The following is a 144,179-nucleotide window of genomic DNA, read 5'->3' as shown; positions in this document are numbered from 1 at the left end:
AAGCCGCCGCATAACACGGCCTTTTGTTAACGTCAAAGCGAAACAACAGCTGTAACTATCGTTGGATATTGTAGCGAATTCGGGGGACAACACAACCACAGGAAGTGCCGCGGCCGGGAAGCGAACCTGTATCGCCCGCAACGCAGGAGACATCGCTAACCGCTTGACTAAACGGTCGGACCCGCCAGCCAGCGGCCAGCGTGTCTACGTATCCATGCACGTTACACTATCAATCTCTACGGCTACAGGAGACGCCGCCAGCTCGGCAATCTTATACAAATGTCGGTGCAGACACTTCATGTAGGCTGTATCTTGATAAAAGAACTTCATAACTACATTAACACCGAGAAACATGACTTCTGTAACCCCAGGATGGCGATATATCGCGTGTCCGCACCCGGCACGGATATCGTCAAAAATAAAAATAAATGTAATGCTACACAGAGGTGCATAATCCATAAACTGACATTAAACTAAGATAATACAGTGGTTTTCGTAATTTTTAGATCTCTATTAACAAAGAAAATACTTACATTTATAGCTCGCCTTCTTGCCGGTGTTCGCCGCCATCTTGCTTTGAATGTTGATACGCAAGGCATTGTGGGATAGCACTTACTGCCGAGGGAGGTGCTGGAAGATCTTAAAATTGAGGGCTGTACAGCCCTCAATCTTGTCCCTCAACGTAACACTCAGCGGAAAGCCGCCGCATAACACGGCCTTTTGTTAACGTCAAAGCGAAACAACAGCTGTAACTATCGTTGGATATTGTAGCGAATTCGGGGGACAACACAACCACAGGAAGTGCCGCGGCCGGGAAGCGAACCTGTTTCACCCGCAACGCAGGAGACATCGCTAACCGCTTGACTAAACGGTCGGACCCGCAAGCAGGCGGCCAGCGTGTCTACGTATCCATGCACGTTACACTATCAATCTCTACGGCTACAGGAGACGCCGCTAGCTCGGCAATCTTATACAAATGTCGGTGCAGACACTTCATGTAGGCTGTATCTTGATAAAACAACTTCATAACTACATTAACACCGAGAAACATGACTTCTGTAACCCCAGGATGGCGATATATCGCGTGTCCGCACCCGGCACGGATATCGTCAAAAATAAAAATAAATGTAATGCTACACAGAGGTACATAATCCATAAAATGACATTAAACTAAGATAATACAGTGGTTTTCGTAATTTTTACATCTCTATTAACAAAGAAAATACTTACATTTATAGCTCGCCTTCTTGCCTGTGTTCGCCGCCATCTTGCTTTGAATGTTGATACGCAAGGCATTGTGGGATAGCACTTACTGCCGAGGGAGGTGCTGGAAAATCTTGTACCTCAACGTAACACTCTGAGAATTGGGACGGCACTAGAACTTCGCGGGAGCGCGCATTGTTGAGACTGAGGGTTAAGAAAGGAATTGGGATTCACCCTAAACTAAGATAATACAGTGGTTTTCGTAATTTTAGCGCTCTATTAACAAAGAAAATACTTACATTTATAGCTCGCCTTCTTGCCGGTGTTCGCCGCCATCTTGCTTTGAATGTTGATACGCAGGGATTGTGGGATAGCATTTACTGCCGAGGGAGGTGCTGGAAGATCTTAAAATTGAGGGCTGTACAGCCCTCAATCTTGTCCCTCAACGTAACACTCAGCGGAAAGCCGCCGCATAACACGGCCTTTTGTTAACGTCAAAACGAAACAACAGCTGTAACTATCGTTGGGTATTGTAGCGAATTCGGGGGACAACACAACCACAGGAAGTGCCGCGGCCGGGAAGCGAACCTGTATCACCCGCAACGCAGGAGACATCGCTAACCGCTTGACTAAACGGTCGGACCCGCCAGCAAGCGGCCAGCGTGTCTACGTATCCATGCACGTTACACTATCAATCTCTACGGCTACAGGAGACGCCGCTAGCTCGGCAATCTTATACAAATGTCGGTGCAGACACTTCATGTAGGCTGTATCTTGATAAAAACAACTTCATAACTACATTAACACCGAGAAACATGACTTCTGTAAGCCCAGGATGGCGATATATCGCGTGTCCGCACCCGGCACGGATATCGTCAAAAATAAAAATAAATGTAATGCTACACAGAGGTATATAATCCATAAAATGACATTAAACTAAGATAATACAGTGGTTTTCGTAATTTTTGGATCTCTATTAACAAAGAAAATACTTACATTTATAGCTCGCCTTCTTGCCGGTGTTCGCCGCCATCTTGCTTTGAATGTTGATACGCAAGGCATTGTGGGATAGCACTTACTGCCGAGGGAGGTGCTGGAAAATCTTGTACCGCAACGTAACACTCTGAGAATTGGGACGTCACTAGAACTTCGCGGGAGCGCGCATTGTTGAGACTGAGGGTTAAGAAAGGAATTGGGATTCACCCTAAACTAAGATAATACAGTGGTTTTCGTAATTTTAGCGCTCTATTAACAAAGAAAATACTTACATTTATAGCTCGCCTTCTTGCCGGTGTTCGCCGCCATCTTGCTTTGAATGTTGATACGCAGGGATTGTGGGATAGCACTTACTGCCGAGGGAGGTGCTGGAAGATCTTAAAATTAAGGGCTGTACAGCCCTCAATCTTGTCCCTCAACGTAACACTCAGCGGAAAGCCGCCGCATAACACGGCCTTTTGTTAAGGTCGAAGCGAAACAACAGCTGTAACTATCGTTGGGTATTGTAGCGAATTCGGGGGACAACACAACCACAGGAAGTGCCGCGGCCGGGAAGCGAACCTGTATCACCCGCAACGCAGGAGACATCGCTAACCGCTTGACTAAACGGTCGGACCCGCCAGCAAGCGGCCAGCGTGTCTACGTATCCATGCACGTTACACTATCAATCTCTACGGCTACAGGAGACGCCGCTAGCTCGGCAATCTTATACAAATGTCGGTGCAGACACTTCATGTAGGCTGTATCTTGATAAAACAACTTCATAAATACATTAACACCGAGAAACATGACTTCTGTAACCCCAGGATGGCGATATATCGCGTGTCCGCACCCGGCACGGATATCGTCAAAAATAAAAATAAATGTAATGCTACACAGAGGTACATAATCCATAAAATGACATTAAACTAAGATAATACAGTGGTTTTCGTAATTTTTACATCTCTATTAACAAAGAAAATACTTACATTTATAGCTCGCCTTCTTGCCGGTGTTCGCCGCCATCTTGCTTTGAATGTTGATACGCAAGGCATTGTGGGATAGCACTTACTGCCGAGGGAGGTGCTGGAAGATCTTAAAATTGAGGGCTGTACAGCCCTCAATCTTGTCACTCAACGTAACACTCAGCGGAAAGCCGCCGCATAACACGGCCTTTTGTTAACGTCAAAGCGAAACAACAGCTGTAACTATCGTTGGATATTGTAGCGAATTCGGGGGACAACACAACCACAGGAAGTGCCGCGGCCGGGAAGCGAACCTGTTTCACCCGCAACGCAGGAGACATCGCTAACCGCTTGACTAAACGGTCGGACCCGCCAGCAGGCGGCCAGCGTGTCTTCGTATCCATGCACGTTACACTATCAATCTCTACGGCTACAGGAGACGCCGCTAGCTCGGCAATCTTATACAAATGTCGGTGCAGACACTTCATGTAGGCTGTATCTTGATAAAAGAACTTCATAACTACATTAACACCGAGAAACATGACTTCTGTAACCCCAGGATGGCGATATATCGCGTGTCCGCACCCGGCACGGATATCGTCAAAAATAAATGTAATGCTACACAGAGGTACATAATCCATAAAATGACATTAAACTAAGATAATACAGTGGTTTTTGTCAGATGTATCGGCGTAGCGGTGGAGATTGATACAACTTGACACTATTAGTATCTTTAGCCTTTGGCATATTTATTTTCCATCAGGCTCATCATGCGACCATGTTGTCGCATGATCTTGAATCAACAAGTCTACCGGAACTGGTAGGCTACCAACAGAAGAAGTGGCAGTGACATCACATCCTGATGCACTGCCTAGTGTAAACATTGCCCTCTGGTGGACAAATAATATTATTGCCCTCTACTGGGCACAGGAGTTATATCCATTACTATGAACACAATAAGTAAGGGCGTACATTATATTATAATAAAACATTCAACACCCCCACTCGCACATAGCTTATTGTGGTATAACAGTGCAATGTAGAAAACAATAACCAAAAATATTCCCGCTATTTGGGGATTAGTTACCAAAATAACAAAAATACAATGAGTCACACCATACATGGCGTTTTAGCAGTTCAAGTACCAAACAAGTGCTGAGCAAACTTTTTAAGTTGTAGCTTTGTGGCTGGTTTGGTCATCAAGTCAGCGATCATGCTGTCAGTAGGACAGTATTCCAGAGATATCTTACCACTACTAACAGTCTCTCGTATGAAGTGATATTTAATATCAATGTGTTTACATCTTTGGCGATTAACTGGATTTCTTGCTAAAGCAATTGCTCCTTGGTTGTCATCATAAACCTTAGTTTGTGCATATTTGTATTTATCCATACCCTTGAGTAGCTGATGTAAATACATACACTCCTGAATAGCTGACGCTAAGGCCATGTATTCTGCCTCGCAGGTAGATAGTGCAACTGTCGGTTGTTTCCTACTCTTCCAAGAAATGAGAGAGCTTCTCTCACTTAGGCTGACACAATATCCCGTGGTGCTACGTCTATCAGAGACCTCTGAGGCCCAGTCAGCATCACTGTGGATTATAAGCCCTAGCTGACTTTTGTAATCCCTTTTAAAACATAAACCACGGTGACTTGTACCCTTGAGATACCTGAACACGTGCTTTACTGTGTTCCAGTGCTCCTCAGTTGGATCAGAGAAATGTTGGGAAAGTTTGCTGACCACAAAACTTAAATCTGGCCTAGTGCAAGTAGCCAAATAAATCAAACTCCCAACTGCCTCTCGATACAACCTTGGATCTTCCATTTTTTCTGCATCCTCTGTGTATTCTAGTTTTGCCTCGCATGGGGTCTCTCTAGACTTACAGTCTTGCATCCCAAACCTGGAGAGGATTTTATTCACATACCTCTCTTGTGACATAGTGACTTGGCTCCCTGACTGGTGAAAATCAATCCCTAGAAAATGATTGAGTTTCCCCAGGTCTTTCATTTTGAACCTAGCGGTGAGCATCATTTTTACAGTTTTCACAACATCCTCATTGTTAGCGGCAATGATTAGATCATCAACCCATACAATAATGATTACCTTTTCATTTTCCTTTTCCCTTGTGTATTGACAGTTATCAGCAGGATTTTGTTTGAAACCATTTTCTGTGAGGTATGCATGTAACAGAGCATACCAGTTCCTGCCGGACTGTTTAAGTCCATAAAGGGACTTCTGTAGTTTGCATACTAGTCGTTCTCCGGTTTTTGATACCTCCTCATAACCTTCTGGTTGTTCTAGGTATATCTCTTTATCTATTTTTGCATGCAGGTATGCAGTTTTTACATCCATCTGATGTAAAACTAAATCGTCCTGCACTGCTTTCTGCATGACAACTCTAACAGTAGTCATGTCAGCTGTCGGCGAGAAGGTTTCTTCGTAGTCAATACCTTCCTTTTGGCTGTAGCCCTTAGCTACATATCTAGCCTTACATTTTTCTGACCCATTAGCGTCACTCTTTAGGGAATACACCCACCTGCCCCCCACTGTCTTTTTGCCTGGTGGCAACTGGGTGATTTTAAAAGTCTCATTCTCTTTCAGTGACTGCATTTCGTCATCCATAGCATTTTTCCACTGTTTTGACTTTGTTGACCTGATAGCTTCCTGAAAAGTTTGTGGTATGTCACAAACAGCTCTGTAACAAGCATCTACACAAATTACCAGTGTGTCTGTTGTATCAGTGTCGTATTCCTGTAAATGCGCTGGCATTCTCCTATTTCTAGGTGGGTTCCTTCTAACTCCCCCACTGCTTGGCTGTTCACTCTCGACCTCAGAAACATCACCACCAACACTTTGACCTGATGCATTTTCATCATCATTTATCTCATTGTCATAGACCATGGGTTCTACCTCCCTGTCCTGACATTCACTGTGTGGTCCCTGTGTCTGTGTTTCTTTCTCTTTAGGGGTCCTATTGTTGAACTTCACCAACCTGTGTCGTGATACCTTCTGTGTGTCAGGAAAATATACAAGATAAGCAGGACTATTCTTATCGTAGCCCACAAAAACACCCTCTTTACATCTGGAGTCCATCTTCCCTTTCTCTTGTGTGTATGTAAAACACACAGACCCGAATTTCTGAAGTCTGGACATGTCTGGTTTCTTGCCTGTAAGCATCTCATATGGTGTTTGCTGGGTGCGTTTACTATAGCACCTATTTCTTACGTGTGCTGCGGTCTGCACAGCATGACTCCACAGTGTATCTGGTAACTTGCTGTCTAGCAGCATACACCTACCCATCTCAAAGAGGGTTCGCCAACCTCTCTCCGCTGTACCGTTCTGGTGAGGTGAATAGGGTGCGGATGTTTCATGTTTTATGCCATTTTTGGTTAGCAGTGCTCTGAACTCTTTACTGGTGAATTCGCTCCCATTATCTGAGCGAATTATTTTGACCTTTCCAAAGGGGGCGGAGTCTGCTAAGTACCTCTCTGTGGCCTGTAAGGCATCACTTTTGGATTTGAGAAAATATACGGTCATCGCACCCGAATAATCGTCTGTAAAAGACTGTGCATACTTGTGACCTTCTAGACTTGGGGTTCTCATGGGACCAGCAAGATCCGTATGGACTAGCTGAAGAGGCTCTGTAGCCTTTTTATCTGCCTCTCTATTCCGTGTTTGTGTGAACTTTCCTTTAGTACATATCTCACACATCTGTGCTGGTCTAACAGCACTACCTCGTATTTCCATACCTCTTACCACACCCATTAGTTTTCTTACATCCTCGTAGTTGCAATGCCCTAAAATCTCATGCCATGTTTGCATGTCATGGCACACACTGCAAGTATCAACATTTTTCACAACAGTGGGTAGGTAGAACAAATTACCACTTTCATGGAAATCAAACCTGGTACCCTTCTTGGTGAGCATGTGACTGTCCCCTCTCTTAAAAGTCACTGTCGCCCCTGCATTGGTTGCTCTTGCCACTGAAAAGATGTCGTGCGGGTACGTCGGCATATACAATGCGTCCTGTAGCTGTGCGGTTTGTTCTCGTCCATCGCTGTCTAGTAGAGAGATCAGCGCCGTCCCTCTGCGTTGCGCTGTCCCCGTGCACTTAGTTCCATCTGCCAGCTCGATTGAATGGGCGTCGGGCTGGAAAGTGTTATCGAAGCTCTCGAACATGGCAATATCAGTCACAATGTGAGATGTCGCCCCAGCGTCCACCATGATCCCTTTCTTTTTCACATTGGCTGGTGGCCTGTCGTTGCTCGTCGTCATGAAGAGGAAGTCCCTGTCGTTCCTGCTCTCCTCCTCTTCGTCCTCTGCAACCTTTCGGGCTCCGTCTCCTTTTCCCTTCTTCCTGCACACTGAGTCAGCGTGCGAGTTGCTCCTGCAGTGACTGCACCACACTTTCTGGGTGCACTTGGTCCTGACATGTCCTTTAACACCACATCGGTAACACGTCAGAGTGGCTTCCCCATCTTTTCTTTGTGTCTTGGTGTCTTGTTTGCTTTGCTTAGTGTTAGTCTTCATCACAGTGTCCGCAGATCCAGACGTCCTCATCTTTTCGGACTCTTCATACACCCTCAATCTTCTCTTAAAGTCTTGGAATGTGACATTGTCCTCATTTTGTGTTACATGGACAGCCAGTGGTCTGAATGAGTCAGGCAGTCCATTCAAGATGGTGGCTACAAGTAGCCCATCACTTATATTCTCTCCTGCATCGCGGAGAGCTGTTATAATATTCTCTGCCCTTATTATGTAATCTGTAACAGCCTCAGTTCCTTCCATACTTATAGTGGTCAAGGATGTGTACAGATTCAGAATCCTTGGCTTGCTTTTACCTGTATAGTGCTCTCTTAATATTTTTAGAGCTTTGCGGCCATCTTCAGCAGCATCGTGTCTTATTAATGACAGACTCTTATCATCAAGTGAATTTACTAATTGTGCATAACAGTCTGCATTTCTTGCTACATCTGTAGCTATAGCGTTAGCATCGGCACCGTCGGCTGGTGCTTGTAAAATAGTGTCTTTTAATTTCAGAATGTGTAACCGGCTAAGAAATCTTGTCTCCCACAGATCGTACTTATCCTCTGCTCCGTCGAACACGGGCCTCATTAACTGCTGCTGTAACAAGGAGACCGTTCCTGCTGCAGCCGCCATTATCACTTTCTTTTCCAAGTTCAATCTCCAAACGTTGAACTGCGGCTTGTAGAAACTCTCGTTGCGCGCTTTTCACTGCATTTTCAGCGGGAGTCTCTCGGCGCCGTCTTCAGAAGCCCTTTTAGCCTAGCTAGTAGCTTCACTTGGCTAACAGACAAAGGTTCGTTTTTCTGTTACCTTTCCTTGCTCTAAACTGGCATGACTGGGCCCATAACCTGTCAGATGTATCGGCGTAGCGGTGGAGATTGATACAACTTGACACTATTAGTATCTTTAGCCTTTGGCATATTTATTTTCCATCAGGCTCATCATGCGACCATGTTGTCGCATGATCTTGAATCAACAAGTCTACCGGAACTGGTAGGCTACCAACAGAAGAAGTGGCAGTGACATCACATCCTGATGCACTGCCTAGTGTAAACATTGCCCTCTGGTGGACAAATAATATTATTGCCCTCTACTGGGCACAGGAGTTATATCGATTACTATGAACACAATAAGTAAGGGCGTACATTATATTATAATAAAACATTCAACAGTTTTCGTAATTTTTACATCTCTATTAACAAAGAAAATACTTACATTTATAGCTCGCCTTCTTGTCGGTGTTCGCCGCCATCTTGCTTTGAATGTTGATACGCAGGGATTGTGGGATAGCACTTACTGCCGAGGGAGGTGCTGGAAGATCTTAAAATTGAGGGCTGTGCAGCCCTCAATCTTGTCCCTCAACGTAACACTCAGCGGAAAGCCGCCGCATAACACGGCCTTTTGTTAAGGTCAAAGCGAAACAACAGCTGTAACTATCGTTGGATATTGTAGCGAATTCGGGGGACAACACAACCACAGGAAGTGCCGCGGCCGGGAAGCGAACCTGTACCGCCCGCAACGCAGGAGACATCGCTAACCGCTTGACTAAACGGTCGGACCCGCCAGCCAGCGGCCAGCGTGTCTACGTATCCATGCACGTTACACTATCAATCTCTACGGCTACAGGAGACGCCGCTAGCTCGGCAATCTTATACAAATGTCGGTGCAGACACTTCATGTAGGCTGTATCTTGATAAAACAACTTCATAACTACATTAACACCGAGAAACATGACTTCTGTAACCCCAGGATGGCGATATATCGCGTGTCCGCACCCGACACGGATATCGTCAAAAATAAAAATAAATGTAATGCTACACAGAGGTACATAATCCATAAAATGACATTAAACTAAGATAATACAGTGGTTTTCGTAATTTTTACATCTCTATTAACAAAGAAAATACTTACATTTATAGCTCGCCTTCTTGCCTGTGTTCGCCGCCATCTTGCTTTGAATGTTGATACGCAAGGCATTGTGGGATAGCACTTACTGCCGAGGGAGGTGCTGGAAAATCTTGTACCTCAACGTAACACTCTGAGAATTGGGACGGCACTAGAACTTCGCGGGAGCGCGCATTGTTGAGACTGAGGGTTAAGAAAGGAATTGGGATTCACCCTAAACTAATACAATACAGTGGTTTTCGTAATTTTAGCGCTCTATTAACAAAGAAAATACTTACATTTATAGCTCGCCTTCTTGCCGGTGTTCGCCGCCATCTTGCTTTGAATGTTGATACGCAGGGATTGTGGGATAGCACTTACTGCCGAGGGAGGTGCTGGAAGATCTTAAAATTGAGGGCTGTACAGCCCTCAATCTTGTCCCTCAACGTAACACTCAGCGGAAAGCCGCCGCATAACACGGCCTTTTGTTAACGTCAAAGCGAAACAACAGCTGTAACTATCGTTGGATATTGTAGCGAATTCGGGGGACAACACAACCACAGGAAGTGCCGCGGCCGGGAAGCGAACCTGTATCACCCGCAACGCAGGAGACATCGCTAACCGCTTGACTAAACGGTCGGACCCGCCAGCAAGCGGCCAGCGTGTCTACGTATCCATGCACGTTACACTATCAATCTCTACGGCTACAGGAGACGCCGCTAGCTCGGCAATCTTATACAAATGTCGGTGCAGACACTTCATGTAGGCTGTATCTTGATAAAAACAACTTCATAACTACATTAACACCGAGAAACATGACTTCTGTAACCCCAGGATGGCGATATATCGCGTGTCCGCACCCGGCACGGATATCTGTCAGATGTATCGGCGTAGCGGTGGAGATTGATACAACTTGACACTATTAGTATCTTTAGCCTTTGGCATATTTATTTTCCATCAGGCTCATCATGCGACCATGTTGTCGCATGATCTTGAATCAACAAGTCTACCGGAACTGGTAGGCTACCAACAGAAGAAGTGGCAGTGACATCACATCCTGATGCACTGCCTAGTGTAAACATTGCCCTCTGGTGGACAAATAATATTATTGCCCTCTACTGGGCACAGGAGTTATATCCATTACTATGAACACAATAAGTAAGGGCGTACATTATATTATAATAAAACATTCAACACCCCCACTCGCACATAGCTTATTGTGGTATAACAGTGCAATGTAGAAAACAATAACCAAAAATATTCCCGCTATTTGGGGATTAGTTACCAAAATAACAAAAATACAATGAGTCACACCATACATGGCGTTTTAGCAGTTCAAGTACCAAACAAGTGCTGAGCAAACTTTTTAAGTTGTAGCTTTGTGGCTGGTTTGGTCATCAAGTCAGCGATCATGCTGTCAGTAGGACAGTATTCCAGAGATATCTTACCACTACTAACAGTCTCTCGTATGAAGTGATATTTAATATCAATGTGTTTACATCTTTGGCGATTAACTGGATTTCTTGCTAAAGCAATTGCTCCTTGGTTGTCATCATAAACCTTAGTTTGTGCATATTTGTATTTATCCATACCCTTGAGTAGCTGATGTAAATACATACACTCCTGAATAGCTGACGCTAAGGCCATGTATTCTGCCTCGCAGGTAGATAGTGCAACTGTCGGTTGTTTCCTACTCTTCCAAGAAATGAGAGAGCTTCTCTCACTTAGGCTGACACAATATCCCGTGGTGCTACGTCTATCAGAGACCTCTGAGGCCCAGTCAGCATCACTGTGGATTATAAGCCCTAGCTGACTTTTGTAATCCCTTTTAAAACATAAACCACGGTGACTTGTACCCTTGAGATACCTGAACACGTGCTTTACTGTGTTCCAGTGCTCCTCAGTTGGATCAGAGAAATGTTGGGAAAGTTTGCTGACCACAAAACTTAAATCTGGCCTAGTGCAAGTAGCCAAATAAATCAAACTCCCAACTGCCTCTCGATACAACCTTGGATCTTCCATTTTTTCTGCATCCTCTGTGTATTCTAGTTTTGCCTCGCATGGGGTCTCTCTAGACTTACAGTCTTGCATCCCAAACCTGGAGAGGATTTTATTCACATACCTCTCTTGTGACATAGTGACTTGGCTCCCTGACTGGTGAAAATCAATCCCTAGAAAATGATTGAGTTTCCCCAGGTCTTTCATTTTGAACCTAGCGGTGAGCATCATTTTTACAGTTTTCACAACATCCTCATTGTTAGCAGCAATGATTAGATCATCAACCCATACAATAATGATTACTTTTTCATTTTCATTTTCCCTTGTGTATTGACAGTTATCAGCAGGATTTTGTTTGAAACCATTTTCTGTGAGGTATGCATGTAACAGAGCATACCAGTTCCTGCCGGACTGTTTAAGTCCATAAAGGGACTTCTGTAGTTTGCATACTAGTCGTTCTCCGGTTTTTGATACCTCCTCATAACCTTCTGGTTGTTCTAGGTATATCTCTTTATCTATTTTTGCATGCAGGTATGCAGTTTTTACATCCATCTGATGTAAAACTAAATCGTCCTGCACTGCTTTCTGCATGACAACTCTAACAGTAGTCATGTCAGCTGTCGGCGAGAAGGTTTCTTCGTAGTCAATACCTTCCTTTTGGCTGTAGCCCTTAGCTACATATCTAGCCTTACATTTTTCTGACCCATTAGCGTCACTCTTTAGGGAATACACCCACCTGCCCCCCACTGTCTTTTTGCCTGGTGGCAACTGGGTGATTTTAAAAGTCTCATTCTCTTTCAGTGACTGCATTTCGTCATCCATAGCATTTTTCCACTGTTTTGACTTTGTTGACCTGATAGCTTCCTGAAAAGTTTGTGGTATGTCACAAACAGCTCTGTAACAAGCATCTACACAAATTACCAGTGTGTCTGTTGTATCAGTGTCGTATTCCTGTAAATGCGCTGGCATTCTCCTATTTCTAGGTGGGTTCCTTCTAACTCCCCCACTGCTTGGCTGTTCACTCTCGACCTCAGAAACATCACCACCAACACTTTGACCTGATGCATTTTCATCATCATTTATCTCATTGTCATAGACCATGGGTTCTACCTCCCTGTCCTGACATTCACTGTGTGGTCCCTGTGTCTGTGTTTCTTTCTCTTTAGGGGTCCTATTGTTGAACTTCACCAACCTGTGTCGTGATACCTTCTGTGTGTCAGGAAAATATACAAGATAAGCAGGACTATTCTTATCGTAGCCCACAAAAACACCCTCTTTACATCTGGAGTCCATCTTCCCTTTCTCTTGTGTGTATGTAAAACACACAGACCCGAATTTCTGAAGTCTGGACATGTCTGGTTTCTTGCCTGTAAGCATCTCATATGGTGTTTGCTGGGTGCGTTTACTATAGCACCTATTTCTTACGTGTGCTGCGGTCTGCACAGCATGACTCCACAGTGTATCTGGTAACTTGCTGTCTAGCAGCATACACCTACCCATCTCAAAGAGGGTTCGCCAACCTCTCTCCGCTGTACCGTTCTGGTGAGGTGAATAGGGTGCGGATGTTTCATGTTTTATGCCATTTTTGGTTAGCAGTGCTCTGAACTCTTTACTGGTGAATTCGCTCCCATTATCTGAGCGAATTATTTTGACCTTTCCAAAGGGGGCGGAGTCTGCTAAGTACCTCTCTGTGGCCTGTAAGGCATCACTTTTGGATTTGAGAAAATATACGGTCATCGCACCCGAATAATCGTCTGTAAAAGACTGTGCATACTTGTGACCTTCTAGACTTGGGGTTCTCATGGGACCAGCAAGATCCGTATGGACTAGCTGAAGAGGCTCTGTAGCCTTTTTATCTGCCTCTCTATTCCGTGTTTGTGTGAACTTTCCTTTAGTACATATCTCACACATCTGTGCTGGTCTAACAGCACTACCTCGTATTTCCATACCTCTTACCACACCCATTAGTTTGCTTACATCCTCGTAGTTGCAATGCCCTAAAATCTCATGCCATGTTTGCATGTCATGGCACACACTGCAAGTATCAACATTTTTCACAACAGTGGGTAGGTAGAACAAATTACCACTTTCATGGAAATCAAACCTGGTACCCTTCTTGGTGAGCATGTGACTGTCCCCTCTCTTAAAAGTCACTGTCGCCCCTGCATTGGTTGCTCTTGCCACTGAAAAGATGTCGTGCGGGTACGTCGGCATATACAATGCGTCCTGTAGCTGTGCGGTTTGTTCTCGTCCATCGCTGTCTAGTAGAGAGATCAGCGCCGTCCCTCTGCGTTGCGCTGTCCCCGTGCACTTAGTTCCATCTGCCAGCTCGATTGAATGGGCGTCGGGCTGGAAAGTGTTATCGAAGCTCTCGAACATGGCAATATCAGTCACAATGTGAGATGTCGCCCCAGCGTCCACCATGATCCCTTTCTTTTTCACATTGACTGGTGGCCTGTCGTTGCTCGTCGTCACGAAGAGGAAGTCCCTGTCGTTCCTGCTCTCCTCCTCTTCGTCCTCTGCAACCTTTCGGGCTCCGTCTCCTTTTCCCTTCTTCCTGCACACTGAGTCAGCGTGCGAGTTGCTCCTGCAGTGACTGCACCACACTTTCTGGGTGCACTTGGTCCTGACATGTCCTTTAACACCACATCGGTAACACGTCAGAGTGGCTTCCCCATCTTTTCTTTGTGTCTTGGTGCCTTGTTTGCTTTGCTTAGTGTTAGTCTTCATCACAGTGTCCGCAGATCCAGACGTCCTCATCTTTTCGGACTCTTCATACACCCTCAATCTTCTCTTAAAGTCTTGGAATGTGACATTGTCCTCATTTTGTGTTACATGGACAGCCAGTGGTCTGAATGAGTCAGGCAGTCCATTCAAGATGGTGGCTACAAGTAGCCCATCACTTATATTCTCTCCTGCATCGCGGAGAGCTGTTATAATATTCTCTGCCCTTATTATGTAATCTGTAACAGTCTCAGTTCCTTCCATACTTATAGTGGTCAAGGATGTGTACAGATTCAGAATCCTTGGCTTGCTTTTACCTGTATAGTGCTCTCTTAATATTTTTAGAGCTTTGCGGCCATCTTCAGCAGCATCGTGTCTTATTAATGACAGACTCTTATCATCAAGTGAATTTACTAATTGTGCATAACAGTCTGCATTTCTTGCTACATCTGTAGCTATAGCGTTAGCATCGGCACCGTCGGCTGGTGCTTGTAAAATAGTGTCTTTTAATTTCAGAATGTGTAACCGGCTAAGAAATCTTGTCTCCCACAGATCGTACTTATCCTCTGCTCCGTCGAACACGGGCCTCATTAACTGCTGCTGTAACAAGGAGACCGTTCCTGCTGCAGCCGCCATTATCACTTTCTTTTCCAAGTTCAATCTCCAAACGTTGAACTGCGGCTTGTAGAAACTCTCGTTGCGCGCTTTTCACTGCATTTTCAGCGGGAGTCTCTCGGCGCCGTCTTCAGAAGCCCTTTTAGCCTAGCTAGTAGCTTCACTTGGCTAACAGACAAAAGTTCGTTTTTCTGTTACCTTTCCTTGCTCTAAACTGGCATGACTGGGCCCATAACCTGTCAGATGTATCGGCGTAGCGGTGGAGATTGATACAACTTGACACTATTAGTATCTTTAGCCTTTGGCATATTTATTTTCCATCAGGCTCATCATGCGACCATGATGTCGCATGATCTTGAATCAACAAGTCTACCGGAACTGGTAGGCTACCAACAGAAGAAGTGGCAGTGACATCACATCCTGATGCACTGCCTAGTGTAAACATTGCCCTCTGGTGGACAAATAATATTATTGCCCTCTACTGGGCACAGGAGTTATATCCATTACTATGAACACAATAAGTAAGGGCGTACATTATATTATAATAAAACATTCAACAATAATACAGTGGTTTTCGTAATTTTAGCGCTCTATTAACAAAGAAAATACTTACATTTATAGCTCGCCTTCTTGCCGGTGTTCGCCGCCATCTTGCTTTGAATGTTGATACGCAGGGATTGTGGGATAGCACTTACTGCCGAGGGAGGTGCTGGAAGATCTTAAAATTGAGGGCTGTACAGCCCTCAATCTTGTCCCTCAACGTAACACTCAGCGGAAAGCCGCCGCATAACACGGCCTTTTGTTAACGTCAAAACGAAACAACAGCTGTAACTATCGTTGGGTATTGTAGCGAATTCGGGGGACAACACAACCACAGGAAGTGCCGCGGCCGGGAAGCGAACCTGTATCACCCGCAACGCAGGAGACATCGCTAACCGCTTGACTAAACGGTCGGACCCGCCAGCAAGCGGCCAGCGTGTCTACGTATCCATGCACGTTACACTATCAATCTCTACGGCTACAGGAGACGCCGCTAGCTCGGCAATCTTATACAAATGTCGGTGCAGACACTTCATGTAGGCTGTATCTTGATAAAAACAACTTCATAACTACATTAACACCGAGAAACATGACTTCTGTAACCCCAGGATGGCGATATATCGCGTGTCCGCACCCGGCACGGATATCGTCAAAAATAAAAATAAATGTAATGCTACACAGAGGTATATAATCCATAAAATGACATTAAACTAAGATAATACAGTGGTTTTCGTAATTTTTGGATCTCTATTAACAAAGAAAATACTTACATTTATAGCTCGCCTTCTTGCCGGTGTTCGCCGCCATCTTGCTTTGAATGTTGATACGCAAGGCATTGTGGGATAGCACTTACTGCCGAGGGAGGTGCTGGAAAATCTTGTACCTCAACGTAACACTCTGAGAATTGGGACGGCACTAGAACTTCGCGGGAGCGCGCATTGTTGAGACTGAGGGTTAAGAAAGGAATTGGGATTCACCCTAAACTAAGATAATACAGTGGTTTTCGTAATTTTAGCGCTCTATTAACAAAGAAAATACTTACATTTATAGCTCGCCTTCTTGCCGGTGTTCGCCGCCATCTTGCTTTGAATGTTGATACGCAGGGATTGTGGGATAGCACTTACTGCCGAGGGAGGTGCTGGAAGATCTTAAAATTGAGGGCTGTACAGCCCTCAATCTTGTCCCTCAACGTAACACTCAGCGGAAAGCCGCCGCATAACACGGCCTTTTGTTAACGTCAAAACGAAACAACAGCTGTAACTATCGTTGGGTATTGTAGCGAATTCGGGGGACAACACAACCACAGGAAGTGCCGCGGCCGGGAAGCGAACCTGTATCACCCGCAACGCAGGAGACATCGCTAACCGCTTGACTAAACGGTCGGACCCGCCAGCAAGCGGCCAGCGTGTCTACGTATCCATGCACGTTACACTATCAATCTCTACGGCTACAGGAGACGCCGCTAGCTCGGCAATCTTATACAAATGTCGGTGCAGACACTTCATGTAGGCTGTATCTTGATAAAAACAACTTCATAACTACATTAACACCGAGAAACATGACTTCTGTAACCCCAGGATGGCGATATATCGCGTGTCCGCACCCGGCACGGATATCGTCAAAAATAAAAATAAATGTAATGCTACACAGAGGTATATAATCCATAAAATGACATTAAACTAAGATAATACAGTGGTTTTCGTAATTTTTGGATCTCTATTAACAAAGAAAATACTTACATTTATAGCTCGCCTTCTTGCCGGTGTTCGCCGCCATCTTGCTTTGAATGTTGATACGCAAGGCATTGTGGGATAGCACTTACTGCCGAGGGAGGTGCTGGAAAATCTTGTACCTCAACGTAACACTCTGAGAATTGGGACGGCACTAGAACTTCGCGGGAGCGCGCATTGTTGAGACTGAGGGTTAAGAAAGGAATTGGGATTCACCCTAAACTAAGATAATACAGTGGTTTTCGTAATTTTAGCGCTCTATTAACAAAGAAAATACTTACATTTATAGCTCGCCTTCTTGCCGGTGTTCGCCGCCATCTTGCTTTGAATGTTGATACGCAGGGATTGTGGGATAGCACTTACTGCCGAGGGAGGTGCTGGAAGATCTTAAAATTAAGGGCTGTACAGCCCTCAATCTTGTCCCTCAACGTAACACTCAGCGGAAAGCCGCCGCATAACACGGCCTTTTGTTAAGGTCAAAGCGAAACAACAGCTGTAACTATCGTTGGGTATTGTAGCGAATTCGGGGGACAACACAACCACAGGAAGTGCCGCGGCCGGGAAGCGAACCTGTATCACCCGCAACGCAGGAGACATCGCTAACCGCTTGACTAAACGGTCGGACCCGCCAGCCAGCGGCCAGCGTGTCTACGTATCCATGCACGTTACACTATCAATCTCTACGGCTACAGGAGACGCCGCTAGCTCGGCAATCTTATACAAATGTCGGTGCAGACACTTCATGTAGGCTGTATCTTGATAAAACAACTTCATAACTACATTAACACCGAGAAACATGACTTCTGTAACCCCAGGATGGCGATATATCGCGTGTCCGCACCCGACACGGATATCGTCAAAAATAAAAATAAATGTAATGCTACACAGAGGTACATAATCCATAAAATGACATTAAACTAAGATAATACAGTGGTTTTCGTAATTTTTACATCTCTATTAACAAAGAAAATACTTACATTTATAGCTCGCCTTCTTGCCGGTGTTCGCCGCCATCTTGCTTTGAATGTTGATACGCAAGGCATTGTGGGATAGCACTTACTGCCGAGGGAGGTGCTGGAAGATCTTAAAATTGAGGGCTGTACAGCCCTCAATCTTGTCACTCAACGTAACACTCAGCGGAAAGCCGCCGCATAACACGGCCTTTTGTTAACGTCAAAGCGAAACAACAGCTGTAACTATCGTTGGATATTGTAGCGAATTCGGGGGACAACACAACCACAGGAAGTGCCGCGGCCGGGAAGCGAACCTGTTTCACCCGCAACGCAGGAGACATCGCTAACCGCTTGACTAAACGGTCGGACCCGCCAGCAGGCGGCCAGCGTGTCTACGTATCCATGCACGTTACACTATCAATCTCTACGGCTACAGGAGACGCCGCTAGCTCGGCAATCTTATACAAATGTCGGTGCAGACACTTCATGTAGGCTGTATCTTGATAAAAGAACTTCATAACTACATTAACACCGAGAAACATGACTTCTGTAACCCCAGGATGGCGATATATCGCGTGTCTGCACCCGGCACGGATATCGTCAAAAATAAATGTAATGCTACACAGAGGTACATAATCCATAAAATGACATTAAACTAAGATAATACAGTGGTTTTCGTAATTTTTACATCTCTATTAACAAAGAAAATACTTACATTTATAGCTCGCCTTCTTGTCGGTGTTCGCCGCCATCTTGCTTTGAATGTTGATACGCAGGGATTGTGGGATAGCACTTACTGCCGAGGGAGGTGCTGGAAGATCTTAAAATTGAGGGCTGTGCAGCCCTCAATCTTGTCCCTCAACGTAACACTCAGCGGAAAGCCGCCGCATAACACGGCCTTTTGTTAACGTCAAAGCGAAACAACAGCTGTAACTATCGTTGGATATTGTAGCGAATTCGGGGGACAACACAACCACAGGAAGTGCCGCGGCCGGGAAGCGAACCTGTACCGCCCGCAACGCAGGAGACATCGCTAACCGCTTGACTAAACGGTCGGACCCGCCAGCCAGCGGCCAGCGTGTCTACGTATCCATGCACGTTACACTATCAATCTCTACGGCTACAGGAGACGCCGCTAGCTCGGCAATCTTATACAAATGTCGGTGCAGACACTTCATGTAGGCTGTATCTTGATAAAACAACTTCATAACTACATTAACACCGAGAAACATGACTTCTGTAACCCCAGGATGGCGATATATCGCGTGTCCGCACCCGACACGGATATCGTCAAAAATAAAAATAAATGTAATGCTACACAGAGGTACATAATCCATAAAATGACATTAAACTAAGATAATACAGTGGTTTTCGTAATTTTTACATCTCTATTAACAAAGAAAATACTTACATTTATAGCTCGCCTTCTTGCCTGTGTTCGCCGCCATCTTGCTTTGAATGTTGATACGCAAGGCATTGTGGGATAGCACTTACTGCCGAGGGAGGTGCTGGAAAATCTTGTACCTCAACGTAACACTCTGAGAATTGGGACGGCACTAGAACTTCGCGGGAGCGCGCATTGTTGAGGCTGAGGGTTAAGAAAGGAATTGGGATTCACCCTAAACTAATACAATACAGTGGTTTTCGTAATTTTAGCGCTCTATTAACAAAGAAAATACTTACATTTATAGCTCGCCTTCTTGCCGGTGTTCGCCGCCATCTTGCTTTGAATGTTGATACGCAGGGATTGTGGGATAGCACTTACTGCCGAGGGAGGTGCTGGAAGATCTTAAAATTGAGGGCTGTACAGCCCTCAATCTTGTCCCTCAACGTAACACTCAGCGGAAAGCCGCCGCATAACACGGCCTTTTGTTAACGTCAAAGCGAAACAACAGCTGTAACTATCGTTGGATATTGTAGCGAATTCGGGGGACAACACAACCACAGGAAGTGCCGCGGCCGGGAAGCGAACCTGTATCACCCGCAACGCAGGAGACATCGCTAACCGCTTGACTAAACGGTCGGACCCGCCAGCAAGCGGCCAGCGTGTCTACGTATCCATGCACGTTACACTATCAATCTCTACGGCTACAGGAGACGCCGCTAGCTCGGCAATCTTATACAAATGTCGGTGCAGACACTTCATGTAGGCTGTATCTTGATAAAAACAACTTCATAACTACATTAACACCGAGAAACATGACTTCTGTAACCCCAGGATGGCGATATATCGCGTGTCCGCACCCGGCACGGATATCTGTCAGATGTATCGGCGTAGCGGTGGAGATTGATACAACTTGACACTATTAGTATCTTTAGCCTTTGGCATATTTATTTTCCATCAGGCTCATCATGCGACCATGTTGTCGCATGATCTTGAATCAACAAGTCTACCGGAACTGGTAGGCTACCAACAGAAGAAGTGGCAGTGACATCACATCCTGATGCACTGCCTAGTGTAAACATTGCCCTCTGGTGGACAAATAATATTATTGCCCTCTACTGGGCACAGGAGTTATATCCATTACTATGAACACAATAAGTAAGGGCGTACATTATATTATAATAAAACATTCAACACCCCCACTCGCACATAGCTTATTGTGGTATAACAGTGCAATGTAGAAAACAATAACCAAAAATATTCCCGCTATTTGGGGATTAGTTACCAAAATAACAAAAATACAATGAGTCACACCATACATGGCGTTTTAGCAGTTCAAGTACCAAACAAGTGCTGAGCAAACTTTTTAAGTTGTAGCTTTGTGGCTGGTTTGGTCATCAAGTCAGCGATCATGCTGTCAGTAGGACAGTATTCCAGAGATATCTTACCACTACTAACAGTCTCTCGTATGAAGTGATATTTAATATCAATGTGTTTACATCTTTGGCGATTAACTGGATTTCTTGCTAAAGCAATTGCTCCTTGGTTGTCATCATAAACCTTAGTTTGTGCATATTTGTATTTATCCATACCCTTGAGTAGCTGATGTAAATACATACACTCCTGAATAGCTGACGCTAAGGCCATGTATTCTGCCTCGCAGGTAGATAGTGCAACTGTCGGTTGTTTCCTACTCTTCCAAGAAATGAGAGAGCTTCTCTCACTTAGGCTGACACAATATCCCGTGGTGCTACGTCTATCAGAGACCTCTGAGGCCCAGTCAGCATCACTGTGGATTATAAGCCCTAGCTGACTTTTGTAATCCCTTTTAAAACATAAACCACGGTGACTTGTACCCTTGAGATACCTGAACACGTGCTTTACTGTGTTCCAGTGCTCCTCAGTTGGATCAGAGAAATGTTGGGAAAGTTTGCTGACCACAAAACTTAAATCTGGCCTAGTGCAAGTAGCCAAATAAATCAAACTCCCAACTGCCTCTCGATACAACCTTGGATCTTCCATTTTTTCTGCATCCTCTGTGTATTCTAGTTTTGCCTCGCATGGGGTCTCTCTAGACTTACAGTCTTGCATCCCAAACCTGGAGAGGATTTTATTCACATACCTCTCTTGTGACATAGTGACTTGGCTCCCTGACTGGTGAAAATCAATCCCTAGAAAATGATTGAGTTTCCCCAGGTCTTTCATTTTGAACCTAGCGGTGAGCATCATTTTTACAGTTTTCACAACATCCTCATTGTTAGCAGCAATGATTAGATCATCAACCCATACAATAATGATTACTTTTTCATTTTCATTTTCCCTTGTGTATTGACAGTTATCAGCAGGATTTTGTTTGAAACCATTTTCTGTGAGGTATGCATGTAACAGAGCATACCAGTTCCTGCCGGACTGTTTAAGTCCATAAAGGGACTTCTGTAGTTTGCATACTAGTCGTTCTCCGGTTTTTGATACCTCCTCATAACCTTCTGGTTGTTCTAGGTATATCTCTTTATCTATTTTTGCATGCAGGTATGCAGTTTTTACATCCATCTGATGTAAAACTAAATCGTCCTGCACTGCTTTCTGCATGACAACTCTAACAGTAGTCATGTCAGCTGTCGGCGAGAAGGTTTCTTCGTAGTCAATACCTTCCTTTTGGCTGTAGCCCTTAGCTACATATCTAGCCTTACATTTTTCTGACCCATTAGCGTCACTCTTTAGGGAATACACCCACCTGCCCCCCACTGTCTTTTTGCCTGGTGGCAACTGGGTGATTTTAAAAGTCTCATTCTCTTTCAGTGACTGCATTTCGTCATCCATAGCATTTTTCCACTGTTTTGACTTTGTTGACCTGATAGCTTCCTGAAAAGTTTGTGGTATGTCACAAACAGCTCTGTAACAAGCATCTACACAAATTACCAGTGTGTCTGTTGTATCAGTGTCGTATTCCTGTAAATGCGCTGGCATTCTCCTATTTCTAGGTGGGTTCCTTCTAACTCCCCCACTGCTTGGCTGTTCACTCTCGACCTCAGAAACATCACCACCAACACTTTGACCTGATGCATTTTCATCATCATTTATCTCATTGTCATAGACCATGGGTTCTACCTCCCTGTCCTGACATTCACTGTGTGGTCCCTGTGTCTGTGTTTCTTTCTCTTTAGGGGTCCTATTGTTGAACTTCACCAACCTGTGTCGTGATACCTTCTGTGTGTCAGGAAAATATACAAGATAAGCAGGACTATTCTTATCGTAGCCCACAAAAACACCCTCTTTACATCTGGAGTCCATCTTCCCTTTCTCTTGTGTGTATGTAAAACACACAGACCCGAATTTCTGAAGTCTGGACATGTCTGGTTTCTTGCCTGTAAGCATCTCATATGGTGTTTGCTGGGTGCGTTTACTATAGCACCTATTTCTTACGTGTGCTGCGGTCTGCACAGCATGACTCCACAGTGTATCTGGTAACTTGCTGTCTAGCAGCATACACCTACCCATCTCAAAGAGGGTTCGCCAACCTCTCTCCGCTGTACCGTTCTGGTGAGGTGAATAGGGTGCGGATGTTTCATGTTTTATGCCATTTTTGGTTAGCAGTGCTCTGAACTCTTTACTGGTGAATTCGCTCCCATTATCTGAGCGAATTATTTTGACCTTTCCAAAGGGGGCGGAGTCTGCTAAGTACCTCTCTGTGGCCTGTAAGGCATCACTTTTGGATTTGAGAAAATATACGGTCATCGCACCCGAATAATCGTCTGTAAAAGACTGTGCATACTTGTGACCTTCTAGACTTGGGGTTCTCATGGGACCAGCAAGATCCGTATGGACTAGCTGAAGAGGCTCTGTAGCCTTTTTATCTGCCTCTCTATTCCGTGTTTGTGTGAACTTTCCTTTAGTACATATCTCACACATCTGTGCTGGTCTAACAGCACTACCTCGTATTTCCATACCTCTTACCACACCCATTAGTTTGCTTACATCCTCGTAGTTGCAATGCCCTAAAATCTCATGCCATGTTTGCATGTCATGGCACACACTGCAAGTATCAACATTTTTCACAACAGTGGGTAGGTAGAACAAATTACCACTTTCATGGAAATCAAACCTGGTACCCTTCTTGGTGAGCATGTGACTGTCCCCTCTCTTAAAAGTCACTGTCGCCCCTGCATTGGTTGCTCTTGCCACTGAAAAGATGTCGTGCGGGTACGTCGGCATATACAATGCGTCCTGTAGCTGTGCGGTTTGTTCTCGTCCATCGCTGTCTAGTAGAGAGATCAGCGCCGTCCCTCTGCGTTGCGCTGTCCCCGTGCACTTAGTTCCATCTGCCAGCTCGATTGAATGGGCGTCGGGCTGGAAAGTGTTATCGAAGCTCTCGAACATGGCAATATCAGTCACAATGTGAGATGTCGCCCCAGCGTCCACCATGATCCCTTTCTTTTTCACATTGACTGGTGGCCTGTCGTTGCTCGTCGTCACGAAGAGGAAGTCCCTGTCGTTCCTGCTCTCCTCCTCTTCGTCCTCTGCAACCTTTCGGGCTCCGTCTCCTTTTCCCTTCTTCCTGCACACTGAGTCAGCGTGCGAGTTGCTCCTGCAGTGACTGCACCACACTTTCTGGGTGCACTTGGTCCTGACATGTCCTTTAACACCACATCGGTAACACGTCAGAGTGGCTTCCCCATCTTTTCTTTGTGTCTTGGTGCCTTGTTTGCTTTGCTTAGTGTTAGTCTTCATCACAGTGTCCGCAGATCCAGACGTCCTCATCTTTTCGGACTCTTCATACACCCTCAATCTTCTCTTAAAGTCTTGGAATGTGACATTGTCCTCATTTTGTGTTACATGGACAGCCAGTGGTCTGAATGAGTCAGGCAGTCCATTCAAGATGGTGGCTACAAGTAGCCCATCACTTATATTCTCTCCTGCATCGCGGAGAGCTGTTATAATATTCTCTGCCCTTATTATGTAATCTGTAACAGTCTCAGTTCCTTCCATACTTATAGTGGTCAAGGATGTGTACAGATTCAGAATCCTTGGCTTGCTTTTACCTGTATAGTGCTCTCTTAATATTTTTAGAGCTTTGCGGCCATCTTCAGCAGCATCGTGTCTTATTAATGACAGACTCTTATCATCAAGTGAATTTACTAATTGTGCATAACAGTCTGCATTTCTTGCTACATCTGTAGCTATAGCGTTAGCATCGGCACCGTCGGCTGGTGCTTGTAAAATAGTGTCTTTTAATTTCAGAATGTGTAACCGGCTAAGAAATCTTGTCTCCCACAGATCGTACTTATCCTCTGCTCCGTCGAACACGGGCCTCATTAACTGCTGCTGTAACAAGGAGACCGTTCCTGCTGCAGCCGCCATTATCACTTTCTTTTCCAAGTTCAATCTCCAAACGTTGAACTGCGGCTTGTAGAAACTCTCGTTGCGCGCTTTTCACTGCATTTTCAGCGGGAGTCTCTCGGCGCCGTCTTCAGAAGCCCTTTTAGCCTAGCTAGTAGCTTCACTTGGCTAACAGACAAAAGTTCGTTTTTCTGTTACCTTTCCTTGCTCTAAACTGGCATGACTGGGCCCATAACCTGTCAGATGTATCGGCGTAGCGGTGGAGATTGATACAACTTGACACTATTAGTATCTTTAGCCTTTGGCATATTTATTTTCCATCAGGCTCATCATGCGACCATGATGTCGCATGATCTTGAATCAACAAGTCTACCGGAACTGGTAGGCTACCAACAGAAGAAGTGGCAGTGACATCACATCCTGATGCACTGCCTAGTGTAAACATTGCCCTCTGGTGGACAAATAATATTATTGCCCTCTACTGGGCACAGGAGTTATATCCATTACTATGAACACAATAAGTAAGGGCGTACATTATATTATAATAAAACATTCAACAATAATACAGTGGTTTTCGTAATTTTAGCGCTCTATTAACAAAGAAAATACTTACATTTATAGCTCGCCTTCTTGCCGGTGTTCGCCGCCATCTTGCTTTGAATGTTGATACGCAGGGATTGTGGGATAGCACTTACTGCCGAGGGAGGTGCTGGAAGATCTTAAAATTGAGGGCTGTACAGCCCTCAATCTTGTCCCTCAACGTAACACTCAGCGGAAAGCCGCCGCATAACACGGCCTTTTGTTAACGTCAAAACGAAACAACAGCTGTAACTATCGTTGGGTATTGTAGCGAATTCGGGGGACAACACAACCACAGGAAGTGCCGCGGCCGGGAAGCGAACCTGTATCACCCGCAACGCAGGAGACATCGCTAACCGCTTGACTAAACGGTCGGACCCGCCAGCAAGCGGCCAGCGTGTCTACGTATCCATGCACGTTACACTATCAATCTCTACGGCTACAGGAGACGCCGCTAGCTCGGCAATCTTATACAAATGTCGGTGCAGACACTTCATGTAGGCTGTATCTTGATAAAAACAACTTCATAACTACATTAACACCGAGAAACATGACTTCTGTAACCCCAGGATGGCGATATATCGCGTGTCCGCACCCGGCACGGATATCGTCAAAAATAAAAATAAATGTAATGCTACACAGAGGTATATAATCCATAAAATGACATTAAACTAAGATAATACAGTGGTTTTCGTAATTTTTGGATCTCTATTAACAAAGAAAATACTTACATTTATAGCTCGCCTTCTTGCCGGTGTTCGCCGCCATCTTGCTTTGAATGTTGATACGCAAGGCATTGTGGGATAGCACTTACTGCCGAGGGAGGTGCTGGAAAATCTTGTACCTCAACGTAACACTCTGAGAATTGGGACGGCACTAGAACTTCGCGGGAGCGCGCATTGTTGAGACTGAGGGTTAAGAAAGGAATTGGGATTCACCCTAAACTAAGATAATACAGTGGTTTTCGTAATTTTAGCGCTCTATTAACAAAGAAAATACTTACATTTATAGCTCGCCTTCTTGCCGGTGTTCGCCGCCATCTTGCTTTGAATGTTGATACGCAGGGATTGTGGGATAGCACTTACTGCCGAGGGAGGTGCTGGAAGATCTTAAAATTGAGGGCTGTACAGCCCTCAATCTTGTCCCTCAACGTAACACTCAGCGGAAAGCCGCCGCATAACACGGCCTTTTGTTAACGTCAAAACGAAACAACAGCTGTAACTATCGTTGGGTATTGTAGCGAATTCGGGGGACAACACAACCACAGGAAGTGCCGCGGCCGGGAGGCGAACCTGTATCACCCGCAACGCAGGAGACATCGCTAACCGCTTGACTAAACGGTCGGACCCGCCAGCAAGCGGCCAGCGTGTCTACGTATCCATGCACGTTACACTATCAATCTCTACGGCTACAGGAGACGCCGCTAGCTCGGCAATCTTATACAAATGTCGGTGCAGACACTTCATGTAGGCTGTATCTTGATAAAAACAACTTCATAACTACATTAACACCGAGAAACATGACTTCTGTAACCCCAGGATGGCGATATATCGCGTGTCCGCACCCGGCACGGATATCGTCAAAAATAAAAATAAATGTAATGCTAGACAGAGGTATATAATCCATAAAATGACATTAAACTAAGATAATACAGTGGTTTTCGTAATTTTTGGATCTCTATTAACAAAGAAAATACTTACATTTATAGCTCGCCTTCTTGCCGGTGTTCGCCGCCATCTTGCTTTGAATGTTGATACGCAAGGCATTGTGGGATAGCACTTACTGCCGAGGGAGGTGCTGGAAAATCTTGTACCTCAACGTAACACTCTGAGAATTGGGACGGCACTAGAACTTCGCGGGAGCGCGCATTGTTGAGACTGAGGGTTAAGAAAGGAATTGGGATTCACCCTAAACTAAGATAATACAGTGGTTTTCGTAATTTTAGCGCTCTATTAACAAAGAAAATACTTACATTTATAGCTCGCCTTCTTGCCGGTGTTCGCCGCCATCTTGCTTTGAATGTTGATACGCAGGGATTGTGGGATAGCACTTACTGCCGAGGGAGGTGCTGGAAGATCTTAAAATTAAGGGCTGTACAGCCCTCAATCTTGTCCCTCAACGTAACACTCAGCGGAAAGCCGCCGCATAACACGGCCTTTTGTTAAGGTCAAAGCGAAACAACAGCTGTAACTATCGTTGGGTATTGTAGCGAATTCGGGGGACAACACAACCACAGGAAGTGCCGCGGCCGGGAAGCGAACCTGTATCACCCGCAACGCAGGAGACATCGCTAACCGCTTGACTAAACGGTCGGACCCGCCAGCCAGCGGCCAGCGTGTCTACGTATCCATGCACGTTACACTATCAATCTCTACGGCTACAGGAGACGCCGCTAGCTCGGCAATCTTATACAAATGTCGGTGCAGACACTTCATGTAGGCTGTATCTTGATAAAACAACTTCATAACTACATTAACACCGAGAAACATGACTTCTGTAACCCCAGGATGGCGATATATCGCGTGTCCGCACCCGGCACGGATATCGTCAAAAATAAAAATAAATGTAATGCTACACAGAGGTACATAATCCATAAAATGACATTAAACTAAGATAATACAGTGGTTTTCGTAATTTTTACATCTCTATTAACAAAGAAAATACTTACATTTATAGCTCGCCTTCTTGTCGGTGTTCGCCGCCATCTTGCTTTGAATGTTGATACGCAGGGATTGTGGGATAGCACTTACTGCCGAGGGAGGTGCTGGAAGATCTTAAAATTGAGGGCTGTACAGCCCTCAATCTTGTCCCTCAACGTAACACTCAGCGGAAAGCCGCCGCATAACACGGCCTTTTGTTAACGTCAAAGCGAAACAACAGCTGTAACTATCGTTGGATATTGTAGCGAATTCGGGGGACAACACAACCACAGGAAGTGCCGCGGCCGGGAAGCGAACCTGTATCGCCCGCAACGCAGGAGACATCGCTAACCGCTTGACTAAACGGTCGGACCCGCCAGCCAGCGGCCAGCGTGTCTACGTATCCATGCACGTTACACTATCAATCTCTACGGCTACAGGAGACGCCGCTAGCTCGGCAATCTTATACAAATGTCGGTGCAGACACTTCATGTAGGCTGTATCTTGATAAAACAACTTCATAACTACATTAACACCGAGAAACATGACTTCTGTAACCCCAGGATGGCGATATATCGCGTGTCCGCACCCGGCACGGATATCGTCAAAAATAAAAATAAAAGTAATGCTACAAAGAGGTACATAATCCATAAAATGACATTAAACTAAGATAATACAGTGGTTTTCGTAATTTTTACATCTCTATTAACAAAGAAAATACTTACATTTATAGCTCGCCTTCTTGCCGGTGTTCGCCGCCATCTTGCTTTGAATGTTGATACGCAAGGCATTGTGGGATAGCACTTACTGCCGAGGGAGGTGCTGGAAGATCTTAAAATTGAGGGCTGTACAGCCCTCAATCTTGTCCCTCAACGTAACACTCAGCGGAAAGCCGCCGCATAACACGGCCTTTTGTTAACGTCAAAGCGAAACAACAGCTGTAACTATCGTTGGATATTGTAGCGAATTCGGGGGACAACACAACCACAGGAAGTGCCGCGGCCGGGAAGCGAACCTGTTTCACCCGCAACGCAGGAGACATCGCTAACCGCTTGACTAAACGGTCGGACCCGCCAGCAGGCGGCCAGCGTGTCTACGTATCCATGCACGTTACACTATCAATCTCTACGGCTACAGGAGACGCCGCTAGCTCGGCAATCTTATACAAATGTCGGTGCAGACACTTCATGTAGGCTGTATCTTGATAAAACAACTTCATAACTACATTAACACCGAGAAACATGACTTCTGTAACCCCAGGATGGCGATATATCGCGTGTCCGCACCCGGCACGGATATCGTCAAAAATAAAAATAAATGTAATGCTACACAGAGGTACATAATCCATAAAATGACATTAAACTAAGATAATACAGTGGTTTTCGTAATTTTTACATCTCTATTAACAAAGAAAATACTTACATTTATAGCTCGCCTTCTTGTCGGTGTTCGCCGCCATCTTGCTTTGAATGTTGATACGCAAGGCATTGTGGGATAGCACTTACTGCCGAGGGAGGTGCTGGAAAATCTTGTACCTCAACGTAACACTCTGAGAATTGGGACGGCACTAGAACTTCGCGGGCGCGCGCATTGTTGAGACTGAGGGTTAAGAAAGGAATTGGGATTCACCCTAAACTAAGATAATACAGTGGTTTTCGTAATTTTAGCGCTCTATTAACAAAGAAAATACTTACATTTATAGCTCGCCTTCTTGCCGGTGTTCGCCGCCATCTTGCTTTGAATGTTGATACGCAGGGATTGTGGGATAGCACTTACTGCCGAGGGAGGTGCTGGAAGATCTTAAAATTGAGGGCTGTACAGCCCTCAATCTTGTCCCTCAACGTAACACTCAGCGGAAAGCCACCGCATAACACGGCCTTTTGTTAACGTCAAAGCGAAAAAATAGCTGTAACTATCGTTGGGTATTGTAGCGAATTCGGGGGACAACACAACCACAGGAAGTGCCGCGGCCGGGAAGCGAACCTGTATCGCCCGCAACGCAGGAGACATCGCTAACCGCTTGACTAAACGGTCGGACCCGCCAGCCAGCGGCCAGCGTGTCTACGTATCCATGCACGTTACACTATCAATCTCTACGGCTACAGGAGACGCCGCTAGCTCGGCAATCTTATACAAATGTCGGTGCAGACACTTCATGTAGGCTGTATCTTGATAAAACAACTTCATAACCACATTAACACCGAGAAACATGACTTCTGTAACCCCAGGATGGCGATATATCGCATGTCCGCACCCGGCACGGATATCGTCAAAAATAAAAATAAATGTAATGCTACACAGAGGTACATAATCCATAAAGTGACATTAAACTAAGATAATACAGTGGTTTTCGTAATTTTTACATCTCTATTAACAAAGAAAATACTTACATTTATAGCTCGCCTTCTTGTCGGTGTTCGCCGCCATCTTGCTTTGAATGTTGATACGCAGGGATTGTGGGATAGCACTTACTGCCGAGGGAGGTGCTGGAAGATCTTAAAATTGAGGGCTGTACAGCCCTCAATCTTGTCCCTCAACGTAACACTCAGCGGAAAGCCGCCGCATAACACGGCCTTTTGTTAACGTCAAAGCGAAACAACAGCTGTAACTATCGTTGGATATTGTAGCGAATTCGGGGGACAACACAACCACAGGAAGTGCCGCGGCCGGGAAGCGAACCTGTATCGCCCGCAACGCAGGAGACATCGCTAACCGCTTGACTAAACGGTCGGACCCGCCAGCCAGCGGCCAGCGTGTCTACGTATCCATGCACGTTACACTATCAATCTCTACGGCTACAGGAGACGCCGCTAGCTCGGCAATCTTATACAAATGTCGGTGCAGACACTTCATGTAGGCTGTATCTTGATAAAACAACTTCATAACTACATTAACACCGAGAAACATGACTTCTGTAACCCCAGGATGGCGATATATCGCGTGTCCGCACCCGGCACGGATATCGTCAAAAATAAAAATAAAAGTAATGCTACAAAGAGGTACATAATCCATAAAATGACATTAAACTAAGATAATACAGTGGTTTTCGTAATTTTTACATCTCTATTAACAAAGAAAATACTTACATTTATAGCTCGCCTTCTTGCCGGTGTTCGCCGCCATCTTGCTTTGAATGTTGATACGCAAGGCATTGTGGGATAGCACTTACTGCCGAGGGAGGTGCTGGAAGATCTTAAAATTGAGGGCTATACAGCCCTCAATCTTGTCGCTCAACGTAACTCTCTGAAAATTGGCACGGCAGTAGTACTTCGCGGGAGCGCGCATTTTGAGACTGAGGGTTAAGAAAGGAATTGGGATTCACCCTAAACTAAGATAATACAGTGGTTTCGTAATTTTTAGATCTCTGTTAACAAAGAAAATACTTACATTTATAGCTCGCCTTCTTAACACTGAGAATTGGGACGGCACTAGCACTTCGCGGGAGTGCGCATTTTTGAGACTGAGGGTTAAGATTGAGGGTTAAGATAGGAATTGGTATTCACCCGCCATTTTTATTGCTAAATTCCCATTTAGTGTTTCCCCATATTGTGCCTTGGTGGAGTGACTTTGTGGATTTTAAGAAAGCATATGACAGGGTGCCGAGGGAGGAGGTGTGGCATTGTATGAGGAACTTGGGAGTTGCAGAGAAGTATGTAGGAGTGGTGCAGGATATGTATGAGGGAAGTGTGACAATGGTGAGGTGTGCTATTCGAATGACAGATGGGTTCAAGGTGGAGGATGAATTACACCAAGGATCGGCTCTGAGCCCTTTCTTGTGTGCAATGGTGATGGACAGGTTGACAGACGAGATCAGGCAGGAGTCTGCGTGGAATATGATGCTTGTAGATGACATTGTGGTCTGTAGCGAGTGTAGGGTGCAGGTTGAGGAGAGCCTGGAGAGGTGGAGGTATGAACTGGAGAGAAGAGGAATGAAAGTCAGTAGGCGCAAGACGGAATACATATGCCTGAATGAGAGGGAGGAGAATGGAATGGTGAGGATGCAAGGAGTAGAGGTGATGAAGGCATATGAGTGTAAATACACTGCTCAAAAAAATAAAGGGAACACATAAGCAATGCAATGTAGCTCCAAGTCAATCACACTTTTGAGATATCAACCTGTCCAGTTAGGAAGCAACACTGATTTGTGACTCAATTTCACCTGTTGGTAAATTGTCTAATTTCCACCAGGTGGAAATTAGACAATTTGCAAGACAACCCCTATAAAAGGAATGGATTTGCAGGTGGTGGCCACAGACCATTTGCCTGTCCTCATCTTTTTTGGCCGATCTTTGGTTAGTTTTTCATTTTGCTAGTGCCCTCACCACTAGAGGTGGCATGAGGCGGTATCTGCAACCTACAGAAGTTGCTCAGGTAGTGCAGCTCATCCAGGATGGCACATCAATGCGTGCTGTGGCAAGAAGATTTGATGTGTCTCCCAGCACAGTGTCCAGAGCATGGAGGAGGTACCAGGAGACAGGCCAGTACACCAGGAGACGTGGAGGGGGCTGCAGGAGGACAACAACCCCGCAGCAGGACCGCTATCTGGTCCTTTGTGCAAGGAGGAACAGGAGGAGCACTGCCGGAGCCCTACAAAACGACCTTCAACAGGCCACTAATGTGCAGGTTTCTGCTCAAACAGTGAGAATTAGAATGCATGAGGATGGTATGAGGGCCCGACGTCCACAATTGGGGCCTGTGCTCACAGCCCAACACCGTGCAGCCCGATTGACCTTTGTCAGAGAACATCTTGGTTGGCAGATTCGCCATTGGCGCCCTGTGCTCTTCACAGATGAGAGCAGGTTCACACTGAACACATGTGACAGATGTGAGAGAGTCTGGAGACGCTGTGGAGAACGTTCTGCTGCCTGCAACATCCTCCAGCATGACCAGTTTGGCGGTGGGTCAGTGATGGTCTGGGGAGGCATATCCTTGGAGGGCCGCACAGACCTCTATGTGCTAGCCAGAGGTACCATGACTGCCATTAGGTACCAGGATGAGATCCTCAGACCCATTGTCAGACCATATGCTGGTGCAGTGGGCCCTGGGTTCCTGCTCATGCATGACAATGCTCGTCCTCATGTGGCCAGAGTGTGTCAGCAGTTCCTGTATGTCGAGGGCATTGATGCTATGGACTGGCCTGCACGTTCCCCAGACCTGAATCCAATCGAGCACCTCTGGGACATCATGTCTCGTACCATCCGCCAACGCGATGTCGCACCACAGACTGTCCAGGAGTTGACCGATGCCCTGATCCAGGTCTGGGAGGAGATCCCTCAGGAGACCATCCGTCGTCTCATCAGGAGCATGCCCAGACGTTGTAGGGAGTGCATACAGGCACGTGGAGGCCACACACACTACTGAGCCTCATTTTGAATCGTCTTGAAGAATTTCCACAGAAGTTGGATCAGCCTATGTTCTCATTTTCCACTTTGATTTTGAGTATGATTCTGAATCCAGACCTTAATGGGCTAATGATTTTGATTTCCATTGATCATTCTTAGGTTATTTTGCTCTAAACACATTCCTCTGTCTAATAAATAAAGATTTTCAGCTGAAATATTTCATTCATCGAGGTCTATATTGTGTTTTTAGGTGTTCCCTTTATTTTTTTGAGCAGTATACTTGGGGTCAATTGTCCGAAGTAACGGGGAGTGCCAAAGAGAGGTGAAGAAGAGAGTGCAGGCAGGGTGAAGTGGGTGGAGAAGAGTGTCAGGAGTAATTTGCGACAGAAGGGTACCAGCAAAAGGAAGGTTTACGAGATGGTAGTGAGACCAGCTATGTTGTATGACGAAAAGACAGGAAGCGGAGCTGGAGGTGGCAGAGCTGAAGATGTTCAGATTTTCATTGGGAATGACGAAGAAGGACAGGATTAGGAACGAGTATATTAGAGGGAGAGCTCAGGTTGGACGGTTTGGAGACAAAGCAAGAGAGGCAAGATTGGGATGGTTAGGACATGTGTGGAGGAGAGATGCAGGGTATATTGGGAGAAGGAAGCTGAATATGGAACTGCCAGGGAAGAGGAAAAGAGGAAGGCCAAAAAGGAGGTTTATGGATGTGGTGAGCCACATGCAGGCGGCTGGTGTGACAGAGAAAGATGCAGAGGACAGGAAGAGATGGAAAAGGATGATTCGCTGTGGCGCCCCCTAACGGGAGCAGCCGAAAGCAGTAGTAGATAAAATGGACACACGAATTGAAAGGACTCTTCCAGAAAAAAAGGACATTGACATTATCTGACACCAATTCAAGAAACCTCCAGGAGCATTAGCAGTTATTTCACCATGGGCTGGTTTCACCGGACTCATATAAAGCCTTGTCCTTGACTAAATTGACTATTGCATGGAGAGTCTAAAATCCACATTAAATTTAATCCAGGACACGGCTGAATATGTCTCTGGGAAACCGACACCATGCGTTTAAATCCACTTAAACGTATTGTAGCGAATTCCAGGGGGGGGGGCACGGGAACTGCCGCGGCCGGGACCCCGAATTCGTTACAGTATCAATAATGTAACAAAGTATTTCTGATTCTGGTTTATTTTTAATGAAATGCATCCTTCTCCATTGTCTGGTATGGGTTTATATGTGCGTTTTTGTGATCTTGACTGCTGTCTAATGTGAATGTGTTGATGATTTTCTGCAATCATCCTTAAACTCTTAATATCTTCTCCGACACTTAACAGTCGTCAGCGTGTTTTATTTTTGAAGAAGAAGAAAGAGGCATACAATTTCAGACCGGAAATGGTCATTTACTTTGCGCTGGCTTGATCTGCACTAGGCTCCCGTAGCAACAAACTGACTGGGTTTGAAGGTGTGATGCGTCTGGTCGGCAGCATTACGAAACCAGAGACAGACAACACAATCTAGAAAGATGCTTTGGTCTGAGGGTTCGATTCCCGCTGCCATCGCCTCCGCTAAGCAACAGAACTTCGTCTTTGTCGTTGTCATTACAGGTATTTGGGTAGATTAGCTAATGTCAGCTAGCGCGATTAGCGTGATAAGCTTGAACGGCGACTAGCGCGTTGCTAGCCGTTTGCCCGTGTTAGACAATGGTGTTAGCTGCTAGCCAGCTAGCAGGTTGCTAGCCGTCTGCCCATGTTAGCCAACGGTGTTAGCCGCTAGCCTGGCGAAACTAGTTGGAGGTGGTCTGCCGAGTTTCGTGACACCAACAAAATCGAAAATGTAGACACCTCGAGATAAAAGTGTTCTCAGCGCGGTTAGGAATATGGTTTGGTACTATTACATGTTAAATTAACAAAAGTCCCCCGTATGTTTGCCAGTCAGCTAGCTAATTCAGTTATCCTGTTACGCTCCAGTAACCGTCGTTAAACTGAGATCCGAAAGTACCAGAATAACATCAGGTGCATGGAGACAGACAGCAACAGCAACCCATCTGTCTGTTAGTGCAACATTTATTTAAGATCAGGGTCAGCTGGCTGGAACTGTGTTTACTCCTGTCAAGCTGCTGGCGGGGACAGCAGCACACGGACTCGGATGGGATTGGACACTCACTGTTGCGTAACAGAGACTGATATCAGTAACGCCAACGTAGCTGTGACTTAGCTGGTTCTTGTGATTGAATGTTAGCCATTCTATAGTTGTCTAGACTTGTACAATACCTGACATGATGATCAAGGGTGGGACATGGGCAGTGGGATGTCAAAATGACTCAATGTTGTCAAATCCCCCCACCCACCCACCCAGGCGAAGATGAGCAGTCTGCACAGCTGATGTCCAGCTGGGAGGACGAAAAAGTCTCTGAAGCAGCACAGACATGTTGTGTGGCGATCAAAGTGGATGCCAAGAGGTAGGGATGCTCACATTTAAAGGGAATTGCCATTTGTTTAAGCAGTATATATAAGTTAATATTAGGTCCTTCATTACAAAACTCTGTTTAGGAGAGCAGAAACAAAATGTTGCCCGTGTCACGAATACAGAAAGCAAAGAAACCGCATGATACATGATGTAATGAAGACTTACACCTCATCTGATACTGAGTAGATATCCATCCATCCATCCATCCATCCATTATCTTAACCACTTATCCTGCTCTCAGGGTCGCGGGGATGCTGGAGCCTATTCCAGCAGTCATTGGGTCTTGTCATACCGTCACAGTAAAGCAGCTATGCATCTTGATGACATCAGTGATTCATTGATTTCATAAAATTGTTGCTTGCTTGGGTTCAGATTTTGGGGAGTTTCATTTACTGATAAGCAATATATTTGGCAGTATCTGGACGTGAACGTGTAATAAGTGGAATTTGAAATAGGCCAGGCTATTGAGTCAAGATGCCAATTGACTCTGATGTCTGTTTTTTTTCTGCAGCGAGACATGTGTTCAGTTCTCCCAGATCTGTATCCTTTTTTGTATGCTGAGTGGTTTTGATTTCTCAATTTGTTGTCATGATGTTTGTTTTCCACTCTTACAAAGTGGTCCTTGTGGATTTGTTGTGAGATTTATTAGCATTTTTAACTATCAGTCAGTTGTTTACCCTTGTGGGCTTTGTAATGTCCGTAGACGCCTTGTCTTACTGACATAAGAATAATTCAAGAACGAGCCGACTTCGTAGGTTCTTAACTGTGTAGCTTTTACTAGCGTTCATCCGACATACAACCTTCATAACATGCCCTTCTAACTTCCTGTATACGTCACCCGCACTGCACGTACACCCGTGAGTAGGTCAAGTTAAACACGTGACCTTTCATTCATTACATCTCCCCCTCTAAGATGATTTTCTAACCTGTACATCACCCCCCTTTTCACAAAAAAAATAAAAAATCCCCCACAGTACACAAGTCCATACGCCTCACAAATCCAGCCGGATTGCTGGCTTGCTCACCCTGCCAGAGCGAGTAACATATGGTGTGGAAGTTGGCCTTTCTGCTGCTCGGGACTCATCCATGTTTCCATTCTCCCCTGGAGTGACATGGTCAGGATCCCTGCTGACAAAGGTGAGTGTTTTAGGTGTAGCCAACAGGTGGCGCCTGTTCCTTCTGTAATGTTCACCTTGAGCTGTCTCCACTATGTAGGATCTGGGAGTGGAGCTCTGACTGTGAACAACTGCTGGCATTGTCCATGTTTTCTGTCCATCAAGTTTGGTGAGTACTGCGTCACCCGAGTTCAGTGGGCGCAGTGTCCGCACGCCGTTCCTGCGGTTGTAGTAGAAAGCCTGCCTCGACTTGGCTGCGGCGTCAGCGGTTTTGATCAGTTCCTCTTTAGGCCAGGCCGGTTTCAGGTTATGCTGCAATGTGGGTAAGGTGGTTCTGAGTCTCCTACCCATGAGCAATTCCGCTGGACTGGCTCCAGTGGAAGAAGAGGGTGTAGCTCTGTATGTCAACAGGGCGAGGAGAGGGTCTTCCTGCCTTAATATGCTTTTGACTATCTGAACAGCCCTCTCTGCCTGTCCATTACTCTGGGGGTAGTGTGGGCTTGAAGTCACATGGATGAAATCATAATCCTCACTGAACCTCCTCATCTCTTCTGAAACTAGCTGTGGCCCATTATCGCTAACTACAATTTCAGGGATACCAAAACGTGCAAATGTAGCCTTCAGCCTAGCTACAACCTGACTGCTAGTAGTTGTTGGTAGATTTAGGTTCTCCAAAAACCTGGAATAATAGTCAGACACTATCAAGTAGTTTTGCTTTTTGTACTCACACAGGTCTATGACAACTTTCTGCCATGGTCTGGATGGGAGCTCACTTGACATTAAAGGCTCTTTTCTCTGTGTGTTCTTGTGTTCGCTGCAGAATTGACATTGCTGTATCTTTGTTGTAATGTGCTCTGTCATTTTGGGCCACCACACTGACTGGCTAGCTCTCTCTCTGCACTTAACTATCCCCTGGTGCCCGTCGTGTATTCTGTCTAAGATCACCTCCCTCATCTCTGTGGGAATGACGATACGACTGCCTCTGATGACTAAACCATCTACCGCAGATAACTCCCCTCTCACCTGATAAAAGTCTCTGACTGTCTCCGGCACTTTATCGACATACCCAGGCCAGCCGTGTCTGATGAAGCCCAACACTGTCTGGAGCTGCAGATCCCCATCCGTGCTCTGTTTTATCTCCTGCATCCTTTGAGGTGTGGCAGGCACCTGGCACACGATGGCATCAATGTGCGCTGCAACATCGTCATGAGAAGCACCATCTCCGTAGCGCTGCTCTGGGCCTCTGGAGAGTGCATCAGCCACAGCTAAAGTTTTTCCTGGTGCGTATTCAGCCACTGCATTGAAACGCATCAGCCTCATTAACAGTCTCTGGCACCTAATGGGCACATTATCCAAGTCTTTGCTGTTCATGAGAGGCACTAGTGGTTTATGATCGGTGACAAGTCTGAAATTGTCAAGCTCAAACAAGTACTTCTCGAACCTTTCACATGCCCAGACGCTGGCTAAACACTCTTTCTCGATCTGTGCGTACCTTGTCTCTGCGTCACTCAGCCGTCGGGAGCAGTAGGCCACGGGCTTCCAGTGTTCCCCGTGCTGCTGGAGCAGAACGCCTCCCAGCCCGTAGCTGCTGGCATCTGCTGACACCACCGTAGCCTTAGTGACGTCATAAAAGGTGAGTACCGGGGCGGTGGCGAGTGCTGCTTTAAGGTCTTGGAATGCTGTGTTCTGTGCAGGTCCCCACAGCCACTCTGTCGTTGCTTTAAGCAGTCCATAAAGCGGCTGACCTACAGTGGACAGCTCTGGGACGTATTTTGCCAAATAGTTCACCATCCCGAGGAACCTCTTGAGTTCCGTCACGTTCTGGGGCTGAGGAAAGTTCTCTATTCCGGCCACTTTGTCCAGGTCAGGTCTGATGCCTGCCTCGTTGATGATATGACCAAGGAAGCGGACTTGTTTCTGTTTGAACTTGCATTTCGCTTGGTTCAGTTTGAGACCTGCTGTTTCAATGACCCCCAGCGCCTCTGCTAGGCGCCGGTCATGGATTTCCTCAGTCTCTCCATGTATAAGGATGTCATCCATGTACACCTCTGTGCCCTCTAGCCCGGTCAGTTTCCGCCATCTTTCTCTGGAAAATCTCTGGAGCACTCGTTATACCAAATGGAAGGCGGCAGAAAGCATACCTCCCAAATGGGGTGATGAAAGTGGTGAGCCCCCTGCTGTCTTCATGCAAGGGGATCTGGTAAAACCCACTTGCTGCATCCAACGTTGTGAAGAACTTTGACCCTGCGAGCCTTGGCATTATTTCCTCCATAGTGGGCAGCACGTATTTCTCACGTTTCACCGCTCGATTCAGCCTCCTGAGGTCAGCGCAGCAGCGAACCTCTTTCTTGTTCGGTTTCAGCACCGGCACCATAGCGGCGCACCATTCTGTGGGCTGAGTCACTTTTTCAATAATGCCCTCATTTTCCATGCGCTGCAGTTCTTTCTTAACCAGTGGTACAAGTGGCAGCGGTATCCGTCTGGCTGTATGCACCGCGTATGGCTGGGCACCCTCCACCAGAGCTATTTTCACTGGGTCTGTTTTCAGCGGTCCACTTGAACCGAAAACTCCACTGACCTCATTCATCCGCTTCACTAGACCCATCTCCACTGCCTCTGGACGACTCAGCAGACAGCTGCCTCTCCCCTTGATCACATACACTGGAAAGGAGTATTGTTTCTCCTTGTAGTTGGTTGTGGCTTGAAACTGTCCTATGCAGCTGATGTTTCCACCTGGGCTTATGAAGCATGTGTCAGGAGGTCCCAGTTTTATGTTTGGCTTCAGCTTTTTAAATGTCCCTTGGTTGATAACAGTAGCGTCAGCCCCCGTGTCAATTTTAAAGGTTATTGGTACATCACTTATTGTTAAACTAACAGTCCAATCTTCCTGACTGCTCTCTTTGCCAACTTCTCCCAGAAAGTACAGCTGTTTAACCTCTTCAGTGACTTCTCTCACCGCTTTAGAGTGACATACACGCTCCCAATGTCCCTTTTTATGACACTTGTTGCACTTACTGTTCGTTGCAGGACACTTCCGCTCATCGGTGTGCTGCGTCTTGCCGCACCTCCCGCATTCATCTACTTTGTTGGTTGCAGGTCTGCTGCCACCATGACGCTGTCCGCCCTTTTTGTTTTGGCGTCCGTCCCGCCGTCGGACAACATTGACGTTAGCCAGCTGGGCCTCTGGTTGGTTAGCTTGGAGGCTGAGCTGCTTTGTTATTGCCTCCGCCTGGCGCACTTGTTCAATGACTTTCACCAGAGTAAGGTCCGCTGTGAGCTGGAACTGACGGGAGAGCACCTTATCTTTTATGCCCACTACCAGACGATCTCTGATATGTTCATCCCTCTTGTCCCCAAACTCACAGTGTTCAGACAGCTCATACAATGTCCGGATGTACATCTCCGCTGTCTCTCCTGGCTGCTGGCTACGTTGATAGAAGCACGCCCTCTCATGTATGATGTTACGGCGGGGAATAAAGTAGTCATCGAACTTTTTCAGTACGATATCATAGTCCACTTTATCACCCTCCGCCGCGAAGTCAAACGAGCTGAATATCTTTTCAGCCTCGCTGCCCATTGCATAAATCAGCGAACTCACTTGAATCTCCCCGTCGTCTTTATCCAGCTTTGTCGCGAGCCTGAAGCGCGAAAACCGTTGTTTCCACTCCGGCCATTCAACGGGGCAGTCAAACTTGAATTCACTCGGCGGATTAAACTTCGGCATGACCGCTCGTGTTCCGATACACAGACTATTCTGACACCATGTAATGTCCGTAGACGCCTTGTCTTACTGACATAAGAATAATTCAAGAACGAGCCGACTTCGTAGGTTCTTAACTGTGTAGCTTTTACTAGCGTTCATCCGACATACAACCTTCATAACATGCCCTTCTAACTTCCTGTATACGTCACCCGCACTGCACGTACACCCGTGAGTAGGTCAAGTTCAACACGTGACCTTTCATTCATTACAGGCTTCATTTTCTGGTTTTCATTCATGATTCATTAATCCGGGTATTGGCAATAAGAAGCTCCTACTTGATATTGGTTAAAGACACAGGGGCCATTAATGAATACATGAGGTGATTAAAACGGAAATGGCTTATTCAATCCAAAGGGGACAGGACTTTGATTTTAAGTCGCGAAATGTCAGTATCTGTACAATTTTTTTCTCTTAATTTGTCAGATTAAATTAGATTACCCAATTTCCCCACAGGGATGAATGAAGTATTCTGATTCTGAATGGCCAAAGTTAACAATGTCAACTAAAATACTAATGTTGACTTTCTTCATCTTTATTTACTACAGGTTCAGCACTCATTATGTGTATTTGGTCAAAAGATAATATCTTGGAGCTCTAGTTTAAATCCTGTTTAAGGGGCATTGTTGTGAGATTATCCCTTAACTTCCTCCTACACAAAAAGACCCAGTAGTGTGCATTCCATCCAGTTTTTTCATTGGAGGGGATGGAACTCCCCTTGAGGTCATTGCCGGAAGCATGTCTGCTGAGGAACTCACGAAAAGAATCAGCAAAGTGAAACAGGTAGGGACAAAAGAGGTGGGATTGCGAGTTTTAATGACCGGGACACCACTCTTGTTTAATGACAAATAACATTACTGGCACAGTGGGATAACTGTTGATTTTCTGAAATGTTTAAAGCAGGAGTTCCTGCCAGGCATTGCTTATCTCCTGGCCAAGACATTTTTTCTGGTGACGACATGATGTTTCAATATTTTCTCACTATATTTCTCTTCTGACAGATGCAAGCTGAGCAGGTTCGTGGCAGGATCATAGTATCACCAGAACCAGAAGCTCCAGCGGCGGCCAACCCGTCTGTCAGCATACCCACAGAGCCAGCCCTGGGCACAACAGTGCTGCCCGCCTCTAACCCCGAGCCCACTCTGGCACTACCAGCAACCACAGAAGCTGCCCCAGTACCAGGCACATCAAAAGGTAAGTGACAAAGGAATGCAAAACCGCTAGACCTCCATTATGTACAGCCAGACTTTCCTGGGAGACGGGCCTAGCCAAAGCAAATGACTTCAACTAAGCTACGTATTGAGCTTGCTGGTTTGCTGTGTTCATGATGGAGAGAGAGAGAATATGATGGTCTTGTTGCCCATATGTAATACCAGAACAGATAACAGGTTTTGAAAAGGGTTTTTTTTTTCAATATGCAATTATTGTATGCTCAGTCACTGCTGTTGATCTATTCTGTTACTTCTAGAATCCCTCTCCAGACCACTAGATGAAAGTGGCCTTTTGGGGACTGAGAGCCCTGGGAAGGACAGAAGTGCATCATCAGATGACACCTTTCATAGTTCTCACCCTGATGAAACCCTGGATGCCAAGGTGGACAGGTGAAGACATGTAGACATTCACAAACGTATGCACGTGCTTGCACACACACACTTTTACATTTGGATAAAACTGAGATGCTGGTAGTTGGCTCTGCTAGACAGACACCAATTTGATCAAGTAACAATAACAATCGACAGCTGTAACTTCACAAAGTGTGGCAGCCAAAAATCTTAGTATTACCTTTGATAAGCACATTGAAGAAATTACCAAGACTTCCTTTTTTCACTTGCATAACATAGCTAAAATTCGGTCTTTCCTGTCTATGGCTGACGCAGAGACTCTAATACATGCATTTGTTTCATCCAGACTTGATTACTGTAAAGTTCTGTTTTCAGGTTTGATACATGCTAGTACTAAAAGTTTTCAGATGGTTCAAAATGCTGCAGCTAGAATCCTAACTAAAACTAGAAAATTTGACCATATTATACCAATTCCTGCCTCCCTTCATTGGCTTCCTATTCTTGTTAGATCAGAATACAGGGTGCTTCTGCTGACTTATAAAATCCTAACTGGGCTTGCCCCATCTTACCTGTCTGATCTCCTTAAACCGTACATTCCATCTCAAGATCTCCACTCTCATCAGATCGGTGGTTTGAATCCCCGCGTTACTGCCGGCTTGGCTGGCTGTCCCTACAGACACAATTGCCCATGTCTGCGGGAGGGAAGCCAGATGTGGGTATGTTTCCTGGTCGCTGCACTAGCGCCTCCTCTTGTCGTTCAAAGTGACTGTTCGGGGTGAGGGGGAACTGTGGAGAATAGCGCAATCCTTCCACACACTACATCCCCCTGGCGAAACTCCTCACTGTCAGGTGAAAAGAAGCAGCTGGTGACTCCACGTGTATTGGAGGAGGCATGTGGTAGTCTGCAGCCCTTCCCGGATCGGCAGAGGGGTTGGAGCAGCGACTGAGATGGCTCGGCAGAGTGGGGTAATTGGCCGGGTACAATTGGGGAGAAAAATGGGGGGGGACAGGGAGTGCAGAAGAGAGTGCAGGCAGGGTGGAGTGGGTGGAGAAGAGTGTTATTTGCGACAGAAGGATACCAGCAAGAGTTAAAGGGAAGGTTTACACGATGGTAGTGAGACCAGCTATGTTGTATGGTTTGGATACTGTGACAGTGACTAAAAGACACGGAGGACATGCAGGCGGCTGGTGTGAAAGAGGAAACTGCAGAGGACAGGAAGAGATGGAAACGGATGATCCTCTGTGGTGAACCCTAACGGGAGCAGCCGAAGGTAGTAGTAGTATTAGATATAATGACAGCAAAGCAAAAAAGCTAAAGTGGCTTCAGATATTTTGAAATGCTGAAGCAAGACATGCTGTCAGTTGTCTGTTCACCATGAAAATGTTACAGATGATAATGCTCCCATTTTTAAGCAGACCATTATGGTTGTTTGGCCATTAGCTGATGGATTTGCATGCATCCCAATGATATCCTATGCTTTCGTCTTCAGGTAGCATGAAATATCACCAGCAGACACAAAAAAGAATTTCAAGTCACCTACTTTCGGAGGACGTGTTTTCTAATGCATTTCTACCTTTAGGAAGCTAAATGATTTTCTTTAACTATCAAAGTTAATGCATTAACACATGTGACTAATTTGAAACTGTTAACGTGGTAAAAATGCTAATAGTTGAAAGATATAGGTGTTTGAAACGGTAAAACTCGGTATAAAAAACTTGAATGGAACTTTGGATAAAACAAATAGTATGTACATATTGCTAGAGCTAGGAAATATAGCAATACAATGAGTGAAAAGAATGACATACAAATGAAAGCCACTTTATTCAACATTGTAATCGTACAACGGATTGTATTATTACAATGAATTTGTTCTCTGCATTTAACCCATCCTATTGTATAGGAGCAGTGGGCAGCTGCAGCGTCCGGGGACCAACTCCAGATCTTTTTTTGATAGCCTTTGTCAGGGGCACAGACAGGAGTATTAACCCTAACATGCATGACTTTTTGATGGTGGGAGGAAACCGGAGTACCCGGAGGAAACCCATACAGACACAGGGAGAACATGCAAACTCCACACGGAAAGGACCTTGGACGGCCTGGGGTTCAAACCCAGGACCTTCTTGCTGTGAGGCAACAGTGCTAACCAATTGGCCACAGTGCAGCACAATATAATATTGATATTGTGATATCAGCAAGCTATTGTCTGGGATTTTGATTTTAATAATACTGAGATGTACCTTAAATGTTGTTCTTCCAGGGTCTTAAAGGCTGCATTACAGTAAAATGATACAATTTTCTGAACTTATAGGACGGTTTTAGCAGAGTGAAATAAACAGTGAATGTCTCTACCTGCTTGGTCATCATACCCTCATTACTAATGATTTCTCATTTCTTCTTCTGTGTAAATAATATCTAATGAAAGCACCCGTAGTCATCCCCAAAATATTGTCATATTATCAGTAGAGGTATTTAATCAAAAATATTGTGACATCTGATTTTGTCAGCATCGCCCAGCCCAACATATTGCAATGTGAAGTTGTCTTTACATCAGAGCATAAGTCCAAAGTACCACCCGAGTGCCGTGGCACGCCGGTGTTAGTACTGATACAACAGCAGACTGTTAGTCAAACTGCACTTGCTGAGTGAAGCCAGAACTACATCAGATAAACTGACAAATGCAATAATAAAATGGATCACCATAGACTGCAGGGCCGTCAACATGGCATAAGCTATGTGGAGTCATGTCACATAAATACATTTAAGTATATACTGACGTATATAAGTGTGAGAACATGGACACTTCAGGCCATCTGTTTAGATTTACAAGTCAAAAAGGTTGGGATGATGATGTTCATAAAACTCCATTTGATTGATTCCTGCAACCATTTTCCTGGTCTTCATGACCACAAATGTCTTTGGTCTTTTATGAAAATAACTAGTAATAAATTTTAACGTAATTTAGATACGTGATTAAGTATGATTAATTACAACCTATCATGTGATTAACTCAATTAAAATTTTAATCAATTGACAGCCCTTTTAATTTGTAATATTTAAACATTTTCTAAATTCTCTTGAAAAATGGATGGAAATAAATCTTTGAAAATGCCAACCTTACTGCTGTTTGCTGATTGTTGTTGTAGGTGAACACTTACCAGCCGCTATTGGCAAGAGCGATGGAAATGGAGCTGAGAAGCAGGTTGCACTTGGACTCACTAATGATGGCCTCGCAATTAGCTCCAGGCGAGATGACGACAAACTCCCGTATGCCATACATATCACCACAGACAGACAGCGTTGTTGCAGAAGAGATGTTTGTGTAACACGTAAGGCCACAGTTCCACATAGATTCACTCAGTGAGTTCTAACACTTTCCTTTAAATGACACGAATGTTTGTCAGACATGAGACTATTCACTTTTATATGGTTATGGTAGTGTAACCGGTTATTTTCTTGCCCGGTGCGGGATTCGACACGGGGTGTTGTGCACCACAAGGCGACATCGCTAACCGCTCGGCTAAAGACTCAGACTCGTTAGCTAGGGGCTAACATGTCTTATTAGTAGTTTACAGTCGTCACCCTCCCCGGAAGCGCGCCCTCGCGCTTTGTCATTCCGCGCTCCGAAGAGACTCCTGAGGATTGCACACTTCCGGATCCCACCGCTCGACCAAAGGGTCAGACCCACCAGCCAGCGTGTCTTCTTATCCATGCACGTTACACTACCCCCCTCCTTCGGGAAGCAACCACAGGAACTGCCGCGGCCGGGACGCGAACCCGTATCGCCCGGACCGCGGGAGACATCACTAACCGCTCGACTAAAGGTTTAGACCCACTAGCCAACCGCCAACGTGTCTACTTATCCATGCACGTTACAACATACACTCACTGGCCACTTTATTAGGCACACCTGTCCAAATGCTCGTTAACGCAAATTTCTAATCAGCCAATCACATGGCAGCAACGCAATGCATTTAGGCATGTAGACATGGTCAAGACGATCTGCTGCAGTTCAAACCGAGCATCAGAATGGGGAAGAAAGGTGATTTAAGTGACTTTGAACGTGGCATGGTTGTTGGTGCCAGATGGGCTGGTCTGAGTATTTCAGAAACTGCTGATCTACTGGGATTTTCACGCACAACCATCTCTAGGGTTTACAGAGAATGGTCCGAAAAAGAGAAAATATCCAGTGAGCGGCAGTTCTGTGGGCGAAAATGCCTTGTTGATGCCAGAGGTCAGAGGAGAATGGCCAGACTGGTTCGAGCTGATAGAAAGGCAACAGTAACTCAAATAACCACTCATTACAACCGAGGTATGCAGAAGAGCATCTCTGAACGCACAACACGTCGAACCTTGAGGCAGATGGGCTACAGCAGCAGAAGACCACACTGGGTGCCACTCCTGTCAGCTAAGAACAGGAAACTGAGGCTACAATTCGCACAGGCTCACCAAAATTGGACAATAGAAGATTGGAAAAACGTTGCCTGGTCTGATGAGTCTCGATTTCTGCTGCGACATTCGGATGGTAGGGTCAGAATTTGGCGTCAACAACATGAAAGCATGGATCCATCCTGCCTTGTATCAACGGTTCAGGCTGGTGGTGGTGGTGTAATGGTGTGGGGGATATTTTCTTGGCACACTTTGGGCCCCTTAGTACCAACTGAGCATCGTGTCAACGCCACAGCCTACCTGATTATTGTTGCTGACCATGTCCATCCCTTTATGACCACAGTGTTCCCATCTTCTGATGGCTACTTCCAGCAGGATAACGCGCCATGTCATAAAGCTCGAATCATCTCAGACTGGTTTCTTGAACATGACAATGAGTTCACTGTACTCAAATGGCCTCCACAGTCACCAGATCTCAATCCAATAGAGCACCTTTGGGATGTGGTGGACCGGGAGATTCGCATCATGGATGTGCAGCCGACAAATCTGCAGCAACTGCGTGATGCTATCATGTCAATATGGACCAAACTCTCTGAGGAATGTTTCCAGTACCTTGTTGAATCTATGCCACGAAGGATTAAGGCAGTTCTGAAGGCAAAAGGGGGTCCAACCCGGTACTAGCAAGGTGTACCTAATAAAGTGGCCAGTGAGTGTGTATATATATATATATATATATATGTGTGTGTGTGTGTGTGTTTCAAAATGTCGTAACGGTATGAATTCATTTTTTTCAGTTGCTTTGATTTTCTTAGCTTGCCTGCTTTGATAAGTATGGATTAGTATGACGCGAAAATAAGGAGAAGGAAATAAAAGAAATAAAACAGTTGAGAAACTGTTGAGAATTGCAAACAGAACTACAAATCCCATCACAGAGCAAAACGCCACGTTTCTCTGTAAACGCGGATGTACAAATGTATAGCTGTCATTTACGCGAAGTTAATGTATTAAAACTTGCTTACCTTGCGCGCGTCTCCTCAGGCTATCTTGACAAGCGCGAGCGACACAACGTCACCGGCCAGGCAGCGCTTCTGCCCGCGCCACTCACTGGCCAACCAGGCAGCGCTTCTTTATGAATATTAATGAACCTTCCCCTGCCAGCCTACATTTCGGAAATTCGAGTCATTTACAGGCGTTTGTAGAAGCACAGCTTCCGGTTTATTTCGCCTTTAAAATAAAAGCATTACATCTTCTGAAAAAGTATATATATACCAAAACAGTGCCCAACTGTTCAACCAATCAATCAATCAATCAAGTTACATTTTATGTAGCGCTTTTCTGCTGAAGACATTTTACATTGAAGGCGGGGGTTACAGTATAGAAGTAGAAAAAATATTGGATTGCATTTTATTGAAAAGGATATTTCATTCGTTTAAATACATTTAAACGTATTAATAATTTAACAATAAAGCATTTCTGATTTTAATTTATTTTTAATGAAATGCACTCTTCTGCATTGTCTTGTATTGGTTTCATATTTGAATTTTTGTGATCTTGACTGCTGCCTAATGTGGATGTGTTGATGATTTTCCACAATCATCCTTAAACGCTTACTATCTTCTCCGACACTTAACAGTCGTCAGCGTGTTTTATTTTTGAAGAAGAAGAAAAAAGCATACAATTTCAGACCGGAAATGGTCATTTTACTTTGCGCTGACTTTATCCGCACTGGGCTCCAGTAGCAACAAACTGACTGGGTTTGAAGGTGTGATGCAGCTGGTCGGCAGCAATACGAAACCAGAGACAGACAACACAATCTAGAAAGATGGTTTGGTTTGAGAGCTCGATTCCCGCTGCCATCGCCTCCGCTCAGCAACAGAACTTCATCTTTGTCGTTGTCATTACAGGTATTTGGGTAGATTAGCTAATGTCAGCTAGCGCGATTAGCATGATATGCTTGAACGGCGACTAGCGCGTTGCTAGCCGTTTGCCCGTGTTAGACAATGGTGTTAGCTGCTAGCCAGCTAGCAGGTTGTTAGCCGTCTGCCCATGTTAGCCAATGGTGTTAGCCGTTAGCCCGGCTAGCGGCTAACACCATTGGTCTGTGGAGTTTCGTGACACCAACAAAATCGAAAATGTAGACACCTCGAGATAAAAGTGTTCTCAGCGCGGTTAGGAATATGGTTTGGTACTATTACTTGTTGAATTAACAAAAGTCCCCCGTATGTTTGCCACTCAGCTGGCTAATTCAGTTATCCTGTTACGCTCCAGTAACCGTCATTAAACGGAGATCCGAAAGTACCAGAATAACATCAGTTGCTTGGAGACAGACAGCAACAGCAACCCATCTGTCTGTTAGTGCAACATTTATTTAAGATCGGGGTCAGCTGGCTGGAACTGTTTACTCCTGTCAAGCTGCTGGCGGGGACAGCAGCACACGGACTCGGATGGGATTGGACACTCACTCTTGGTTCATGTTATTAAATGTTAGTGGATGTTAGCCATTCTATAGTTGTCTAGACTTGTACAATACCTGACATGATGATCAGGGGTGGGACATAGGCAGTGGGATGTCAAAATTACCTAATGTTGTCAAATCCCCCCACCCACCCAGGCGAAGATGGGCAGTCTGCACAGCTGATGTCCAGCTGGGAGGACGAAAAAGTCTCTGAAGCAGCACAGACTTGTTGTGTGGCGATCAAAGTGGATGCCAAGAGGTATGGACGCTCACATTTAAAGGGAATTGCCATTTGTTTAAGCAGTATATAAGTTAATATTAGGTTCTTTATTATAAAACTATGTTTAGGAGAGCAGAAACAAAATGTTGCCCGTGTCACAAATACAGAAAGCAAAGAAACCGCTTGATACATGATGTAATGAAGAGTTACACCTCATCTGATACTGAGTAGATATCTATCCATTATCTTAACCACTTATCCTGCTCTCATGGTCGCAGGGATGCTCCTATTACAGCAGTCATTGGGTCTTGTCACAGTAAAGCAGCTCTACATCTTGATTACATCAGTGATTCATTGATTTCATAAAATTGTTGCTTGCTTGGGTTCACATTTTGGGGAGTTTCATTTACTGATAATAAGCAATATATTTGACAGTATCTGGACGTGAACATGTAATAAGTGGAATTTGAAACAGGCCAGGCTATTGAGTCAAGTTGCCAATTGACCCTCTGATGTCCACTTTTTTTCTGCAGCGAGACATGTGTTCAGTTCACCCAGATCTGTATCCTTTTTTGTATGCTGAGTGGTTTTAATTTCTCAATTTGTTGTCATGATGTTTCTGTTTTCCACTCTTACAAAGTAGTCCTTGTGGATTTGTTGTAAGATTTATTAGCATTTTTAACTATCAGTCAGTTGTTAACCCTTGTGGGCTTCATTTTCTGGTTTGAATTAATGATTCATCAATCTGGGTATTGGCAATAAGAAGCTCCTACTTGACATTGGTTAAAGGGGGCCATTAATGAATACAATAGGTGATTAAAACGGAAATGGCTTATTCAATCCGAAGGGGACAGGACTTAGATTTTTTTTTTTTAAATTTCTGATTTCTCCAAATTTAGTGGCCAATCTCTCTATTCTAGTTCAAACACCCACCCTCGTACTGTATGCGTTCGCCAACTGTATCTCTCCGGCTGGCGGTCTCGAAGGAGACGCCTCGCCACTTCCGTGGCAAGGCAAATCCAGGCCGAATCATTGCTTTTTCGACACACACAGACGCATTCATGTGACGAACACAAGCTGACCCCCCCCTCCCGAAGATAGCGTTGCCAATTATTGCTGCTTCATCGAATCCGGCCATAGTCTGATCTCACGAGACCGGGGCGCAAACCCCGGTCCCCAGTAGGCAACTGTATCAACACAAAGCCGATGTTTAGACCGCTACACCACCGTGGACCCAGGACTTCGATTTTAAGTCTCAAAATTTCAGTATCTGTACAATTTTTTTCTCTTAATTTGTCAGATTAAATTAGATTACCCAATTTCCCCTCAGGGATGAATAAAGGATTCTGATTCTGAATGGCCAAAGTTGACAGTGTCAACTAAAATACTAGTGTTGACTTTCTTTATCTATATTTATTGCAGGTTCAGCATTCATGATATGTATTTGGTCAAAAAATTATATCTTGGAGCGCTAGTTTAAATCCAGTTAAAGGTAGTCCGCGGTGGTGAAGCAGTCTAAGCATCGGCTTTGTGTCGATGCAGTTGCACACTGGGGACCGGGGTTCGCGCCTCAGTCTTGTCAGGTCCGACTATGGCCGGACTCAATGAAGCAGCAATCATTGGCAACGTTGTCTGAAGGAGGGGGGCGGAGTTGGCTTGTGTTCGTCACATGAATGCGTCTCTGTGTGTGTTGGAAAAAGCAGTGGTTCGGCCTGGATTCGCCTTGTCACGAAAGTGGCGAGGCGTCTCTTTCGAGACTGCCTGCTGGAGAGATGCAGTTGGTGAACGCATGCAGTACGATGGTGGGTATTTGAATTAAAATAGGGAGCAATTGGCCACTAAATTGGGAGAAATCAAGAATAAATTTAAGAAAAAAAAGATAAATCCTGTTTAAGGGCCATTGTTGTGAGATTGTCCCTTAACTTCCTCCTGCGCAAAAAGACCCAGTAGTGTACATTCCATCCAGTTTCTTCATTGGAGAGAATGGAATTCCCCTTGAGGTCATTGCCGGAAGCGTGTCTGCTGACGAACTCACGAAAAGAATCAGTAAAGTCAAACAGGTAGGAACAAAAGAGGTCGGATTGCGAGTTTTAATGACCGGGACACCACTCTTCTTTAATGACAAATAACATCACTGGCACAGTGGGATAACTGTTGATTTTTTTGAAATGTTTAAAGCAGGAGTTCCTGCCAGGCATTGCATCTCTCCTGGCCAAGACATTTTTCAGGTGACTACATGATGTTTCAATATTTTCTCACTATATTTCTCTTCTGACAGATGCAAGGTCAGCAGGTTTGTGGTGGGATCGTAGCATCAACAGAACCAGAAGCTCTAGCAACCACAGAAGCTGTCCCAGTACCAGGCACATCAAAAGGTAAGTGACAAAGGAATGAAAAACTGCTAGACCTCCATTATGTACAGCCAGACTTTCCTGGGAGACGGGCCTAGCCAAAGCAAATGATTTCAACTAAGCTATTGAGCTTGCTGGTTTGCTGTATTCATGATGGAGAGAGAGAGAATGTGATGGTCTTGTTGCCCATATGTAATACCAGAACAGATAACAGGTTTTGAAAAGGGTTTTTTTTTCAATATGCAATTATTGTATGCTCAGTCACTGCTGTTGATCTATTCTGTTGCTTCTAGAATCCCTCTCCAGACCAGCAGATGAAAGTGGCCTTTTGGGGGCTGAGGGCCCTGGGGAGGACAGAAGTGCATCATCAGATGACACCTCTCACAGTTCTCAGTGTGATGGAACCCTGAATGCCAATGTAGACAGGTGAGGACATGTAGACATTCACAAACGTATGCACGCGTGCGCACACGCGCACACACACTTTTAAATTTGGATAAAACTGAGTAGTTGGCTCTGCTAGACAGACACGAATTTGATCAAGTAACAATAACAATCGACAGTTCTGTGACTTCACAAAGTGTGGCAGCCAAAAATCTTAGTATTACCTTTGATAAGCACATTGAAGAAATTACCAAGACTGCCTTTTTTCACTTGCATAACATAGCTAAAATTCGGTCTTTCCTGTCTATGGCTGACGCAGAGACTCTAATACATGCATTTGTTTCATCCAGACTTGATTACTGTAATGTTCTGTTTTCAGGTCTGACACATGCTATTACTGAAAGTCTTCAGATGGTTCAAAATGCTGCAGCTAGAATCCTAACTAAAACTAGAAAATTTGACCATATTATACCAATTCCTGCCTCCCTTCATTGGCTTCCTATCCATGTTAGATCAGAATACAAGGTGCTTCTGCTGACTTACAAAATTCTAACTGGGCTTGCCCCATTTTACCTGTCTGATCTCCTTAAACCGTACATTCCATCTCAAGATCTCCACTCATCAGATCGGTGGTTTGAATCCCCGCGTTACCACCGGGTTGGCCAGGTGTCTGTGCAGACATAATTGGCCGTGTCTGCGGGAGGGAAGCCAGATATGGGTATGTGTCCTGGTCGCTGCACTAGCGCCTCCTCTTGTCATTCAAGGTGCCTGTTCGGGGGGAGGGGGAACTGGGGAGAATAGCGCGATCCTCCCACACACTACGTCCCCCTGGCGAAACTCCTCACTGTCAGGTGAAAAGAAGCAGCTGGCGAGTCCACATGTATTGGAGGAGGCATGTGGTAGTCTGCAGCCCTCCCCGGATCGGCAGAGGGGTTGGAGCAGCGACTGAGACGGCTCGGAAGAGTGGGGTAATTGGCCAGGTACAGTTGGGGAGAAAAGGAGGGGGGCGGAGTACAGAAGAGAGTGCAGGCAGGGTGGAGTGGGTGGAGAAGAGCGTTATTTGTGACAGAAGGGTACCAATAAGAGTTAAAGGGAAGGTTTACAAGATGGTAGTGAGACCAGCTATGTTGTGTGGTTTGGATACTGTGATAGTGACTAAAAGACAGCGGTGACAAGAGCCGGAGGTGGCACAGTTTAAGATGCTCAGATTTTTGTTGAGAGTGAGAGGGACAGCTCAGGTTGGACAGTTTGGAGACAAAGCAAGAGAGGCACAATTGAGATGGTTTGGACATGTTTGGAGGAGAGATACTGGGTATATATGGAGGAGGATGCTGAATATGGAGCTGCCAAGGGAGAGGAAAAGAAGAAGGCCAAAGAGGAGGTTTATGGATGTGGTCAGGGAGGACATGCAGGCGGCTGGTGTGAAAGAGGAAACTGCAGAGGACAGGAAGAAATGGAAACGGATGATCCTTTGTGGTGAACCCTAACGGGAGCAGCCGAAGGTAGTAGTAGTATTAGATATAATGACAGCAAAGCAAAAAAGCTAAAGTGACTTCAGATATTTCGAAATGCTGAAGCAAGACATGCTATCAGTTGTCTGTTCACCATGAAAATGTTGCAGATGATAATGCTCCCATTTTTAAGCAGACCGTTATGGTTGTTTGGCCATTAGCTGATGGATTTGCGTGCGCCCCAGTGATATCCTATGCTTTCGTCTTCAGGTAGCATGAACCATCGCCAGCAGACACAAAAAAGAATGTCAAGTCACCTACTTCGGGAGGAGGTGTTTTCTAATGCATTTCTGCCTTTAGGAAGCGAAATGATTTAACTATCAAAGTTAATGCATTAACACATGTGACTAATTTGAAAATGTTAACGTGATAAAAAACGCTAATAGTTGAAAGATATTGGTGTGTGAAATGGTTAAACTTGGTATGCAAAACTTTTGACTGGAACTTCAGATAAAACAAATAGCAGTATGTACATGTTGCTAGAGCTAGGAAATATAGCAATATAATATGAATGAAAAGAATGAAGAATGAATGAAAGCCATTTTATTCAACATTGTATTCTTACAACGATGGATTGTATTCTTACAATGAATTTGTTCTCTGCATTTAACCCATCCTATTGTATAGGAGCAGTGGGCAGCTGCAGCATCTGGGGACCAACTCCAGTCCTTTTTACCATTGCCTTTGTCACCTCCGGAGGAAACCCATATAGACAGGGGGAGAACGTGCAAACTCCACACGGAAAGGACTTGGGACGGCCTGGGGTTCGAACCTAGGACCTTCTTGCTGTGAGGAAACATTGCTAACCAATGGGCCACCGTGCAGCACAATATAATATCGATATTGTGATTCGAGCAAGATATTGTCTGGGGTTTTGGTTTTCATAATACTGAGATGTACCTTAAATGTTGTCCTTCCCTGGTCTTAAAGGCTGCATTACAGTAAAATGATACAATTTTCTGAACTTATAGGACGGTTTTAGCAGAGTGAAATAAACAATGAATGTCTCTACCTGCTTGGTCATCATACACTCATTACTAATGATTTCTCATTTCTTCTTCTGTGTAAATAACATCTAATGAAAGCACCCATAGTCATCCCCAAAATATTGTCACATTATCAATAGAGGTATTTAATCAAAAATATTGTGACATCTGATTTTGTCAGCATTGCCCAGCCCAACATATTGCAATGTGAAGTTGTCTTTACACCAAAGCATAAGTCCAAAGTACCACCTGAGCGTCGTGGTATGCTGGTGTTATTACTGATACAACAGCAGACTGTGTTAGTCAAACTGCACTTGCTGAATGAAGCCAGAACAAAACTACATTAGATAAACTGACAAATAAAATGAATCGCCATAGACTGCAGGGCTGTCAACATGGCATTAGCTACATGGCGTCATGTCACATAAATACATTTAAGTATATACTGACGTATACATAAGTATATAAGTGTGAGAACATAGACACTTCAGGCCATCTGTTTAGATTTACAAGTAAAAAAGGTTGGGATGATGTTCATAAAACTCCCATTTGATTGATTCCTCCAACCACTTTGCTGTTCTTCATTATAATATGACCACAAATGTCTTTGGCCTTTTATAAAAATAACTAGCAATAAATTTTAATGTAATTAAGATACGTGATTAAATATGATTAATTACAACCTGTTGTGATTAACTCAATTAACAATTTTAATCAATCGACAGCCCTTTGAATTGGTAATATATTTTAAACATTTTCTAAATTCTCTTGAAAAATGGATGGAAACAAATCTTTGAAAATGCCAACCTGATTGTTGTTGTAGGTGAACACTTACCAGCCGCTATTGGCAAGAGCGATGGAAATGGAGCTGAGAAGCAGGTTGCACTTGGACTCACTAATGATGGCCTCGCAATTAGCTCCAGGCGAGATGACGACAAACTCCCGTATGCCATACCTATCACCACAGACAGACAGCGTTGTTGCAGAAGAGATGTTTGTGTAACACATAAGGCCACAGTTCCACATAGATTCACCTCAGTGAGTTCTAACACTTTCCTTTTAATTTCATGAATGTTTGTCAGACATGAGACTATTCACTTTTATATGGTTATGGTAGTATCAAACGTCAGGGTTTGCAGGAGCTAATTACAGGAAGTGCCTATTCTAAATGTAAAAATTAAACCTTAGACATGACTCCTCACACTCAGTGGTGAGTTTTCAAAATTCCCACACGCCTCTTCGCTAAAGAACAACATCACATCAACATCTCAGGAAAAAACTCCTCATTATATATGCATTTATTCATTCATTTCTATAGTTATTCATTCATTATTCAATCTGTCATATTGATACATATTGTAAGAGATACATACCATATCTACCCAATATTATTAGCTGGTATCATTTTATCACAATTTACTCAATTTACAACACTGTTTAACAAGGTGTAGCAGGTTGTAACCACAAACCCACCATTGGACTTTACAGTGTCTTTACATTGTCTATTTGCTATTCAAATGTTATCATTTATTGATAAATAGCACATTATCATTATCTGATATTTGTCAGCTTCTATGTTCAAAAATTTCATTTTACATTAGTAGCGGATTTAAAAATCCCCACTCTTGTTTTAGCTAGCTGGAACATTGGGTAGGTCTTTCCGGAGCAGTCCTTCAATGGTTCAGGTCTTATTTATAAGACTGGAGTTAGTTGGCAATTATGAATCTGATAGAGTGGCTATGACATGTGGAATCCCTCAGGGATGAGTTCTCGGACCTCTCCCGTTTAATCTCTACATGCTGCCTTTAGGCCAAATTCTTTCGAGCAACGACATGGATTACCATAGTTATGCAGATGATAATTGGATATACCTGGCTCACTCACCTGATGATCTCAGCCCAATAGACTCACTGTGTCACTGTTCAGAGCATATAAATAATTGGTTGAGCCAAAACTTTCTTCAATTAAATAAGGAAAAAACAGAGATTATCGTGTTTGGCAACAAAGAGAACTATGATAAATGAACAACTCAAGTCTTAAGCTCTAAAAACCAGACCAAGTCCGAAATCTTGGCATTTTAATAGACTCCGATCTCACGTTCACCAGCCATATCAAAGCAATCACTAAAACAGCCTTCTATCATCTTAAAAATATAGCCAGAATCAAGGGTCTGGTATCCCAAAATGGCCAAGAGAAGCTCATCCATGCTTTTATTTCCAATAGAATTGATTACTGTAACAGTCTCTTAACTGGTCTTCCCAAAAAAAACTATTAAACAGCTGCAGCTTATTCAGAATGCTGCTGCTAGAGTTTTAACCAGGATTAAGAGAACAGAGCACATTACTCCAGTCCTGAAATCTTTACACTGGCTTCCAGTTAGTTACAGAATAGATTTTAAAGTGCTGCTACTTGTCTACAAATCACTGAATGGTGTAGGCCCAGAAAACATCACTGACATGCTTGAAGAGTATCAGCTGGGTAGGGCTCCAAGATCCATGGACTCAGGTCAGTTAGTTCAGCCCAGAGTCCAAAAAGCAGCATTCAGCTGTTATGCTGCATGCAACTGGAACAAACTACCAGAAGATCTTAGATGTACCCTAAATATAGCCATTTTTAAATCTAGGATAAAAACATTTCTTTTTTCTTGTGCCTATGATTGAGTATTAAAACGTGCACCTTATTCTTGCTGCACTTTAATTCTGGAAGTAGCTCTCTAGTCACTTCTGTTGGGGAAGTGACTATGTATTTATTCTATTTTTTTTTTTACTTTGTATTTTCTTTTTAATAGTACCTGTCTTTTAATTATAGCACTCTTTTTAATTACTAATTCAAAGTACATTTTATGTAGTTTGTACTCTTAATTATATTTTATATATGATTGTTCCTATTTGTTTTTATTTACTCTTTTAATTATATTTCATATGGTTGTTCCTTTTCTGTTTTTATTTGTGTAAAGCACACTGAATTGCCCTGTGTACAAAATGTGTTGTATAAATAAACTTGCTTGCTTTAGTTAGCTATCAAATCTCAACACTGTAAAACATTAAAACTTCAAAGCTTTCCCAACGGGTTTTTTTTTATACGTCATATCATGTGTTTCAAACAATGCAGAAACTGAGCAGTTTAACATATCAAAAGAACAATGTTGTTTTCTGTGAGAGGTAAAAAGGCTTCTAAAAAAGCATTTAGACAAAGAGACCCTGAAATTATCCATTTATATCAAAACTGATTAATTCATTTTAGGTGAGATGGCAGGTCCTCTGCTCAAGGCAGCATTCTGTATCAAAGTGCTAAAATAATACTGACCCTGATCACAACCAAAAAAAAAAAAATCACAGGGCACTGGTGACAGCATGCAACTAGAAGAGTGCACTCAGTAGAGTGCAGATCCCCACGAGGTGTATCTCCCCTTCTCCGGTGCTTGGACTTGGGAAAAAAACCAGCTGAGTAGTTAGCACTCAATTGTGGTATAAAACAGGTTCTTCAAAGGTGTTGAATCACTGCATCCAGAAGAGGTCCTTATCATACAGTCATAACTACACAAAAATGATTAGGCTGACAGGCCCAGTAGTATGCGGGATTTGCAGCAGACAGATGCATGCACACATGGACAGAAAAACCAGTGCTTTTCCTGCCATTATAAGACTTTTGTGCAGCACCCAAGTCGACTGAATGGGAAATATGGAAAAAAAAAGTTTTCAATATGCTACGTTCAAGCTAAAAAAAACAACTACCTAATAAAAATGGTTTGCCTGTCAGTCTGTTGAGACACAGTCTCCTAGGTGGACCCTCACACAAATGCAACCAAATCTAATATGAACTTGCACTTCCCAAAAAGAAAAGGTTTTCTATGCGACCACTTTGATCTAATCCTAACCCTAGGAAAATAAAGACAGAGGTTATTATGTTTGGTTCCTCCGGTTGTCCTGTGCTGAAAATCAGCAGTGAATGATTTGCTGACTTACAAAATACCATCAGCAACAGAGCGCAGCGTCGGTTGAGTGAGCTAGAGTAAATGAAGTGCTAAAATAATACTGACCCTGATCACAACCAAAATAATATTAAAAAAAAAATCACAGTGCCCTGTGGTGAAATGGTGGAATGGTGGAAAAACATGTCAACCAGGTGGCGATAGCATAGCTTGACACTGCAGAGTGCAGATTCATTACCTGTATGATGAATAACAATAAAGGATATTGAGGATCAATGAGGGATAGCACTGTTAACGCAAGTACGACTCATTCAAATGCAGATAAATACACAAACACACAAAGCTGGCTAAAGCAAATAGATACAGTACCTCCTGTGTGATGGCTACGCAGACCTCATGAACTCTGGGCCTCAGTATCTGCATGTGGTATTTTGCCAGGGCCCTAATTAGTCTGAGCCCATCCATCTTCTCCCTGTGCTGTATTAACAACAATTCTCGAATTGTACTTAGTTTAAAGAATTAGCTCGGAGTTTTTGAAATCTACCCCTAATTTATATATATTCTTTGCTCATGTTGTACATAGGTAGGTTACATTTTCACAGTCATCCATCCTTTTCTTCATACTGCGCACGCCCATCTAGAACTTCATGCAACTAATGGGGGGCAACTCCACAATCCTCTTAGTGCAAAAAAAAGAAAAAAAAAAGCAGTTGAGCCAAAGCTAACATGATTGTACAGCAATTTCAAGTAGTCATTTTAGAAATTCACTGCCATTTTTATTGCTAAAGTCACATTTAGTGTTTCCCCATATTATGGCTTGGTGGAGTGACTTTGTGGATTTAGAGAAAGCATATGACAGGGTGCTGAGAGAGGAGGTGTGGTATTGTATGAGGAACTTGGGAGTTGCAGAGAAGTATGTAGGGAAGTGTGACATTGGTGAAGTGTGATATGTGTGAGGGAAGTGTGACAGTGGTGAGGTGTGCAGTTGGAATGACAGATGGGTTCAAGGTGGAGGTGGGATTACATCAAGGATGGGCTCTGATCCCTCTCTTATTTGCAATGGTGATGGACAGGTTGATGAATGAGATCAGGCAGTAGAGCAGGCAGGAGTCTCCATGGACTATGAAGTTTGCGGATGACATTGTGTTCTGTAGCGAGAGTAGGGTGCAGGTTGAGGAGAGCCTGGAGAGGTGGAGGTATGCACTGGAGAGAAGAGGAATGAAAGTCAGCAGGAGCAAGAAGGAATACATATGCATGAATGAGAGGGGGGCAGTGGAATGGTCAGGATGCAAGGAGTGGAGGTGACGAAGGCATATGAGTTTAAATACTTGGGGTCAACTGTCCAAAGTAACGGGGAGTGCAGAAGAGAGGTGAGGAAGAGAGTGCAGGCAGGGTGGGGTGGGTGGAGAAAAGTGTCAGGAGTGATTTGCAACAGAAGGGTACCAGCAAGAGTTAAAGGGAAGGTTTACAAAATGGTTGTGAGACCAGCTATGTTATATGGTTTGGAGACAGTGGGACTGATGAAAAGACAGTAGACAGAGCTGGAGGTGGCAGAGCTGAAGATTTTAAGATTTTCATTGGGAGTGACGAAGAAGGACAGGATTACGAACGATTATATTAGAGGGACAGCTCAGGTTGGACGGTTTGGAGACAAAGCAAGAGAGGCAAGATTGGGATGGTTTGGACATGTGTGGAGGAGAGATACTGGGTATATTGGGAGAAGGGTGCTGAATATGGAGATGCCAGGGAAGAGGAAAAGAGGAAGGCCAAAGAGGAGGTTTATGGATGGTTGATGCTAGATCCAACGGGGTGTAGGCACGGAAGTAGACATGATTGGCTGTTGCGTCAGCCAATAGACAGCGCGGAACTTCGAAGCGCACTGACTTGAAACAAATGATGTGCACTAAAACATTTAGCTAGCTAGCTTACAACTGACCTTAATATTGCCAGATCGTACTGTAACGATAGCTAACGATAACGCTTGCTAACAAGGGAAATTCAGAAAGAATTTAAACCCTAAACCTAACCCTAACCAACAACCAATCACGTCCACTTCTGTGCCTGCACCCCGCTGGAGCTAGCATTAACCTTTATGGATGTGGTGAGCCACGTGCAGGTGGCTGGTGTGACAGAGGAAGATGCAGAGGACAGGAAGAGATGGAAACAGATGATCTACTGTGGCGACCCCTAGCGGGCGCAGGCGAAGGTAGTAGTAGTAGTAGTAGTCGTATTAGTAGTAGTAGTAGTAGTAGATGCCTTGGTGGAGTGACACCTGCTGGTTATTGGTTTGTAGGCTGGCTGTGTTGCAGGAAGCACTTGTACAGTAAAGCAAACACTAAGAGGGAATTTAGCAATAAAAGAGACTTCTTTTTTTTTAATTGACCTCTCAAATTTGCCATGATTGACTGCTGTAGCATCATATGAACTGTGGTGTTTTGTTTTTTTGTTTGTTTGTTTTATTTTGTTTTGTTTTTTGTTTGCTGAACAAGGATTGTGGATTTGTCCCCTATTAATTGCGTTGAACTGTTGATAGCAAGAGGGCGGCACGGTGGTTAGCGCGGTCGCCTCACAGCAAGAAGGTCCTGGGTTCGAGCCCGGAGGTAGTCCAACCTTGGTGGGTCATCCCGGGTTGTCCTGTGTGGAGTTTGCATGTTCTCCCCGTGTCTATGTGTGTTTCCTCCAGGGGCTCCGGTTTCCTCCCACAGTCCAAAGACATGTTAGTCAGGTGAACTGACTGTATGTACTAAATTGTCCCTAGGTACGAATGTGTATGTGTGTGTGTGTGTGTGTGTGTGTGTGTGTGTGTGTGTGTGTGTGTGTGTGTGTGTGTGTGTGTGTGTGTTGGCTCTGTGATGACCTGGCGGCCTGTCCAGGGTGTCTCCCCGCCCGCCTGCTGCCCAATGCCTGCTGGAATAGGCTCCAGCATCCCTGAGAGCAGGATAAGCGGTTCAGATAATGGATGGATGTTGATAGCAATTTGGAGCTTATTGTCTATTATGAAGAAAAGGATGGATGACAGTAAAAATATAACCTACCCATGCACTACATCAGTAGTGAGTAGAAAATAGGCATATCAATCAAATCTTTCTTTATTCAGACGTGTGTGTGTGTGTGTGTGTGTGTGTGTGTGTGTGTGTGTGTGTGTGTGTGTGTGTTCAAAAATTCGTAACGGTATGAATTAATTTTTTTTACAATGCTTTGATTTTTTTAGCTTGCCTGCTTTGACTAGTATGGATTAGTATGAAGTGAAAATAAGGAGAAGAACGTAAAAGAAATAAAATAGTTGAAAAACTGTTGCGAAATGCAAATAAAACTACAAATCCCATCACAGAGCAAAACGCTACGTTTCTCTGTAAACACGGATGTACAAATGTATAGCTGTCATTTACAGGCGTTTGTAGAAGCACAGCTTCCGGTTTGTTTTGCCTTTAAAAGCATTACATTTCATGAAGAATACATGTACCAAAACAGTACCTAACTGTTCAATCAATCAATCAATCAATCAATCAATCAATCAAGTTACATTTTATGTAGCGCTTTTCTGTTGAAGAAATTTTACATTGAAGGTGGGGGTTAAAGTATAGAAGTAGAAAAAATATTGGATAGCATTTTATTGAAAAGTATATTTCATTACACCTTATGACCAAAACAGTCATCAGCAGACAGTTAAGTAACTTTATTTGTAGAAACAACTGAGTGTAACTGAGACAAATTATTTTCCTCTGAATTTCAACTGCTGCGGGTATTATTTTGCTAAAGGAATTGCAAAGGACTGACGAAAAAAAAAAGAGAAAAGAAAATATAAAATGGACACATGTCAATTGAAAGGACTCTTCCAGAAAAAAAGGACATTGACATTATCTGGCACCAATGCAAGAAACCTCCAGGAGCATAAGCAGTTGTTATTTCACCATGGGCTGGTTTCACCCTGACTCATATAAAGCCTTGTCCTTGACTAAATTGACTATTGTATGGAGAATCTAAAGTCGACATTAAATTCAATCCAGGACACGACTAAATATGTTTCTGGGAAACCGACACCATGCGTTTAAATCCATTTAAACGTATTAATAATGTAACCGAGGGTTTGTAGATGTCGCCTATACTGTATGTATGAAACTATAAAATAACAAATACGGAGGTTCCACTTTCACACGAGGACCACTTTATTTGGATTCTTCCCCCAACAGAACGCCACAGCAACGACACTGCGTACAGCACTTCCGCTCTCTCTTCAGCCTTCAAAATAAGAGCTCAAGGCATATACCGTGGCAACAGCTTATAACAGGAACTTAAAATCACTAACAGGCTAAGTCCAGAAAAATAGGTTACAATAATTTAACAATAAATTATTTTTGATTTTGATTTATTTTTTAATGAAATGCATCCTTCTCCATTGTCTTGTATGGGTTTTATATGTGCGTTTTTGTGATCTTGACTGCTGCCTAATGTGGATGTGTTGATGATTTTCCACAATCATCCTTAAACTCTTAATATCTTCTCCGACACTTAACAGTCGTCGGCGTGTTTTATTTTTGAAGAAGAAGAAAAAAAGCATACAATTTCAGACCGGAAATGGTCATTTTACTTTGCGCTGGCTTGATCTGCACTGGGCTCCCGTAGCAACAAACTGGCTGGGTTTGAAGGTTTGATGCGTCTGGTCGGCAGCATTACGAAACCAGAGAAAGACAACACAATCTAGAAAGATGCTTTGGTTTGAGGGCTCGATTCCCGCTGCCATCGCCTCCGCTAAGCAAGAGAACTTCATCTTTGTCGTTGTCATTACAGGTATTTGGGTAGATTAGCTAATGTCAGCTAGCGCGATTAGCATGATATGCTTGAACTGCGACTAGCGCGTTGCTAGCCGTTTGCCCGTGTTAGACAATGGTGTTAGCTGCTAGCCAGCTAGCAGGTTGCTAGCCGTCTGCCCATGTTAGCCAATGGTGTTAGCCGCTAGCCTGGCGAAACTAGTTGGAGGTGGTCTGCCGAGTTTCGTGACACCAACAAAATCGAAAATGTTGACACCTCGAGATAAAAGTGTTCTCAGCGCGGTTAGGAATATGGTTTGGTACTATTACCTGTTAAATTAACAAAAGTCCCCCGTATGTTTGCCAGTCAGCTAGCTAATTCAGTTATCCTGTTACGCTCCAGTAACCGTCGTTAAACTGAGATCCGAAAGTACCAGAATAACATCAGGTGCATGGAGACAGACAGCAACAGCAACCCATCTGTCTGTTAGTGCAACATTTATTTAAGATCGGGGTCAGCTGGCTGGAACTGTGTTTACTCCTGTCAAGCTGCTGGTGGGGACAGCAGCACACAGACTCGGATGGGATTGGACACTCATTGTTGCATAACAGACTGATATCAGTAACGCCAACGTAGCTGTGACTTAGCTAGTTCTTGTGATTGAATGTTAGTGGATGTTAGCCATTCTATAGTTGTCTAGACTTGTACAATACCTGACATGATGATCAAGGGTGGGACATGGGCAGTGGGATGTCAAAATGACTCAATGTTGTCAAATCCCCCCACCCACCCACCCAGGCGAAGATGAGCAGTCTGCACAGCTGATGTCCAGCTGGGAGGACGAAAAAGTCTCTGAAGCAGCACAGACATGTTGTGTGGCGATCAAAGTGGATGCCAAGAGGTATGGATGCTCACATTTAAAGGGAATTGCCATTTGTTTAAGCAGTATATATAAGTTAATATTAGGTCCTTCATTATACAGCTTTGTTTAGGAGAGCAGAAACAAAATGTTGCACATGTCACGAATACAGAAAGCAAAGAAACCGCATGATACATGATGTAATGAAGAGTTACACCTCATCTGATATTGAGTAGCTATCCATTCAGCCATCCATTATCTTAAACGCTTATCCTGCTCTCAGGGTTGCGGGGATGCTGGAGCCTATTCCAGCAGTCATTGGGTCTTGTCACACCGTCACAGTAAAGCAGTTCTACATCTTGACATCAGTGATTCATTGATTTCATAAAATTGTTGCTTGACACCGTCACAGTAAAGCAGCTCTACATCTTGATGACATCAGTGATTCATTGATTTCATAAAATTGTTGCTTGCTTGGGTTCAGATTTTGGGGAGTTTCATTTACTGATAAGTAATATATTTGACAGTATCTGGATGTGAACGTGTAATAAGTGGAATTTGAAACAGGCCAGGCTATTGAGTCAAGTTGCCAATTGACACTCTGATGTCCACTTTTTTCTGCAGCAAGACATGCGTTCAGTTCTCCCAGATCTGTATCCTTTTTTGTATGCTGAGTGGTTTTGATTTCTCAATTTGATGTCATGATGTTTCTGTTTTTCACTCTTACAAAGTGATCCCTGTGGATTTGTTGTAAGCTTTATTAGCATTTTTAACTATCAGTCAGTTGTTAACCCTTGTGGGCTTTATTTTCTGGTTTGAATTAATGATTCATCAATCTGGGTATTGGCAATAAGAAGGTCCTACTTGACATTGGTTAAAGACAGGGGCCATTAATGAATACATTAGGTGATTAAAACAGAAATGGCTTATTCAGTCCGAAGGGGACCGGACTTAGATTTTAAGTCTCGAAATGTCAGTATCTGTACAGTTTTTTTCTCTTAATTTGTCAGATTAAATTAGATTACCTAATTTCCCCTCGGGGATGAATAAATAATAATAATAATAATAAATCAATTTATATAGCGCTTTTCTAGTACTCAAAGTTGCGTTACAATAAATGGAGTGAAACAAGATGACAGATGAACATAACACAGACATACAGGGGTGGATGGTAAGGGGGGCTACGAGAGGGAGAAGAGGCAGCCACAGATGATGCCAACAGTACTCTCCAACTTGGACAGATATAAAGGGAAAGGAAAAACAAACATCATAAATCACATAAATCATAGATGCAGGTCAAGCACTCAGTCCCCAGCCTGGCCCAGACCAGGGGTGTATGAGCGGACGGGGGGGGGGGGGGGCACGAGAAGGCAATGGAGAAAAGGTGTGTCTTGAGATGGGATTGGAAGAGTGGGAGGGATTCTGAGTCTCTAATGATTTGGGGAAGTGAGTTCCAGAGCCTGGGAGCTGCTCGGTCTCCAAAGCCGCGGAGGTTGGACCTGGGGGTAGAGAGAAGGGAGGCTGAGGTGGATCTGAGGGACCGAGAGGGTTGGTAGGGGGAGGAGATCGGTGAGGTATGGGGGGGCCAGTTTGTGAAGGGCTTTATAAGTAAGAACCAGGAGTTTGTAATTGATTCGGTGGGAGATGGGTAGCCAGTGGAGGTCTTTTAGGACTGGGGTGATGTGGTGCCAGGATTTGGTGAAAGTTAAAAGTCGGGCGGATGCGTTCTGGACTAATTGGAGTCTCTTGATAGAGCTAGCACTGATGCCATAGAGGAGTGAGTTGCAGTAATCAAGGCGGGAGGAGATGAAGGCATGGATCAGTATCTCAGCAGTAGGGCGTGTGAGAGAGGATCTTACTTTTGCAATGTTGCTAAGGTGGTAGAAGGAGGATTTGACCATTTGGCGGATATCTGGCTCAAGGGAGAGGGTGGGATCAAGGATCACACCAAGGTTGTGTGCCTGGGGGGAAGGGGAGACAGTAGTGCCATCAATGGTGAGTGCAAGGTTGTTGATTTGGCTGAGAGTGGACTTGGAGCCAATGAATAAAGTATTCTGATTCTGAATGGCCAAAGTTGACAATATCAACTAAAATACTAATGTTGACTTTCTTCATCTATATTTACTACAGGTTCAGCACTCATTATGTGTATTTGGTCAAAAGATAATATCTTGGAGCTCTAGTTTAAATCCTGTTTAAGGGGCATTGTTGTGAGATTGTCCCTTAACTTCCTCCTACACAAAAAGACCCAGTAGTGTGCATTCCATCCAGTTTTTTCATTGGAGGGGATGGAACTCCCCTTGAGGTCATTGCCGGAAGCATGTCTGCTGAGGAACTCACGAAAAGAATCAGCAAAGTGAAACAGGTAGGGACAAAAGAGGTGGGATTGCGAGTTTTAATGATCGGGACACCACTCTTGTTTAATGACAAATAACATCACTGGCACAGTGGGATAACTGTTGATTTTCTGAAATGTTTAAAGCAGGAGTGCCTGCCAGGCATTGCATCTCTCCTGGCCAAGACATTTTTCTGGTGACTACATGATGTTTCAGTATTTTCTCACTATATTTCTCTCTGACAGATGCAAGCTGAGCAGGTTCGTGGCGGGATCGTGGTGTCACCAGAATCAGAAGCTCCAGCGGCGGCCAACCCGTCTGTCAGCGTACCCATAGAGCCAACCGCGGGCGCAACAGTGCTGCCCGCCTCTCCCCCTGAGCCCACTCTGGCACTACCAGCAACCACAGAAGCTGCCCCAGTACCAGGCACATCAAAAGGTAAGTGACAAAAGAATGCAAGACTTTCCTGGGAGACGGGCCTAGCCAAAGCAAAATCCCTTTTCACTGATTGTCACAAAGTAATATTGCTCTGTGCTTGGTAAGCTAGATCAATAGCTGCGGGCACACCAAGGGTCTGCAGATGTTTTTGTCACTTCTCTGTGTCCTCCATTTTTCATTTAATTTCTCTAGGTTTCACTTCCTGCATTTTCTGAGTAGTTCAATGACAAAGATGTTTCTCCTGCAATGATTTCAGCTAAGCTATTGAGCTTGCTGGTTTGCTGTGTTCATAACAGAGAGAGAGAATATGTTGGTGTTGTTGCCCATATGTAATAACAGAATGCATAACAGTAGGTTTTGAAAAGTTTTTTTTTTAATATGCAATTATTCTTAAGAGACATTGTATAGTCAGTCACTGAGTCACTGCTGTTGATCTGTTCTGTTGTTTCTAGAATCCCTCTCCAGACCAGCAGATGAAAGTGGCCTTTTGGGGGCTGAGACCCCTGGGGAGGACAGAAGTGCATCATCAGATGACACCTCTCACAATTCTCAGCCTGATGAAACCCTGGATGCCAAGGTGGACAGGTGAGGACATGTAGACATTCACAAACGTATCGACGTGCACGCACGCACGCACGCACGCACGCACGCACGCACGCACGCACGCACACACACACACACACACACACACACACAAAAACTGTACATTCCGTCTCGAGCTCACTGCTTTCAAGATACAGGGCTGCTGTGTGTACCCAAAGTTAAAAAGAAGTCAGCTGGTGGCAGGGCCTTCTCCTATCGGGTCCCGTTCTTGGAATAACCTGCCTGCTGCCATCAGACAGTCAGAGTCTGTTGAGTCCTTTAAATCCAAACTTAAACGAATCTTTATGCCTTAACCTACAATTAGTTGCCTTAAGTTAAGTATTTCACAACCTGTATTGCACGGCGGGTCAGTTTCTTTCTCATTGAATTTACCAAGCACTGTTCTGCCGGCGAGATTATAGCATCTTCAGGGATGGGCAGTGTGATCCAGAAAGGGCCGGTGTGGGTGCAGGTCTTTGTTCCAACCAAACAGTTACACACCTGAGTCTACAAATCAACGTCCTTAGCAAAGACTATTTGGTTGGCTAATAGAATCAGGTGTGTAACTGCTTGGTTGGAACAAAGACCTGCACCCACACCAGCCCTTTCTGGATAATGTTGCCCATCCAGGGATAGATTATCGACAATTGCAAACTGTTCTCTCACACGTGTTTTCTCTCTCTCTCTCTCTCTCTCTCTCTCTCTCTCTCTCTGAATGATGTATTCTCCTTTCTCTTCTTCTGTGTATATGAATGGTGTGATGTGAGTCTCCCCTGTGTGCAAGTGCAGTCTTGTCCTCCTCCCAGGTCGTCATGGTGATGGTGGTCACCACCTGGACACTGCTTGGCATCCCCCTCATCACATTTTCTTTTTAGATATCTTATAAATCCATATAATTTTGTTATCCTGTTTCAATGTTATATCCTTCTCTCACTCCAATGTGTGACTAATGTCTTTTCTTGTCTCCTCTCACTCATATGTGAGTGGTGTGATCTGAGTCTCCCCTGTGTGCATGTGTAGTCTGTTCTCTTGTCAGGTCTACATGGTGATGGTGGTCGAGTGGCTCAGGTCCTTGGCTGTTCTGGTGGCATCTGGACACTGCTTGGCATCCTCATCATGTTCTTCATATATCTTATAATTCTGTTATCCTCTTTCAATGTTGTATTCTGTAAATTGTGTACACACAACATCCATTGCACTTCTGTCCGTCTCGGGAAAGAGATCCCTCCTCTGTTGCTCTCCCTGACATTTCTTAGGGAGTTGTTCCAAGGACAGGATGTTGTGTTGCTGTAAAGCCCACTGAGGCAAATTTGTAATTTGTGTTAATGGGCTATACAAATAAAATTGACTTGACAAATACAATTGACCACACACACACACACACACACACAGCTTAACAAATGTTTGCATGTCGATACATTAGGGCAACTTTTTGATGCATGAATGTTAAAGCTTAAATGCACTATCAGATACACACTATTATCCCTTCTGCAAGTTTTGTACCTCAAGATAAGCAGAACGAAGATCATCTGATAAAGCTTGAATATATCCCTGAAATTAAAGTGGACAGTCTTCGCTTATCTTCTATGATGATCTTGTCACTTGACAATCAGAATGTTAAGCTGAGAGCCAAAACATTACTATCTGAAATAGTCCCTGCACACATATACTTCTGAGAGTTATGGAACATCTATCTGTCATTCCACTGTTCAGGTTGACAAAGAAACTAGAAGAGAGACGGGAACAGAAGAAAAAAGGAGAGGAAGAGGTAAGGGAACTGCTGCCGGATGTTTTCCTTTTCCCTGCCCTCCTTTGCATTCATCAAATTATTATTGAGGCTGATGTGAATTTCAGTACACCATACCAGGTGTGAAAAGACAAAATTAGATGTAACCCTAGTCAGTGATGAGGAGTAAGTAATAACATGTAATGAGAGTTCAGCAATGTTATTAGAGAATAGGTAGCTGTTATCCATTACAGTTGCTGATCAGGTCATTAAGACATTTTGAAGTAATGGCTGTAGGTGTGGAGTTTGCATGTTTTCCGCCGTGTGTCTGCATGGGTTTTCTCTGGGTGCTCTGGTTTCCTCCCACAGTCCAAAGACATGTAGGACAGGCGAATTGGCCATACTAAATTCAATTCAATTCAATTTATTGTCATTAAAAACAATGTGCAGGCGCATGTTAAAAATGAAATGAGGGCTGCGACTTCGCCAGACAGTGCAAGACAAACAGACAAACACAGTATGATATACACAGATGAAGACCAAAAGCTAAAAATAAGTCAAGAAAGAGCACGAGTACAAAATGTTTAAAAATATCCACAGTCATTCAGTGGGTAGCCAGGTTCAGGTGGGCAACAGCTTGGGAAAAGAAACTGTTTTTGAGCCTGGTAGTGCGGGCTCTGAGGCTCCTGTAGCGCCTCCCAGAGCGCAGGGGGGAGAACAGTCCATGGTTAGAGTGAGTGGGATCTCTGCTGATGCTGAGACCCCTTCGAAGGCAGTGTTTGTGATAAATGTCTTTTGTGGCTGGGTACCGGTGATATGCTGGGCCGCCTTGATGACCCGCTGCAGAGCTTTCTGGTCTACTGATGTGCAGTTGCCATACCACACTGAGATGCAGCTGGTCAGGATGCTCTCTATGGTGCAGTGATAGAAGTCGGTGAGAATTTTGGGTGATAGACGGGCGGTCTTCAGCCTCCTCAGGAAATGCAGGCATTGTTGGGCCTTTTTCATAAGGGCCTGGGTGTCTGATGTCCAGGAAAGTAACTCACTGATGTGGACTCCAAGGAATTGTCCCTAGGTGTGAATGTGTGTGTGTCGGCCCTGTGATGGACTGGTGGTCTGTACAGGGTGTCTCCCCGCCTGCCGCCCAATGACTGCTGGGATAAGCTCCAGCATCCTCGTGACCCCGGCTGGGATAAGCGGCTTGGGTAATGGATGGAATGGCTGTAGATGATAAAGTACTGTTCGTATTAATACTCCTACCTGTGCCCCTGACCAAGGCAATGGAAAGAAGAACTGGAGTTGGTCCCCGGGTGCTGCAGCTGCTCACTGCTCCTATACAATGGGATGGGTTAAATGCAGAGAACAAACTGATTGTAAGAATACAATGTCAAATAAAGTGGCTTCTCAGTATAATTTTGGTGTGGAATTTAACTTAGATATTACGATGCCCCCTGGGTGCCGTCCTTTTGAGGTTTTTCGGGCACATCCAACTGGGAGGAGACCCCGGGGTAGACCCAGAACTCGCTGGAGGGACTATATGCCCAATCTGGACTGGGAACGTTTTGGGATCCCCCAGGAGGAGCTGGAGGGCATTTCTGGGGAGAGGGACGTCTCGAGTGCCCTACTTAGCTTGCTGCCACCGCGACCCAACCCCAGAGAAGCGGCTGATGATGACATGAGATGATGAACTTTCCTTGACTGATGAGTAGCAACAATTACTTCTCTGACATCATTGCAGATTTTGTCCATGGCGTGATGTTAAACACGGGGGCACAGCAGCGCAGTGGTTAGCGCGGTCGCCTCACAACAGGAAGGTCCTGTGTTCAAGCCCTGGGGTTTTCCAACCTTGGGGGTCCTCCCGGGTCATCCTCTGTGTAGAGTTTGCATGTTCTCCCCGTGTCTGCATGGGTTTCCTCCAGGTGCTCCCACTTCCTCCTGCAGTCCAAAGACATAGGTCACGTGAATCGGCCGTACTAAATTGTCCCTAGGTGTGGGTGTGGGTGGGTGTGTGGTGGGTGTGTGGTGGGCGGGCCCTTGATGGCCTGTCCAGGGTGTCTCCCTGCCTGCCACCCAATGACTGCTGGGATAGGCTCCAGCATCCCCGCAACCCTGAGAGCAAGATAAGTGGTTTGGATAGTGGATGGAATGGAATGATGTTAAACACAAACCTGAATGCTCCAGATTAAACTGCCAAAGATTCTGCTTTTATACGGAGATGGTTGCGCTTGCTGATGATCAGCTAATCGAGCGCGCTTAGTTAGCTGCACTTCATTCTAATTACCTTATTAATTGATATGGAAGCAGTAAGGATCTACTTAATTTTTCACACACATGGCTCCTTCATGTTGGCTCTTTTTTCTGTTGAATAAATAATGACAAAGTACAATCTTTTAAGTTGTTAACTACATATATTGTATTAGATATATCTAATTATAGGATTTGGTGAGGATTATATTATGGATTTATCGGGATGTTCTAATATATAAAACCATAGAATTGAAAGCGGGGGAACTTTCCTTTTCACGTCACTGTACCTGTGTATGTGTCTCTTGACCCAGATTGAGATCAAGAAGGAGATGGAGCGGAGGAAGCTCGGGAGGGACATGTCAAGCTTCAAGAGGAAACAGGAGGAGGAGAAGACAAAGCGCATCTTGGAGGAGAGGAACTGGGAGAAGGCTGAGGAGAAGGCCGCCAGGGAGCGGGTCAAGCAGCAGATTGCCTTGGTAAACGCACCTTTCCTACAGTCCTCCTACCTCCTCTCTCTATGTATATCTCTCTCACTCCATTGTTTCCTCTTTCGAAATACTCAGATTTCTTTTTTCTGTCATTTTTCACCTTTTTTTGAACAGACAGTAGGGAAAACTTGGAATTACAGAGTGATGGGAATAGGGGAAGACATGCAGGTCCCGTGGTCTGATTTGAACCCTTGACATTGTATTCAGACCTGAACCTAATTGTTACCACCTAACTGACTGAGCCACCAAGATGGCCCAAAACGGACTTAATTTCTCTCTGGGGTCAACAAAGTATCATCTAATTTCACATGGCTCAAAGTTGACGGGAGAAAATACATTGAGTTACATACATACATACGTTGAGAATGGTTTTGTGTTGTTCGTCCATCGCAGCGACGAGGACCATATAGTCATCCTGTGATGTATGACTGATGACTTGCACAATGATTAAAGTGAGGAAGAGTTGCGCATCATCAGCCCCACTCGCTCGTCCGAGACCACCTACTACCAGTGGCAAGACTAATCAAGACAACTGGCAATGGAGACGGATGCAGATTTTTTCTCAGGGTTTCTTCCCGAAGCCTTTCCCATATACAAGTATACCTGCAAGGCAGCGGCGGTTTAAATTTAGAGTTTTCCTTCTCCTAGATGAACTGCCTGACAAGGCTAACGAGCTTCATCTACCCAGGTTTGAAATCAGAGTTGTCCTTCTCCTAGATTGGCTGCCACCCAAGGCTAACGAGTCCAATCGACCCACCCAGTTATACCGCCCGGAACCCAGTCACCCCCGCTGCAGACTGTGAAAACAGGAGGTACCATGAGAAGGTGCTGCTGCAGACACATTTGCGTAGGAGCGGCCATATACTAAGGTCCTGATGGACCCGCGGCGATCACTACACCAGGAAGCGAAAGGCCACCGCATCGCTTCACATTCCTTTTAGCAGGTAGGACATCTAGCCTAATACTCGCCACCTCCCTGAGAGTTGGCGAGTATTGGGTATCAGAATGGTTTAGTATAATAGTCAACTAGGCAGAGATTATGATTCTAAGGCTCAATATTCTCAAACACAATGCAAAGCTTGAGGAGTCGCTGTTTGCGCAGCAGGACTACTGAATTGTAGAAAACAGGATCAGCAATGGGTCCAGTTTCTGAGGGTTTGAATTGTCTGTGTCAACGGGCAGGTGTGTTTAATCTTAAGGCCAGCAGCTGAAACTAGAGGTGCACCGATCCACATTTTTCAGTTCTGATACCTGAATTTGGTTATCTAACCGATACCGACCAATACCAGAGCTCTTTTTCCTTTATTGTTATTATGATTTATTTCACGTTTCCTGTTTTACATCCTGTAGGGCCGGGTCCAAACTATGGACCTGAGGCACTACAGAGCAATTGTCACTTGACAGTACTCGTTGTAATATGTGGGTAGTTCCGAGTAGGGTGATCTTCTGGATTGTACAGATGTTGATGTTGCCTGGGATACAGTTGATTAACTTGTCCATTCCCTTCTTCATGATTCCTAGAGCTCCAATGACCACTGGTGTTGTTTTGGTCTTCATTCCCCACACCCTGTTGATTTCAATCTCCAGGTCTTTGTACTTGGTCAGCTTCTCTGTAATTTTTCACTGAGGTGTTTTTTTCCCCCCGGATGGTATTGCCATGTTGATGAGCGTGCACCTCTTTTGCTTCCTGTCCCTGATAACGATGTCAGGCTTGTTGGCTTTTATCTCTGTCAGTGTGGCTGGGCATGTCCCAGAGGATGGTGACCTCATTGTTGTCAGTGACTGTTTTTTGGCTGATGTTCGTACCACTTCTCAGTGGTCTTGATCTTGTAACTCCTGCAGATCTTCCAGTGCAGGTATGCTGCTGCCTTGTTGTGCCTGTGTATATGTACTCGGTCTTTGCCAGTTCCGGGCAGCCTGAGACAATGTGGTCGATGGTTTTTTCGTACATTCCACAGATTCTGCATTTTGGGTCTGTTCCATCTTTGATGACGTGATGGTGATAGGCTCTGGTTGCCAGGCTCTGGTCTTGTGCAGCGATTATCAGGCCCTCCGTCTCTGCTTTCAGCTCGGTGCTCCTCAGCCACCTGTGTGTCTTTTGTTGGTCCACGTCTGCGTCTTTCATTCTTTTTGGGTACGTCCCGTGCATTGCTGGCCATGGTGTTTTGCCTTCTGCTTCACTCGTTTGGCGTAGATGGTAGTTGCCTCATTTTCTGTTGGTGGGGCTTCTGGGACATCAAGCTCTTTCTTGAATTGTGCAACTCCTTTATTGAAGGAGTAGATCTGATGTTTTACTTGGAGGAGGAGTGGGTCATCTGTTTTTGTCAGGTATGCATCCAGCCTGATGGTGGTAGTCTTGAAGGTCAGTTCGAGTTGGGCTAGGCCTCGTCCTAGGTACAGCCTGTCGATGTCTGCTTTCGGGTGGTGCATCTTCTCCATGGTCGGCATCTTTCTTGTTTTGGTGTCTAGTCTCTTGATGTCGTTCAGTTTCCAGTTGATGATGTTGAAGCTGTACGTCACTACAGGTATCGCTAGGGTAGAGTAGCAAACAACTACACACATATGCACATTTATTAAGGCAGAGCCTAGATACACACAGCACCTTACATACACCACACACTATTTATTATTACTGCTTTTTTGTTTTGTTTTGTTGTTATTTTATTGCTATTGTAGCTGTAGTGTTGAGGAGCCGAAACACAAGAATTTTACTGTCTTGTACTTAGAGACGTAACAATAAAGAATATTGAGTCAAACTGTGCCCCCCCCCCCGCTTCAGCTGGCTTCTGCATCCTCCGCTTCCTGCTCTTTATGTGCGGTGGCAGCAAGCTAAGCAGGGCACTCCAGACATCCCTTTCCTCAGCAACGCTCTCCAGCTCCTCCTGGGGAATCCCGAGGTGTTCCCAGGCCAGATTGGACATGTAGTCCCTCCAGCGAGTTCTGGGTCTACTCCGGGGTCTCCTCCCAGTTGGCCATGCCCGGTAAACCTCCAAACGAAGACGCCCAGGAGGCATCCTAATCAGATGCCCGAACCACCTCAACTGGTTTGTGTCGGCGCAAAGGATATTACAATACGGGATATTACAAATATTACATATTTGTAATTCATAAAAACATCGGACTATGGAGTCTGGATCAGTTGTGGATTGGTAACGTCAGTCTGATATCCGATGAGTGAATTGGGTCAGTATCAGCACCCGATACTAATATGGGATCGGATTGGTCCCAGCTTAACTGAAACTGGAATGTACAGTTTACAGTGTGCTACATTTGTGTGCTAAACCGTCACCGCCGAGGTGCCTTTTGAGCAAGATGCTGGATTCCCGATCCGTCCAGTGGGCTATCAAGTGAAAGGTGGGCTCTACATCGACAGTACCCCCCCTCATACCTGAATAAAAGCAGCTTTAATTCTGGCTCGTGTGTACCGTAGTTTTCAACTTTTGTGAATTGGCCATTAAAAGTGATGGTTCCACTTTAAACCAAATTAGGGATGTGAAATAGCAATCACTTGAGAGAATTACAAAATGTGATTTTCATACCCCTCCCACACAAACACACACATCTATTTGTGATGAAGTTTTATGTCTGGTGCATGGTTTATATATTTTTCTTTCTCTCCTTTCCCCACAGGACCGAGCAGACAGAGCAGCCCGCTATGCTAAGAACCAGGAGGAGATCCAGGCTGCTAAGCAAGCAGCACTACAGGCCAAGGAAGCAGAGCAGGAAGCCAGGAAGGAGGCCTTGGCCAGGGAGAGGAGGTACACAGCACACAGAGACACGGCTTGGCCTGTGCTGGTAGCTCAGCTTTGGTTTCTCTCTTGTACAAACCACACTGGTGGCGCTAATCATCACTAATTTTGCCAAATGCCCTGCTAAAACTTGTAACATCTAAAAGTGAACTAATAAACTAAAAAATAGTATTTATACAACTTCCCATACTATCAAAACCACAATCACTAATGTTATAAGTACAAAACGTCATATTGCAAATGTAGGGTATCCATGTTTTAACAAAATCATGTATCATAGTGTTCTCTCCACCTTTAAAAAATAAGGTGTAGGCCACTGTATGTAAAAAAAAAAAATTGATCAGTTTGATTTCTGTTTGAGAAGATTTTTATCAACATAATATGCCTTTATGTGTTACCATAGATGATAAGTAGACCGTAAATATCTAAGATCAGGGTTTCGCATATTTAATTTGTTTGCATGCTTCTTGCATTGTTGTGTGTGTGTTTGTGTCCTTGTCTTGTATGTCTGTGTGAACACCCAGTGCCATAGCAAGGATACAGTTTCGCCTCCCAAATGGCTCCTTCTTCACCAGTCAGTTTCCCTCAGAGAGCAGACTGCAGGAGGCACGGCAATTTGCTGTTCAGGTCAGCCACTTCTGCAACATGATAATACTATCCTAACAAGAGCTGCCATGAAATAACGTGCAGCCGTCGTTTCATTTGGGGGGGGGGGTTTCCATTAAAGCTGATGATCAGCAGTCATTTGTAAATTCTTGAAGCCTTTTAATGTTTTGCTGATTTGCCCTGAGGCAAATTTGTAATGTGTGATATTGGGCTATACAAATGAAGTTGACGTGACTTGACTTGATAGAATCAGACAGATTAGATGTAGTGACATACCAGTAAACACACCTAACAATACATCAGATTTTATTAATTGTTCAGGATTATTTCCAATTTTCTGCCTTTTTTGGTTTTGACTGGAGATGGTGAGGTTGAACCTGGAGGGATGAAATGCTATCCAGGGTATAAATGGGTCTGAAGCTCAAATTACTTTGTTGACATTGTGCTTGGTCTTATTTTAACTCCTCTATATAGAGATGCCAGAACAAGATGATAAATGATCATAGGATGATGGGTGTACATTTAAATGTGTACTCATCTATTTATTGAAGTAAAACATTTGCCATCATCTTTTCCTTGGCTATAGTGGTTGGATGATCTTAGCATAAGCAATAAAATAAAAAGTCAAAAGGGTGAAAGACCATCATAGTTCCTTGGGTTCAGTATGCAGCAGCATGATGCTTTATTTGTTTTTTTGTTGTTTTTTGTTTTGTTTTTGATTTTCTAGTTTTTTTTTTTTTTACATCCCGTACAGCATATTTTGTACAGCAGCCACTGTACTTGAACTCTCTTCGGTTTGCTCTTCTTTCAGGAAGTTGGAAACCGCTATGGTAACTTCTCCCTGGCCACCATGTTCCCTCGGCGGGAATTCACAAATGAGGACCTGAACAAGACCTTCCTGGAGCTTGAGTTGGCCCCCAGTGCCTCCATAGTGCTCCTGCCTGTGAGTGGATGGAAAACCCCTTTAGGAATTTATCTCCACTGAGCTGTCAAAAAATAATGTGGTGTGAACCAGTGTCACAGCTAGCGCAAATAATTGCTGTTAAATGTCAGCCTGGTCCTTTTGTCATAATGTCTGAAACTGTTTCCACCCCGTAGCAGTCAAGTCGACCCGCCAACACGGTAGTCCAGTCTTCAGGAGGCGGCATATGGGCCGTGCTCGGAACCATCCTCTACCCTCTGCTGGCTGTATGGAGGTTCCTCAGTGGCTTCCTTTTTGCCAGCCCCCCTCCCCCCGGGGCAGCATCCAGAGGCCCTGCCACCCGGCCCAGCACCTTCCCAAACTCAGCATCGGCCTCTTCTGATGAACCAAAGAGGTGAGGGCCAACTTAAAGTAAACCTGGGAATGATTTCCACATGATATACTATATCACTGTCACATTAGCTGTATGATCGGTCATTGTTGTCAGGCACTTGCAATCACTATATTTAATATGTGCACTTACCTTCAGCTTTTAACTCACTGTCCATTGATTTCCAGAATTGAGGCTTTCCACTTTAGATTAAATGTGAACGCATAAAACAAGCACAGTAGAGCAACTCTACTCATTTATCTGCCGTGCCACCCGAATACCCTAGTTTCAGTTCTTTAACAATTTGTCCTCATGGGTAATTGCCCAGAAATACATAAATAATATATGACAGTCCTATAGGTGTGGTCATCACTGTTAAAGATGGACAGGATAGTAGAGCTCATTATGGCTCTCAATGAATATTCCAAATTCGAATATATATCTGAATTGTATAACAAATAGACATTTTAATGTGAAAATTAATATTCGTTTGTGGAAAAATAAAGCAGCACTACCGCGGCTGTCTGCCTTGCTAATTCTCACGAGAGCCTTGGCAGGAGTCACAGACGTCACTTTCACTGAGTGAAAATGAAATTTAGGTCCAGCTGAAGTTTTCACCCCGAACAATCTAAAAAGTCCCGTTTGGAAATGCTTCGGCCTTTGGTCAGAAAACGGAAAAATTGTGGAACCTCGAGATAAAGTCGTATGTAAGCTACAGTTATCAGAATCAGAAACACTTTGCCATTTAATTTCATGCACTTGCGCACATGAAATAAAATGAAACATCGTTTGCCCCAGCCCAAAGACAAAAACACATATCCAAAAACTACGAGAACACATATATCCAAACTAACCCATTTATCTCAACTAAACAAAAAAAAAATCACTGTCCAGGAGAGCGAATGCCAGCCAGGATGACTGTCAGAACTGCTGGTCTGCATGGGCTAGCAGTTAGCTTAGCCTGCCCCGCTTCCGCGTCCTGTCAGACCGCCCTCGGTGTTACCTCTTCGGGCGCAGCTCCGGTCAGGGCCGTGGTCCTTGGGCCCACAGGATGCAGCAGACCAGGCTCCCTCAGCCAATCCAACGCCAGCTCTCCCAGCCAGACACCTTCGACACACCTCCCCGCACTCCACACAACAACACTAAAAACACAGTTAACTTACCATTCCACCGCAAGTAAGTAACCTGACAGCACATCTCGAAAATAGCACGTCAATTACCAATCATTCATCTCGCTCCGAGAGACAGTGTGTTCTCATTTGTCACTCTAGCACCAACCACAGCGCAGAGAGAGAGAGAGGTCTATGGTCTTTAAATTAAGTTTTACAGTGTAGGACATTATTTTATTTGATAATTTTGTAATATGTAGGTATAGAGATCTTTTAAAAGACGTGTTTACAATGAAATAATATACCTATACAAGTAGTTATGTCTCTCATGTTGGTTTGCACTCTTATGGACATAATGCACAAAAATATTGGGGCAAGCCAGCGTGGAAGAATGAGTTGAGAGGCAGAGATCTCGTTTTAATTGCAACTCCTGTGCCCCATACACCGCACGACCCAGGGAGTGCTCTTTTATTTATACAATGGCCAGAACGGACAACAACTTAACGAGTCCCCCCCATGTCACAACTGGCGACATCAGTCTTAGCCACGTTTCTAAGGTCAGTCAGTTAGTAACAGTCCTCTACCCGGTACGAGTCAGACCCCCAAACAAGGCATCCCAACATGAACACAGCACCTGAACATGCAAAAATATAACACAGTCCCATCAGTCCTTGCGCTCCCCCAGCACAGCTCCGCCGACAGTCGGAGCGACCGCCTCCCCCGGTCGCGACAGTATATTCGAATGGGTTTGAACCTATTTGTTTGGTTTTTTTTAGAAGGAATAATCGAATGTCATTTTTGGCCAATTTTACAGCCCTAGAGCTCATCCACTTCAATGTTTTGGTCTCCTTTCCTACCCAGAGAAAACATCCGCAAGCGCACTTTGGAAAAGCGGCCAGAAGACTTCAAAAAAGATGGTAAAATCTACCGGCTCCGGACTCAGGAGGACAGCGAGGATGACAATAACACCTGGAATGGCAACTCCACCCAGCAAATGTAATGCTGTGTGCAATAACTGTTTTCTCTCCCTGTCTCTTTCACCCTTCTCTCTCACCCCCCCCCCCTGACATGGAGGGAGATAGTTGAGTGTAAAACAGTGTAAAGTGCAGATTATACTGAATTTAGGGCTATGTTCATGCAGGCCTTTTCTGTTTCTCTGTCTGTCTGTCTGTCCATCCGTCGCTCTCTCTCTCTTTCTCTCTCTCTCTCTCTCTCTCTCTGTCTCTCTGTCTCTGTCTCTGTCTCTGTCTCTCTCTCTCTCTCTCTCTCTCTCTCTCTCTCTCTCTCTCTCTCTCTCTCTCTCTCTCTCTCTCTCTCTCTCTCTCTCTCTCTCTCTCTCTCTCTCTCTCTCATCCAAGCCTATGCCCCTACTCCTTGCCTGCATGGGTAGATAATAATGAAGATAACTTCCTTTTGGGCTTGGACCAAGAGGTCCCCTTTGCATTGATAATACTTGATTCTGTCTCCTAGATTTTGGCCGCCAGTCACCGCAATTTCCTTTATGGTTTGTACATTGGTCATATTTGACTTTCAGGAGGATTTGGTTGCCAGTGACTCATCAAGCTGATAATATGTCAATGCAGTTGAAATGAGTTGTTTTTCTTTATTTTATTTAATAGCTGTAACACAAGATCAATGAAGCTCTTTTAATGAAACTGTATGAGCGCCTTGGCAGAAAGGGGTTTGTCTGTACAGCTGTTGGTTACCTAACAAGGAGCTGGCCTGGTGTAAGGCCAGCCTTGGCAGTAGAACGTGTTTCTACCATTTGAAAGTAGGCAACCACTGTACTGCTCATTTAACATGGGAATAAAAGCGACCTGTTTTTCAATAATTCTAACACGAGTTGTGTCTTTCTTTTAACGCTAATGTTCATTCATTCATTCATCATCAGCCGCTTCTCCGGGGTCGGGTCGCGGTGGCAGCAAGCTAAGTAGGGCACCCCAGACGTCCCTCTCCCCAGCAAGGCGTTCCCAGGCCAGATTGGACATGTAGTCCCTCCAGCGAGTTTTGGGTCTACCCCGGGGTCTCCTTCTCCTTTCCTTGGCCGTGCCCGGAAAACCTCAGGAGACATCATAATCAGATGCCCGAACCACCTCAACTGGCTCCTTTCAACGCGAAGGAGCAGCGGCTCTACTCCCAGCTCCCTCTGGACTCTCATGTCATCTCACACAACTCTCATGTTGTGTTCACTATTTGCCGGTTACGTTGACTCAGGCCATTTGTCGATTTTATAGCAATACAACAGTAAAATGTATTTTAAAATGCCTATCTTCATCTCAAGTATTAAAAATATCAATACTGAAGGTTTATTAGAAATGGGTACGAGGGTTAAGCTGTACCCTGTGTAGTTTCTTTCAAAAACTTCTAAAGAAGCTCATTTCATATTTATAAAATTCTTCATGGGCAATCGAAATCATTCTGTAATTCCTCAGTTTGTCAACAAATTCATTTGTCCATTAACACTAAGGTAGCATAGCGTAGCGGTCTACTCCGTTGCCTACCAACACAGCGATCGGCGGTTCGAATCCCCATGTTACCTCCGGCTTGGTCGGGTGTCCCTACAGACACAATTGGCCATGTCTGCGGGTGGGAAGCCGGGTGTGGGTATGTGTCCTAGTCGCTGCACTAGCGCCTCCTCTGGTCGATCGGGGCGCCTGTTCGGGGGGGGGGCTGGGGAATAACGTGATCCTCCCACGCGCTATATCCCCCTGGCGAAACTCCTCACTGTCAGGTGAAAAGAAGCGGCTGGTGACTCCACATGTATGAGAGGAGGCATGTGGTAGTCTGCAGCCCTCTGTGGATCGGCATTGGGGATGGAGCAGCGACCGGGACGGCTCGAAGAGTGGGGGTAATTCGCCAAGTACAATTGTGGGGGGAAAAAGAAAAAAACCCCAACCCAGAACAATAAGCAGCAAAATCAGAATTAACACCAGTCATACTCGTTGCTAAAAATAAATCATTAAGGGCACTTGTGTGTGCAACTTGAGCACCGATTATTACGTGTCATCACATTATCAACATATCAAAGAATATTTAGTATATAAAAAAAAGACTGAGTTGAGAAAGGCAAAGGAGCAGTGTTTCATTTTCTCCTGGCGCCCCGACATCTCTCTCATGAAGTCTTGAAGCTGATGAGGTATTCCGGGTAAGCCCCGGCATCGCAGAACACCACGTAGATGAAGGGGCAGTGCGGGTTGTCTACAGCACAGTCGTGCAGGCCGGCGAGTGGGTCTCTGGGGTCCAGCGGCTTTGGCTCCTTCATCCCGGCAACCCCCTTGCACACTCTGCCCACCAGGACCCGTGCCTGGTACACGTGCTTCAAGCCGCTCGCGTCCGGGTCCGAGTAACTGTCCTGGCAGGAGTACCACGATTCCTTGGCGAAGTAGGTTCCCTCTCCGTACGAACTGGCTGAGAAGAAGAATCCGAAAAGTTTCTTTTTTAACCACATTTGAATGAGACCTTATTAACCAGACCGAGTCAGAAGCTAGTATACGGTCAATGTTTGATATCTCTCTGAATGTTCTCATTCATCCGGGTAATCCAAAGGAACCGAATCGAGCGCAGTTGGACTTGTAGCGAATTCAGGGGTCAGCCCGGGAACCGACGCCACAGCCGGGACGCGAACCCGTATCTCCCACTCCGCAAGCGACAACGTTAACCAGTCGACTAAGGGATCCGACCCATCAGTCAAGGACCAACGTGTCTACTTATCCATGCTGCACGTTACAGTATATATCCGTGAAGACGTTTCGCCTCTCATCCAAGAGGCTTCGAAACGTCTTCACGGATATATACCAAGTCCAGTTGCACTCGATTCAATTCCTTTGGATAATGTTTGATATCGTGGCCAGTTGGTTACAGGGATAGACGGTGGTAGTGTCTATAATGTTAATCCCTGGATGTTAATTATTCATCTGCAATTTTGTCTTTTTCAGGGGATTTTTTTCCTCTCCAATTGTATCCAGCCAATTACCCCAATCTTCCGAGCTGTCCCGGTCGCTCTGCCGCTCCGGAGAGGGCTGCAGACTACCACGTGCCTCCTCCGATACATGTGGAGTCGCCAGCCGCTTCTTTTCACCTGAAGGGAGGAGTTTCACCAGGGGGATGTAGTGCGTGGGAGGATCACGCTATCCCCCCCCCCAAACAGGCGTCCCAACCGACCAGAGGAGGCGCTAGTGCACCGACTAGGACACATACCCACATCCGGCTTCCCACCGACAGACACGGCCAATTGTGTCTGTAGGGACGCCCGACCAAGCCGGAGGTAACACTGGGATTCAAACCGGCGACCCCCCGTGTTGGTAGGCAGCGGAATAGACCGCTACGCCACCCAGACGCCCCCATCTGCAATTTTTTGCAGCGGTCCCGATAATGTTTGTTGTTAAAGTGTACTGAAGTAGCATATCACGTGACACGGTTAAGCTACGTTCAAGTTTAAAAAAAGAAAAAGAAAAAAGTGCAGCTGCAAGAACAATACTTTCCACTCCTGTCTTGGGAGGTTTGGTTCAAAGGAACTAAATTTAATTGTAAGTATACCTTTTCCAATTATCCGTTAACTCCTCTTTTATCCGTTTCTATCTGCGGATGTCTCTCGTTGTCCTAAGACCCACTCTGTATTGACAGCTGAATTCACAAAGGATAGACTGGGCTGCTGCTGCTGATGGTACCAGGACCCGCGCATCACGTGCAACTACTGTCTGCCCCGTCTCGAGGTCCGATTCACAAAAGACATTGCACCACTGATATTACAGCCCAAACGTGCCCGCAAGAATTTGCAGCCGAGTGCAAAGTGCCCTTGTTTTGCGTCTGATTGCAATTCTCCATGTGGCAAAGTTTAAATGGAACAGAATAGAAATCTCTTTATTAGTCATTTTGTACATACATACTGTAACCGGTTATTTTCTTGCCCGGTGCGGGATTCGAGACGGGGTATACTGCACCACAAGGCGACATCACTAACCGCTCGGCTAAAGGGTCAGACCCATTAGCTAGGGATTAACATGTCTTATTAGTAGTTTACAATTCTAATTGCGTGTGGCTATTAGCGCTGTTGTTTGTGAATCGGACCTTTTGTTTTTTTGTTTTTTTTTGCTGTGAGCTCATTTGCATAGAAAGGGGCACATTCTGTGCCAAATGTATCCATATTACCTAATGCAGGGATGGTTAATCAGGTGCCTCGGAGAGCCATGTGTGCGCAGGTTTTCCTTCCAGCCGGACTCCACAGCAGGTGATTTCACTGATTAGCAACCCTTCAACCAAAGAGGAAGAATGTATCAGTGAAGTCACCTGGTGTGGAGTCCGGCTGGAACGAAAACCTGCGTACACGTGGCTCTCCGTGGCACATGGTTAGCCACCTGCGACCTGATGTAAATAGGTGCAAATAGTACCGGAGCATCGAGATGCTGTTTGCTTGGCAATGCAGTTAGGGGCGCATTTCAACCTTTGCGGGTGCTTTGAGAACTACACGGTTTCTTTTTGTCTTGTTTGTGCAGGTTTAAGCCGCGCGATCCTTTCACGAATTCGCCACCGAGTGTTTTGTCAGGGTGATTGTTATTTGGGGTGCTTTAACCACGCGCTCTCCGTCGTGCCTCTCGGCCGACCAATCAATCTGTAACTTCAGTGACGGTGTTGGTCACCTGATCCAGCGGGCCAATCGTGTCAAACATGATCACTCAGTCATGCTAACGTGGTCGCTCAGTCAGGCAAGGTCGTTGTAGGGCTGGCCTGCTGGCCTGGTCCAGTCAAATAAGTTAAAAAGAAAAAAAGCCCAAGCAAAAATGTGTTCAGAGACATGGTGCTAGTACATTAAAATGGGTTCAAGCATTGTCTTGGTTTTCACCACTTACAGGGTATTAATGAGGTGCTGTTTAACATTTTCTTCCCAGCACAATGATAAAGGTCCTATATTTTCCCAGTTTAAAGCAACTTAATGATTCCAAGCAAGCCCAGTTCTAAGCGGGGAGGGGTTGTTGCCTAAGCCCACCCAGATGATCAGGTAGCCCATCCTAGAAAGTTGCTCGGGGGGGGGGGTCTCATTCATCTACAGGCCTGTGGAAGTCTTATATATACACAAAAAGGCATGATACTATATGATTTGGACCAGCTCTCAACATAATCTGACATTACCTTTTCACTCATAACCATTCATGTATGCAGAATTTCCCAGGCATAAGCTAGCTGACGCTATGGCAAACTTTCTCTGGAGGGATTCTTCTTCTGAGAACTGGCTCTTCCCTCAGAGAACTGCCAGGGAAGAGGAAAACAGGAAGGCCAAAGAGGAGGTGTATGGATGTGGTGAGGGGACATGCAAGTGGCTGGTGTGACAGAGGAAGATGCAGAAGACAGAAAGAAATGGAAACGGAGGATCTGCTGTGGAGACCCCTAACGGGAGCAGCCAAAAGTAGTAGTAGTAGACAGGTGTCCAGGTGTGATGTGAAACCTGGAATCAAATCTGATTGGCTTGTTTCATCTGGTTGATCTTTTCCACATACAAGTACAGCGAAATGGGAAGTAGCGGCAACTTCATGATTTCCCAGCACATAAACATCATTTTACAGGCTGCTCAGGCAATGCCAAGAATAGGCAAACTCCATTTTCTAAAATATAGGATGTTTGCTTCATATTGCTATCAATCTGCTGACTGACCACAAATTATAACAGTGATGCAACAACTCTAACAACAGGTAACGTAAAATAGGGCCTTTTGTAAGTGCTGAAATATTGCATCCACACATAACAAAAAAACTAGCGTCAAAACAAAACAGAAAAGTAACGTTTATGTGCGTACTTGTTTATGACCCTACCATTTCTCCCACAGAAGCTCCTGTTGAAGCCGTTTGTGTTGATTCTCTGGCAGATCTCTGCAGTGGTGCCGTGGTAGAGGTTCATCTCATTCTTGTTCGTGGGATGTTTCTTATCCAGTGCTTGCTTCTTCACTGCATACATCTGCCACAGGCCTTTATTCTGAATCCTTTGGATCTGTAAATATCATAAATCTTGTTGAATCATATGATATGTTTGAGTTTTTTTATTTTGATTTTGATATACTTTATTAATCTCTGTGGGGAAACTATACTCTGCATCCTAGCTGTGTCACTAGGAGCAGTGGGCAGCCGCTGTGCAGCGCCCGGGGACCAACTCCAGTTCGTCTTGCCATGCCTCAGTCAGGGGCAGAGACTGGAGTACTAACCCTAACACGCATGTCTTTTTGATGGTGGGGTGAACCAGAGCACCCGGAGAAAACCCACCGTAGACACGGGGAGAACGTGCAAAGTTCACACAGAGGACGACCTGGGATGACTCCCAAGGTTGGACAACCCCGGGGTTCAAACCCAGGACCTTCTTGCTGTGAGACGACAGTGCTAACCACTGGGCCACCATGCCGCATTTGTAAGTTTTAAGTTTGTTTTGGAATATTAACAGTGTTAAACTCTTAATGTAGTTTAAAGAACAGAAATTTCAAACATTTCTCTTTATCTCTATGGTAGCCGTTTTTTTTACCTTGACTACTTTAATGGTAGATTGAGTAACAAAGTTTGGAGTTCTTGACGTCTGAATGATTTTTTTCTCAACTTTCTTATATTCCTCTGAGGTTGGATCCAGGTCCACTATGTCCAATTGTTTGTTGTCCATTCTGGTCCAAGTTGGTGGGGGCCGAATTACAACTAAAAAAAATACAAACGTGAATTGTATGATTGGAAACACCATCTTACTTATCAGGGTATGTTGGGTCATGACTGTATGAAATCTACACATCAGAGCAATGTATTGTAAATTAAATTCCCTGTAATGCTCAGTACCTGTGTCAGAATTTGTTTTTAGAGTTCTGTTGATAGTTGTGATGGTTCCTTTGTGGTCTCTGCGCTGCATGGTCTTTAGGTCTACAGTGTACATCTTCCCCTGGTGTTTGTAGTTAACGCTAGCCCGTTTATCTAGCCAGGCGTGCTCCAAGTCCACACTGACACTCTTGTCCAGCTCTTGCCAGGTCTCACCTTCCCTGACCTCCCAACGCACTGTCTCCTGCAGCCGCCTCACCTCTTCCTTCCTTCTCTCCCTTTTTTCCGCCTCCTCCAGTAAGGTCTTAATCTGCACGACCATGTCCAGAACATCATCTCTCTTCCCCGAGATGGTGGCCTTGTCCCGGGTAGACAAAAGGACACACACCTGGTTCTTCTGGCTCAGCTCCACGATTGTCCGCTTCTCTGCCTCCAAGAGGAGGGGAAACTGGCTAGAGGGCAGTTCCACACTGTGGTACTCTTGGGAGATCTGGTTGTCCATCATCTTCTTCATTTGGGCCAGGTTGGTGACTGAGCACCCGAGCACCTCAGCGTGCATTGCGGGGAAGGACACTGCTTTGCAGGCACTGGCTAAACACAGGACAGGGTGTTGGATGGGAGAGACGGCGGAGGTGCTCTGCGTTGCACCCGGCATATTGGGGAATTTACACATCTTACTGGTTGCTGTAGGGGGCAGTGGAACATCCGAATCAACATCAAATACCAGTAAATGTCAAACAAAAGGAAGTTTGGTTTGGTTTAAAATTGTAATGGTGTGCTGAATTTAATCGTGGCTCTCTGATTTTGTATCAAAGCCTACACTAAGGAGACAAAGTATTTACATGGGATTGATTGGCAGAGTGGTATAGCCTTAAGATTTATAAATCATACTGACCAGCTGGCTTAGGAGTCGGTTTCTTCATTTTTTTCAGCACTTCCTGGAAACTCTTCATCATCTCCGGTTGGAATATGACAAGGTGAATAGCTGTAAGTGATGGTGTTTTGGTCATTGTTAAGAAATGTTCAATTGCAGTGACCATTGCATTTCCAACCTCCGGTGTCTTCAGGTTTCCAGCACCTGTAAAAGGGAGCAAAATGATTGACCTGAAAAAACAACTCCTCCATCTCATGACTTGGTTTGCATGTATGAGTTGATATCCATAATGCACAGGTGTTCTATGCTACAGGCCCATGTCGCCATGAATTTTCCATAGACATTTTTGGGAGCATACGTAAGGTCTATATTTGTGCACACAGATACAATAAAGAAAAATGTCAGTGACAAACGTCACAATTGACTCCAGAAAAATAACCACCTCAGTCATTGTGGGCTGATATTGGTCACTTCCATTTATTGATTGAATACTTCCAGGCTGGCCATTAAACTGACTAACCTAGGTCTAAACATCTGTATGTGCACCTGGATCCTGGATTTTCCTACCACCAGACCTCAGGTGGTCAAGGTAGGCGGACACAACTCCAGCCCTCTCATCCTCAGCACTGGGGTCCCCCAGTACTGAGGATGTAATCCTTGTACACATATGACAGCGTGACCAAACACAGCTCCAGTGCCATCATAAAGTTTGCTAGCGACAGTTGTGATGGGCCGGATCGCTAACGATGAGGAAGCGGCCTATCTGGAGGAGGTGGCAAGGCTGTCGCAGTGGTACCAGGCCAACCACCTCTCCCTGAATGTTGGAAAAACTAAAGAGCTTATCGTGGACTATTCCAGGAAGTGTCAGATGTCTGATGATTGAGGTAAGTTTCCCCCACTCAATGTAAAGTGCTTTGGGTGTCTACATAAAGCGCTATATAAATGTAATCCATTATTATCATTATACGTACTTGGATGTATACGTGACAAATAAAAATCCCTTCTCTCTTGAATCATGCAACCCACTCCTCATTTTAACCCATACAGTCATTGGATGAGTGATGCTGGAACGCTTAGCCTACCTGTGCCCAGTGCCGGGAAAGAGACAGACTGGAGTTTGTGGTCCTCGCACATCTTTAGGACTTTGAGCATAGAGTTGGTGATGGCCTTCTCCTCAGTCGGGCCCACCATGTGAATGATGTGCCTTGTTGTGAGGTTGCCAGGTTTGGTGATGACGACGCCATCTTTGGGTTGAGTTCCTTAGTATCAGGAAAAAAAAACTTCTATCGATAACTTCTAAACTTGCATGGTAATTAAATCCAGTTAGATTTAGTGTGCAGTTTAACCATTCCAAACTGACTCAGAATGCTGTTTGAAATGTCACTCCTAAACAATCCTCTTCACCATTTCAGAAATCTGACATCAATTCCAGAAGAACTCATGAAATTTATCAAAGGAGATCTATTAAATACTATTAGACTTTTTTTTTTGCTATTGCGAAAGCTGATGCATTTCAAAGTATCTAATCATCTAAACTTTATGAGATGCTGAGAGTCGACCACAATATCACATTGTTTTATTATTCAAAAAGGATGGCTTTTTGGGGAGGAACTCCTCATTTAAGCTCTCATACCGAGAATTTCGCACTCATCAACCACTGTGTGTCCAGCTGCTTTTAGGATGGCTCCTGACACACCTGAAAGGAGAAATAAAGCATGTCGTCAAATGTTTCAGCTCTCCTAGCATTCATTCATTGATTTTCTGGATATATTTTAGAGTGTATGTCACTAGATGGATATCTTATTGCCATTACAGTATCTACAGCTGATATATTAGTAATAACTAAAGATCAGAAGGAGTCTGCGCAAAATGGTGCAGTTTTACAATCAACAAAACTCTCACTTTAAGAATATTATTTGTGCAATATCTCTTTTCTACAGAAATGTTTTTCAAACTTTATTGGAATTTTGCATTTTACAAATCACAGAATCAACACGTGAAATAAATTCGGTATTATCCCCATCCATCCCCTGTTCCCTAGCATGTCTCCACCCCCCCCCCCAACGTCCTCTGAAATGACATCAAGTACAAATAAATATATGACAGACATACAACGATCTCATTTACATAAACACACGACGAGGGAAAATAATTACACCCATTTTTATCTTTTTAAATTGATTCTTAATTAGACTACTACAGTTCTCCTCCAAGTCAAGTCAAAGTCAAGTCAAGTCAATTTTATTTGTATAGCCCGGTATCACAAATTAAAAATTTGCCTCAAGGAGCTTTACAGCAACTCAATTTTAGTTGTATCGCCCAATATCTCCAACCAAGAAAGAATTAGGTCATGAACAATCCCAGTCTCTTATTTGGGTTAGGTTGTCATAGTAGGTAAGAAAAGGCCTCCAGACTCCTTCAAATTTATTTGCATTCCCCTTCAATGTAAATTTGGTTTTTTTCAAGCTTAAGGTAAAAGTTAATCTCTTTAAACCATCTTATATGGGATGGTGGTACCGCTCCCTTCCAATTGAGGATGAGACGTCACGCTAACAGAGTAGTAAAGGCGACCACATTGCACATTTCAGTCGACCACACTGCATCCTCTGGCCTCAATCCAAACAGGACAATAATAGGCTGGGGTACAACTGTCATATTAATATGTTACTAAGGGATTCAAAGACCTTCTCCTGAAAGGTGTGAGGGCTTGAGCATGGCCAAAACATGTGCAACCAGTTTGCAGTGGTAGTCGTACATCGATCACAGGTGGGATCAATGTTTGGGTATATCCTTGCCAATTTCTCCTTAGTGAGATGAAGTCGATGAACTATCTTGAATTGTATTAGACTGTGTCTAGCACAAGGAGTTAGGGTGTACTAGGTCGAGAATTGAAGTCCACTGGTCCTCTGCAAAAGACAGGCCTAGGGTCTTGTTCCCAAATTGTCCTTAGGTTGTTTAAAGATTGTGGGTTAATAGTGTTAATTACACCATATGCCCAGAGATGGCAATTTTGAGACTAGTATTAAATCCTAAAAGAGCATCTAAGGGGGTACTTGGGGGTTGCTCTGGGAAAGGGTGGTAGCCTTTTTGTGAGTTCGAGGTGGCGTCGGGTCTAGTTCTGGATGGTCCGCTGTATTTATATTTGCGCAGATCTGTCGCCATCGACCTAGATGCACGCTGTTGTCTGACTTTCGAAATACTTTCGGGTCAGATTTCAGAACGTTTAGCCGCTCTGGTGGCCGAGCGGAATAAACCGCCGTTCTTGCAGTCCGCTCGTCATGTGGCTGGGAGGTTCGTATCCCAGACTCGCCGTAACCGGTCGCGGCCAGAGCGTCCACGGGGTAAGGCGTTCATTAGGCCACCCTTACCCGATGGATAGTGGGTGTAGATCGGTGTAGTGTTCGGGGACTCGTCGTTCTCCAGCGACCCCTCTGACCCACCCGGGCGCCCGCAGCCAAGCAACTGTAAACATTCTCCCTACGCCTCCTTAGCGGCTTGAAGGTGATGCAATCCATGCGAGGCTTCAGCGTGTAAAGCAGCGAGAGCAGCCGACACGAGTTCGAAGGAAGCTGGTGTTACGCCTATCTCCTTCCTGTGGAAACGTGAGTCAGGGGAGTTATTCGACAAGAGTTCCGGCCGTATGCCATTGGGTTAATCGGGTGGGTTAAGGGGAAAAACTAGAAATAAATTTAGAGGAAAAAAAAAGATTTCAGAACGTTTTATAATGGAAAGCGCTTATCAATTTTAAATAAGACAGAGGTTCGTCGAGAGCTCAGTCCAAACACGTCCTACTGCATTGCTAGCTCAGCAGCCCCCCCCCCCCCGAGATTAAGCGGTTTATAAACAGAGATCGCAGTGGGCGGGCCGTGCTGCAGGTGTGCAGCAAGAGTCGGGTGTGGGCAGGTGACGGCTACATGGCCGAAGACCTCACCTGCCTGCTGGGCTACTACTAGTCCACACTGCGGTAAGTCCCTCATACTCAGGTTGGTTAACGTCAACACCTGTCCCTTATTCTGGCGGAAAACTTGACTTTGGTATTGGAAAAAATTTAGACTGTCTGCAATAGTGCTGCTTATGCCAATGGTTGTGAAAGATGAATATATTATTGTAACCGGTTATTTTCTTGCCCGGTGCGGGATTCGATACGGAGTGTACTACACCACAAGGTGACATCACTAACCGCTCGGCTAAAGGGTCAGACCTGTTAGCTTGGGGCTAACGTGTTTTATTAGTAGTTTACATTATTATATTAAAAAAGCTTCAAAATATGGCCCTGTGATGGCCTGGCGGCCTGTCCAGGGTGTCTCCCCACCTGCCGCTCAGTGACTGCTGGGATAGGCTCCAGCATCCCCGCGACCCTGAGATCAGGATAAATGGTTTGGATAATGGATGGATGGACAACCTACATGGACGGATTAATGCACGGGCCGACGGGCCCCGGGCCCCAGGAACCCGCCCTTCTGGGGGCCCCCAAGATTAGCGAAATTACATCCTCTGAAATCCGCCCAATGATTACCCCTTCTATAAATAATAATTACAAGAGGTAATGTCGATTACCAGGATTTATATAAGACATGATTTCACTAGAATTCTCAATCATGGTGGCAAAATATTTTTTTCCAATTGTATGCCAAAAATATTCCTATATTATTTCAAATATGGATTCATTCGCACCAGTGTAAAATTAGATGTTATAGGCTACACATACAAACAAAAACGAAAATCATTAAAAAATTAAAATAAATTGCATCATGGGCCAATAGATTTGCTCTTGACTATCATGATTCACGTTCAAGTACGTAGCTACGTCATTGTAGGCTATACAAAAAACAAAATGGAGAAGAGGCGTTATGCTAGTGGGTTCCTTGAAAGAAAAACAAAACAGGAAAAAGTTGAAAACAGGCGTCCGAGTTGCAAAAGATCCCAAAATTGGCTAGTTTTTTTTTTTTAAAGAAAGAAACTCAAACTCCGGATAAGGATGAACAAGAAGCGCTACTACCTCCAAACGTTAGCAACTGTGATGAAGCTAGTGTAAACTACTAATAAGACACGTTAGCCCCTAGCTAACGGGTCTGACCCTTTAGCCGAGCGGTTAGTGATGTCGCCTTCTGGTGCAGTACACCACGTATCGAATCCCACACCGGGCAAGAAAATAACCGGTTACAATAATATCACATGCGTTGCGTTGTTTCCGGTGATTACTGTAAGTCACATGACTAATCAAAACTGCTTGGTGAAATTGCATTCAGACTCTCTGGTGTTGTTATAGGGGGGCCTCGTGAATTATTGTGCCCCGGGCCCCAGATTGGTTTAATCTGTCCCTGACAACCTAGTGTTACCATACCTTCAAAAATAAGTAAACGTTATGATATTTTTGACCATAGTAAGTCAAAAGGCGTTGCCCACCTGAACGTCGATTGAGGCTGGTGTTGGTGCTGCTGACAACCGCATCCGTTTTTTCTTTGGTGATGTCACCACAAATCACCCTGACTCTCAGTGGTCCTACCAGGGCCTCACTTGGGTTTGCTGGAATGACAGAGAGAGAAGATATATTCCTTGTCTTTCCGGCTCAATTCATTTTTTTCACATGTATTTTAGGTTTGCGGGGGGCTGGAAGGTATCCCAGGGACACTTTGGGTTAGGAGCCAGAGAGAAACATGGAACAGGCACCCCATCAATCCATCACAGGGCCCAGCGAGAATGCTCAAAAAATAACTGATTTTGTTTTAAACAGAAGAACTGACGTGTCTGACCCCAGGTGTCATCGTATTCCTCTGAGGATGTGGACTCATCACTATCTTCATCCGTATCGTTCGGCATCTGGGTTCAACAGTATGAGAAAGTCAAACACAGTTGTAAATGTAATAGTTTCTGAAGCTTGCGCGGGGATGACATGATGTCTGAAGACTCTTGCCCAGACAGATCATCAAGGATTCTTCTAATCCACATTACATTTATGCTGCCTGTGTTGCCATTTTGCTGCTTGCCACCACTTTTGTTGATGACGCTTGAACTTCATCTCTCACTATTCTGCCTGTCAGTGTTTTGTACATTGCTCTGGACAAAATCTTTTGCTGAATGTGCCACATGGGAAAATGTAAACAACGTAAGTGAACACACTTCCTCATTTGAGTTCCACTGCTTGAGGCCTTGCAGATATTCCTGTAGGTTTTTGTCATAATTAATGACGATGTAGATAAGTCTTAGGACACTGGAGGCCCGCTTTGATAGATGGTATTTGATGCCCTGCAGTATGCCGCCAATAGACTCTGAGCTGGACAGACCCCCACCACCTGTATTAGGAAAGTAGAGGGGAGAGAAGTTACACATAGAATGGGAAAGTAAATGAAAATATTTTTCAATGTGAAATGTTGTAGGAAATTTCCAACAGCCGATTTTTTCATCCATTTAATTCTCATATTTCATTATCATTTCAGTTTATTTCAAGCTGTATTTTCAGTTTTCATATAGCTATTAATCTTCATAAATGTTTTTATTTTGTGTATAGCTACACGCCTTTAACGATCGGCTTTGGAGAAGTTGTATTTCCCTTGTATCGAGAGGAGTTGCTAATAATCCCCATAGACATTCAGCCATAGAGCTAAGCTAGGCTAAACTCACCATTCAATGGACCTTCAAACTTCACACACAGACAGAAAAAAAGGTATTCATGAGTTTGTCTGACCCTATGTAAGTAGGACACATAGGAGAGATCTCGGAAACCAAACTACCCTTTTAACTACAGTTACAACCAAGCAGAGAAATAAAAGGATCGTTGAAGTGCTGTTCCCCCACCAGCTCCAATTGCGGGGAAAGACACGGTGGTGATGTTTTTCTCCTCACAGCGTTCCAGCACTTTCATGACTCGAACAGTGGCCTTGGCTACAGAGTGAGGCCCACGTATATGGATGATGAAGTCACACTGTAGGGCTCCAGCACTGGTCACTGCAGCGTCATTGCCTTTCAGGGGCCCTTAAAGTTAACCAAAGGATGAGGACCAAATCAAATCAAATTCGTACCAAGTGCTTTCGACGCAGAAACCCGGCAAGACTCTTTGTGCAGACACTGACAATTAAAAGCAAAAAAAAACCCCAACAATAACCAATAATTGGGGGATTCTGTGTATGTTAAGTTTAAAAATCATTCAGTTATTTCCATGCATAATTCAAAAAAGAGATACGCTTTGCAGGACAGATACAGCAGAGCAACAGAATATATGAACAACCCCATTCAGACAAAACAGCATAGCAATGTAGCAAAGAGGTGTGTGCGAGTGAATGAGTGTACGTGCATGTATGTGTCACCCACTCATTTTGACGTGCAAAGAATTTTTATACAGTGAATAAAAGGTTTGCCTGCCAATCATTCAGAGCAAGTGACTCTTCTATGCACAGCTAATGTGCAGCCAACTTACAGATTTTTTGGCACTCTTGCTGAACTGTGCTTCCTGCTTCTCTTAAAATGGCAGCAGAGACACCTTGAGGGAAAAAGTCAAGTGTTACTATCAGACAGGTAAATTTGCACATACTAGGAATTGGACTCAGTAGGATGCTCAGAAAAACACTAAGGACAAAACAGGACATTCCAATGTTGATTAATTATTCAAGAAATCGAAGACTACAGTATCTAAAATTGGCACGAGAGTGAAGGAATTTGAAGAACGATAGGGACAGAGCTACAAAACCTCTGGATAAAGTCAGAATATAGTTTGATATCAGATTTAGATAATAGGCTAAAGAGCAAGCCTACCAGGACTAACAAGCACCCACTTAAGTAAAAAACTGTTAAGTGAAGGGAATGATGCACCAACCTCGTGAATGGATGTCAGCAGTAGTGGTATTTACAATGCATTTGACACTTTCCTTAGTTATGTCTCCTTTCCTCACTTCAACCCATACACCGTGGATCCTCACTAAAGAAGAACGATGATGTGGAAGAAACAGGATTAATTTCACTACAGTGCATTTTGCCAACAAAATGGTGACGACGGTCTGCTTTAGGAAACTTAATAATAGATCAAACCTTGTTTTGGGTGAGGACTGGGGTGGGTGCCTGCTGATGCGGCTGTCGCCTAGACCAAATAAACAAACATTGCATAGGTGTTCCACAAAAAGGAAAATAAAGCAGAAACCACTAATAAAAATGACATCAATTTATAAAAGAAAATCAAATTAGTACATTCCCATAATAGACAGTTTAATGTTTTTCCATACATTTTTTCATGGGAAATCCATTAAATCCATTTAAGGGATCATTATAAAATCATGAATTTTCTTTGACCTGGCTTTTTTTCTTTGGCCTGTTAATTTTGTTGAAATAATCCTTCATGGAGGCTAAAACCTGGTCTTCAAAGGCCACTAAGAAGAGCCTTTTAAGACAAGAGGAAGCCGTCTGTGATAAATGGTTTTTCAGACCCTTCAGAATGGCCTTGGTTGAGTTCTTCAGGTCAATGCCACCTTTTCCTGTGGGGGCAGCACAACAGAGATCGATATCAAAAAACGAAGTGTGTAGTACTATATTAGTATTGTATTAGTATCAGATAAACCTTGCACTAGGGGAGAAGCAGGTGGGGGTGGAATGAAGATGTCTGTTGATCAAAAAGATTTCTAAATCAGTTGAGGTATTAATGCTTGCTGGTCCTGTTATTCTGTCTTTATATCCATCAATCTAACAATACTTTATAATTATAGTTTCATTTAGCAGACGCTTTTATGCAAAGCGATCCATATTTGAGAGCTGATACAACACAAGCGAGGGTCTAGGCAGGCGAGAACAACAGGAGTAAGCGCCATAACGCTAACATCGAGTCTGATAGGATGTAGGTGCCAACAGGCAGTGCACAGAGGCAATGAATAGAATGCATAGAAGATTTTTTTCTTCTTCAGCCCATCGAGAGTTGAGGTGTTCACAAAAGAGCCGGGTCTTTAGTCTTTTCTTAAATATTAAGAGGGACTCTGCCAATCGAACAGAGTTTGGTAACTTGTTCCACCACCGTGGAACTACAGAAGAAAAGAGTCTAGCTAGCGACTTAGGACCCTGTTGTGGTGGCAGTACCAGGCGCCTTTCATTGGCAGAGCGTAGTGACCAGGAGGGATCATAGACCTGAATGAAGGAGTTCAGGTAGGTGGGAGCTGTTTTAGTTGCTGTTTTGTAAGCCAGTGTCAGGGTTTTGAATTTGATGTGGGCAGCAACAGGGAGCCAGTGGAGGGATATGAACAGCGGGGTGATATGTGCTCTTCTGAGCTGGTTGAAAACCAGATGTGCTGCTGCGTTCTCGATTATCTGCAGTGGTTTGAATGTACATGTGGGGAGGCTTGCCAGTAAGGAGGTGCAATAGTAAATGCGAGATATAGAGTCAGTGTGGGGAGGTGTGTCGAGGGTGTCTGGCTGGGAGAGCTTGGTCTGCTTTGTTCGGTGGGCCCGGGGACCACGGCCCCTGCCTGGAGCTGCGCCTGAGGAGGAAACGCTGAGGGCGGTCTGACAGGACGCGGAAGCGGGACGGGCTAAGCTAACTGCTACCCCATGCAGACTGGCGGTTCCAACATTCATCCTGGCTGGCGTTCGTTCCCTTGGACAGTGATTTTTTGTTTAGTTTTGATATGTGTGTTAGTGTGCTCTTGTAGTTTTTGGATGTATTTTTGTCTTTGTGTTGCGTGGGCTGGGAGAAACGGCATTTCATTCCATTTCATGTACGCAGGTGCATGAAGTGAAATGACAAATAAAGTGTTCCTGATTCCTGATATTATAAGAGCATATACCAGGAGTTGTGCTGCATGCTCAGACAGGTAGGGTCTGAGCTTCCTGATGCTGTATAGGGCAAATCGAGATGACCGAGCAATTGAGGCCACGGGAACATTAAAGGTTAGTTGGTCATCATTACTAAGCTCACTTCCACTCTCCCCTCCAGTACCCTCACTGCTTGTCTCCATGATATATAGATATGGATGACTAACAATTATCTGAAATTCACCAGTTGTAAAACTGAGCTACTCCTCATTGGCACTAAATCTACGAATATTTGCTCACTCCCCATTGTTGGAAGCACCATACCTGCCGCTGCACAGAGCCTTGGTGTTATCGTAGATATAATAGTACCCTTTCCTTTTCCAGTCATATAAACAACGTCTCCCCGATTGCCTTTTTCCATCTGTGAAACATCTCCAGACTACACCCTGTTTTAAGTCTTAGTCAATGCTTTTGTCACATCACGCATTGACTGCAATGCAATCCTGGCAGGCGTCCCCAACAAACTTATTCACAGACTGCAACTCACCCAGAATTCTGCAGCATGGATTAATTACATGTTCAGATTCCACTGACCATGTCTCTCCTCTGTTGGTGTTGGTTCAATTACACTGGCTTCCTGTGTCACAGCAGATTAATTTTAAAATTTTATTAACAACATTCAAAGCTCTTCATAATCTATCCCCCGCTTATCTCACAGACCTTTTTCCAGATTTATAATCATTCTCGCTCCCTACGGTCTTCACCAGCAGGTCTATTGGCACTACCAGCCATCAACCTCAGCACAATGGGCTTTCTCCTATGCTGCACCCAAACTCTGGGGCTCCACTCCCCTTCATATCCACTTACTGGACTCCATTACAGAATTCAAAACTGCTCTTAAAACCCACCTTTTTAAACTAGCATACTCACTTTAACAGCATTATCAGCATCAAATTCATCTTTTTTTTAAAACTCCTGCTGATGTATGCTCTATTGCTTATTGTGTTTTTTTTATTGATTGCCCTGTTTTTTACTGCTTTGTTTTATTGTATTTGATGTAAGGTCACCTTGAGTGTCATGAAAGGTGCCTTTAGATAAAATGTTCATTATTATTATTATTATACAAATTTCCTTTAACTTGATGCCATAATACAACATAATAACCGGGCCCATTCCTTGGGCCTAGGGTTAGAATGAGGTAGAAGTCTATTTGATGGCTAGTGCCTTTCTTAGGATGAGATGTTCCAAGCAGTGCGATCTTCTGTAGTTATTATTATTATTATTATTATCAATCATGACACCCAAGTTTCGGGCAGACTTTGTGAGCATGAGCTGGGTTGATTCGAACTGGATACTGATCTCTTGTTGTAAAGCTGGTTTGACAGGGATAACAACCAGCTTGATCTTAGTGAGGTTGAGTTGAAGGTGACATTCTTTCATCCATGCCAATATATCGGCCAGGCATGAAGAGATCCAAGCCAGGACTGTGTGGTCTTCCAGCGGGAACAATGATGATTGCACCAAGTGAGGTGGCGTTTATTGAGAAGGAAGGGGACCAAGCACTGACCCTCGAGGAACCCCTGTTTGATAAGCCATGTTGTTTGGACACTTATCCCCTCCAAGATACTCTGAAATAGCTCCATGAGAGAAAGGACAGGAAGGCGGTTCCTGAGATACCAAGCTCAGAGAGTGTGGAGAGGAGGATTCGGTGGTTAACCGTGTCAAAGGCAGCTGATAGATCTAGCAGCAATAGAGCTGAGGACTGGCCAGCAACTGTAGCTGAACGCAGTGGTTCCGTTACCGACGGGAGTGCAGTCTCTGTAGAGTGCCCCCGCTTAAAGCCAGACTGACAGGTTATTCTGAGAAAGCAATTACCTGTACTGTACTTTACCTGTGCCAATTGTAGGAATAGCTATCGTGGTAGCCATTTTACTCTCACACAGCTGAAGGACTTTCTCTATGGAAGTAGCAATATCAGCAGCGTTTTTAGGTCCAACCATGTGAGCAATGTGTTTACAGGCCAGCCGGCCACCACCTGTGAGCACAACACCATCAGCCCTCTGGGTTCCTGAGCAAACACAATGTTAGAGATGTGTCAACACAGAGTGTTTATTTATTAGAATATGCTAATGTATTATTCCACCGTGTAAATGTTACACATATATTCTTAGTTTCATTTGCAAAAATGTATTAACTATTTTGATACTTGGATTTCTTGTATAATGTCCTATGTCAGTAAATCTATGTGATTGATTGATAAGTCATTGCACTTTAATTAATTAATTTTAATTTTACTTAATTCATCATTAAAGTGGCAGTAAGCGATCCTGGGTGGAAGTTAGCAAGAGCTGGATATATTTTGAAAATATGTTTCAAAAGAATCCGCCCCCTCACTTCTGCCTAAGAGACTCTTGAACATGAAAACTAACTGACAGCAAGTAGAGACCAATGGAGACGTCGGCTTGCAAAGAACTCTTCTGATTGGCTGATAAGGAGCAGGTACAGAGAAAATGTTCTTTCGCCATTTACAGCAACTATGGAGGCCACAGAGACTGGATTCCTTTCTTAGTGCATCTACTAAAATGATATCATAGGGATGTAGAAAGAGTTTGACCAAATGTAAAAAGTGTTCTAAATTAAAATCGCTGATAGCCACTTCGATGATTTAAAAAAAAAAGAAGAAAAAAAAGAAGGAATTATACAACTGATTTCTGAAGGGGTAAATCCTTCAATTATTGGGATTCATTTTTCTACCATGTTGCTTGCATTCTTCCTTAACAAATGCTCCTGCGGCTTCAAGGATGGCTCCAGATACACCTGCAGAAAATAATGTGAGCAGCAGTAGAGCAGTGATGTAATTTACATTGTGAATAAATTGAACTCAAATAGGATATATAGACACAAACACTGATTTAGGACCAAGAACATCGGCTATGCACATTTAGAATGTTCAGAATAACAAAGCTATGTACCGGTGTTAAGATTTAGATTCATGTTGGTTGAATTCACAATAACATCCACCGTCTCCTTAGTAATGTCTCCTTTCTTCAGAAACACAGAAACTCCTCCAATCACTGGAATAGAAAAAAAAGGAGAAAAATGAAGATGTGACTTTGGAGAAAAAAATTCATGAATCCTCCCATAGCAGTAATATTTCAGTGGTGGTTGCAGAAACTACCTTTACTACTTGATGTTGGTTTTGGTGCAAGTAATGGAGCTGAGGTGCCACGTGAGGTTTCAGTTGCTGGTGATACGCTTGGCCCAACCGTTTGCTCATAACCCTGATTAGCAAAGCAGGAGGATCCCAAATTGAGCTCAGAATATGCAAATTTAGTAATGCATGTAAATCAGAAGTGAAACCTGAGTACATTAGGCATCTGCTAAGAACCTGTTGAACTGGATTAATAAAAAAGGCCAACTTACTGATCCCTCAATAGCTGATTTGAATTCTGTTACTACAGTGGCATCAGAGTCAATCATATAAATGTTTGTCAAGGTTGTATGACCCAAAGAGACAATGTTTAGGATTCCATTAATCATGGCTTGGCAGCTCTCCTTCACAGGAAACCCAAAGGTACCGCATCCCAGTGCTGGCATGGCTATTGAAACACACTTATGGTTGGCTGCTTTCACAAGACTCTCTCGGACCACTGCTTGTAGGCAGGTTCTGTTAAGAGATGAAGAATCCTTTGTCTGAACAGGGACAATAGCGTATATCAGCTTCTTGGATTTGAGACTGCCAGGGTCAGTTAAGACTGCATTCCCTGCCACAAGACTCTGTTTCTCTTTCTGTAACTTGTTAACCACCCTCTTAATTTCTGGCCCACCAAACTGTAGGAACTGTTGTGCAATGGGGTTGTCAAATGACAGGCTGCTTAGTGGGCAGACCAAAGCATCTGAGGTGTACTGGGAAATATCACCCTGACCAAGGGTCAATGTGACACCAACGGACAGTTTATAGCTGTATTGTTGATTGTTAACAGTTGTTGATTGTGATAGAGAGAGATCACAACCCAACAAATTGGCCTGGGCCATTAGGATCAGTTGATTTTTCTCCAGGATCTTTGCCTCTCCAGCTTTCAAGTAAATTAGCTTCTCTGTTATTATTTTACTTTTCTTGAGTGTCACCATATCTGTAGCCTGTTTGATTTGGTCACTGGCTGCTGTGACCTTTAGGCAGGGCAATCCTGGAGTTTTGCAGTACAACACTTTGGCACCCAAAGCCTTGAAGTCGGGGTCATCTGAGAACTTCATGCAAGACTTGATAAAGTTCACCTCCAGCACCGATTTCAATGGGATGTCTATGGTTACTGGCTTCTTGTTTTGCAAGTATTCCCTCACCTTGCTTACCACATCTGATACTACATAGGAGAATCCGCAAACGTTAATCTCATCATCTGATAATGTGATGATAACACTTTCATGGTTCTGGCTGGATTTAAGATCCTCTTTGAGTGCGTAGAAATACTGTTTCCATTGTTGACCCCTGGTGACATTGACTTGGTCTGTAGACAATTCAATTACTTGAACCTCGATGACTTCACTGAGTTTGTCCTCAGCTCTGTGGACATCAGCCTTGTCAGCGAGGATCTGAAAGGACTGCTCAACAGGAAGCAATACAGCCATGATGTTGTTTTGAGTGAAGTGGTCATTGTGGAATTTCTTCAAGTCAAGTGACTTCATGAACTTCGTCATGTGAGGGGAGAGATCAAGCTTTGAGGAAACTACATTATTTTGGACTTCTTTGAGGAGCCCTTCAACTGTGTTCACCTTATTCCTTAGGCCCTTCAGATATATGGTAAAGGTTTTCTCATCTTTGGACAGTACCACGTCATCTATTATTTTGTCGGAGACAAGATTGCAGATGAGCTCCAGTTCTTCCTTAGAGTTCAGGCAAATTTTTTTCTCTGTTGTGTCTCTCTTTATTTGGAGCTCATCACTTGCCTTTTCCACCATACTTTTTATAGTATGTAGAACTATTTTCACATCAGCTTTAAACCCAACCACCACTATTTCAGATGTGCAGCTCTCAAACGAGATAAGGGCATTGGCAGTGCTGAGCTCAAGGCAACTAGCCTCAATTTCCCTCCAAGCCTCCACCTCCGTAGGTATCCGATCCTCCATGTATCTCTCCAACTGCGCCTGAGCCTCCCTCAGAGCATATTTTTGCCAGGAATGGCCCTGCCGGAGCATCCCCAGGGACTGTTCTTCCATGGAGAAACTCAGTTCCAACTGAGGAGGGTCAGCGTCCATCTTTACGGATACCCTCGTATTGACCTTTTTGAGTGCCAACATGAATTCCTGGTTGCAAGTCTCATTGAAATTTATAAAACGTAGGAGGTCTGCACTGACAGCCATGACTGTAGTAGTTGGAATATTTGGCTGGATGGCTGTTTTTCCCGTCAAAACCATCAGTAGGTTGGAGTAGAAAAGCTGAGCAACAAGTTGCTGTCCGGTGAGAGTGTGCTTGTGATCTGCCACCCTGTACGCAACTGCAACAAGAGGTGGAGAGAAAAACACATTTTATTAAATAATATATGATACATTACAGTAAAACCTGCAGTGGGGCAAATAATGGAAATCACATAATAGCTTGGTATTAGTGCAGTTTACAGAAACAATTCCAAATTGTGTGGAAGGAAGTAAACCCCTTGATTTATATTGAAATAACCATCAATCAAGCCTACCCTTCTACTGAATGGCAGAGCTGCTCAAAACCTAAATAATGTTAACCTTCTCTATTTGTTGTGGGACAAAACAAGATTAATGAGTGACATAACAGTCCATGGCAAGGGTGTGGTTTAGGACTGGGTTGGATACAGGTAGAATTACGACTGGCTCAGCTGGGCAACGGCGATCACCTGTTCATTATTATCCTCTTTGCCTATTTATATGTGTAGTTAAAGTCAAACGCCGGGCTTCCCCAAACTTGCAGACTGGTATAATTATTGGCCACGTTCACCACGAAGTCAGTGTCCAACTCTACAATTGATCTTGTCTGCAAGAGGGCTCATTTCAACTTGAGTGTGGACTACCAGAGGGATAATCTAAAATTCATAGCAAAGAGGATATGACAATAAGTAAAGAAAGCAATGCCTAAATAGAGTGTCATGCTTAAGCGTGTTGCTGTATAAACACTGTAAATTGGAGGACCATCTCCAGGGTGTCCTGCTTTTATAGTTCCTGAGCATTTTCATAATGGTAAGTACAGCACTGTGGAAGTATATTTTCTCACCTTCATAATAATCAAGCGCTTTCCTTCAGACAGGAGGGCACCGAGTTCTGAGTACCTCTTACTTAGGTGCTTACTTAATTTGAACCTTATTGAGTTATCTGTCATTTGAGAATTACTCCCTTCAGGATTCTTCCTCTCTCACCCTGTGAGATGACCGCCCGTTCTATATGCTAACTACTCTTGTTTATGCAAAGAACACCGTTCTATGTCCCAGGCCAAACCCGATGGTATTTAATGTAAAGTAATTTACATTGTTTTCACATTGCTATGGGAACCAGTACATATATCCCGCTACCGTGAATGAAATTGATACAACCCTGTGAATTTAAATTACATCCTGTGTATATTGCTATTCACTGCATAAAAAGAATTGCTCCTGAAGTTACATTCGAGGAGCCAACCCATCAGAAGTACTGTACGCCACTGGTCTCCCTTGCCCGCTATTGCAAGATTAAAGCGAACTGAAGTACTCACTCTACAAGTGCTGGCTTTGAGAATTTATTTTGCTGTAGGAAAAAGTCTTTCATAGCATGAAACGCCACTGGGTCATATCACTGTACTCTGGACATTTATTTGAAACTTTACACTGCATTATTACTACAAACTAAACTGACAAATCATGCATGCTAAATTACAAACCATACTATTTGCTGTAGTATCACAAATGTATAATTGTCTTTCCACAACCTTTTAAACTGCTTACCATGACACTCTTCAAATGTGATGACGACGCTCCTATTCATGCTGACCCAGGTAAGGGACTTGACATTGCCCCCTCTGCTTTTGTTATTAGAGAAGTACAGGTGGAGGGTGTCTTCTGAGATTTGGCTCATGTCTCCTTGGACAAGAACCGAGTCGGTGAACTCCAGACGACGGGCCTCAATCTCTCTGTCCTCGAACGTCTTTGTGGAACACCTCTTCAGGAAGTGGCTTACATCTGCAGACATGAAGTCAAAGTTTACGCCATTTTAAATATTCATATGTAAAATTGCATTATAAGGTGACAATTATTGACTCTGGGTATTCATGTGTCAATACCATGGAAAATACATATGACCATGTTATGACAAATGTTTAGATTTTCTATTTCATAGGTTAATAGGTGGTATTGTATGAGGAAGTTGGGAGTTGCAGAGAAGTATGTAGGAGTGGTGCAGGATATGTATGAGGGAAGTGTGACAGTAGTGCGGTGTGTGGTTGGAATGACGGATGGGTTCAAGGTGGAGGTGGGATTACATCAAGGATCGGCTCTGAGCCCTTTTCTTGTTTGAAATCGTGATGGACAGGTTGACAGATGAGATCAGGCAGGAGTCTCTGTGGACTATGAAGTTTGTGGATGACATTGTGATCTGTAGCGAGAGTAGGGTGCAGGTGGAGGAGAGCCTGGAGAGGTGGAGGTATGCACTGGAGAGAAGAGGAATGAAAGTCAGTAGGAGCAAGACAGAATACATACGCATGAATGAGAGGGAGGACAGAATGGTGAGGATGCAAGGAGTAGAAGTGACGAAGGCACATGAGTTTAAATACTTGGGGTCAAATGTCCAAAGTAACAGGGAGTGCAGTAGAGGGGTGAAGAAGAGAGTGCAGGCAGGGTGGAGTGGGTGGAGAAGAGTGTCAGGAGTGATTTGCGACAGAAGGGTATCAGCAAGGGTTAAAGGGAAGGTTTACAAGATGGTTGTGAGACCAGCTATGTTATATGGTTTGGAGACGGTGGCACTGACGAAAAGACAGGAGGTGGAGCTGGAGGTGGCAGAGTTGAAGATGCTAAGATTTTCACTGGGAGTGACGAAGAAGGACAGGATTAGGAATGATTATATTAGAGGGACCGCTCAGGTTGGACGGTTTGGAGACAAAGCAAGAGAGGCAAGATTGAGATGGTTTGGACATGTGTGGAGGAGAGATGCTGGGTATATTGGGAGAAGGATGCTGCATAATTATGGGGCTGCCAGGGAAGAGGAAAAGAGGAAGGTCAAAGAGGAGGTTTATGGATGTGATGAGGGAAGACATGCAGGTGGCTGGTGTGACAGAGGAGGATGCAGAAGACAGGAAGAAATGGAAATGGATGATCTGCTGTGGCCAAAAGAAATAGTAGTAGTAGTAGTGGTAGATTTCATAGGTAAAAAAGTCTGTACTGGGCATCTGGGTGGTGTGGCGGTCTATTCTGTACAAAAGAAATGAAGATGTGTACATCAATAAGTAAGTTTAAACAACTCTTTAAAAACAACATATTGAATAGATATAGGATGGATGAAGAAAGAGGTGGACTGGGATAACATGACATGATACATGACGTGTAAGGTGCCTTGTTTGACCTGTACTGTTTTGTTTATGTTGATCTCTTATGCATCGGCATTTCTTTTCTTTTTTCCCCACTTTTGTTTTGTCTTGAAAGTTTTGTTTTGGTTTGATTTGATTGATAAAGTATAAGAAGAGGGGGGTAGGGCCAGAAAAGTTCTTTACGTCATCCTACGCTCTTTTCGAACATGGTCCAGTTATCACTTGTGTTGTTACGGAGAGTTTGCAAAATATGTTCACTATTATTTCCATTTGTTCTTGTATTCCTGCCTGGGCATTTTATTTTGTTATTTTAGCATGTTCGAAATAAACGAAACGAAAATCCCGTTGCCTACCAACACAGGGATTGCCGGTTTGAATCTCTGTGTTACCTCCGTCTTGGTCGGGCATCCCTACAGACACAATTGGCTGTGTCTGCGGGTGGAAAGCCGGATGTGGGTATGTGTCCTGGTCCTGCACTAGCGCCTCTTCTGGTTGGTCGGGGCACCTGTGCGGGGGAGGGGGGGGAATAGCGTGATCCTCCCACGCAATACGTCCCCCTGGCGAAACTCCTCACTCAGGTGAAAAGAAGCGGCTGGCGAATCGGAGGAGGCATGTGGTAGTCTGCAGCCCTCCCCAGATTGGCAGAGCGGGTGGAGCGGCGACTGGGACGCCTCGGAGGAGTGGGGTAATTGGCCAAGTACAATTGAGAGAAAAAGAGGGGGGGAAAAAGATCTGTATTTTGGGGGACGGGGAGTCACTGTTTCAATAAAAGTAACTGACATCTGTCTGTATGTCCCTCTGTCTGCCTATCGGTGTTGTACACTCACCAATGTCCTGTTTGAAGGTGACCACTATCCTGTCTCCATCGTCGAGGGTCTCCCAGGTGTGCTCAGCCCCACTGCTGCAGCTGCCGATGTACACAGAGACGAAGCTCGTGGTGCAGCCGTCATCGAAGCCACTCAGGACAAACCGTCTAGGGTCAAACCGTCCTTCGGCTGTGTAGACCACCGTGGAGATCCCATAGCCATGCCCTTCTTTGGCACAGACTTTCTCCATGTCTGAAAGGGAAAAGGAAATCGAAGTCATTGCAAGTCACCTTTTCTCAACTGTACATGGGGAAAGTTGCAATAGCAGGGACATACGGAAACAGCTGATCTCAACACCGACAGAAAACCCTAAAATAATTACATTCACCCGAATACTTTAAAGATTTTTAGATGGGAACGAAAGTGTTTTAAAATCCAGACAAAAGGTTTCCGAAGAGCTCTTAAAGTTGGCCCATCTAACGGTTCCTTATATGGCCACTGAATAATAACTAAGTTACATCTTGTCAAGAGGTTAATAATCAAAACCGGCCAATTCTGGTTAGAGCCTTCATCAAAACACACAATCTCACCAAATGCTTAACGGCGTTACTTGTTTCATTATTGAATAACTGACGAAAACACTAACAATGCTGTATAAATGTACGCAATGTCCAGAATTGCTCTTAAATCATGTGGCAGTTCAATCCCATCCTGAATCAGACATGTCAAATACCAAGATGTATGGAGAGGACTTCCTAATGCCATCCAGCCATCCATTATCCAAACCGCTCATCCTGCTCTCGGGGTCGCGGGGATGCTGGAGCCTATCCCAGCAGTCATTGGGCAGCAGGCGGGGGGACACCCTGGACAGGCCGCCAGGCCATCACAGGGCCCAAACACACACATTCACACCTAGGGACAATTTAATCAATCAATCAATCAATCAATCAATCAATCAATCAATCAATCAATCAAGTTACATTTCTTATAGCGCTTTTCTAGCTGCAACAGCCACTCAAAGCGCTTTCAATTACTTTACAACCTTCTCTGGAGATTTTTGGGTAACATGTAGTACACTAATACTCTTTGTTCAATCATCCAAATTTCTGGCAACCTTAACTATGGGGAAATGGCTTCAGAGGCATTGTTAAACTAGCCAAGTAAATGACCACACCTGCAACCTACGCATTCCCATTGTCTGAAAGGGAAGAACTATGGCTGATCACGTGACCTACAGGTCTTTGGACTGTGGGAGGAAACCGGAGCACCCGGAGGAAACCCACGCAGACATGGGGAGAACATGCAAACTCCACACAGAGGACGACCCGGGATGACCCCCAAGGTTGGACTACCCCGGGGCTCGGACCCAGGACCTTCTTGCTGTGAGGCGACCGTGCTTACCACTGTGCCACCGTGCCGTTCCTAAGGCCAGTCTCTATTAATTTAACCCTTTAAGGAACGGAGCACTTTCTTCTCATAACAGCTATATTGCCTCGTTTCTGTCCCACAGATCAACCACCGCCCGACAGAATGAAGCCAGTGTAAAGTCTTTTTCAACCTGCTTTACTGGCCAGCTGGAGGATCCAGGTATTCGTCCCGTGTTTAATCAGACTGGGTTCTGCCGCAAACTGTTCAAAATACATCTCAAGGAACTCTCTCTTGTGTTCACTCGTGACGAGCAGCGAGAGCGTGTCTGCTTTTGGGCCCTCGTGGTGCGCTGAACCTGAGGGAAAACATATAACGGTTAAAAGAGGAACATGAAATGCTGACCGGACATCCTCTATGGCGTGATTGAGAATCTCCAATGGAAAATGTCTTACCAGCCTGACAGTCCACTTCTGACTGTAACGCCTATAAAAACACATAGGCCAGTTAGGTCAGATGTTACATCTTATGTTTTTCATTTTTCATTTCCTAATGAGCACGTTTAAACTGTCTTTTTATTGTATCTTCCTGTGTCTCGTTTTGTCTACTTTTTGATGTTAGCCACTTCCAGCTGCGTTTCATACATGAAAGGTGCTACGTATGTATGTATGTATGTATGTATGTATGTATGTATGTATGTATGTATGTATGTATGTATGTATGTATGTACGTACGTACGTATGTATGTGTGTGTGTGTGTATGTATGTATGTATGTATGTATGTATGTATGTATGTATGCATGCATGTGACTAAAGCCATCATTACCGCGAGCATTATCACTCCTCTGTTTGTTGTTAAGTTGCTTGAAAGCACAACAAAGACAGAAGTTACAGGAAGTGAGAGAACGTCACCTTTTCTCCGTCCGGTTGACTGGCCGCGGAGTTCAACAAGTGGATCTTTTTCTCCTCCTCCACCCCAGTGTCCGGCTCTCCTGCCAGTGAGAGTCGGAGCTCCACCACTCCCAGCGGCCCCTTAAAGTCAATCTGATGGGGTCCTTTGGACAAAACCTTCTGCGGGGCTGAGGACCAGAGCACGTTTAGCGCATGACTGAATCGGGCTCCGTGAAACATCGCCTACACTTCGGAAACACATGTGATTAGTTACCTTCATCGTCGTCATAGACCAGCAGGGCTTTTCTCTTGTCCGCGGGGTCATCCTGGATCTCGCATACTTCGCCACCGGACCGCCGTTTGTTTCTGAAGTACAGGTCCAGTTTGGGTCGGAGGCGGTCGAGGTCGTCCGGCAGACCCTCCAAAATCAGCAGAGCTTTCCTGGACATGTTAGAGAGATATGTGTTGTAGCTGCCTGCTGCTGGGGCGAGGTCAAATGATCCCTCACCTTGTACATGGCTTGACGGAAACTATAGAAAGGGAGGGGAGAAAAAAAAATCCCCTACTCAGTTTCAGTATGCCTTTCACTTTTGGTTCCGTCTGATCGGTCGAGGTCTTGCCGTTTTCCGTCTCCCTGCAGAATCCTGCTCCCCCTCGCGCGAACGCGCATTCGCTTCTTCTCAGTGCCGCTTATTTTCCTTTAGTTCGACGCGCTCTTATGACAAGATGAGTGTTTATACGGTTTCTGCCACTAAGCAAAGACCAGAACACTACAAAAGGAGCAACTTAATTCTTTTAATTTTTAATGTTTCATTAATTAGGGTTTTCGGAATCAAATCACAGACACCTGTTTTGAACTCCCAACTCTTTTACTGATGTCTCAGTTGTGCATATCTCATCTCATCTCATCTCATCTCATCTCATCTCATCTTCAGCCGCTTGTCCGGGGTCGGGTCGCGGTGGCAGCAAGCTAAGTAGGGCACTTCAGACGTCCCTCTCCCCAGCAACACCCTCCAGCTCCTCCTGGGGGATCCCAAGGCGTTCCCAGGCCAGATTGGACATGTAGTCCCCTCCAGCGAGTTCTGGGTCTACCCCCGGGGTCTCCTCCCAGTTGGCCGCGCCCGGTAAATCTCCAAAGGAAGGCGCCCAGGAAGCATCCTTGTTGTGGACATGTGTTACATAAATTGTCTTCCCATGGTTACCCATCTCTATCACACATTTCCTCTTAAAGGCACAATACACCATTCAGTACATGACACTTTTCACCAAAAAATGGATCGTATTTTAGGTTTTGAGTTTTAAGACTAACACATCGCTATGCGAACCTCAGAATGGCAGGAGTGATAGACGATCCCTAATGTACGATATTGAACTAATGCCCCTTTTCTACTACATGGTACCGACTCAACTCGACTCGACTCGACTCGCCCCTTTTTCGTTTTCCATTACTGGAAAGTACCGGCATTTTGATAACTGTTACCACTTTTCTGGTACCACATTTATCGAGGTTCCAAACCCCCCCCCCCCAAAAAAAAACTGGAGCGGGTACCAAAACCAATGCAGACCTCTGATTGGTCAGAGAAACGCGTCATTGTGTCATTTTGCGTCACTGCGTCATCAATGCGCGCATGGGATATCACCCGGCATTTTTAAATACCGAAGCAGTCGAAGCGGAGTTATCCTAAAAGTAAATTTTGAAATTGAAAACTAGGCGTCGCTATGACGACCAGCTACACTTGTTTGATATCAGGCCCTTTAGTTGACTGGTTAACGTAGTCGCCCGTGGTGCGGGAGACCCAGGTTCGCGGCCCAGCTGCGGCGATTCTTGGCTGCCCTCCAAATTCGCTACAGTCGCAAAAATCTCCGCTGATATAATTCTCATTGTAAAAAAAAAAAAAGTTAAGGTTATGATCCCATCACAAAAAAGCGCTCTCTTCCTGGACCCTCTTGGGGAATCCAGTATCAAAAAGGTGCCGAGTGGTGACAAGGTAAGCTGAGACTCAGCTGTTCGATGTCCTTAGGGTACGTTCATGCAGAGTGTGTAGCACTCCACCACAGTTACTGTTCAGACATGTGTCAGAGCCGTCATGAGACATCGGGGATCAGTGTCCAGATGGGAATGCCACACAGTCAGACTGACGGTACTTCCTGTGGGCCCTTTGCAATGACGGACTGGCCATCTGGGCCGCTTGACAATAAGGGTCAATGCAACGCAAAATATTGCAGCGAATTCGGGGGCAAACCACAGTAGCTGCCACTGCCGGGACGCAAACCCGTATCGCGGGAGACATCGCTAACCGCTCGACTGAAGGGTCAGACCCGTTAGCCAAGGACCAACGTGTCTACTTATCCATGCACGTTACACTACCCCCCTCCTTCGGGAAGCGCTTCAGCATATCAGCTCCCTCACGCCTCTGGGCGCACGCGCTTCCGATGACCTCACGGTCTCACCATCCCACTTCTGACACCAATGTAACGAAGTCGGGGGGCAGTCCGGGAACCGCCACAGCCGGGACGCGAACCCGTGTCTCCCGCTCCGCAAGCGACAACGTTAACCAGTCGACTAAAGGGTCCGACTTGTTAGCTAAGGACCAACGTGTCTACCTATCCGTGCACGTTACAATATAAATAACCCCAGCCCCCCCACTTAAATGAAAATAACCAAGTGTTGTGTGTCTGACTGGCCCAAGCAAGTGGGCTGCCGGCCCACTGTGGTTGGGTATTAAATCTGTCAGCCTCTCTCTCCCAGCCAAGTACTTTTAGTCTGGTCCATTCTAACGTTTCCTGGGCCCCGCCCGTTTCCCGTTTCTGTTAAGTGGCGGCATTTGGATAAACAGCGGAGTGACGCAAGAGGGACAAACCCCCCCCCGCCCCCCAAAAAACCCCAAAAAAACAAAACGAAACGTAAAATTGGTTAAAATTATTTATTTTACTGGTCAGATGGTTCCAGAGATTATTGCCGCCTTGCTGCCAGTGCCATTGTGCCAAAATGCGCTCCTACTGTCCTCCTAAGAGCAACACGTTTCCCTTGTTCTATTTTACATCTATTTTACACATGTAATTGTAATAAAGATTGTCCAGTAATCTTGTTTACATAAGGTGTGACGTGAGTCAAAAAGTCCAGGGCCATTTTTTCATTCCCAGTCCGCCTCTAGCCATTTGTGTTGAAAGTAAGTGTTAGGAGACGGGACAACCACGATTTGAATCACATTAACAAATGGTCCATCAGTGACAATGCATCCTAAAGCAAGAATCATTCTTAATTGTAACATAACAGGAATTTGTCACAGTGAAATCAAGGTTAACTATTTACCAAGTTCATTATGGGTCGTCTATCACTAGTGCCATTCTGAGGTTCGCATAGCGATGCGTTCGTCTTAAAACCTAAAATATACGATTGCTTGTTGCGTGTGATACGTCGCTCCTCTTGTGATGTTCTGGTCTTTGCTGAGTGCTGTGCGGCAGAAACCGGAGAAACTCTCATTTTGTTAGAATAACGCGCGGAACTAACTAACCGAAAATAAGCGGCGCTGGAGGAAGCGGACGCGCGTTCACGTGACGGGGAGCAGGATTCTGGAGCGAGACGGAAAACGGCGTAACCTTGGTCCGTGTGGCGAGACGGGGAAAAAAATCGACCTGACCGAGAAGAGCCGCTTCTGCATATCTTAAAACACGCCGTGAACAGAGCGGCATCCAAACAACAACAACAACAACAACAACAACAACAACACACAAACAGGTGGGCTTATGTTTTATGTGTATAAAACAGTAGTTTAGGCCGGTTTGTCTGTGCCAAAGTTAACTTTCGTTTTCGTGCAACAGGCCGCGGGGAACCCGAGCAGCGGTCCGATGGTGAGTGTTTGCATGCGAATCAGATCTACTTTGATTTGACTTGACCGCATCACAGAGCTTGCTCGGTCCGAACGGAACCTTGAACGCTAACGGTTGTTATGCGATCCCTCCGCAGTTCACCGTTGCTCTCGGCGAAGACGGCGCAATTGCGCAGGCCAAGGCGAAGCTGGAGTCATGGAGGGTAGGTGCATTTATGCCGTTCACTCCGTCTCATCCTGCGGGACCTACCGAGCGGCCCCGCAGTGCGGCAGGGGTGTTAGGCTTTGGACGATATTTAGACAACATAGGACAAACGGTCGAGGCGATTCTGTCGTTATCTTACGCCACCTGTCGACGGTGTCTCGACGGTAACCCCAGATTTGCGAAGCCCCAACCTAACTTCAAACTAACCTTAACCTCAAGTTTACCCTAACCTTAACCTAAGGCTTGCCCCGCGCATGCGCGGGAGTTTCGCAAATCTAGGGTTACCATCAAGACGCGAGCCTACCTGACTGTCCCCCCCCCCCCCAAGCACTTAAGAGTTTTTATTTCCTTCGAGATCCCACATAGGATTTCCGGGTTCCTTGCTTCCGTTTGACTGAATGAAGGAATGATGATTTATTTCCAACATGTAAATAAGCAGGATGTAGCATACTGTAACGTGCATGGATAAGTAGACACGTTGGTCCTTGACTAACGGGTCGGACCCTTTAGTCTAGCGGTTAGCGATGTCTCCTGCGATACGGGTTCGCTTCCCGGCCGCGGCAGTTCCTGTGGTTGCGTTGTCCCCCGAATTTGCTACAATACACAGAAGCCATTGCCAATAATCTGAAGTGATCAACAAGTCCACGCATCAAACTCAGCGAACACATCTCCGTAGGCATCGGGTTATCTGTTACGTGTTGGAAAAGGGGCAGGAGGAAGTATACACTTATTTCCCCCCTACCCCCTTCTCACCTGCTCGTAAGTTAATTCAGCTACTGTACATTTCAAACTCAATTCCCACCGTACTGTATGGTAGTTCACATCCAGTGCGAGCTATGCGGCACAATACAAACCCAGCTACTGTGAACAATAAGAGCAAAACACATTAAAAAAACCCAAAACATCTTAATGTCATGTACAAAGAATAAACCTATCTCGGTCCTACGCACAACCCAAATATCCACGCGGTGTCATAGAAAGAAAAATGAAACAATGTAATAAGACATGTTTAGCGATAAATGAGACCTTAACAGTTAATACAAGGCTTCGTCGTCACTACAGCTCTTGATAATCAGTCCTTTGTACTTCTTCTTGACGTGCATACTGTTGGTACTTCGTTTGAGTTCCATGGTCAGACTGTTGATGTTTAATTTTCCTCTCAAGTCATATCCCCCTTCTCTATCTGGAAGTGTTTTTGTGTGTGTGTGTATTTCTCGGTAGTAGATTGTTTATTGCTTTGAACATTCTTTGCGCTGTGTTACATTCTGTTAAATCCCTGAACCACAAGGCACTTGACTTTAAAAACTAGCTTGCTGGCGCGTTCACGATAGCCTACGTTTTGCCAATTGTTTTGAAGGCAATGGTGGAGAAGGCGGATGATGTCAAAGCAAGGCTGGTTTTGGAAAAACTCGGTGAAGTCGAGGCCAAGAAAAAGGCCCAAGCGAACATGTACGCACTTCTGGAGCAGTTCGATCAGTGCACCAAGAGCCACCGTGCAGCCATGGACAAAATACAGGTGGAGCTTCGCTCACATCCGCACACCATCTTACCCACACTAGCGTGTACCAGTGCTAAGTATTGTATAACTATGTTGCATATGTAATAATAAACTACACCATGAATAGATCCTCTTAAGAGGAAGTAACCAGGAGACCCGTCTTACCACTTGCTGTGGAAGTTGCTCGGCATACAGCAGCCAGCGTACGTTATTCATGTCGTCATCAGGGACACCTGCAGTTTGAGGTCAAATGCAGGTGGTTCCCTGGTTGGGGAAACAACAAATGTGAATAATAATATGCCTTTAACCGGTGTACTTTGCAGCACTTGGTCCGTATAAAGCCCTTTACATTTTGGGTCACTCATGACTAGCATACTGATTTACTTTCTCTTTGCCATAGGGTGACATCCTCAAGCTTGAGAGACATAACCAGGATCTGATGGAGACTCTGAAGAGACGCCGATCCGAACTAGAAGAGAAAACAGATGATTTTACGAGGCTGAAGCAGAAATCCAAGGTACAAAGAAAGTCAGTTTTGCTGACTTTTATTTGGGTTGTTTTTGTTGTTTGTTTGTTTGTTGTTGTTTGTTTTATAATGTTGCATAGTGGCGGCATGGTGGCACAGTGGTTAGCACGGTCGCCTCACATCAAGAAGGTCCTGGGTTTGAGCTCCGGGGTAGTCCAATTTTCGGGGGTCGTCCTGGTTCGTCCTCTGTGTGGACTTTGCATGTTCTCCCCGTGTCTGTGTGGGTTTCCTCCGGGGGCTCCGGTTTCCTCCCACAGTCCAAAGACATGTAGGTCAGGTGAATTGACCATACTAAATTGTCCTGAGGTGTGTGTGTGTGTGCCGGCCCTGTGTGATGGCCTGGTGGCCTGTCCAGGGTGTCTCCCCGCCTGCCGCCCAATGACTGCTGGGACAGGCTCCAGCATCTCCGCGCCCCTGAGAGCAGGATAAGCGGTTCAGATAATGGATGGCTGGATGTTGCCTAGTACAGCCTGCAATACTACACATAAAAAAGAAGAAGAGTAGACTGAGACAGAAAGCCGCTTCTGGGAGTTTTATTATGTGTCCTGTGGTGTGTCATACAGGATAGCCAGTATTTGCAAAACCCTTTTTGCAAACTGTGAGGATGGTGCTATTAGCATGTCAGTATGAATTGTTTTAGTTTTAATAGTTATATTTAAACAGTTCCAACCAATGAGGCGTCTGGGTGGCGTAGCGGTCTATTCTGTTGCCTACCAACATGGGGATCGCCGGTTCGAATCCCCGTGTTACCTCCGGCTTGGTCGGGCGTCCCTACAGATACAATTGACCGTGTTTGCGGGTGGGTAGCCGGATGTGGGTATGTGTCCTGGTCGCTGCACTAGCGCCTCCTCTGGTTGATCGGGGGGCCTGTTCGGGGGGGGGACTGGAAGGAATAGCGTGATCCTCCCACGCGCTACCTCCCCCAGGGGAAACTCCTCACTGTCAGGTAAAAGGAAGTGGCTGGCGACTCCACATATATCTGAGGAGGCATGTGGTAGTCTGCAGCCCTCCTCGGATCAGCTGGGGGGTGGGTGTAGGTGGAGTAGAGACCGGGACGGCTCGGAAGAGTGGGATAATTGGCGTGCAGCGGTCATACCAGTTTCCTGTTTGTTGGCGCGTGCTATTGACAATGACAACATTTTTCGCGACGCCTGCAAGATTTGCCATGGATAAATATCCATGGTAAGTCAAGTACATATCAAGTTACGTCCGGACGTAACTTGATATGTACAACTTGAAACTTTTCACCCGTTTGCCGGTAGGTGCAGGTGAGAGTTTGTCGACATTTCTGTGCATGTCATTGACATTTATCCATGGTAAATCTTGCAGGCGTCGCGAAAAATTTGCTATTTTCAATAGCACACGCCAACAAACAGGAAAGTGATATGACCGCTGCAGCAGAAACCGGAAGTCGGTGGACTACAGTTATACACAGAGTCAATTGGGGAGAAAACGGGGGGGGGGCAAAAAAAGAAGCAGGACTGGTTGAGTGAGTGAATGAATGAATGAATGAATGATGATTTATTTCGAACATGTACATAAGCAGGATATAACATACATAGAAGCCATTGCCAATAATCTGAAGTGATCAACAAATCCACACATCAAACTCAGTGAACAAATCTCCGTATGCACCAGATTATTTGTTACATGTAGGAAAAGGAGTAGGAGGAAGTGTACACTCATTTGTCTCTACCCCTTCTCACCCACTCTTAAGTTAATTCAGCTACTATACATTTCAAACTCAATTCCCACTGTACTGTATAGTTCAAATCCAATGCAAGTTGTGCTGCACAATACAAACTCGACTACTGTGAACAATAAGAGAAAAAAAAACCCATCTCTGACAACTCTGTTTGTTACTGCTACTATCTAGATTTACGCCAACATCCCGAAAACGAAGCTACAGTTCATTGAAAAGGAGAGCAATGGAGACAAGGACAGCGGCCATCAAATCAAAGGAGTGTTCACCATCTCACAGAGACCCACTATGCTTCTCACAGGAGGACACGCACTCCTCACCTTCACAGAGGAGAAAGGTGCACTTGGGATTTATGTAAAATAACACAATGCTACACCCCCTTATGTATGTATACACCTCTTTATGAAGCAGTGGATAGCAGGTTGTCCAGGGCTGGAGCAGGAAGTTTATGAAATGGAAAAGTACATCAGGAGTCAGTCAGGAGTTTGTTGTCTAGCCGCCGTTCTAAGAAGTCTTAATGACGACTCAAACATTGTAAGGCTTTAACTGTACTCAAACCAGTCACATAGACACATGTATTGGCTTATATAACCTACTGCCACTGCTTCTCCAGGATGGCCACCTTGCAGTGGTGGAGAAGCTTGCATGCACCAATGATCCCTAGAGCTATGCCGCCCGGAGCTTGGCTCCTGGTAGGGTCACCCAAGGTGGACAGGTCAATAGGGAGGTTCCATGCGTCCTGATCGCTGCACTAGCACCTCCTCTGGTCGGTCTGGGCACCTATTCTGGGGGGAGGGGGGAAGGGGAACTGGGAGGACTAGCATGATCCTCCCATGCGCTACGCCCCCCTGGTGAAACTCCTCACTGTCAGGTGAAAAGAGACGGCTGGCCACTCCACATGTATCGGAGGAGACGTGGTAGTCTGCAGCCCGTCCCGGATCGGCAGAGGGGGGGAGCAGCGGCCGGGACGGCACGGAAGAGTGGGGTAATTGGCCAAGTGCAATCAGCTCTGTGCATAGTCCACTGACTTCCGGTTTATACTGAAGCGGTCATACCAGTTTCCTGTTTGTTGGCGTGTGCTATTGACAATGGCATATTCTTCGCGATGCCTGCAAGATTTACCATGGATAAATGTCAACGACATGCACAGGATTGTCGACAAACTTTCACCTGCACCTACCAGCAAATGGGTGAAAAGTTTCAAGGTGTACATATCAAGTCACGTCCGTCCGTGACACATGCACTAGCGGCCTGTCCAGGGTGTCTCCCCGCCTGCTGCCCAATGACTGCTGGGATAGGCTCCAGCATCCCCGCGACCCTGAGAGCAGGGTAAACGGTTCGGATAATGGATGGATGGATAGTGAAAATGTTTGTTAAGACAAATTGTTAACGCCAGGCTAACACGTTAAAATTATTAACAATCAGCATTTTATTTCTTTTGAAAGGAGCTGCTAACGATCCCGGTAGACATCCAGCAGTTGAGCTAAGCTAGGGTAACAAGTTAAAAATATTGTAATGACCACGGATGTGCAGACTCGCTAGCCCTTATGGGTCGGACCCTTTAGTCGAGTGGTTAACGTTGTCGCCTGCGGTGCAGGAGATAAAATGCGTTCGCGTCCCGGCTGTGGCGGTACCGGGGCTGCCCCCTGAATTTGCTGCAATAGTGAAACGTGATGCCGATGTGGCCACGCTTCTATTGGACAAACAATATTACTTTAGAACAGTGTTAGTGTATATTTTGATGAAACTTGTAGTACATTAAACTGTCTGTGTTAGCTTTGGTTCGAGGATGGCATTTTTACAAGGGTGGGAACTGTTTACTGCTGAGCTGCTGGCACACAAGTGACAATGACCCATTACACCGTGTTCATGGTCCCAGAATATCAGTGGTAATAAGTATATTTCTCTCTGCTTCCTACATAGAAACATATCACATCATGTTCTGCTGTAATACTGAGTGATTGTACATCAGCACCACCACATCACATCTCAGCTAGATAAAATAACGAGTCATTAACGGGGGAAAAGCAACCTGTTGCAGTTTTAACATGGACCCCCCCCCCCCAAAAAAAAAAATCAAAGTATTGTAAGTGCACTACTGGTGTAAGTAATATATATGGATAAGGTTTGTCAAAGATATTGGTAGATCAGAACCAATAAGTGTCAATAAGTACCCATTTCTCTCCTCTGTTGTATCTCCTTCTCAGTTGCTTCTCAGTTATTGAAGATGGCCAAGTGCTCCGTGTCTTGTGATGGAGCCTGGGTGGATGTTAAACCAAAACAATTTATTCTGGAGCCTTCTGTGAAGTTTGAGGTATTTTTTTTGACACAAAAGGAACACTTTCTGTATCTTGAAGGGGCAGAGGACCATGCCATCTATATGTTTAAGTCAGGGTTTTCCCATGTTGCCCAGAATTTGCACATGCTGTGCGAGCCAAATCCTTTTGTCAATGCTCTCAATGTTAAAGGAAGTATTTTTTGGAAATGCGTCCTGAAATGCTGACATCTTTGATGCTGGCCCCCGCTTCTTCTCTGTAACCAGTGTGTGCCATCGTTCCTCCTTTAGATCCACTCTGATGTTTCCAAGAAGGAGGTTGAGATTTTCAGTCCACCACCAGTTACGCCAGAAGAGAGAATGAAGGACCGACTAGAGATAAGCTTCTCTAAGCCCAGCCGGGGGGGAGGAGAGGTGGAGAAAGTGGAATATGATGGGACCAGTGGCAGAGGCAAAATCACCTTCCTCAACACTGGAGGTATAACACTATGGTGTGTGTGTGTGTGTGGTGCCGTATGGGCCGCATGTAAACTTGAGAGTGCAAATGCAGACATTTTACCTCTTTTTTTAAAATTTATTTATTTATTTTACAAACTGGGTCTTATTTTCGTAGTTTTTGCCATCTTCCACTGTGAAAAAAAAAGACGGAAACGAGTATTGCGGAAAATTAGTTGGAAACTATAATACAATTTTTAGAATTTTACATGCACTAGCGGCCTGTCCAGGGCGTCTCCCCGCCTGCCGCCCAATGACTGCTGGGATAGGCTCCAGCATGGCCCCGCGACCCTGACAGCAGGATAAGCGGTTTGGATAATGGATGGATGGATAGTGAAAATGTTTGTTAAGACAAATTGTTAACGCCAGGCTAACAAGTTAAAATGATTAACAATCAGCATTTAATTTCTTTTGAAAGGAGCTGCTAACGATCCCGGTAGACATCCAGCAGTTGAGCTAAGCTAGGGTAACAAGTTAAAAGTATTGTAATGACCACGGATGTGCAGACTTGCTAGCCCTTGGCCAATGGGTCAGACCTTTTAGTTGACTGGTTAGCGCAGTCGCCCCTGGCGCGGGCGACCTGGGTTCGCTTCCCGGCTGCGGTGGATTCCCGGCTGCCCCCTGATTCGTTGCAGTATTAACAATCAGCATTTAATTTCTTTTGAGAGGAGCCGTTAATGATCCTGGTAGACATCCAGCATCTGAAAGCTAACCGTTCAGCTAATCTTCAAACCGACAAGACATATAAAAAGCTATCTGACTCTATGACACAGTGAGAGAGAAAAAACCCTATTAGCTGAACTATCCCCCTTAAAGAGAACATTTCAGTGGTGTGCATTAAAAAACATAAATGTTGCGTCACCTGAATACGTTAGCTTCTGAAATACAGCAGGGGAATTAAACAGCCCCTGTGTGGGACTGTTGCACTACACAGCTGTACCTTATTTGTCATGTTATTCCTCTGTGCGTAGATTCTATCACATGCATGTGGCAACTTCCTTTTGTAATACAAGTCTACGGTGCCTCAAGTGTGTTTTGACTTGGAAAAATGTGTGGCTCTGTTTAGTCGCTGAGAACCTGGCCCTGATGGGGAAGTATCCTGTTGATCTGGACAAGAAAGTGGCTATACAGGTTGACCCTGTGTACAGCTTCCAGCTATGCAAGTTTCAGGTACGCTGCTAAGAATTATAGAAATGGTTTTGATCCATCGCTCGCTTGCCATACACGGAGCAATCTAACCGCGGTCTGATTTTTAATCACCGGATCTGGATCGGCGTCTGTGATGCTACGCGAGTTGGCGTGGTGTTTCCAAGAAATAGGTCCACCGGTTATTTTTAGCAGCATAGGCACCATCAGAGCACAAGTCTAGCAGATGACTGTACTCCAGCTTTCAGCACTACACTTTATGTGCAGAAGATGGCAATGTTTCCCTATTGCACGATAAAATATAAACTCCCCACCCCTTTACCCTTCACCAGCCAATCAAAATGATATTCAATATCCGTACTGCAAAGACAACAAGGTTTCATATTTTAAAGAAAATGTGCAATTGAAGGAGAAATGTTTTTCCTCAACTTGGTCCACGCTTTCTTTTCATCGAGAAATAAGTGCTGCGTTTGTGCTGTGACAATGACTGGAACAGAGAGGAATGTGTCAGTCTCAGCTGTAAATGGAGGTGGACTGTAGGAATAAAACCACATGGTCTAACTGACTACCCGGTTGGTTTTTTTTGTTGTTGTTTTATTTCAGGTCTTCTGCAGCACTTCAAAGCGTACCATCCTCCTGAATGATATCGTAGACATAGTAGATGAAGAAGACCTTCAGGATTACCTGGAGATCCACTTCCAGAAGCCCAACAACTACGGGGGTGAGATCGAGTCGATCAAGTACATCCCTAATGACAACAATCTCCAGGCCTTTTTCGTTGAAGACACCAATGAAACAGACGTGTAATGTTAACCGCTATGGCCCCAGTCTCCAACAGTTAAACTGTGTTTGGTGCTTTTCCAAATGAAACGAAACGCACTATACTTTCTTGTATTACTAATAGATAGTTCAACTAATAATGATTTAATATGCTTTGAGTTATTTGAAAATATGATGCAAGTGAATTTTGGCTTGTTTTTTTTTTGGCTTTCTATCAACCAAAGGTTCAAACGTTTGGTTGTCCTCAGGACTTGAGACATCAGGAAGGCAGATCACAAAAATGTGGACTCACAATGTGTTATTCTGGTGCTGAACCTATCAAGGTTGTGTTGCGCCAGATGCTGACAGCTTGTGCAATCTAAGATAATATCTGGGAATTGATTTGAAGGGGATGGGCAGGGATGACACTCTTTATTTGCACATTTTATTAAAGCATTCCTTGTTGATTAGAGTTGATTTACTATTTGAAAGAACACATTTACTCCCCTTGCCTTTCGCCTCGCTTTATTCGCACAAGTTGCACGGTGGGTAAAATGAAACCAGCAGCTGCAGCATACAAATAGACATATAATCTCTTGCTGTGGCCTCTAGGTGGTAGTGTCATGTCAACATTCACACATTTGAATCGTTCACCTTTTTTTTTTTTTGGAAACAGGAAGCAAGTTGTCCTCAGTCAGTAATGTGCATCAAGATGACCTTGACTCGCTCATTTGAAGCGCTCATGTCTTTATGCGTTCGTCCTATGATTGATAATAAAGATTTCTGCAAAACAATTGACGAAGTCTTTGTCCCTACCTGTCCGTGCAGCCAATAAGTCTTTGATTTGCGCGAGAGACGCACATCTTAAAAGCGACCTTCACGACCTCATTCCAAAATTGGAAATCTCTAAACGTGCAGCATTTGACTCCAGTCGCTGTAATGCAATGCGATATGAGCCCGTCAGAGGCATGCGTGATGATTATAGATTTAACCTGACTTTACCTCCACGGCAATCAATCGGGGACTTAACTATAAATGTACTGGAGCAGGACTGGGGATCACAACCAATTTGTTTCCTGACGGTGCCCTCTGGATTTAGAGCAGTCCTGTTCATGTATAGTGCAGCTCGCTTCAGTTTCCCTGCTGGCCCTGCGCAGCCATTACACCTTCCTTGTGAAAATGACGGTTTCACGTGTGGAATAAACAGGTACAACAACCACGTGATTCCTTTGGTTTGTGGATCACCCCCCCCCATTGTACCCGTCCAATTACCACCACCCACCCCCTTCCGAACCGCCCCCATCTCTGCTCCACCCCCTCTGCCGATCCGTGGAGGGCTGCAGACTACCACATGTCTCCTCCGATACATGTGGAGTCGCCAGCCGCTTCTTTTCACCTGACAGTGAGGAATCTCACCAGGGGGACGTAGCGCGTGGGAGGATCACGCTAGTCCCCCCAGTACACCCCCGACCGTCCAGAGGAGGCGCTAGTGCAGCGATCAGGACACATACCCACATCCGCCTTCCCACCCGCGGACACGGCCAGTTGTGTCTGTAGGGACGCCCGACCAAGCCGGAGGTAACACGGGGATTCGAACTGACGATCCCCGTGTTGGTAGGCAACGGAACAGACCGCTACGCTACCCGGACGCCAGAGATGCCCTTTCTGATTACACCGATGACTGAAATACTGAAAAAAAGGCGGCTTTTAGAAATGAATCAGTTGACAGTTACCGGCCATTTGGGTTTTAGTCATATTTGGGTTAACATTAATACCCCCTCTGGGGTAATACATTTGTGAGGTGTGACGGAATCGGGCCTCGGGGTGCGGGCTTGGCTCAGCGCTGCCTCGTATATACGGAAAGCTGGCACGGCGGCGTGACGCGCGGCTCCGGTGTACGACAGCCTGGCTTGGTGACGTCAGGCGGCAGAAGCAGCGGAGAGCCCGACAGGCTCTCGCCATGCGGCGTGGCTGCAAGGGCAAATGGGGAGGAAAGGTCCCTTAATGACTTCAAAACCGCTCCGTCACCGCTGCAGGTGTCCCACAGAGAGAACGACAACGTCTCCTTTCTGTCAAGCAAATGCTTAATCGGCTGCCGACTGGAAGACACGTGGTGCCCGCCGTGCCCCGGTCCTACCAGAGGTCTGTACCGCCGGATGTTTGTGTCTCACCGTCAACCGTCACTAACCACGCCAAGTTAAACTCTGCCGGAGAGATTATTGAATCCAGAGGTTTTCAAGATCTAATCTACAGAAAGACCTTCCACCCCCCCCTTATCTCCCCAATTGCATCAGGCCAACTACCCCCACTCTTCCGAGTCGTCCCGGTCGCTAGTCCACCCCCTCTGCTGATCCGGGGAGGGCTGCAGACTACCACATGCCTCCTCCGATACATGTGGAGTCGCCAGCCGCTTCTTTTCACCTGACAGTGAGGAGTGTCACCAGGGGGACGCGGCGCGTGGGAGGATCACGCTATTCCCCCCAGTTCCCAACAGGTGCCCGGACCAACCAGAGGAGGCGCTAGTGCAGCGACCAGGACACACACCCACATCCACATCCGGCTTCCCACCCGCAGACACGGGACTCCTGACCAAACCGGAGGTAACGCGGGGATTCGAACCGGCGATCCCCGTGTTGGTAGGCAACGGAACAGGCCGCTACGCCACCCGGACGCTCTACAGAAAGACCTTTTAGAGGTCTAGATTGAATCTTGCGGTTGGTCCAACCTTTATTTCCCTGGAGACTACAGTAGTTATTGCTGCGTCTTACCATTCAACGAAATGTATAAACAAACCGTGTAAGGCAGGAGAGAGGTGGTGGTGGTGGGGGTGGGGGGGGGGCAGAACAATGGAAAGAGAGAGGCAGAGAGATGGGGGGGGCGCAAGGGGGACGACAGACCCATCAGAGGGTAAAGCGGGGTATAAGTAAATGCCGTAATCAGAAAAGATAATGTGCTGAATCTCAATTTGCTTCCACATGGCCCATCACCGTCCCCCAGGTTCTTCTAGTATGTGAGTGGTAAGGGATATTGCTCATTAAAACGCAGCTGGCAGGATCTGCCCTTGTGAACTACTGTGCCAAGGCACAAGCTGCTGGCATCCCGAAAAGCACCCAAAATAAAATGAGACAAATTTCCCTGGCTCAATAGTCTAAGTCTTTTCTCGACGCTCCATCTCTTCCAATAAGATGAATGTTTCCCTCAAGTGAATAATTCATGATATCAGTGGTCTGAATGCCCAAACAGAAACAGTTGGCACCGATCCACAGTGATCCCGACCCGGTTAGTTGTCCATTTGGTGCATATTGCTTTGGGGGGCCAGGGACTGATGAGCAAGCTTAAGTCAGATTGCGGGATCCAGAGCCATGGCAACATATTGGCTTAGAGATAGAGATCAGCTCTCTTGGCCTATGCATCTACTATATTGTGTGTGTGTGTGTGTGTGTGTGTGTGTGTGTGTGTTGTCAGCTCTCTTACCACTAAAGGAGGGGACAAAGTCGATTGTTTGTGTAAATAATCACCACGGAGACTGCAGTGTATGTACAACGCATGACTGCTTTATTGTAGTCACATGAATATGAGGCAACACCCCAATCCCTGTTTCCTGTTGGGGTGCACCATTCACACACAGCACTCAGGGACGGGCTTACACCAACAGTCCCATCTTCTTTTTTTTGTCAATTTTCCCCCTTTTTCTCCCCAGTTGTATCTGGCCAATTACCCCGCTCCTTTTTTTGTTTTGTTTTTTTGAGCCGTCCTAGCCGCTGCTCCAACATCTCCCTTTTTATAGTTACCATTAACCCTTTTAAGACTGATTCCCCGAGTACCTCCATGTAAGAGTAAGCACCTGTACACTGAGTTTAAGTCTCTCAACAAACCGTATTTTTAAGATTCAGAACTTCTCCCCCCCTCCATTCAACTTTTCAAACTTTAACAAAACCCATAACCCAGAATCCAGTCCGTTCTATAGGTTAAGCCTGTTTGGCGCTTTTACTAACCTGCCACCAGCTGCCCTGTAGTGCGCTGTGAGGGGTGAGCTGCCTATGGGCTGGGGCAGGTCGGTTTGCCAGGCCGGGCTGAGTTCTTGGTCGCTTGTGTCACCGTCCGGTGCCCCCATCCTTATCCTTGCCCATTGTGGTTTGGGCCGGACTACTGTGCTGCTTACTGTGTTGTTCAGGGTGGCATCTGAGAGCCTCCCTCTCCGCGGGTCTCAGGTCCACCCAGTTGCACTGGTAGTGTGTCCCCCTCTATATCCACCAGGTATGATCTGGGGCCTATTTGCTGAAGGCACACTCCTTTCCTCCACCTGCCTGTCCTGTCTCCAGGTAGAGGCTTCATTCTGATGTCTTGGCCGATTGACAGCTCGGGCAGAGCTGTCAATCTAACATCGATGCATGAGGTATGGGTCATGATACTGTAAACAACCAGTTAGGAATCAAGACTCAGGAACGCTTTGCCATTTCATTTCATTTCGTGTACACAAGTACACGAAATGAAATGAAATCTTGTTTACCCCAACCCACAGCAGCGCAACACAAAGACAAAAACACATCCAAAACTACAAGAACTACAACAACACACATATCCAAACTAACACACATCAAACTAACACATATATATCCAAACTCAAAAAAAAAATCACTGTCTAAGGGAACGAATGCCAGCCAAGATGAATGTCGGAACTGCCGGTGGCTAGCAGTTAGCTTAGCCTGCCCCTGCTTCCGCGTCCTGTCAGACCGCCCTTGGTGTTACCTCCTCGGGTGCGGTGCCGGGCAAGGCCGTGGTCCCTGGGCCCACAGGATGCAGCAGACGAAGCTTTCCCAGCCGGTCCAGCGCCAGCTCTCCTAGCCATCAAACAAAGACAAAACTCAGATGCAGACGTGAGCAAAGACACTGCATGGACGGTACTGGGTGAGGCCGCTGCGAACGTGAATTCGCCCCTCCATCTTCCCACACGGGAAATGGTATCAATGGTTAGGGTCAATGGCGGAATTCAGCCAGAGAAAATAAGGTAGGGCGGCACAGTGGCGCAGTGGTTGGCGCGGTCGCCTCACAGCAAGAAGGTCCTAGGTTCGAGCCCCGGGGTAATCCAACCTTGGTGGGTCATCCCAGGTCGTCCTCTGTGTGGAGTTTGCATGTTCTCGCCGTGTCTGTGTGGATTTCCTCAGCGGGTCTGGTTTCCTCCCACAGTCCAAGAACATGTAAGTCAGGTGAATCGGCCATACTAAATTGTCCCTAGGTATGTGTATGTGTGCATGTGTGTGTGTGTGCGTGCGTGTGTGTGTGTGTGTGTGTGTGTGTGTGTGTGTGTGTGTGTGTGTGTGTGTGTGTGTGTGTGTGTGTGTGTGTGTGTGTGTGTGTGTGTCTGTGTGTGCGTGTGCCTTGTGATGACCTGGCGGCCTGTCCAGGTTGTCTCCCCACCTGCCGCCCAATGACTGCTGGAAATAGGCTCCAGCATCCCCTGAGAGCAGGATAAGCGGTTCAGATAATGGATGGACGGAAAATAAGGTAGGGCCCACATTAAAGTTGTTCATATAATGCAGAATAATGCCTAAGCTGTGTTATGCCTCTTGTTCGGTGTATGTGTTTTGATGGTAGTGGGCAGGGGGCTTTTAGTGATACTATTATGTGAAGTCCGAAAAAGAAAGACCAGTGATTAGTAGAGACTAGGTAGGCTTGCCGTGAAGAGAGGAATAAAAATAACAATATGAGAAAGAATGTGAAGGAGTGAGGGAAAGGATCCACCGACATCATCATACATTTCCTTATTAACATCATCATCATCATCATCATCATCAATATATCATCCATCATCATTGCTGTAGTCATCATCGTAATTACCATCATTTTCATTATCATCATCACACATCCTTTTACTAGAGAGCTCTCGGCACTCTGGTCTCCACTATTGGTGGAAAGAAGCAGTTGCTACAGTAACCCAAATGAGATGTCACAGCGCGGCTTCTGGAATTCCTCAGGCCGAGGGTATAGCAGGGGAAAAAAAATAAGAAAATGGCACCCATGGTTCAGAGAAAGATGACCAGCAACCTCAGCTCTATATAGAGCTGTGTCCCGGTCCACCTCCCGCCCTCATGTATGGATAGCTGCAGTTCCTCTTACCCTGTCAGACATTTCATAACATTAGTGGATGACACAGTCCACACATCTGCTGATGCTGCGGGACAATGAGGAACTCAACACTGCATAGAGCATGATTTTAGAGGAGGGCGTCACGCATACTCCTATCTTAACCTTCACAGAGCAGACCAAAGAGTACGCCATCCGCACTGGAAAGTGTCAGGATTGCAGAGCGGCTGCGAAGAGATGAAAAAAAGAAACGAATTTCTTTTAGCAAAAAAAAAAAAGAAAAAAAAAGCATTTTAAAGTGGACCGCAAACTTCCTTTGCAAATGCAAAAACTATCAGTATTTAACTGTTTTGAGTTTTCTATTTGCCTAATGCAACACAAAAATGCAGGCTGAGGAAACTAACCACCGCTAGCAGCAAATTGCTGGCGGCCCAGCGGAGAGGCCTGGACAATGTGTGTGTATGTCCAGGACCCCGAGAAAAGCAGTCTTGTCTCAACAACCTCACTTTAAGTTACCCCGACTTCCTCTGCGGCCACAAGTTTTATGCTCAGGCCTGAAAAAGTGATCACAAACTAAACAGTCCTATATCTCCATGGACACGTCACAACTAAATAAACACAGAAACTAACGCAGTCCTGCAGTCCTGGACCACCTCTGTTATTTAGTTATTAGTAGGCTATGTCATTGTCTGTTGACTCTGGAGTCGTATATTCTATTGCCAGGTTTCTGGTAGGGTTTCTTTATTGGGATTCGCGTTTAAATGTACGAACTGTTCCGCTGTGCTTCAAAAAAAATAAGATTTTTTTTAGTATTCAGCAATTGGTCGTAAGAGTTTGCATCAAAGCACCCCTTTACTTTTCAGCATTTATAGCTGCAGTATGTCAAGGGTTATTATTATTATTATTGTTGTTTCTATTTATTTTTTATCTTTTTGAATGTCCCCCCTTTTTTCTCCTCAATTGTACTCGGCCAATTACCCCACTCTTCCGAGCCGTCCCGGTCACTGCTCCAACCCCTCTGCCGATCCGGGGAAGGTTGCAGACTACCACATGTCTCCTCCGATACATGTGGAGTCACCCGCCGCTTCTTTTCACCTGACAGTGAGGAGTTTCGCCAGGGGGACGTAGCGCGTGGGATGATCGCGTTACCCCCCCCCCCCCAAAAAAGATTGACGAGACGAGGCCCTAGTGCAGCGACCAGAACACATACCCACATCCCATCCACAGACACAGCCAATAGTGTCTGTAGGGATGCCCGACCAAGCCGGAGGTAACACGGGGATTTGAACTGGCGACCCCCGTGTTGGTAGGCAACGGAATAGACCGCTACACTACCCGGACGCCCCCAAGTTCTCTTTTTTTCTTGTTTCATTTCCCAACACCTGAGGTGATACCAGTAATTGCGGTGGTGTTGAGCAATCTAAAGCCCACAGATTCAAATTCTATTCAAAACGAAATAGAGCTTCAAGCGCTGTTGTGTCAGCACCTTCCCCACTATATAAATAAAAAAAACACACTGCACCTGGGCTTTGGCTAATTCGCTGCACTACCTAACTGCTTCCACATTCGGCTGCTATGCTGAACAGATAAAACACTATGCATCATATCACTAATCCTGGGGCAAGTCATGCGATTAAAATGATCAGGTCAGGTATGACACAAGTGCACATGACTTAGAGATTCATGGATTAAGTGATATCTTGCGGTCTTACTGCCACAGATAGAAAGACTTAAACAAGATAAGGTGTTGCCTCATTACAGCTGGACCCAAGTGTTTAATTATGGTATACAATATCATGTAGGCTACTTCGATGGTGCTGCATTCTTGGATTTTGTTTAGCGAGTAAAACTAATATTCCAATGAATGAGCCAAATGGAGAGGCAGGACAAGACAGGGATTCGCTTACAGCAACAGAGGCGTAATGTCCTCTTACTGTTTAGCCTTTTCTTATGGAGCAGTTTTTTGGGTTTTTTTTTTTTTTTTTGGTCTATGGACCGCAACATCTGGGTTACCCCAATGCACTAAAACAGGCTGTGCTTTACAGTTAACAAGTAGTTGTCAGTGCAGTCAAGGGAGTCGGCGACTGCAGTTGTCAGGCTCTTTCATAACCACGTGCTTTGACAGTAATGAGCACTAAAATGAAGACTGACAGCCTCTTTGTCAGCACTATGCTCTATGGGTCCAGTGAAGAACATCTGAAGGCCTTCAAGTATTTACCTTGTTTTGTAGCATCACAGCTCCCTTGCTAATCGACTTAGCCTGCTTCTGGTTTTCACAAACTTTCGCTTCAGCAAGCATCAGAAATGTTGCAATTACCACCAGCATCAGCATTTACTAAAGCTGTGATAGGAAGTGTTATCAGTGTATGCTGTATTGCTTCCAGGAATAAAAAGTTCCAAAACCATTAAAAGAAAATTGCATACAAGGCCTAAAATGTGGTTACTCTACTGTTGGTTAACAGAGCATTATGCAGGCCAAAGCAAGACTGCTTGCACTTGTACACTGCAATTTTGCACGTGTGCACTGCGCAGTGACTGTAGCCCCACCAGCAAACGACAAGAGGCTGTTGAAAATAAACACACAGGAGAGGCATCTTATACACTCGCTATGAGACCAAAATCCCTGAGTACACAAACTTACAGACACTTGAAAAAGGATATTTTTTTTGCATGTGAATATTTAGGATTGAGGCTTAAAGATGATGCTGGAGTAATAATTGTAATACTGAAACCGAATAAATGCATGTCAAATGCATAGTAATGGCTTCATATGAAAATATAAAACAGGGGCCAACCAGAAAATTAATCAAACTGCAAACTAGCGAGCCACTGAACAGTATACAAATGACTTCTGAATGTAATATGCCGCATGATGTGTTGACGTTCAAGCAAAATGCAATCAAAAAGAGTGTGAATCATCCAATTGTATCTCAGAAAATGTGTTTTCACTGCAAACACTGCAGACCCGAGTTTCCATAGAAACAAGATACAATTATGGAGGAAGGCAAGAGCTGTTCAAGACTCTACTTTACTTTTCAGTTCACAGGGAGAGCAATAGCAAACATGAGAATTGATGTGTACACTAGAGCAGCTCTACCTCCCCTCTCAGTACCCTCCATTCTCCCTCTCTCTCTCTCCTCTCTCTCTCTCTCTCATGCAGAAGCAAAGGGTATGGGTGACATGAGTGTATTACTGCAGCCACTGCAGTCCACCATGTGTTTCTTAAATCTCTTCAGTTCGTCTTCTGGCACATTGAACCCATATACACTATATGGACAAAAGTATTGGGACACCTGGCCATTACACCTACAGGAGTTTTTATGACACCCCATTCTAAATCCACAGGCATTAATATGGAGTTGCAGGTATAACAGCTTCCACTCTTCTGGGAAGGCTTTCCACCAGATTGTGGGGTGTGTCTGTGGGAATTTTTGCCCATTTAGTCAGAAGAGCGTTTGTGAGGTCAGACACAGATGTTGGACGAGAAGGCGTGGCTCGCAATCTCCATTCTAGTTCATCCCAAAAGTGTTGATGAGGTTGAGGTCAGGGCTCTGTGTGGGCCAGTCAAGTTCTTCCGCACCAAACTCCCCCAACCATGTCTTAATGGACCTTCCTTTGTGCACTGGGGCACAGTCATGCTGGAACAGAAAAGGGCCCTCCCCAAACACACAAACTTTTCCCACAAAGTTGGAAGCATAGCATTATCCAATATGTCTTGGTATGCTGAAGCATTAAGATTCTCCTTCACTGGAACTAAGGGACCTAGTCCAACCCCTGAAAAACAACCCCATACAATTATCTCTCTTCCACCAAACTTTACAGTTGGAACAATGCAGTCAGGCAGGTAATGTTCTCCTGGCATCCGCCAAACCCAGACTCGTCCATCAGACTGCCAGACAGAGAAGCATGATTCGTCACTCCACAGAACACGTTTCCACTGCTCCAGAGACCAGTGGCAGCGTGCTTTACACCACTCCATCTGACGCTTGGCATTGTGCTTGGTGATGTAAGGCTTGCATGCAGCTGCTCGGCCATGGAAACCCATTCCATGAAGCTCTCGGCGCACAGTTTTTGTGCTGATGTTAATGCCAGAGGAAGTTGTAAATGCAGACTGCATGGCTAGCTGCTGGATTTTATACACCTGTGGCAATGGGTCTGAATGAAACACCTGATCACATTGATTAAGAGGTGTGCCCCAATACTTTTGTCCATGTGTAAGCCTGGTACAAAATCATCATAAGAGTTATCCAAACAGTACATTAAGAATAGGGGACAGATACAAACTGCACATCTGGGTTTTAAGTACAAAAGTCCTAATTAAACAGGTAAAAACAGAGTGTTGGGTCACTAGTAAAAGGAGAGACGCTTAATGGGAGAATGGCAATGTTAAAGTCACTCAAAATCTGTGCATTTATACAAAAAAACAACACTGACAGTAGAAGATCAAGTCAAGCATACTCAAGCAATCTGATACTGAGTCGTTTTTCAAATCAGGCATCTGAATCCAATGCCTTTTTTTAATTCTCAAATCTATTTCATATATCTGTAATGGTCCAGTATGTAAAAAAAGATTGTTCATTGGATTCCTACCTCTGAATTCTTACAGTATGTTTGGCTTTATTGTTTTTGTCATGCTGTCTTTGTCATCCATTTGTAGGTATGGGTATACCTTTTATCTGTAGTTTGTTAAATGTCAGCTTTTACTGCAGTTACTATGATCATATTAGGGAACACAGATCAAAAGACCAAATTCTCCTGCATACAATAGCCAATTAACTAATCCCTGTGATGGCCTGGCGACCTGTCCAGGGTGTCTCCTTGCCTGCCTCCCAATGACGACACGGATAGGCTCCAGCATCCCCGCGACCCTGACAGCAGGATAAGCGATTTGGATAATGGATGGATGGATGGATACAAGTACCCATAACCTGGACTTCACCCAACCTCGATAGAAATGGCGCAGTCGCACTCATTGAGACTGCAACCCCTGGCTTCAAATTCATCCATATCCCCACATCTGATAGGAGATGCCTATAGCTGCAAGGAAACCCCCCGCGGGGAATTCACGTCTTTTGAATACCTTCCTTTTACTATACATTGTAACGCAACGATTTTAATAATGTAGCCCTGGCTATTTAGACATTTGGTCAAAATTCATTTAGGGTATAAATAGTTTTAAAAATGAAGTTCGTCATGTTTAAATATGTTAAAAATATATATGGAAGGATGAAATAGAGAAGTCATAATCTTTACGGTGAAAAGGTTAGAGTTTATGCAAATGAGCATAGTTTGCATAATATGTACAGGACCAAGCAAGTGTAGTCAGTCTAACAGCCTACCTTGATTAGACGCATTATGTCAATCTATGTTGTCCTTTGTTTTTAATTGGCATGTTCTGAAATTATAGCCAATCCAAATTCCGTTCTCAGGTAGAGGGGCGGGGCTTGGTTGTGAGCCGTTAGGTCTGGCGCGTTGGAGAACGGAAAAACAAAACGCGAATGGTCGCCGTCAAGTGAGCAGTGCGGATTGTTCGAGAGCAAAATGTTTTCCTAACTTGGTGGTTGACGAACAGTTATCCGAAGGGTTCGGATTTTTGTGATCCGCATGAGGTAAATACGAGATTTTGTATTGCTTTTCATACTGTGGCTACGCGTTATGGTTTAAAAACGCATCGTGTTGCTAATCGCCAGTAGTCGTTAGCGTTAGCATAATGTAAACTAGTAATAAGACACGTTAGCCCCTAGCCAACGAGTCTGACCCTTTAGCCGAGCGGTTAGTGATGTCGCCTTGTGGTGCAGTACATCGCGTATCGAATCCCGCACCGGGCAAGAAAATAACCGGTGATATTAGCATAATAACGGTTAGCTCGGCGTTGAAGAATTGGTTAAGACAAGCTGTTGCTAGCTCGATACGAAATAGTGTATAGACTTGTTGCTTAGCTGATTTATTTCATTCAGGAGACGGATGATTTGTGACTGTAAGAGAGGACCGCTCCGTTAGACCACTTTGGAGAACTGTTTTCTGTTGGAGCCCTGTTTGACTGTCGCTGCTGTTTCTTTCTTCGCTGCTGTTCTTCCGATACTCAGGGATCCGTTTGTCGAGGGAGTCGGAGACCATTCATTGAAACGAGAACTCCGCAAACATGGCAGAACTCACCCGAATGCTGCTATGGTAGAAGCGCGCGAGGAAGCTTACTTGTGGACTGTGGGTGAGTAAGGAGAAAATGTAAAGGTGACTAAAAGTCAAAACAAGGGCTCTAGTCACCTGACTACCAATGTGCAGCGTACAACAGATACTAGGGCTGGGTTAAAAAAAAAATCGATTCATCAATGCATTGCAATATGTTTTTTCCCAATTCAATGTCGGTTCAGAAAATCTTGAAATCGATTATTTCCGTTGTAATGAAGCTCCACTCCGTTGTGGGCATAGTGTGATTTGCGTTGTACGGAGGCCCCACTTGACCGAACAACGTGTAGCGAATTCGGGGGGACAACGCAACCACAGGAACTGCCGCGGCCGTGTCACCCGCACCGCAGGAGGCATCGCTAACCGCTAGACTAAAGGGTCAGACCCGCGAGCCCGCGGCCAGCGTGTCTTATCCGTGCACGTTACAAACGGTTGTTTGGTCAAGTGGGGCCCCCGTACAACGCAAATCACACTTGCTTATTCAGCAAAATGGCGACAGAAACGGGCAGCAGGAACGCTTTAAAGTCGGCGCCTACAACTTTAAAATCCGACGTTTGGACACATTTTGGATTCAGATGTAAAACCGGAAGAGAGGAAGTCGATAGAAGTCGTGTCGTGTGTAAGCTTTGCGAGTCGGTATTAAAATACCGCAACGATACGACGAACCTACGCAACCGTTTGAGCCGACACCACGCAGAAGTTTAGCAACCTGCGGCTAAAGCTAAACATGTGGCTTGCAAACGAATGCAGCTGGACAAATCCCTTGTCTGCAAACTACAGTCAAGCTCTGTGCGCGCACAGAAGATGTCTGTGGCGATCTTCATCTGTAAGGTCCCATGCCCGCACAGTGTCGTGGAAAACGAGGGCTTCAAGAAGATGGCACACACACTGGAACCACGCTACGCCATACCAACACGAAAACATAGGACAGAAGTCGCCGTTCCAAAGCTGCACACGGAGGTGAAGGAAGTCGCCGTCGAGTCGTTAAAGTCAGCAGAGAGAGTAGCACTTAGCACACAGTGTGTCTTTGTTTACATTTCAATTCAAACTAAGAGGAAAGAGTATTTTTAGTTTACATGCACTTTACTTTTTTCCATGTAATTACAGCACAGTTATGTATATTACTTTTGTGCTGCAAGTTCAGCTCAGGTACAATGCTGTACTACTGTTTTATTTTCTATTCATTAAAGCATAATGAAATGGTAAAACACATTTTTTGGGTCAGTTTGTTCTAAAACAATACAAATAATGCACACATTATTATATAACAAACTAGAAGAACCCCGCTACAATGTGGCGGTTTGGTTATCCACCCATCTAAATCTCCCTCCTCTTCATCCTGCCAGCTAACCGCCTTCCCCCTGCCCCTAACCCCCCCCCCCCACTCCAACTCTCCCCCCAAATGCTCAGAATCATCTGAAATGCCGAGAAAAGTGGTTTTTAGCCATTTTTAGAAAATGCATATTTTGAGTAATTATGCACAATTATTTTAATTTTCTGCTATTTTTCTGGTCCTCTCTGGAACAATACCTACCACCTCCAAAAAAATTAGGATCATAAGTGCATTTTTGCATAATGCCTAAACATTTCTAAGTCCCAGAATTTTTTTTTATATAGGTGAAAAAATCAAAGATGCTCAGAATCATCTGAAATGCCGAGAAAAGTGGTTTTTAGCAATTTTTAGAAAAATGCATATTTTGTATATTTATGCATAACTATGCATAATTTTAATTTTCTGGGTTTTTTCCTTTACTCTCTGAGACAATACCTACCACCTCCAAAAAGAATTAGGATCATAAGTGCTTTAGTTTTCGGTTCCGCTATCTACACTAACACCACACACACACACACACACACATTACGAAAATATATGAGTAGATATCAGAAGGTACTCAATGAATAATTTGGGTATTTTTGTCATCTACAAGTATTATTGAATCGATATCGAAGCATATTGGATCAATATCGAATTGAATTGATATAGAATCGAATCGTGACCTTAAGAATCGAAATTTAATTGAATTGTGAGGTTCTTGACAATACCCAGCCCTAACAGATACAGCTAGTGAGAAGACAGTCTCAATAGAGGATGAGATGAAAATCATTGCAGAGCAAGGGAAAGCCATCAGTAAATTAACTCAGACAGTACAGGATTTGGCTTTGCAGACCAAGGGCACTGGTCTAGAGCTCAGCCTAAATTCACAGACGATGGTAAGCCGATATGTTTCAAGTGCCAGACTGCGGCACTAAGAATTGCAAACAGAAGCTATGCTCAGGGAAACGAGACCCCCCCCCCCGGTTGAAAAGAGTCGGACAATTCGGGTCACATGGACGACTCACAGAAAGGACAATCAACACGAGGGCAGGTGATAGAGCGTGCAATAGGAAAATGCCCAGTAAAGGCTTAATATCGGTTGTACTACAGCACATTGTTTAGTGGATACTGGTAGCAATGTAAGTACCATCACTGAAAAGTTCTTTCGGAAGGATGTGTATTCCATCTCCAGTTGGCTTCGAATAACTATTGCAAATAGACTAGAGATACCTTGTCTAGGTTACCTTGAATTGGAAGTTGAAGCAATGGGTATGAAAATCCCAGATTGTGGCTTTTTGGCTGTGAAGGACTCACAACCAAAACGCCAAAGAGCTCTCAGATGACAGAACCCTGTATCGTTGGTATGAATATCATTTGCAAGTGTTGGCAGTTAGTGCAATCTGAATTTGATACTACACTGGGTGGGCAATTAGATTCAGAATGGAGAACTGTGTTTCGGCTAATGCAGAAATGCAGTGTTGATAAGAAAGCCATAGCCAGAGTCACTGGTAGAGATAAGGTACACATACCTGCATCATCCTTAGCCGCTGTCATGGTAAAAGGAACCATTAAGGGGGCTGAGAAAGATGCTCAACTGCTGGTAGAACCTGGAAACACACCGCTCCCTTCAAGGTCTCGCGGTCATTCCAACGCTGGTGAGTGGTCAGCATCAAACCGTCCCAGTACAAGTTGTGAATTTCTCACAAGAAGATGTGTGGCTCTGCCCGAGAACCCGCCTGGGTATTTTATCTCGAGTTGAGAGTGTTGACAGTGAACAGACCTGTGAAGTAAATTTTCATTGCATCTCTGCTGATATTGAGCAGGTCACAGCAGAGACAAATGATTCTGATGCTCAGAGTAGAGTGCAGTCAGTCATTGACAAGCTTGACATTGGTGGCACAGTTGAAGAGAGAAACAAACTATGTGAGTTACTAGCTAAGTACATAGGTGTTTTCACAGATGATGATAATGACCTTGGCTATACCGATCAGATTAAGCATGAAATTAAGCTGGTTGACAAGCAACCAACAACCGTACCGTCGCATTCCACCAACACAGTACAGAGAGGTCCAAGAGCACATTTCAAAGCTATTTTTTAAAAACTTTTTATTTCTGGGTATTTTCTTTATTACAGGAACAAAAAAACAAAACAAAAAAGAAACAACAACAGCAAACGGAAAAAAAGAACAGAAAAAAAACACAAAACGGGAGGTCATGGGACGATCAAGAAACCACTAAAGTAGAATGCCTCATATACAGTATAGTCACAATAACTATGAGCTATCCTCATTGGCCAAATAAATACACAATTTTTTCCACCGTTTTCTCCCAGTTCTTTTTGGAGCCGAATAGAGTAAGTCATCTGTTCTGAAAGATGTAATTGTTTGACAATATTTATGAAAAGTCCAATAGTGGACTATTTTTCTGAAGCCAGTGTTTTGTAATTACCTTTTTACTTGCTGCCAGCAAGATCTTCAAAAGATAGACATCAGTTTTGTGTAGTCCATCAGGGATATGTCCAAGAAACAAGGATGAGAATGTAGTACTGATGCTAAAACCCAGGGTTTTTGAGATGATAACTGATACTTCCTTCCAAAAAGTCTGAATGGAGGGACATGTCCAAAAAACATGAGCATGATCAACCATGATTTCTCCACATCCCCTCCAACAGCTCAGCTGAGTGCCGGTTTGTTTGGACTTCTGTTTAGGGGTGATAAAAAAGCAAATCAGGTTTTTCCAGCAGAAGTCTCTCCAGGTCCGGGAGTTGGTGGAGGACGATTGCATTTTCCAGGCATCCAACCACATGTCCTCAGATATTTCAATGTCCAGGTCTTTTTCCCATCGTTGTTTCACATAGTCTGTGGAGTCCTTATTCGGTGATGTGATGCCATAGCATAACTTACTTATAAGATGTCTGTTGCTTTCTGAGTTAGATGCATCAACGAATACATGAATAATAGCTGGAATCTCTCTTGGATTAGAACCTTTTATCTTTTTAGAAAAGTAACCACGGCGCTGTAAATACCTATAGAAGTCCTGCCTCCCCAACCGATATGTCTGACATAGATGATCAAAATTGTCAAGCTCCCAGTTTTTTAACAATCTTGCATGTAGAAGTGGTACCAAAATAGACCCATTGTTTATATCTACCATCTAAAGATGCCGGTGTAAAGTCAGAGCCATATGCCGGCCATCTGAGCAGGTTAGCTTCTCTCTCGAGTTGAAAACGTTTAACCACTTCCCCCCATATTTTCAATGAAAAAAATCACCCATTGACTCACTGTCTGTAATATTTCTTTCTCTTTGACAACACAGCCAAGCAATGACTGTATTGGTGTATCAGCGGAGGATAACTCCATAGTCTTCCATTTGGCCACATAAGATGGGTTATATCAGTATACAAGGGGTCTCAGCTGAGCTGATAAGTGGTAATCCCTTAAAGATGGGAGCCCCCCCCCCCCGGGCAGTTGGAGAGCAGAGAATTTCACCCTTGGCCTCTTTTTGTCCCACATGAATCGTGGAATATGTTTATTCCATTCTCTAATTTGTTTCTGAAGGATTTCCACTGGAAGTGATTGAAAAAGATATAGTAATCTGGGAAGAATATTCATTCTGACTGATCTGATTCTGTTACCGAAGTCAAGTGGGAGCAAGCCCCGCCCACTGAGGTCCTCATATATTTTTTTGTTAATGCCATTGTAGTTGATATCAAATAACTGTGACAAATCTTTAGGTAAGTTTACTCCTAAGTACTTAATATGAGATGAGTTCCAATTGAAATTATACTTTGTAATGAATTCTTGTGTGGGAGTATGTCAAATGTCATAACCTGGGTTTTGTGTATGCTAAGGGCATACCCTGAATATACCCCATATGTCTCCAACATTTCCATTAGGATAGGCAGACATGAGCCTGGGTCCTTGATTGTGACCAGTATTTCATCCACGTACAGACTTACTTTATACTCCGCTCTGCCTATGGATATACCATCTAATTCTGTCTTCTGTCATATTGCTCGGGCTAAAGGCCAGATGAATAAATTAAAGAGACTGGGAGTAGCTGGGCAACCCTGTCTGCAGCCCTGTTGCAGGGTTATAGTATTAGAAAGGCTACCATTAACCTTTATTCTCGCAGTAGGAGAAGAATAGAGTGCCCGAATACAAACTATAAAGTTTTCACTGAAGCCAAATTTGTTCAATAGTAAATAGAGAAATTCCCACCCAGCTGAATCAAAAGCTTTTTCCGCATCTAAACTGAGAACAATAGAACTAATTCTTCCCTTATGTTTTCATGAATTTGTCTGTCTTTTATGAACCCCGTTTGATCTTCATCTATTAAGAAAGGCATTACAATTTCCATCCTCTTTGTTAAAATGGTGGCGTACAGTTTATAATCGGTGTTTAGGACACTAATAGGTCTGTATCCTTTACAATCCAACCTGTCCTTTCCTTCTTTCCTTCTTTGTGGATAACTGATATAAAAGGGGGAGAGCCTTCTTTTAAAATGTAATTAAAACAGATCTCCAGTAAAGGAAGCAGGTGTTCTCTCATGGATTTGTACCATTCTGGAGGAAACCCATCGGTACCAGATGACTTGTTAGTGTTCAGGCTTGAAATAGCTTTATCAGTTTCCTCCATTGTTATTGGTGAGACGAGATCATCATTAATTTCTCTGCCCAGCGTGGGGCGGTCCAGAGAATTCAGGAATTCAACAACTGTGTGTCTATCAGCCTGATCTGACTGGGATTATAAAGATCTGTAGTATGTTTCAAATGCTTTTTGTATTTCTTCCAGACTGTTAGTGGTCGTATTTGTAACAGGGTCTCTAATCTTATAAATGGTGCTTTCTGCCTGTTGTTTTCTGAGCCTCCGAGCTAGCAATTTTGCTGCTTTGGGGCCTGCCTCACAATATCTGTTTCATAAACCTTATGTTTTTCTCAACTTCTTCACTTGATAGTTTATCTATTTCCTGCTTGACATTTCTGATTTGGTGTATAATAGGGGGTTCCTTATTAACAATATGAACTTGTTCCAAGTCTCTGTTTTTCCTGTAGTCTTGACAGTTCTTGTGCTTTTATCTTTTTCAACATGGCGGTCCTGGCTATGATCTTCCCCCTGAGGACAGCTTTGGCAGTATCCCATAATATACTAGGGTTTACCTCACCATTATCATTGTCCTGTAGATATACACCCAAGTCTGTCTCCATTGAACTTCTGAAGGTCGGGTTGTTCAACATGCCTGTATTTAGCCTCCACAATGTTTTCTGCTGCCTACTATCTAAATGTAATGTTAAATATACCCCTGAGTGGTCTGAGAGCATCCTCTGGCCTATTCTGCAGTCCTTCGATCTATGTAAATCCGTGTTATACATGAAGAAATAATCTATTCTTGAATAGATTGTGTGTCGCGCAGAGTAAAAAGTGTATCCTGGGTCTGATCTATGCATAGGCTGCCATACATCGACCAGTCCCAGGTCGTTAAGTATCTTGTTGATACATTTTTCACTAGGATTCCTTCTCCTTTTCCTATTTGTTGTATCCAGTAAAAGGTTAAGAAGCATGTTAAAGTCTCCTGCACAAATAAGGATCCCATATATTTCTGATGCAATCAAGTCAAACACTTTTTTTTATAAAAAGACATTTCACTCCCGGGAGGGGCATACACATTAAATAGTGTCACCTCTTTTTGATATATTTTCCCCTTTATCAGAACAAATCTGCCCTCTTTATCGCTTATGTCAGATATGAATTCAAACCGAATTGAATTTGAAATCAGTATGGCAACTCCCCCTTTTTACCGTTTTTATATGATAAGTAAATGTGCCTAAAGCCCATTTTTTAAAAGTTTTTCGTGTTCACTACCAGAGAGATGGGTTTCCTGTCAAAAAGCTATATTTATCGTCTCCTTTTTTATTTTGGTTATCGTTTTACGTCTTTTGATCGGATTATTTAGCCCATTTACATTTAATGAGATTATGTTATAATGTAGGTTACCTTGAATTGGTTACCTTACCTTCTCTGCCAGCTACAGATGGCAGAGAAGATGTTCTTGTGATTACAGACGTGTTTACAAAGTTCACACAAGCTTTTTCCACACGTGACCAAAAGGCAGACACCAAAGCTGAATTGCTGATAAGGGAATGGTTCATGAAGTATGGCGTGCCTAAACGGTTGCATTCGGTTCAGGGCTGAAATGTTGAGAGCCAGGTAATAGCTGAACTTTGCAAGTTGTATGGCAAGGATAGGCAACATGGTCCTGAAAGCTCTTTGTTCCAACCAAGGACTTACACACCTGAGTCTACAAATCAAGGTCCTTAGCAAACACTATTGGTTGACTAATAGAATCAGGTGTGTAACTGCTTGGTTAGAACAAGACTATTGGTTGATCTATAGAATCAGGTGTGTTAACTGCTTGGTTGGAGCAAAGACCTGCACCCACTCTGGACCTTTCTGGACCATGTTGCCTATCCCTGTTGTATGGGATAAAGAAAACATCATCATCCTACAGGAAATGCACAATGTGAACATTTTTTTTATTTTAAGTTTTTATACAGTGTGAACGTTTTAATAGAATTTTACATGAGCTTTTGTGCACACTGCCCGCCGACAAAAAGAGGCATTGGCCTGAGCATTTACCAGAATGGGTGTATGCATACAATGTGACTCCACACTCAACGACAGGTTATTCTCATTACCTACTGTATGGTGTGGATCCTCATCTCATCTCCCAGTCGATGCCATGCTTGGACAGGAGCGTTCTGAGGATGAGAAACTTGACTGGTTGGCTGTTCATCAACAAAGATAAGAGACGCACATGCATGAGCAAAAGAATACTCAGAGCAGAACGCTGTTGAACAGATTGCTGTTCACAATGACAAGGTGTCCTGCCCGCCAGTAGAGGAAGGTCAACATGTGTACTTACAACATAGACCTTTGGGGAGAAACAAAATACAGGATGCATGGAGTGGAACTGTGTATCAGGTTGTGGAGATACAGGGAACTATGTACACAGTTCAACCTGTTAAGGGAAGGCTTGTTAAGAGAGTGAACAGGGTAGACATTAGGCCATGTGTAAATCCAACTCTCCCTAGCCCTATGCTTAGAAAGAAGATTACCAGACCAATCCGTGAGCCTATTCAGTCTGGAGGTTCAGAATCAGAGAGGTCAGATGGGAGAACATGATGATGGAATTGTGATTGAAGAGGTTTCTCTTAGGGTAAAGAATAATCCAGAAACCAATCCCCTACCTGTTCCTGACCCTCCGTTTATGGAGGCAGTAATGCCTGATGTAGAGCCCAGTGTTATGGGGACTGATACTTTGGACCCTGAACTGGGACAATCAGTAACTGTTGATTCAGAGCCCGTACTCGACCCTGTACATGTAATGCAGGTTCCCATCCCTGCTCCTCGCAGGACTAAGAGAATCAATGCAGGTGTGCATGCAAACCCGCATATTGAGCCAAAATCAGCTTTAGAGTCTCTGTCCCTAAGTTCAGCAGTTGTATCTCAGATCCTAGCGAATTCAGGTTCAGTGTTCTTTAGAGAAGCTTTGAAAGCGGTGAAGACTACTTATGCAGTCACTGAGGACGTTGATAGTTAAGCAGGGGAGAGTGTAACCTGGTGGTAAAGGAGTATTAGTGTAGAATGTAAAGAAACTCCTTTAAGTTCTTACAAACTCGGAAATCACGATTTAAGTCCCTGTTTCTGTTACATTGACCTTTATGTTACTGTCGCTTTAAGAATGGAACGTGTATCGCTGATGGTATCACGCTGTCAGGAAGTGAACAATCGTCGTTGTGGCCACGTTTTTTTGGACCATGCAGAGCAGAGCAGGCACAACGTGAGAGAAGGCGAACGATTGCAGACCAGATGGCGACGAGGGTTTTGTGTCCTTCATAAGCTCTTTCAACCTTTGAGGTTTGTTAAAACCATTTATAAATGTGAATCAAACAATACGAGTTTTGTTTTGTTTATTTGTATAACTTTGAGGTGCATATGTAAGTTTGTGCACAAGAACAAGAGTTAGCAAATTGATTTCGCTGTTGTAGACTTCGAGAATAGGCTAATTCTAATACAACGATGTAATAGAGATAGTTTTATTTTAATATTTTTTCATTGTATTTTCATTTGTGAATACAAAGGGTGGTGTATGGTACTCAGGGGCGCTGGAATGCCCCCCCCCCCCACTTTTACCCTCTTTCCAAATTTTTTTAAAGGCAGGAATCCCTGTATCCCCGCTAATGCCCCTATATTGCAACACTTAAGGTAAAAAGACGTTTCAATCATTCCCGTCCATACTAAGAAATAAGGTCAAATAAAGCACGCAGACATTAATCAGGAAGAATATTCACATTTTAATTCAATCAAAGGATACATTGCAACACAAATCAAATGCATTGTAGCCTACGTAGCAACCAATAAAATGATGTGTGTTTGTGTTGTTTGTCTGTTTGAGCCGTTAACTTAGCTAACGTCAGCTCTGCTGGCTATCAATATTGCGAACACATGCTTCTGCAAACATGTCAGAAGAACCAGTGACTAAGAAAGTAAAATACAGCCAAACAAAACTAAACTTTAATGGTAATGTTACACCCCCGCCGTCCACAATTCCATTGGAGCCAGGCCCCCCAAATCGAGAACCAGCGCAGCCAGAACCCCGAAGCAGCAGCTCCAGGACCGGGACTGTTGAAACCGCCAGCATAGAACCGAAACAGCGCAGACTGCGTGGAGGAATGTTGTTGGGACATAGAGACAGGTAAAGCGGCACAGCTAATTATTGACAAAAAGGAGACTGCTAGGTTGTTTGGCCAAAGCGAAAGATACTTCTGGTAAGTGTTGTTACTTGATGGCACCCCTACTCATTGTATTACGGTGCATTCGGATATGACGTCGCAACGTTCTCAGTGTGCGGTCGCACAGTCTGTGTGTGTTGTACGAGTCGGTAGTAGAGAGCTAAGACAGTGGTTCTCAACCTTTTTGGGGTCCTGGACCCCCTGCGTATTTTTGATCTACCCTGAGGACCCCTCCACCTGATCTTGGGGGAGGGGGGTTGCAATTTGATAGAAACAGTAGAAACTGCATTATAGCATTTATTCACTCTTTGGGGCAAAAATAAGAGCTTTCAGTTGTAACTTAGATATAGTTAACAAAACAGAATTCTTATGCAGTAACTTTCAGATATATGTAACAAAACAGAATATGTATGCAGTAACTTTCAGATATATGTAACAACAGCATTGTTATGCAGTAACTTTTAACAATGCAAACGGGAGCGAGATCTCTTATTAAAATACAATAAATTACACTTGTGAAACAGATGTAATTAGAGAAAAAAGTCCCGTTACCCTTTATAGTTTAGGTAGATAAAGGTCTCAGTCACATTTGAGTAAAATAATCCTATTTCTATAAACGTCATAGGATCTTTTTTTTAAAGATATTTTATTTTCACGGACCCCTTGCAATTACACCACGGACCACTAGGGGTCCGCGGACCCCCGGTTGA

The 144,179-nt window shown here is 44.7% G+C and overlaps 5 protein-coding genes across 13 annotated transcripts; 4 read left to right on the top strand and 1 right to left on the bottom strand.

Annotated features, from left to right (window-relative positions):
• The first annotated feature begins 34,844 nt into the window (after positions 1-34,844).
• Positions 34,845-44,644, top strand: LOC130120886 (UBX domain-containing protein 4-like). 4 transcript variants are annotated; one of them, XR_008811015.1, is made up of 8 exons: positions 34,845-35,003; positions 35,755-35,857; positions 36,377-36,405; positions 41,405-41,523; positions 41,742-41,934; positions 42,209-42,341; positions 43,457-43,573; positions 44,204-44,644. XR_008811015.1 is itself a non-coding variant. In XM_056289694.1 (7 exons), the coding sequence occupies exons 1-7, from the start codon at positions 34,922-34,924 to the stop codon at positions 44,286-44,288; spliced, it is 744 nt and encodes a 247-aa protein (XP_056145669.1). In that variant the 5' UTR covers positions 34,845-34,921; the 3' UTR covers positions 44,289-44,644. The 4 variants fall into 4 exon arrangements, 2 of the variants coding, with proteins under 2 accessions (XP_056145669.1, XP_056145670.1); XR_008811016.1 differs by having other exon boundaries at positions 42,209-42,367; XM_056289694.1 differs by lacking the exon at positions 43,457-43,573.
• Positions 44,645-48,431: 3,787 nt separating this feature from the next.
• Positions 48,432-54,634, top strand: LOC130121151 (UBX domain-containing protein 4-like). 2 transcript variants are annotated; one of them, XR_008811024.1, is made up of 8 exons: positions 48,432-48,593; positions 49,301-49,403; positions 49,898-49,926; positions 51,306-51,424; positions 51,643-51,739; positions 52,009-52,141; positions 52,864-53,079; positions 54,238-54,634. XR_008811024.1 is itself a non-coding variant. In XM_056290004.1 (7 exons), the coding sequence occupies exons 1-7, from the start codon at positions 48,512-48,514 to the stop codon at positions 54,320-54,322; spliced, it is 648 nt and encodes a 215-aa protein (XP_056145979.1). In that variant the 5' UTR covers positions 48,432-48,511; the 3' UTR covers positions 54,323-54,628. The 2 variants fall into 2 exon arrangements, 1 of the variants encoding a protein (XP_056145979.1); XM_056290004.1 differs by lacking the exon at positions 52,864-53,079 and having other exon boundaries at positions 54,238-54,628.
• Positions 54,635-63,156: 8,522 nt separating this feature from the next.
• On the top strand, positions 63,157-80,541 carry ubxn4 (UBX domain protein 4). 2 transcript variants are annotated; one of them, XM_056289343.1, is made up of 13 exons: positions 63,157-63,315; positions 64,075-64,177; positions 64,760-64,788; positions 66,382-66,500; positions 66,717-66,909; positions 67,362-67,494; positions 69,205-69,259; positions 71,776-71,940; positions 75,583-75,710; positions 76,226-76,328; positions 77,119-77,250; positions 77,409-77,623; positions 79,570-80,541. In XM_056289343.1, exons 1-13 carry the CDS (start codon positions 63,234-63,236, stop codon positions 79,706-79,708), a joined length of 1,596 nt encoding a protein of 531 aa, XP_056145318.1. In that variant the 5' UTR covers positions 63,157-63,233; the 3' UTR covers positions 79,709-80,541. The 2 variants fall into 2 exon arrangements, with proteins under 2 accessions (XP_056145318.1, XP_056145317.1); XM_056289342.1 differs by having other exon boundaries at positions 77,406-77,623.
• A 135-nt stretch (positions 80,542-80,676) lies between these two features.
• On the bottom strand, positions 80,677-109,171 carry parp14rs3 (poly(ADP-ribose) polymerase family member 14-related sequence 3). 4 transcript variants are annotated; one of them, XM_056289338.1, is made up of 26 exons: positions 108,932-109,171; positions 108,679-108,845; positions 108,222-108,252; positions 107,960-108,124; positions 106,423-106,653; positions 104,022-104,255; positions 100,507-102,575; positions 100,262-100,364; positions 100,056-100,157; positions 99,838-99,900; positions 98,975-99,151; positions 95,638-95,819; positions 95,380-95,428; positions 95,168-95,269; positions 94,772-94,834; positions 94,153-94,329; positions 93,478-93,650; positions 93,102-93,177; positions 92,764-92,883; positions 88,991-89,053; positions 88,440-88,616; positions 87,379-87,561; positions 86,508-87,167; positions 86,209-86,372; positions 85,512-85,686; positions 80,677-82,116 (listed from the first exon to the last, which is right to left on the bottom strand). In XM_056289338.1, exons 1-26 carry the CDS (start codon positions 109,104-109,106, stop codon positions 81,821-81,823), a joined length of 6,177 nt encoding a protein of 2,058 aa, XP_056145313.1. In that variant the 5' UTR covers positions 109,107-109,171; the 3' UTR covers positions 80,677-81,820. The 4 variants fall into 4 exon arrangements, with proteins under 4 accessions (XP_056145313.1, XP_056145315.1, XP_056145314.1 ...); XM_056289340.1 differs by having other exon boundaries at positions 86,508-87,074; XM_056289339.1 differs by having other exon boundaries at positions 93,111-93,177.
• A 3,092-nt stretch (positions 109,172-112,263) lies between these two features.
• Positions 112,264-121,898, top strand: nmi (N-myc (and STAT) interactor). Its single transcript, XM_056289910.1, has 10 exons — positions 112,264-112,396; positions 112,480-112,509; positions 112,625-112,690; positions 114,050-114,208; positions 114,591-114,707; positions 116,593-116,755; positions 118,626-118,732; positions 118,985-119,171; positions 120,255-120,358; positions 120,938-121,898. Exons 2-10 carry the CDS (start codon positions 112,507-112,509, stop codon positions 121,139-121,141), a joined length of 1,110 nt encoding a protein of 369 aa, XP_056145885.1. The 5' UTR covers positions 112,264-112,396; positions 112,480-112,506; the 3' UTR covers positions 121,142-121,898.
• The last annotated feature ends 22,281 nt before the right edge of the window (positions 121,899-144,179 follow it).

This window comes from Lampris incognitus, chromosome 11, assembly GCF_029633865.1.
Source record: "Lampris incognitus isolate fLamInc1 chromosome 11, fLamInc1.hap2, whole genome shotgun sequence".
In the NCBI taxonomy this organism is placed as follows: Eukaryota; Metazoa; Chordata; class Actinopteri; order Lampriformes; family Lampridae; genus Lampris; species Lampris incognitus.
This window is presented reverse-complemented; position numbering and strand designations above follow the sequence as displayed.

Coding starts and splice junctions, on each gene's coding strand:
- nmi (XM_056289910.1), top strand. Junction 114,708..116,592: donor GGCTGAAGCAGAAATCCAAG/GTACAAAGAAAG, acceptor GCTACTATCTAG/ATTTACGCCAACATCCCGAA. Junction 120,359..120,937: donor TCCAGCTATGCAAGTTTCAG/GTACGCTGCTAA, acceptor GTTTTATTTCAG/GTCTTCTGCAGCACTTCAAA.
- LOC130121151 (XM_056290004.1), top strand. CDS start 48,512: ATGGTTTGGTTTGAGAGCTCGATTCCCGCTGCCATCGCCTCCGCTCAG. Junction 48,594..49,300: donor CTTTGTCGTTGTCATTACAG/GTATTTGGGTAG, acceptor CCACCCACCCAG/GCGAAGATGGGCAGTCTGCA. Junction 52,142..54,237: donor CTGAATGCCAATGTAGACAG/GTGAGGACATGT, acceptor CCTATTGTATAG/GAGCAGTGGGCAGCTGCAGC.
- LOC130120886 (XM_056289694.1), top strand. CDS start 34,922: ATGCTTTGGTCTGAGGGTTCGATTCCCGCTGCCATCGCCTCCGCTAAG. Junction 35,858..36,376: donor ATCAAAGTGGATGCCAAGAG/GTAGGGATGCTC, acceptor TTTTTTCTGCAG/CGAGACATGTGTTCAGTTCT. Junction 41,524..41,741: donor GAATCAGCAAAGTGAAACAG/GTAGGGACAAAA, acceptor CTCTTCTGACAG/ATGCAAGCTGAGCAGGTTCG.
- parp14rs3 (XM_056289338.1), bottom strand. CDS start 109,106: ATGTCCAGGAAAGCTCTGCTGATTTTGGAGGGTCTGCCGGACGACCTC. Junction 100,158..100,261: donor ACCAACATCAAGTAGTAAAG/GTAGTTTCTGCA, acceptor TTTCTATTCCAG/TGATTGGAGGAGTTTCTGTG. Junction 95,270..95,379: donor CAGTCCTCACCCAAAACAAG/GTTTGATCTATT, acceptor GTTCTTCTTTAG/TGAGGATCCACGGTGTATGG.
- ubxn4 (XM_056289342.1), top strand. CDS start 63,234: ATGCTTTGGTTTGAGGGCTCGATTCCCGCTGCCATCGCCTCCGCTAAG. Junction 67,495..69,204: donor CTGGATGCCAAGGTGGACAG/GTGAGGACATGT, acceptor TCCACTGTTCAG/GTTGACAAAGAAACTAGAAG. Junction 75,711..76,225: donor GCCTTGGCCAGGGAGAGGAG/GTACACAGCACA, acceptor GTGAACACCCAG/TGCCATAGCAAGGATACAGT.